At 35.3% G+C, this 141708-nt stretch overlaps 15 protein-coding genes, 3 long non-coding RNA genes, 2 other non-coding genes and 3 pseudogenes across 46 annotated transcripts; 11 read left to right on the forward strand and 12 right to left on the reverse strand.

Annotated features, from left to right (window-relative positions):
* The first annotated feature begins 543 nt into the window (after positions 1-543).
* On the forward strand, positions 544-650 carry LOC112496493 (small nucleolar RNA R71). Its single transcript, XR_003063052.2, has one exon. It is a non-coding gene; the product is annotated as a small nucleolar RNA R71 (small nucleolar RNA).
* A 17222-nt stretch (positions 651-17872) lies between these two features.
* On the reverse strand, positions 17873-18818 carry LOC127898783 (uncharacterized). The gene is made up of 4 exons (XM_052431271.1): positions 18727-18818; positions 18622-18626; positions 18240-18373; positions 17873-17896 (listed from the first exon to the last, which is right to left on the reverse strand). The coding sequence occupies exons 1-4, from the start codon at positions 18816-18818 to the stop codon at positions 17873-17875; spliced, it is 255 nt and encodes an 84-aa protein (XP_052287231.1).
* Positions 18819-22474: 3656 nt separating this feature from the next.
* On the forward strand, positions 22475-56197 carry LOC102626337 (probable disease resistance protein At5g63020). The gene is made up of 3 exons (XM_052444049.1): positions 22475-24453; positions 35424-35747; positions 55581-56197. Exons 1-3 carry the CDS (start codon positions 22561-22563, stop codon positions 56022-56024), a joined length of 2661 nt encoding a protein of 886 aa, XP_052300009.1. The 5' UTR covers positions 22475-22560; the 3' UTR covers positions 56025-56197.
* On the reverse strand, positions 28931-39077 carry LOC112495678 (uncharacterized). Its single transcript, XM_025092400.2, has 4 exons — positions 38967-39077; positions 38573-38637; positions 29793-29956; positions 28931-29571 (listed from the first exon to the last, which is right to left on the reverse strand). The coding sequence occupies exons 1-4, from the start codon at positions 39056-39058 to the stop codon at positions 29308-29310; spliced, it is 585 nt and encodes a 194-aa protein (XP_024948168.2). The 5' UTR covers positions 39059-39077; the 3' UTR covers positions 28931-29307.
* Positions 33478-61683, forward strand: LOC127903670 (probable disease resistance protein At5g63020). 2 transcript variants are annotated; one of them, XM_052444048.1, is made up of 3 exons: positions 33478-34704; positions 54580-54593; positions 60029-61683. In XM_052444048.1, exons 1-3 carry the CDS (start codon positions 33531-33533, stop codon positions 61535-61537), a joined length of 2697 nt encoding a protein of 898 aa, XP_052300008.1. In that variant the 5' UTR covers positions 33478-33530; the 3' UTR covers positions 61538-61683. The 2 variants fall into 2 exon arrangements, with proteins under 2 accessions (XP_052300008.1, XP_052300007.1); XM_052444047.1 differs by having other exon boundaries at positions 33478-34620; positions 54496-54593.
* On the forward strand, positions 48143-50439 carry LOC102611407 (uncharacterized). 8 transcript variants are annotated; one of them, XR_008056406.1, is made up of 4 exons: positions 48143-48565; positions 49039-49159; positions 49796-49997; positions 50086-50439. It is a non-coding gene; the product is annotated as an uncharacterized LOC102611407 (long non-coding RNA). The 8 variants fall into 8 exon arrangements; XR_008056403.1 differs by having other exon boundaries at positions 50224-50439; XR_008056408.1 differs by having other exon boundaries at positions 48144-48565; positions 49898-49997.
* Positions 61684-63663: 1980 nt separating the features above from the next.
* On the reverse strand, positions 63664-65410 carry LOC102609797 (uncharacterized). Its single transcript, XR_008056410.1, has 3 exons — positions 65247-65410; positions 64848-64896; positions 63664-64106 (listed from the first exon to the last, which is right to left on the reverse strand). It is a non-coding gene; the product is annotated as an uncharacterized LOC102609797 (long non-coding RNA).
* Positions 65411-69342: 3932 nt separating this feature from the next.
* Positions 69343-71795, forward strand: LOC127903673 (heat shock 70 kDa protein 17-like). 13 transcript variants are annotated; one of them, XM_052444053.1, is made up of 5 exons: positions 69343-69447; positions 69579-69810; positions 70314-70434; positions 71370-71454; positions 71524-71795. In XM_052444053.1, the coding sequence occupies exons 2-5, from the start codon at positions 69764-69766 to the stop codon at positions 71586-71588; spliced, it is 318 nt and encodes a 105-aa protein (XP_052300013.1). In that variant the 5' UTR covers positions 69343-69447; positions 69579-69763; the 3' UTR covers positions 71589-71795. The 13 variants fall into 13 exon arrangements, 2 of the variants coding, with proteins under 2 accessions (XP_052300013.1, XP_052300014.1); XR_008056394.1 differs by lacking the exon at positions 69343-69447 and adding an exon at positions 71020-71268 and having other exon boundaries at positions 69454-69810; positions 70260-70434; positions 71370-71795; XR_008056396.1 differs by lacking the exon at positions 69343-69447 and adding an exon at positions 71068-71268 and having other exon boundaries at positions 69454-69810; positions 70260-70434; positions 71370-71795.
* Positions 71796-78347: 6552 nt separating this feature from the next.
* On the forward strand, positions 78348-80726 carry LOC127898784 (uncharacterized). The gene has a single exon (XM_052431272.1). The coding sequence runs from the start codon at positions 78348-78350 to the stop codon at positions 80724-80726; it is 2379 nt and encodes a 792-aa protein (XP_052287232.1).
* A 179-nt stretch (positions 80727-80905) lies between these two features.
* LOC127903672 (ubiquitin-like-specific protease ESD4) lies at positions 80906-82829 on the reverse strand. Its single transcript, XM_052444052.1, has 6 exons — positions 82648-82829; positions 82389-82559; positions 81872-82303; positions 81690-81785; positions 81463-81591; positions 80906-81345 (listed from the first exon to the last, which is right to left on the reverse strand). Exons 3-6 carry the CDS (start codon positions 82118-82120, stop codon positions 80947-80949), a joined length of 873 nt encoding a protein of 290 aa, XP_052300012.1. The 5' UTR covers positions 82121-82303; positions 82389-82559; positions 82648-82829; the 3' UTR covers positions 80906-80946.
* A 96-nt stretch (positions 82830-82925) lies between these two features.
* LOC127903674 (uncharacterized) lies at positions 82926-84829 on the reverse strand. Its single transcript, XR_008056411.1, has 3 exons — positions 84597-84829; positions 83119-84118; positions 82926-83030 (listed from the first exon to the last, which is right to left on the reverse strand). It is a non-coding gene; the product is annotated as an uncharacterized LOC127903674 (long non-coding RNA).
* Positions 84830-88067: 3238 nt separating this feature from the next.
* LOC102625482 (probable disease resistance protein At5g63020) lies at positions 88068-90991 on the forward strand. The gene has a single exon (XM_052444050.1). The coding sequence runs from the start codon at positions 88160-88162 to the stop codon at positions 90815-90817; it is 2658 nt and encodes an 885-aa protein (XP_052300010.1). The 5' UTR covers positions 88068-88159; the 3' UTR covers positions 90818-90991.
* A 925-nt stretch (positions 90992-91916) lies between these two features.
* On the reverse strand, positions 91917-108115 carry LOC127903669 (uncharacterized). 2 transcript variants are annotated; one of them, XM_052444046.1, is made up of 3 exons: positions 94855-108115; positions 93226-94760; positions 91917-92273 (listed from the first exon to the last, which is right to left on the reverse strand). In XM_052444046.1, exon 1 carries the CDS (start codon positions 105127-105129, stop codon positions 99484-99486), a length of 5646 nt encoding a protein of 1881 aa, XP_052300006.1. In that variant the 5' UTR covers positions 105130-108115; the 3' UTR covers positions 91917-92273; positions 93226-94760; positions 94855-99483. The 2 variants fall into 2 exon arrangements, with proteins under 2 accessions (XP_052300006.1, XP_052300005.1); XM_052444045.1 differs by having other exon boundaries at positions 93226-108115.
* LOC127898786 (uncharacterized) lies at positions 96115-98166 on the forward strand. The gene is made up of 2 exons (XM_052431273.1): positions 96115-96694; positions 97049-98166. The coding sequence occupies exons 1-2, from the start codon at positions 96115-96117 to the stop codon at positions 98164-98166; spliced, it is 1698 nt and encodes a 565-aa protein (XP_052287233.1).
* LOC127898787 (disease resistance protein SUMM2-like) lies at positions 105870-106603 on the forward strand (annotated as a pseudogene).
* Positions 108116-112934: 4819 nt separating the features above from the next.
* Positions 112935-114204, forward strand: LOC102608164 (hypothetical protein). The gene has a single exon (XM_006465298.4). It carries the CDS (start codon positions 113047-113049, stop codon positions 114166-114168), a length of 1122 nt encoding a protein of 373 aa, XP_006465361.2. The 5' UTR covers positions 112935-113046; the 3' UTR covers positions 114169-114204.
* A 240-nt stretch (positions 114205-114444) lies between these two features.
* On the reverse strand, positions 114445-114518 carry TRNAN-GUU (transfer RNA asparagine (anticodon GUU)). Its single transcript has one exon. It is a non-coding gene; the product is annotated as a tRNA-Asn (tRNA).
* Positions 114519-115589: 1071 nt separating this feature from the next.
* Positions 115590-120664, forward strand: LOC102607575 (uncharacterized). Of its 2 annotated transcripts, none has more exons than XM_015530722.3 (3): positions 115590-115753; positions 116178-117592; positions 118446-120664. In XM_015530722.3, exons 2-3 carry the CDS (start codon positions 116549-116551, stop codon positions 120540-120542), a joined length of 3141 nt encoding a protein of 1046 aa, XP_015386208.3. In that variant the 5' UTR covers positions 115590-115753; positions 116178-116548; the 3' UTR covers positions 120543-120664. The 2 variants fall into 2 exon arrangements, with proteins under 2 accessions (XP_015386208.3, XP_024958180.2); XM_025102412.2 differs by having other exon boundaries at positions 115627-115789.
* A 143-nt stretch (positions 120665-120807) lies between these two features.
* LOC127898932 (UDP-glycosyltransferase 73C6-like) lies at positions 120808-122617 on the reverse strand (annotated as a pseudogene).
* Positions 122618-124935: 2318 nt separating this feature from the next.
* On the reverse strand, positions 124936-138198 carry LOC102606680 (uncharacterized). 4 transcript variants are annotated; one of them, XM_052431487.1, is made up of 8 exons: positions 127357-127500; positions 126983-127166; positions 126728-126821; positions 126385-126452; positions 126173-126286; positions 125881-126052; positions 125259-125408; positions 124936-125148 (listed from the first exon to the last, which is right to left on the reverse strand). In XM_052431487.1, exons 2-8 carry the CDS (start codon positions 127051-127053, stop codon positions 125122-125124), a joined length of 696 nt encoding a protein of 231 aa, XP_052287447.1. In that variant the 5' UTR covers positions 127054-127166; positions 127357-127500; the 3' UTR covers positions 124936-125121. The 4 variants fall into 4 exon arrangements, with proteins under 4 accessions (XP_052287447.1, XP_052287449.1, XP_052287448.1 ...); XM_052431489.1 differs by lacking the exons at positions 126983-127166; positions 127357-127500 and adding an exon at positions 138049-138198; XM_052431488.1 differs by lacking the exons at positions 126983-127166; positions 127357-127500 and adding an exon at positions 128027-128220.
* Positions 131009-132809, reverse strand: LOC102607870 (UDP-glycosyltransferase 73C3-like). Its single transcript, XM_006465297.4, has one exon. It carries the CDS (start codon positions 132626-132628, stop codon positions 131174-131176), a length of 1455 nt encoding a protein of 484 aa, XP_006465360.2. The 5' UTR covers positions 132629-132809; the 3' UTR covers positions 131009-131173.
* LOC102606982 (UDP-glycosyltransferase 73C25-like) lies at positions 133732-135495 on the reverse strand (annotated as a pseudogene).
* Positions 135989-138198, reverse strand: LOC102607275 (uncharacterized). Of its 2 annotated transcripts, none has more exons than XM_052431492.1 (7): positions 138049-138198; positions 137843-137936; positions 137500-137567; positions 137281-137394; positions 136989-137160; positions 136358-136507; positions 135989-136247 (listed from the first exon to the last, which is right to left on the reverse strand). In XM_052431492.1, the coding sequence occupies exons 2-7, from the start codon at positions 137915-137917 to the stop codon at positions 136221-136223; spliced, it is 606 nt and encodes a 201-aa protein (XP_052287452.1). In that variant the 5' UTR covers positions 137918-137936; positions 138049-138198; the 3' UTR covers positions 135989-136220. The 2 variants fall into 2 exon arrangements, with proteins under 2 accessions (XP_052287452.1, XP_052287451.1); XM_052431491.1 differs by having other exon boundaries at positions 135989-136265.
* Positions 138199-141708: the final 3510 nt, after the last annotated feature.

The raw sequence follows: 141708 nt of genomic DNA on the forward strand, positions 1-141708 counted from the left end.
CCTTGATTTTGGTGATGAAAATCAGGTGGTGAAGCAAGTCTGTTCTGTCCACTAGGTGTTGTAGCATTCTGGTTCTAGTTGCTCCATGAAAAGTTTGGGTACTGCTTCCATCCAGGTTTGTAAGTATTGTAATATAGATTGTTCTAGTTCTATCGAGTGAAGTTGCCCACATAACTAACTGAGGCTGGATTCCCTAGGCAATTATTAAATAAATGTCTCTCTCCATAATACACATAAGAAACCTCAGCAACTTGATTAACAGTTACTAGAGCAGTGGTCATAGCTTTCACCATATTGGTCAATGATGTTACTTGGGTTGATAATGTTGTAAATGCATCCACATTGTGTACCCCTACTGCTCCTCTTGCTGTAGTTTGTCTAGTCGATGACCACTAATAGTTGTTATTAGCAATTCTCTCCAAAATTTCAAATGTTTCATTGTAAGATTTAAATAATAAAGCCTCATTTCGTAAAGCATCGACCATTAATCTAGTGCTTGGGTTTAACCCATTATAAAAGATTTCTAACTGTATGCAGTAGGGAATGTCATGATGAGGACATCTCCTAAGTAACTCCTTAAATCTTTCCTAAGCCTCATATAAGCTTTCATCTTCGAGTTAATGAAAAGAAATGATCTCATTCCACAACTTTGCATTCTTGGTTGGTGGGAAGTACTTCATTAGAAACTTATTAGCCAAGCCATTCCATGTTGTGATAGAATCTGGTGGTAAAGAGTTCAACCATTCTCTTGCTCGATTTCTTAAGGAGGAAAGAAAAAATCTGAGTCTCAATGCATCTTGTTATGCTCCAGCAATTTTAAAAGCACAACTTAAGATGGAGATGAGGATCTTCTGATGGCAATCCATTGAATTGCCCTACTGTTTGCAACATTTGAAACATCATTGGTTTGAGTTCAAAGTTGGCAGCTTGCACCTCAAGTCTGACTATTCTAGGTTGTATAACTTGAGGGGTCAACACAGTATAATCTCTAATGGCTCTATCTTTATCATCTGCCATGTAAATAATATAGTTATTCCATGGTTGCCTTTGATTAATTTGCCCATTCTGACATTCTTGAACATTGACAGGTTGTATTGGTCCGTAAGGGTCTAAATTTCTCAAGTCTTGCAAATCATCTATTGCTATAGCAACTTTTGAATTTTTTTTGTTCTCTTTTCAATCTCCTTGCAGTTCTTTCAATCTCTAGACCAATTTGAAATTCAACAAGTTTGTATTTGTGCATGCAAGAGTGATCTGTTAACAAAGTAAACAAATTGAAATAAAATCAAAGATTAGCATTGTCGAAATTAATTTCATAATTAAAAAATAAACAATCAATCCCCGGCAACAGCGTAAAAAACTTGTTGCACGATTTCTTATGTTATTGGTGTCAATGTGCAAGTGTACACAACAAGTAATATAATGATAAGTATTTAAGATCATCTCAACGGGGGTTGATGTTATTAGACTTGCTACAACAATCTCAACAGTGCAATCTATGCTCTAAATTAAACAAGACAACTAATAGAACTAAATAACTAAATAAAATAAAAACGCAATAATTAAAATTGTAATGAATAAAAGTTGCACATTAAACACAAATGTAAAACCAATAAGAATAGAGTACTTGAGTGATTAAACTATGTTGATAGTGCTGACTGTTTTATTAATGTTAAGTTCAGTTGCTGCAGCATCTGCTATAGCACTGGGCAGAAACCATTTTTAACCTCAGCGGTAGCATGTTGGATATCTTATACCTTTATGCAACCTAACAGTGACCAGTTGTTATGTCAACATAAGATATAACATTACACATTTAGGTTCTCTTTATCCTATAAGGTGAATCTCTATATCTAGTTCATTAATCTTAGATTAAGCATGATCCTTTTTTAGACTCAAGTTAAACTCAATCTAGGAAACTCAATCTAAGACCAAGTATTACTATAATATGTTCCACTAAGATAGGTCATTTTGTAGCTATTTCTTAACTTGTATCATTAAATGAGTGGTCAGCCGAAACAATGAATGTACATAAATATTATTAAAATAAAATACTACAACAAACATGCATCAACTCATATATTCCGTCAATAAACCATCAAGAAAGTTTAACACTCAACCACTAATAAATTTGGTTCACAATTTGTGAAAGGAAAATAAACAACCAAGTTCTAGCCATCAAATACATTTTCATGATCAAAGAATAACAAGAAAACAAGAAAAGGATGAGAAAGAAAAAATTCCAATTGATTCTGCAATTTCTTCCACTAGTGCAGCCTTGAGTTTTTGCTCATGAATTCTGTTTCTTCTTTGTTTCTTTTCTGTTTTGATCTTGATTGATGGCCTCATCTTTTGTTCCCTTGCTTGTATGCCTCTTTTATAATTGTAAATTAGGGTAAACGGAAGCTTAGGGTACGTATTTTCCAGATTAGGAAACTGTAGATCACAATTTGCTAAGTGGATCACGCAAAATCTTGTCTATTAATGCTCTAGGATTGCTACAGCAATGGCTACAACATCTGCACGATTTTAGATTTACTTCAAGTCTTCTACAACTACGTTCTTTTGTCCTTTTTGTCAGCCCATTGCAACAACAATCCATTCCATGAAGTTTAGATTTCCACTTGCCTATAATTAAACATTTGTTTTAGGCACACAATTATTCAAAATTTAACAAATGTTTAATTAAAATTAAACTGCGATAGATGTTAATGCAAATTATCAATAAAATTCACTAAAATACATTATTTACTCTCTAAGTATTCTTGATTTAAGTATAAAAATACCATGATAACTCGTATTTCCTAGGGTTATTAGTTTCGGTAGCTCACAATGCTCTTCGGGACTCCCCAACGCTTCACAATGTGCTTGACAAAGTAATCGGTTGGTACGGCAATGAAAGTTAGGTACTTACTGTAACGATCGACAACGACTATAATGCTATCGCACCATTCGGATTTGGGCAGTGATGTGATGCAGTCCATGGAGACACTTTCCCATGACCTTGTCGTAAGTCGTAGAGACTCCAATAATCCTGCTGGGAGTTGGTGATCCACCTTATCTTGTTGGCATATAAGACTAGTTCACATGTATGCCTCGATGTCGTCCCTTATGTGTGGCAAAAAATACGAGGCTTGGACTAGTGTGGTGGTTCACTCGATTCTTGGGTGACCAGTCCACTTAGAGTCATAGCACTCCTTGATAACTTCTTTCCGTAAATTTCCCCACCTTGGCACGAATAATCGATCTCCCTTGGTGAGGAGGATGCATTTTTCTTGCCAAAATCACTTCGTCTTTCCTTCGAGCACTTTCCCCAACAAGACTTTCGCTAGCAGATCTTGTTGGAGGCTTTCCTTAATGCTTGAGACAAGGTCGGACTTGAGTTGACTCATGTTAAGTGTTGCCAATTTAGCCTTGCGGCTTAGAGCGTCCGCAATGGCATGGGCTTAACTCGGTTTATACTCGAGCCAATAATCAAATTCTGTAAGAAAATCTTGCATACCGAGCTTGTTTGGGGCTCAACTTCTTTTGCGTTTAGAAGTAGCTTGTCGCTACGTTATCCGTTATGATCGTGAAGTGTGAGCCGAGCAAGTAATGTCGCCACACTCGCAAGCAATGTATAATTGCAATCATCTCATTTTCTTGCACCATGTAGCGGCGTTCCGTATCATTTAACTTTCGATTCTTGAACACTATTGGGTGGCCTTCTTGCATAAGGACTCCACCAATGGCGAAGTCGAAGGCATCCATTTACACTTTGAAGGGTGCCGCCTTAGCTGAGTAGCCCTTGATGAAGTGTCAGTAGTAGTTCACCAACCCAAGGAATGAGTGAAGTTCAGACACTTTCGTGGGAAGTTCGCATTCGAGGATGGTCTTTACCTTGGAATTTTCCATCATGAGTTTTCCGTCTGCAATCTTATGGCCTAAGAATTCCACCTCTTGTTGAGCGAATAAGCACTTCTCTATTTTGAGGAAGAACTCGTTGTTTCGAAGTACTTGGAGATTTTATCATAAATGTTGGGCATGCTCCTTGAGCATATTGTAATATACGCACTCTAATTTCTCTAATTAAGTGTAGTATTTAATTTTTTCCCCTTTGGCATTAATTTTAAATTTGTCGGACTTGTTGTGAATTTTTACGGTGAAGTTGATGCGACTTGATTTTTCCGACATTGTGGGTGAAGGTTGTTAAATGTTACATGTTTATTAAATATGTCGTGTTTGTATTATTTTAAATTTGTCACGACAATAAATCAAACGCGATTAAAGGGTCATGTAGTCATATTTTGTTTTTGTCACGGGTCTGATATTAGTTTAATTTGTATTAAGCTTAAAAAAAGATGCGTTCTATAAATTGAGAAGAGAAGAGAGAGAGGGGGGAGAGAAGAAGAAAGAGAGAGATAAACCTATTTTTTACCGGATATGACCCGGAAACCCACGTCCTTGACCCGACTCCAACCGCTGATTCCGACCACCTCACCAGCCGATCAAGGTACCGATTTGAAGCTTAGAAGCCGACCATCACTTCTCCGTCGTCCTTACCGTCGAAAACTAATTGGAACACCGCCATTGGAAGCTCGAAAAGCTGTAGCCAAAACCCATAACCATCGCCGTCGATTTCGTCGGAATTAAGCTGCGCCATCGGTTGGGCTCCGGTCCTCACATCACCAGCTTCCATTTCCGACTAAACTCGCCGTCTGAAACGGCCGGAATTCCACCGATCAATCGCCACCAAGCTCACAGGATTGGAAGCTTTGATTCACTGCCGTTGTCTCGCGTAGGTGGTCACTGACAGCACTATTGGACTCATCGAAATCAGAACTATCGGACCAGAGCTTCCTTTTTGCCGTTGACTAAACTCCAATCACCATTGACCGTCAATGGTAATTCGATAATTTCACAAACTTTGGGGATAAATTTGTAATTTCTGTAATCGGTGGATAATTTAGTAATTTTGGACTAAGGCAATTAGCTAATTTGAGATTTCGGGGGTAATTCGATAATTTAAGTTGTTAAGGGCATTTTGGTAATTTTACGCTCCGAGGGTAATTTCGTAATTTCTAACATTGTGGTTATTTTTTGGATCTGAATTGAGGACAATTTGGTAATTTAGGATTCTGAGGATAATTTGGTAAGTATTGATGTTAGGGATATTTTGGTAAGTTTGGCATGTATGGGTATTTTGGTAATTTTATGCATACGGGAATAGTTTATTATGAATGAATATTCGTTTTGAGCTCTATTGCATAAGATTAGTTGTATTTCACATTTATGGAAAATGATTATGTCGTTTCCTTGAATTAGGAGGATCCGCAAACGAGAGTCAACCCACGGACGTTATTGATACCGAGTCTGGACATTGTCACTGTGAGTGAAATATACAAAATCTATTTTCATATTAGATCCTGATTTTGTGATACAGTACAACATGTTTTGATAAATAAATATTTAATGCTCTGATTTGATGATTTCCTAAAAAATAAATTTTTATCTCCGTGCTATTATTTATTTTATTAAAAATAAGTTTGATTAATGATTTTATTATTGTTTTTGAGTAAATGCATGATAATAGAATTGAGTGGACTTGAGATATGTTAAATAAAAAGGAAATGGGATTTCAGATGTGATTTTGTGTTTATATACATGTGTATAAAATATTGTTTGGAAAATCATTGGACAATACTCTTCCCCGTCAGATATAGTGATACAGATGATATGAGATGAATACAATGATATAGATGACATGAGATGAATATAGTGATACATATGATATGAGATGAGAGGCTTTTAGGGCCCGTCTGAACACACATGGAGGTATTGGGCTGTGTGTTTGGGAGCTTTTGCCTTTTGGGGGCGTATGCATGCAATATGATGATTACAGAGATATAAATATTGAGATACAGATGAGATATGATGATACATATGCGATATAGTGATACATATGTGATATAGGCCTTTGGGGTCCGTCTGAGTACACACAGAAGCTTTAGGCCGTGTGCTTGGGCGCTTTGTCCTTTGGGGACCAGTTATGCATGCACAAATATGTTGAGATATATGAGATATGACATGACATTTCCACGTCTATCCGTTATAGCTCTGGGGCATGATGGTTCCCTGATTGCCCCCTTCGTCGAGGTCCGGATATGATGAGATTATTCCCCTGGGTACTTGTTTAGTGATAGTTTTTAGTATTTAGTATTTGATATTATAAGTGTTATGGTTTTATTGATTTTATGCGGATTTATGGAATATTGTTATTTCAGTGCATGATTTGAATTAAATAAGTTTATGTAAGTTCTTATGATATTTCGATGAAATTGATTTGGGAAATATTAAATTTTAAATAAATTTATTTTCAAAAACTACTATCTACTCACTGAGCTACTGAGTTTTATGCTCACTCTGTTTTTATTATATTTTTCCCTCCCACTGGTGATTTGCAAGTATATCATTCGACCCAGCAATGATAGTTAGATCTGAAATTTTGGCCACGTGATGGTGTTAGAAATCATAGATACTTTTTTGGGATATTTTGAATTGTATAATTTATTACTTGTTTTTTATTAAGGATAAATTATTGTATTCTTGACATTATATGATTGAAGGATACTGGTATTTGATTGATGAAGTTGGTTGTAGAGGTTGATTGAATATTGTATTATTTTTTGGGAGTGTTAATTTTATAAATTGCAGGTCTGGGGAAGTCATAATTATATAGGAGACTCTGCCAAATTTTTGGTAGAATTCTTAGATATTAAATTTATTATCGATTTAGTTAGACGAGTTTAAATAGATTCGCCCTGAGGTTCGGGGCGGGTCGTTTCAGTGGTGCTATACACCACGATATCGTCCAAGTAGACGACCATAAATTAATCAAAGAAAAGGTTGGAGTACCTTGTTCATGAGTGTGGAAAATGTGGCAGGTGCATTGGTGAGGCCAAATGGCATGAAAATGAATTTCAAAGACCCGTACCGTGTTGTTCATGCTGTCTTAGGTTCGTCTCCCTCGGCGATGCGTACTTGGTAGTACACAGAGTACAAGTCGAGTTTGGTAAAGAACCGCGCTTTGCGAAGCTGGTCGAAGAGATCCGCTATCAAGGGAATTAGATACTTGTTCTTAATAGTGATCTTATTGAGCGCTCTATAATCGATGCACATCCGAAGCGATCTATCATTTTTCTTTTGGAAGAGGACCGGTGCACCGAATGGGGCCTTAGAGGGGCGAATGTAACTTGCGTCCAGCAAGTCCTTGAGTTGTCTCCGCAACTCTTCAAGTTTGGGTGGCGCCATGCGGTAGGGCGCCAAGGCTGGTGGCTTTGCGCCTTGTTTGAGCTCGATCTCATGGCCTACTTCTCGACGAGGTGGGAGCTTCTTCAGAAGTTTGGGAGGCATAATGTCCTTGAACTCATTAGGACGACTCGTATTTGCGGAGGGACTTGGCTTGGTGAATTTCCACCCTTATTTAGTTTCCAGATAGAGATTAAGAAACTTGGGTCCTTTCTTAAAGCCCTTTTGAATTGCATGTCCGAGAGAGTTTTCTCCTCGGATTTTCCACGTTCTGTTATAACCATGCATGCCTAACTCCCGTCGAGGATACTTAGAGAGTTCGTAGCAGGCAACGGGAAGGCATCAACTTGATCAAAAAATTTCATGCCAAGAACCATCTTGAAGTCGTCTATGGGCATGATGGAGAAATCAAGTTTTTCGCTTCACGTTCCAAGGTGGTGTGCACGCCTTGTGCGATTCCCACAATGGGCTTGGCGGGTGAGTTCACCACTTTCATCGTGCCTCCCTTGGTCGTCTTGAGACCTAAGCGCTTGGCCTCATCTACAAATACGAAGTTTTGTGTCGCTCCCGTGTCTAGGTGCACGAACGGACTGGTTGTTTATGATCGTACTCACGTCTTAAGCGCGCCAAGACGTTGGAGAGAACCCATGCTAAGTCGGGGTTCCTCCGCGGACATTGTGGGGTTGCTCTTGAGTTGGGCAGCAAGAGCGTTGAGTGACTTCTTTTCCAGACAGTCGTACACCCAATGAGGGTCATTGCATATGAAGCATGGGCTTCAAGGCTTCAGCGGCTCTTTCTTGTTCTCCAATTTTCCTTGCCCGCTCTTGTGGGTAGGAGGCTTTTTCTGCCTCCAATCTTTGTGGTTGCTGGCCTTGTCCTTGCGACTCTCTCCCCCACCTTTGCCTTGGTTAGGTCTTTTATCTTTGGATTGGGTGGAGTATTCGGTAAGCGACTCTGCGATGGCGATGGCATCATCAAATGTTTGAGCGTCATGCCTATCAAGCTCGGTCTTGGCCCAATCTTTGAGGCCATCTTGGAAGTAGAATAAGGATTCCTTGTCGGACATGTTACTTATCTCGGGCATGAGGGTAATGAACTCGTTGATGTAGTCATGGACACTACCCGTTTGTTTGAGGCGACGTAGGCGTGCTCGCACTTCCTTTTTCGTATTTCTTAGGGCGAATTGCTTTCGGAGTTCTTGCTTGATGTCGGCCCAAGTATCAATGGTGCAAATACCTTTACTCATCTCGCCATGCTTCCTACGCCACTATAGTTATACGGCACCTCAAAAATAGGTGGGTGTTGTACCCACTTTCAATGCCTCGTCTCGTACACCCAATGGCATCGAAGTATTGTTTTAGTTCGAAGAGGAAATTTTCCATGACAGTGGCATTGAATGTGCCATCATAGGTGTCGGGCTTTGGCACATCGATGCGTCGCGTATCACTCGTACTTACGGATGCCGAGCTAGCGGAGAGTGTGTGCTTGTGCCATGCCCAATCCGAGCAGACTTCCTCCACTTCCGCACAGACAACTCACAGTTCTTCTTGGATGAAACTGTGGAGTTTCAGCAACTCTTCATGAAATGCTTGAAACTCCCCTTGGAGGGTATTGGCTTGTTTTTGGATAAGGGTCTTGGTTGCCATAGTGAAGTCGGCATACTCTCCCTTGAGACCATCCACCATTTTCTCCAATCCTTCAAGGGTGTCTTGAGCTGCTGTCATAGCCGTTTCGAGCGTAGCCATAAGAGGCTCCAATGCATCAACAAATGGGACCTTAGACTTGCCGCAGGGACTTGCCTTGAGCGCGTCCTTCTTCGCGACCATGGCTTGGATTCAGTGGGGCTTCCATGCCCTCTTGTGATGGGTTAGGAGGGTTGGTCATTGGTCGTGAGCTAACTTGCATGAGTGCAAACCTTAACTCTGATACCACTTGTCATGGGATGAGTGTTTTGCGCAACGAAACCATGCGGCACTTAAACAACTCTTGTCGAAAGTTGCTAAGTTAACCTTTAAGCTTCTCAACTAGCTAAGCCTAGAGGTTTTTAAAGAGCTAGAGAGAAGAGAGCAATTGTGTTGAATAAGGAAAATTGTATTACTCGCAAAGTATTTACAAGAGAGCTTGAGTTGCTTGCTCTAAGCTTGATGCTCAAATGCCAAATGTCATGCCCTATTTATAGGGGGCTTGCCGAGCTCTAGAGCTCTAGAGTATTCTACCAAATTACCTAAATATCTAGATATTTACATGTGCTAGAGATATGTAGAGAATTCTAGATATGTACAAGCTTGAGATGTGCTAAAGTTAGCTAGAAAATTCTAGAATCGGGCCAAGCTAGCACTCTCGGCCTTGTCTTGGGTCTTGGCCTGAAATTGTGGGCACTTGGGCGGTCTGCAACAATATGCTTGTTCTTACGAACTCACAATCAAATTAGAAAATAGAATAAAATGAGATTGAAATGTAAGCAAATAAGCATAAGTTCAAATGTTTCTACTACATATGTTATGAGAAGAAAGAAATTAAAGAACAACTAATATAGAAGAGAGAGACAACAGCAAGTTGAATAGAGTAAAATTTCATCTTCCCTCAAAGCTCCCATTGCTCAATCAAGCCAGCTTTACTTTCAAGGCATATGTTCATCGCTCTCTTGAGCATTGAATTAACACTAGAGACAGAGAAAGTTAAAATAGTTTATATTACTCCATAAGCCAATTAGTTGAAGGCAAAGGTCCTTAGGCTTCTGGTGACAAAAAGGCAAAAACTGCACATCAACGTGGCACGTACCTTATGAGAAACCTTGTTTTCACTTCATTTTAGTGTTCATTTTTTTCATTGTGTGTTCCTGGCTTTGCTAACACAATTCTTTTCACTTTGTTGTGTTAACTGTAGGAGAAAATCAGTTTTTAATTTTTTTATAAAAACTTTTGAAATTGATCTCATACATTATATAGGAATACGTAATCTAGAAAATCATACATTGACAATCCGAGAAGATGAAAAATTGAAATTAATCCAGGCTTCCCATATCACGATCTGCCACCACTACGCCTGTTAGATCACGATCCGCCACCACTATGCTGATTAGATTACGATCTGTCACCAAATAATCTTCTAGGTTATGACTCATGTTTGATTTGCACTTGACGTGTGGGCGCCTTTATCACTACTAAAAGCAACTAGTAAAAAAAAAAATATTCCTCTCACAATTGGAGAGAAAAAATCTTTTTCTCTTGATCTGTATATTGTGGCTCTTTCTCCTTTTGGGAGAAAATAAGTCATTTTTATATCTCTATCTGGTGGAAACCCTAGGCGCCATATTTTTATATTTTTAATTCTATTAAATCAAATTTGTTTTAAATTAAAAAATAATAAAATCAAAAGTAACGTTACTTCTTCTTGTCAAAGGAGCCCACCTTGTAAAATAACACAAGACCCTTAAAACATAAGCACATTATATGGAGCATCCCACTAAATAATATATTTATGCTTTTAACCCAAATAGCTAGTTATCTTACTTATTAATCCAATAGCAATGCAGTCAATTAAATAAGCTAACCCGAGGATCATATGAGTACATACAATAGTGGCTACAATAATTAGGCATGTAATTAAACTAGCTCAATTATTGAATTCCAAACTTACTCCACTAAAAGATTGGAACTGACCTCCATAATTGTATGTTATACAGGATAGTGTTCTCGAATAATAATTCGACTCATGCCACATTGATTTCTTTACTGCACAATCCTTTGTACCACATTGTTAATTAAATTGATATCTCAAATGTCTAATCAATTTAATTACATCTTGTTCCTTGATACTTACTGGTTTTCTCTAATGATTATTTTCAACATATTAAATATGTTGACACACTCTGGTCAGAGAATTCTATGATCAAGTGCCGAAAACTCATCAAGAGATGTGTTGTACAAATTCTATATTGTTAATCTATAACTCCAATACTCATAATTGTTTCCACCAAGATACCGGATAATCTTGACTACAAATATATGTCGTGCCCATTGGTAACTCAAAATGGAATAACAATTACAATCATGAAATTATAACTAACTCAATATTAAGATTACAGTAAATCAATGCCTATGAGATTTAATAAGTATGACAGTTATTATAAAGTTAATTAAATCTCATATTACAGTCTATACCTAAATAAAGTGTCCAACTTTATTTATCAACTGCAAACTAAATTTATTTAATCATAAGATAACTTGTATATATATTTTCTGTGAATCTACATGGTGATCACATAAATACATATAATATGATTAAATGAATTTTATTCAAAATATTAATGCAACTAATATATTTAAATAAAATACCTCATTTATTTTATGAATAAGAAAAATGATTTATTACAATTAAATAAACACATATGCTTTTAAAGAGCATATTTTCCCAACATTAACCTGATTACAGCATAGAGTGGGCATTGTTAATTAGTGGTCCTAATTTAATGTAAATAAGTGCGTCATCAATTTGGATGCAATCCTTAATGCAATTACTTTAGGGCTTCCAATTCATTTTTTTTAAGAGTAATGATATAGCCACAAACTCTTGTACAAATTTATTTTATACGAACTGATGTGGCATCAATTCATTGGTTAAATTAAATATCTTTTGGCCCACATGATTTATTTTCATTATTTTGTATTTTCATTCAACCAATGAATTGATACCACATCAATTTGTACAAAATAAATTTATACAAGAGTTTATGGTTGTATCATCACTCTTTTTTTAATTATGTTAACAGTGATCAAGTTATTGATTATAATATCAATACCGTAGTTTCCTGGTTACAATTATTTTATGGCTCGGTACAAAATGGGGTATAAAAAATTTATCAGAAACACAAGTGGTCAAAACAATAAAGACAAAACTGACATTAATTCTCCACAATTTGAAAAAGAGAGAATGCCATATTACAAATTTACAATTGATGATCATTAGAATATACTCACTTGTTCCTAAGGAAAAGCTAGGGTCACTAATTTGGAGTGGGGATTAGACATAACAGCAACTTTATGACATTTAACAAAGTGTCAATTAAAACAATGTTATTTTAATTCTCTTTCACTCTGCAAGTAGACATATTATAATGTTAAATTATTAATGTATAAGATATAGCTGCCCAAAAAAAAAGCTTAATTAGGCAGTTTTTTTTTCCTAATACATTTATTCGGTAAGTTTAACATATCAATAATGAAGCACTGACATAAACGTCTTGTTCAGAATTAACTAATGTGTTAAAAAAGAAATTGTGCAAAATTTTTAATCTCCATTATTATTGTCAGCCCATTAGAGTACGGGCACGAGTTTAAGATTTCTTAAATTCATTGCTGGAGGAATTGCTCAAAACCAAATATTCTAGACATTTACAAAAAGGGACCCGCATGATGTATCATGCATGCCAATTGAAAATTATATTTATCTACGTCTAACAACTAAAAAAATTGACGTAAAAAATGAAAAAAAAAAGTTGACACATAATATTTCTTGAAGTATATCACTATCAAGAACGAAACCAAAATATAATTAGGCAGGTTTACTCCATTAGATAGTGTCTAGGGTCATTGGGCTTGTAAAAGCACCAATTCGAGTTTTATGGGAATTTTTCTTTTATATAAAAAAATATGAAATAGAGGTAAATTTTCTTTTTAGTTGTGGAAATAAATTTTTAAATGATAGATTTTTTACGTGCGCTATTATATATATATATATTGAAAATTCAAAGCCAATAGTCCAAACTCTATTAACTGAAGAATAATTAGACAGTAAATTATACATGTTGTGTTTTATAAGCTTGAGGATCGCTTTCTAATTCTCAAGAATGGATTGAGCATGTAACTACAAAGCCACTCCGATGTTCTTATGAATGTTTGTTCCTCGAGAATTTATAAGTTTGAAATCTGAATTTCTTTTGATTTAGATGAGATTAAGTCAAAAGATCCTTTCTCAATCCTTTTGCCTGTTATTTATAGATTAAAGAGTGTAGAATTGATAGGAAATTCTAGTTTCATATCTGAATCTCCAACACTCTTTTTCGCTTTTAATTTTAGGCCATTTGATCTAAACCATTGTGCCACTTTTACATGAGATTCCATTTAGATTTGCTGCTCATTTGCTTGGTTTTGTGTTTATATATCTATTAGACTTTTCCGGAGTTACATAAATGATCACATATTGTCTATGCGGTCTACTGTTGCCTACCGTACTTTTACTTATTTGAGGTTAAGTCGGAATCCTCTTTTTTTTTACTTAAACCAATTTTGAATATTTTCTAAGATACGCGGCACGGTGTAAGGTGTAAGACTGTAAGTAGTTGTATTTTCTGACAGTTATATAGGGGCCGGAAGGTGCTTAAGGCTAGAAGGGGCACGCCACTTGCAGACTTTAAAAAAAAATTTGAAATTTCTAAAGGAAATGCTCAAATTAGGTAAAAAAATATGATTTGGCCCTTGTACAATTAATTTGTAAACTTTATATATAGAATAAAAATATAATTTTATGTTTAAGAAATAAAGTCAAAGTGGCCCAATTGTTTTATCTTTATTTTGCTAATTGCTTTTTTATTCTAGCAAAATAACAAATAACTTTTTAAAAATTTTATAAAGTTTGGACCCTGTTCTTTTTTTTTTTAATTACTTTTATTTTATTTTTATTTATAACAGTAGCCTCAATTATTAATCAAAATTGCTCTAGATACAAGCAAAATTCACAAGTTTCCGAGTAAGAATGGTAATAGGGTGGGGCGGGGCGGGGTGATAATAGGGAGGCCTACCCCATTAAAAATTTTGCCCCCATTCCTCGTTTCATTCCAAAAAAAATTTAATGGGGTGATGATAGAAAATCCTCATGTAGGGAATGATTTCTCCATCCCCACCATATTCTCCATTTATTTATTTTGTAATAGGTATGAATTCATAATTTCAATAAATAAAAAATTATAAACTTAAGTAAAATCATCACCATATTACAAAATATTTAAATTATTTAAAAAATCTCAAAAAGTCTGAAATATCTTCAAATGATATCAAAATTACAAAATGTTTAAAGAGAGCAGCACTTTACGAGAGAAGAAATCATAACAATATTTTAGGGTTGAATAAAAGTTATATTGTAGAGTTTTCTTTTAGTTATAGTCTATTTATATTAGGTAAAAGTAAAAAGAAAATTTATTAACCAATATTGTAATTAATAAAAAAAATTCAATAAAAATTAAAAATATTTATAGATAATAGGGATTGGTGTAAGGAGTATGAAACTAAACCCCACCCAATCAAGAATTTAGAGATTATTTTTCCTTTATTCCTTATTGTATTTTCCAAAAATTATTTAAAATTAACCCCATTTTGGTTGGGCGTGGGCCCCCATGAGACCTAAACCTGTAGAGGATTTTGTCATCCTTATTTTTTGTGACTACACCACAGTTACATATTAAAAAAAAAATCTAAAATCAATCATCTATTAATACTTGAAGTTTGAACTTGCCCTTCCCCCCCCCCCCCCCCACCCCAAGATTTACTCCGAGCTCCACCTTGCATTTATATATATATAACCCAAAATTGTAAAATATATATAGATTGTAAAAAAAAAAAAAAAGATCATATTATTCATGACCATAGGCAAAGCACTAATTCGAGCTAAACGCTTTAGTTGCTAAGAGATGCGAGAAAAAATATCAGTAAAATTATTATTTCATCAAAGTTTTTTAGAGAATTTCTAATTTTCTCTTTTCCTTGAATTTCATGAATTTTCATGGTCACTAGATGAAGAATATGTGAGAGAAGAATTCTCGAATACAGTATCTAACTTATGAAAAAAAAATTAGAGAAAAAGTTTCCCGAATACAGTGAAACGAAAGAGTTTGAGAAATTTTAATTGAAACAAAAAACTAAAAAAGTAAAAAAAAAAATATTCTTAAGATAACTATTAGGGGTGCAACTATCAACTATGTATGGGTCAGGGGGCCACGCCCCACTCAGCTGAAAAACAAATAAAAAAACATTTGCTGATCCTCTCACCGCAATTCTCCCTTCTTTCCCCGGAATAAAGTTTTAAAGCTGCCGCAGAGGATTTGGTTCATTCTTCTTTAATTTTCAGTAGAAGATTTGGTCAAACACTCAAATATTATAAAAAGTAATTTAAAATGCTTACTTTATTTTTTGAACACTAATATTACATTTATAATATATCTACTTTATTAATATTCGGAAGATATATTTGTTCTATACACATTTATGACAAAGATTATCTACTCATTTGGGAGGGTAATAAAAATCCCAGTTGAATTGAGGGGCAGGTTCATTGCCGATGGGCCATTGGCGTCTAGAATCGCTTTGAGATTTATATATTACCATGCCACTAACTTTTGCTCTTCGAAACTCAATGAACAAACATTATGTGTGTGTATAAATTGATTTTGGATGTTAACGTATCATGATATAATATATATATTTTTTCTATAAAGCATATCTGAAAATGTCTGCTTTGAGCTTTACGTTGTTATTATCCTCCTTCACATGACAAGTTGGCGTATTAATAATATTTAGGATATATCTTTGAACTAATTAGGAAGATGAAGAAAGAAGAGGGTTAAAGTTTGGTTACCATACAGAAGAAGAAGAAGAAGAAGAAGAAGAATAATAATAAATAATAAATAAAAAAATTTAATTAATGATAATTTAAGGATTATGAGGCAAGTTCATTATTACTATTATTGAAAATATTCAATTTAGACATAGTCATGTTCATTATTGAGTCCTACAATGTTATTATTGGTAAATTAATATATTTTTATTATACACTCAAATAATTTATTGTCTATTTAATGAATATTATGTAATAAAAAGTTGTTATTGACACATATTTACTTTTCATACGGTTTACAATTTTTACGTGAGATTACAGTGTTGTTCACCCAATGAATTTAAGAGTAAAAGAATTTGAAGCAATCCGCACTTATGTGTCAACATTTAAAAATCTTTTCTTTTTCTGACTTTTCAACATACATCGGGGACTGCCCAATATTAATGACAATGCAAACATATGTAGGTCGTTGAACAACTCTTCCATTAGTTCATGTCCATGAGTTTAATATTTCGATAATGCCATTGAAATTGTATGATTGTACACAACCAAATTTTAATCAAATTTACAAAAGCGACATGCCAACTAAACATTATATTTTTCTATATCTAACCATGAACAAGTTGATGTATAATATTCTCGGATATCACAATCACGAATTGTCTGTTAGTCATTGGAATTAAGTCATTGTATGGTACGAAATATTATGCAAAATTGAATTAATTCATTAATTTTAATTTATTGAATTAAAATTATAAGGAATTCTCGGATATCATAATATTATGCTAAACATCGCAAATTATGAGGAATTCCACTTCTGAGGAACAAGTTTACATAAAAAATGGGATATGTCCTGTCATAAGTTTTATGACTTGTTTCGCATGAATTGTTTAAAAATAGTAATCTTTATTTTAATTCGAGGCTTTTCCGTTTTGAAGAGTTGACGACAACAACCTGATAACAAATATAAATTTATTATAAGAAATAATATAAATGGCTAACAAATGTATTTCTAATTTATAATATTTTATATCAACTTGTTTGTTGATTGATAAGAAGTTAAAGAACCCCCATATATATATATAATCACTTTTAAGTGCAGGCGTTCTCATTATTTTTTTTAATGAGGACATGTTGTTATGTCTTGTGATCTAATAGAGTTAATTTTCAATACACTATGAAACTGTACAGTTTAATAAGTTTAAAAATTAACTCTATTAAACTCCCTTAAAAGTGTGTCTATATTAAAAAAAAAAAATGAGGACACCATGTGTGTGTATTGGCATATCGTTTTTGCGAACATTGATGATAAAATTACTTGTTCGTAACTCTGCATTAAAAAAATAATAGAACCTGCCGTATTTTCACATGCCTCAGCATAACAGTTTCTTCTTTTAAATTTTGGTCAGCCTGCTAAATTGAACCTTCTCTCTCAGTTCCTTCAACGACCAAAATCCACCAAAACTAGCAAATTTCAAACTTTATCATGTTATAATGTTCATATTGATGCTGAATGTTCTGCCAGCTTGTCCGAATTCCATAAGAGAATGCATTGTGCACATTACCGTGCCTTGCCCACCATTAGATCCTAAGCCACAAAATCATTGTGTGAAGTAGCTCGCGTTTCACATATTCTTATCCCTTATCATCAACATTCTTCTCCTCAGGCTTACATCATGGAAAATTGAGTAACAAACATGATAACACCATCCAAACTTTAGTGGCATGAAGGAACATAGAAGCAACTCGGGATGTTTTAAAATCTACATTATAATTTGCTTAGGCCCCTGAATAAAATTAAAACTTCAAATGAAATAAAGTAGCAAAATAAAGATTGGAGGTCACATGCTTGATATTTGATGTTGTCAAAATTAATTTGCAGTACTGAAATTGATGCTCTAATAAATTTTTCAATGGGATTTCTATATTTATAACAAATTTTCAGTATTGAAACAGGATTAAAATCATAAAGTGTCTTTTAAACAGCAGAGGCAACAAGATCCTACAGAAAAAGGAGGCAAAAAAAAGTTACAAGCTACAGAAACGCAAATATTCTCCTAACTACAGAAACACAAATATTCTACTGGCCAACTCCCACTAAAGTCGAAGCGATTCTAAAATCTCAACTTGTACTACTACATCATTCCTTCTATGTACCCCAATTGTACTTCACCCATAAATCACATTTCTTTATCAGCCTCAACTCATAAATCTTTTACTTTTAATCAGAGATAATTTTTTATATGCTTGGCTTTACAACAACAAATAATTTTCCTTAAATCGTTTCTAATAGACAAGAAAGTGCAAAGCACAAAAATTGGCATATTTGGGTCGATATAAACAACTTTTCTCGAAGCTTTGTCACAAGCAAACCTGAACATGATCGCTTCTCTTGGAAGGCCCCAGAGTAGAAGCAGTGTCCTAATTAGGCTCATCCTCCGACCTCCAATTAAGGCTCCTGTAACAGACAAATAGCTTCCTGCAAGAACCCACGTTCCAAAAAAAAATGATTATAATTAGGCTTAAGGCTCCTAATGTTCTTGCAGGAATTATGATGAATATGAGGGTTTAAAAAAAAAATTTACGACAACCTCTGGGCAGAGGAAATCAGTTTTCCGGGAATTCTTTAGATTGGTGAAGCTATAGAACCGCAACAATTTGCTGTAGTTTGAAATATTTTTGCCTTTCATTATAGCATTTGCAAAGGCTCTAAGTATATAGAAGAACCTTGGCTACAAATTCAGGGAAGACTTCACTTATAATGAGAACTAATCACCATTATTTTATTAAATGAGAAAATAGTTATGGAAGAAACAGAAAGAAATTAATTACCTGAAAAGAGGGATTTGGAAGACAATAAAACGAAAATATAAGGAAGAAGAAATTGAAGATATAATGGCTGTCCATTTCTTTGATGAACGCATAAAAAACGGTTTGCAAATTAAAGAAACTATAAAACGCCGTGATGGAGGGAATTGAAACTGTAAAATACGCAAGTTAATTCATGGGGCCGGCCATCTTGATTGATCGAACACATAGCACGTGCCAAGTGTGCGTTACATTACTAGCATCAGTTTTCTCTCTTAAATTAGGAAATTGTTTATTTATTTTTACACTAATTAGTGGAGAAAATTTTGTAAAATATCAGAAAATTTATGAAAATAGCCAAATTTTAGAGAAGCCATTTATATTTTCGCTAGCTGTTCATTTCTTTTATTTTTATAGCCAAAAATACCCCATTTTGGATACAAATGGTCCTTTCTAACATTTTTATCGATTATACATTTTGTCGAATATCTCACGTGCTTTTCTTTTTTAAATTCATTATACATGCTCATCTGTTTGTGTATTATTATTTAAACATATATTACTCAAAATAAAGAGAAATCATCACTGCACCACCTCTATTTTGCTTTATATTCATCCAACCACCACAAAAATCTAACATGTTCTTTGCACCACTTTTCTTTTTAAATTTGTATCAACTAGTCACTTTTGCGCTAACACCATTAAATAATTTAAATGAAATGATAATTTTACCCTTAAAAAAATTAAAAGACCATTTTATCTTATAAAAGCTTTGAAAAATAAAAAATTATTATTATAAAAATACCCTAATTTTAATAAAAATAAATCTCAAATAGAGGTGCTCAACTGATTTTTATTAAATTTAGATTTTGTAAAATTTTAATAATTACCTTATTTTGGATGAATATAAAACAAAATAAAGGTGGTGCAATGATAATTTTTCTGAAATAAATTATAAAGTATTAAACGCTTTAATTAAACTTTAATGCTAAAGAGCTCACTTTAATGATGTTTGAACAGCAATAGCTTGTTATAAACCTTAAACATTTAATAGTGCAAAGTCATAACCTTATGTCCTGCAGCTAGTTGATATATCCCCAAGCCAAAAATATGTATTGGGTACTCTTCTTCCTTTTTTTTTTAATGTTACAATTTATATAGATGTATTATTATTTTACGTTTATTGGGACTTTAGATACATGTATTTATAATATATTTTATAAATCTACCCAGACTAGTTTAGAAATCCTTACTTTTAATTATATTCAATCTATTCTCATTAAGGCCATGTTTGGTATTGAGTTAACATAATTGTTGTGAAAAAAAAAATATGAAAAAAAAAATTATTAATATATAGTAAATATGACTTATAAATAATTATTTTGAAAAAAAATTATAAAGATATTATAATTTTTCCAAATAAAAGTGGTGGATCAAATTAATTTAATTTTTAAGTCACAATAGTTAGTGTTTACCAAACACTAAAAATTATTGCCATACAATCTCATTACCAAACAAGATTAACAATATTAGCGAAAAAAATCTACTTTTATTCTAACATTAGTATTACCAGTGTCCTCATCATTATTGAGATTTGAGAGCATCGACCCTAGGCTTTCTTATACTATGCTTGCTATAACTTTCCAAGTAGAATTTTTATTAAAAAAATTAGTTGTTTAGTTATTAATAAAAAAAATTATTAAAAATTATAAAATTATTTTAATAGACAAACTTCTTAAAGTTATATTGTGAAGTGAGTGAAATTAAATTGTTAAGTAAGTAAAAGATATTTGAGACAATTTATAATAATTTAAAAATACTTTCCAATCTCTATTCTAAAAAGTTTAAATTTAAATCTTTATCAATGTAGACGAAATAACTTATTTATTTCCTTTAAAATTCTACTCAAATTATAACTAAATAATAATATTATAATTTTTTAAAAAATATTATGAGATAAAAAATTTAAATAAATATTTTTATGCAATATTTAAATAAATATTTTTCATCCAATATTGAAGAATTTTACGATGCAAAACTGCAGTGGTCTGCACTCTTATTGATCAATATTTATATGTACATAAGAATTACCCTAGTTCACAAGGAAAGGAAATCCTATCAAACTAGGAAACATATAACAACCAATAATATATACACGTGACTTGTTATACATATATATACACGTGAGTTAACAAATATTCATTTACTTAAACTTTTAAAAAATAATTATTTCACGCCGCGGAGGCACAGAAAAATACATTTCCAAATCCCGGACAGTAACAATTAACAAAACAAAAAAAAAAAAGATTTTAATAAATTTGATGCCTGGTTCACCGAACCTGGCCAATTTTAAATAAAATGAGTGACGTGATCCTGATCATGTGATAAATAAATATTTATTTCAATTTCCGACCCACATCAGCACATCTCATAAAGAATTTCTCCACACGATTTAAACAAAACCCACCCTCTTTATGGACTCCACTTCTCAGCAGGGTGTTTGACCACAGAGTAACCAACCAAAACTCTTTCCCCTTCTGCTTTCATTCTCCAACTCGTTGTCACTGACTCACTGTGTTTTGCTCTTCCTCCTATAAAATATTTAAGAACTATTAAATGTTTGTTTGTTTCTAAAAAAAAAGTTTGTTTTTTTGGTATTAGATGATTATAAATATTTATTTAATTTTATAATTTTTTAAAATTTATTATTTTTGTTTCATTATTTTTTAGTAGATTTTTAAATATTAAATAAATTATTTTTGTCTCGACTAATAAAAACTTAAACTCTAAATTTTTGAGAACAAAAATTAAATTTTTTAAAAATATCAAAATATTTAAAATATATTTTATTTATTTAATATTTCATTTTATTTTTATAAAATAATTTTAAAAAATATTTATTAAAATAATTTTATATTTTTTAATAAAAACTTACATTAATAATTAAATAACTAAAATTATTTTAATAAAAATTTTACTAATAAAAATTCTACCACTCTGCAGAGTCTGCTCACCTGCCCATACTGTTTAATTTTTAAAAATTTTAAAAATTCTGCCCTCGCTATCAATATTATTTCAATACTATCACCAAATACGAACATTACATCTTAATAAAGATAATTGGGTGTGTTAGAGCATTTCCAAAAGACTCTTCAAATAAGATTTTACTTCTTATTTGAAGAGCCATATCAATATTAAACACTCCAAAAGACACGTTAATTTAGATTCTTCAAATAAAATTTGTTTCTCACTCTTCAATATTGCCGAGTGAGTTTCTCCTTCTTCTATTAATATTTTATTATTATTTATTGAAAAGATAAGACTGCAATAATTATTATTTATATTTCTTTTAAAAAATATAATAACAATATAATTTAATAGTGAAAAAGATTTGATTAAAATAATATTAATTTATTCTTATTTGGTAAGTTTTTTGAAAGAAATTATATTTTTTTATACATTTATTTACCACATCAGTAAACAAATTGAAATTTAAATGATAAAATTTAAAGGTTCTTTTGAAGATGCTGCATTTTGGTCAAAAAGCTGAACCCGGGGACCCCCCAAAATAATGATAATAATTAATTATTTCATCCCATAAATAAAAATTTAATATTCTGTATTTGTGACTTTGTGTGTGGTAGCATTTTCGTCAGAAAGATGATTTCGCCTTTACATTATTTGGATCTATAATATAATATGATTTTCAGAAAAAAGATAGTTTTAGGTGGTCAGATGATAATAATAACCAAAAATATTATCTCTCGCCTATAACTTGAGGAGATAATAAAAGTTTTTCATTATATTCTACTGTTAGTTTCTCTTCTTCTTTTATTCCTCTGAAATCTTTCGACAAAAATGGGTGGCACCATCTCGACTTTCTTATCAACAGACACAATTCGTTCAATTTTATCATACGTTGGTGGAGAAGCTAAGTATATATGGGGTCTTAAAGGCAATCTCGATGACTTGCAGACTCAAAAGGAGAACTTGACTGCGAAAAAACAAGATCTGCTGAATAAGGTTAAGCTTGCCGAGCAACAATCCCGAACCAGACGGACGACGACGGTGGAACTTTGGTTTAGAAGGGTGGAAGAAATAGAAACTAGAGTTGAGAATCTGCAAAAAGAAGGAGATCAACAGGTTGATAGACTCTGTCTTGGAGGCTTCTGTTCCAAGGACTTGATTTCAAGCTACGACTTCGGCAATAAAGTGGAGAACTTGAAAGAAAAAGTGATCGAACTGAAGAAAGAGGGAGATGCAATGAAAGAAGTTTATGAGGGGGTACCAGAAGGTGCAGCGGTTGAAAAAGCTGTTGACCGAACAATCGTTGGTCAAGAATCAATACTTGACCGAGTGTGGAGAGGCATCACAGATCAAGAAAAGAATGAGGAAATTATTGGCTTATATGGTATGGGGGGCATCGGCAAAACTACTCTGTTAAAACAAGTCAACAACAAGTTCTGCAGTGAGGAGCATGATTTTGATGTCGTTATCTGGTCGGTTGTATCTAGAGAGCCAAACTTGATGCAGATTCAAGAGGATATTGGGAAAAGGATAGGCTTCTCAACAGATTCATGGCAGAGAAAAAGTTTTGAAGAAAGGGCTTCAGACATCACCAACTCTTTAAAGCATAAGAAGTTTGTATTGTTATTGGATGATATATGGGAGTCCGAAATTGATTTAACAAAATTGGGCGTCCCTCTTCAGACACTAGATTCTGGGTCCAGAATAGTCTTCACAACTCGTTTTGAGGGTACTTGTGGTAAAATGGGAGCCCATAAGAATCGGTACAAAGTGTTTTATTTGGGAGATGACGATGCCTGGAAATTATTTGAGGGGGTGGTCGGGAGTTACGTTCTTAACAAGCATCCCGACATTCCGAAGTTAGCCGAGGATGTGGCACGTCAGTGTCATGGTTTGCCGCTAGCACTCAAAACAGTAGGTAATGCCATGGCGAGCAAAGTGTACCCTGAAGAATGGAAAGAAGCAATTGAGATCCTAAGCGCATCAGCTTCTAAATTCGAAGATATGGAGAAAAAGGTGCTTTCGAGCTTAAAGTTCAGCTATGATAGTTTGCCGAAAGATGAACTTCGATCTTGTCTCCTGTACTGTTGCTTATTTCCCGAAGACTCTGAAATTCTAAAAACCGAGTTGATAGAGTCTTGGAAAAGTGAAGGATTTGTGGATTCTAGCAGCGGGTGGGGGGTTCTTGGTGCTCTCGTTCGTGCATGCTTATTGGAGGAAGGAGGTGATGATGTAAAAATGCACGATATGATCCGTGACATGGCATTATGGATAGCAAATGAAGTAGAGGAGGAGGAGGAGAACTTTTTGGTTCGTGCAGGAGTTGGATTAACTGACGCCCCAAAGATTGAAGAATGGGAAGGGGTCAAAAGGATATCCTTGATGCAGAACAAAATTCAAAGTCTACCACAAATTCCCACTTGTCCGCGTCTCCAGACTTTGCTTCTAAATCGAAATCATATTGCGAAGATCACTGAGAGTTTCTTTCAATCTTTGCCTTCGCTTAGAGTTTTGAATCTAAGTGGAAATCATTACCTAACTGAACTACCTGCAGGGATTTCAAGTTTGGTTTCATTACACCATCTTGATCTGTCTTGGACTGGCATAAGTGGGTTGCCGCAAGAGCTCAAGGCATTGGTGAATCTGAGATATTTGAACTTGGAGTATACAAATGAAATGAGTAAAATTCCACAGCAGCTGATATCAAGCTTTTCAAAGTTACAGGTACTCAGGATGCTGCGTTGCGGTCCAAGCCACCCGCCAATAGTGGAAGAAGGCAACGTTCTATCTGCTGATGATGAATCATTGATGAAGGAAATCCACTGTTTGGAACAATTAAATCTCATCACCTTGTCCTTACATGGTTCGCGTGGTGTTGAAAACTTTCTGAAATTCCCAAAGCTGCAGAATATCACTCAAGCTCTGTCCATCGAAAACTGCAACAGTCTACCGCTCAATTTGTTGCATCTAGCAAACATGGAGCATCTTGAGCAGTTAAGCATTTGGGACAGTAATTTGGAAGACTGGAATGTCGACTGCGCGGGAGAGGTACAAAAAATGCGTAAACTTCACTTTGTTACAATATACGAATGCTCAAATGTGAAGGACTTGACGTGGCTTGTTTTTGTTCCAAATCTCAAGAGGCTGCGAATATTTGATTGTGATGAAATGGAAGAAATAATCAGTGTTGAAAAATTTGAAAAATTGAGTGAAGTTTCAGAGATGATGGGAGAGCTTAACTTGTTCTCAGAGCTCGAATCTCTGAGTCTAGGATATGCAAGTAATTTGAAGCGCATCTACCACGATCCCTTGCCCTTTCCACAGCTGGAGGAAATTCGCATATCAGAATGCCCAAAGTTGAAGAAGCTCCCGCTCAATTCCAGCAGGGCAAAGGGACGTAAAATTGTCATTTACGGGGACAAAGAATGGTGGGAAGAGCTACAATGGGAGGATCAAGCCACACAAAATGCTTTCTCTCCCTGTTTCCTACCTGATGAACAATAAAGTGCAATACCAAGCAAGACTTTGAATAAAGTTTCTGCGTGTGCTTAATGATTATCTTGTCTATCCATTTCATTTAATTTAAAAGCTTTCTACGGTGTTGCGTGTGTGTCACTTGTCATTCTTCTGTACTGCTGTTTCCTATTTCCAGTTAATAAAATTTTTTTGTTCTTAGAAATGCTTTGCTGGTAAGGGAGATTCACAATTTTCCCATATTATGATTAATATATTCTATTTACTTTCCTACTATTTTGCATAATTTTTTAATATTATTTTTATTTTTAAATATATTTTTATTCATATTTATTATAAATTAAATAAATGTATGAATAGAAATAAAAATAAAAATTAAGTATTAAAACAAGAAATATATATTATCATGTGAATAAAAAATAAATATTTGTTTGTACTTATTTATTTTATGTATTCATTATAAGAAAATATTTATAAAATAAAAAGTGCAAGAAAGATATTTTATTGTTAATTTTTTATTCACATCAAAACATATATTTCTTACTTTTAATATTTAATTTTTTATTCAAATCATCATTCATATGATTTATTTAATTTATAATAAATATGAATAAAAATATATTTGTAAATAAAAGTAATATTGTAAATTATGTTGTTAGAAATTATTGGTTATTATAAAAATAATATGGGATAAATGGTAAATCATAGATATTATTTCCTATTTTCAGCTAAAAAATTTCTTTGTTCCAAGAATTACATTGCTAGTAATAAGGCTTTCAAGTTGCTTAACTGAATATGACTTCTTTCTTAAAAAGTTTATCTATTTCGGAGATTGATTATCTCGAAGCAGTGAGATTTATGTAATATTGGTATTAAAAAAATTTGTGCTACTAATAAAAAATGGTCCATCGGCCTAAATGGCAAATCGTGGCTTGATTTTCTCAGCCCGAAGGCTCCGTATCTCACTTTCGAAAGTAGTTTTAGCAAAATGCAGGTAAAAAATAAAAATATTCTGCAATCTCTACGTAGCTTTTTCAGCAGATTTCACCTATTTGACTGTAGACGAAAGCATCCATTGGATCGATGCATTTATTAAGAAGAGGATCATCCGAAGGCAAAAGATCAAGATTATCATCTTAGGCCAGGATAACAATGTTCACTGCCCTCGCCAATAGTACCTTTAGTGCTCTTCTTAATTAGATCATTTCTTGTATTATAGTTTATTTCGTGAATATTTTGAGGTTTATAAAGGGGAATTGATTGATTATTGGATTAACGAGGGATTTGTACTTGATTTTGATGAAGGATCCACCGATCCACCATTATCAGTGATCTTCTTCACACATATTTATTACAAGAGGTAAATGATAATCATGTCAAATGCAGGAAGTGATTCGGGATATGGCATTGCAGATAGCATGTAAAATAGAGTAGGAGGAGAACTTTTTTGGTTCATGCGGGAGTTTTATTAACTGCAGCACCAAAGATTGAAGAATGGGAAGAGGTCAAAAGGATATCATTGATGGACAATAATATTACGAGTCTATCAGCAATTCCTAATTGTCCTTGTCTCCTAACTTTGCTCCTTTAGAGAATCAAAATTAGTATGATCATTTATGGTTTCTTTCAATTTATACCTTCTCTTAACGTTTTGAATCTAGGATTCTTTATATTTCTGACCAAATTACCTTCTTTAACTGTCATAAAGGAGTTGCTAGAAGAGATGAAGGCCTTGGTAAATCTTAGATATTTGAACTTGGAATATGTAACATCAAAAAATGAGTGCCCGCAACTGCTGCGTAACTTTCTAAAGTTGACAGGCACTCAAAATGCTGGGTTGCAGTAATTATAGTGGAGAAGAAGAAGGTAGAGCTTTATATGAAGATGTCGAACCTTCATAAGTTGCTCTATTTGGAAAACTTGAATCTGTTGAGCATTACCTTCGATAGTTGCCCTATTCTTGAAATTCTTTTAACATTACAAAAGTTGCTGATTTGTACAGAATCTCTATGGCTTACAAAAATTTATATTCTAGTGTCCCTCAATGTTTTACCTCGAGCATACATGAAGCATCTCAAAAATTTTCTTATTCAATTTGCATATGAGAATGCAAGAGAGATACAAAATTTGCTACAAAGCGGTTTTCGCAGTCTTCAAACAATTTGCATATGATTGTTCAAGTTTGAAAAAATTTATTTTCCCAATCCAATCAAGATGGAGAGTAAGCCTCAAAAGCATTGTGAGCTATCTTTACAATTTTCACCCCTTCTTTGTATGTGAAGAAAGATAATAAAGAACAACAAATTAGTAATGAAGAAAAAGAAAATGGCAAGTTCAATATGGTAGAAGTTAATTGTCCATTTAACGTTGCTCAATCAAGTAAGCTTTACCTCCAATTCTTGAAGAAAATGGCTAATTCTACTCTCTTTTACTTTTCTTGGTTCTGCAGTAAAATTCAGTTCTAGTTTGAAGGAAATTGTTAACATCAAAACCTACATATTGCCTAAGCGTCTGCTGACATCATATTTCCAGATACACCATAACCAGATCATATAAGACAAGAAATGTGAAAGAAATACAAAATGAGTCACAGAAGGAAATTACATGCTCTGCAATTTTTCCTGCTAAACCCAGCAGTTAGAATGCTAATTGTTTCGAGCACCTTAATACTCAAAGGACCCCAGCTTGAAATGGCTTTAGCTTAGCTTCCTTTAGCTCTGTTGCAACACACACACACCTCCAGGAAAGGAACAGAACAAAATACCTCATCATACCAAATATGAGAGATAAGACGAGGCATTACTCTGTGGCATGCACCTGATTTCTCTAGAAAAATCCAATTTCTCCATAGGTTCTCCACAATCAGTGTGTGATCAACCTTTAAAGCATTCAATTTTATCATTAAGAGAAGGAAGGGAATTCCTCCCATGCGATGGTAACTCCTTATTTAACACAGGGTCAGAGCAGAGCAAGAAGACCAGGGAATTTCATTAGATTAAGAAAAGAATCGCCACCCAATGGAGCATTTGAACCAAAACTCTTGTCAAATTCTTGAAATTTCCTGCTTTCATTAAGAGAACTGAAGGAAGAAAGAAGGGGGGCATAGCCAGAACCAGATTTAAATTCAATCGGGTTTTTTAAGCTAACAAACCTGCATGAGCATCTAAAATTCAATACCCATGGAATAGATCTGCCTTCAACTTCACATACCAGCTTCTCTTAACCAATGACCACCATTAGAAATAAGGATTCTTTATCGTAAATTCATAATGCACGAAAGAAATCATCGAAAGGCCCAACCTTCTCTCTGAGTTCCTTCAAGAACCAAAATCCACCAAAACAAGTGAATTTCAAACTCTATCACTCATCACTCTCTCTTTCTCAGTTGTTTGGGCCTATGATGCCAATTTACAACATTCAATCGATGCTGAATATTTTGTCAGCTTGTCCCAATTCCAGATGTGCAATGTTCACATTACATTGTCTTGCCTACCATTTGATTTGAACCATAAAATCTATCTAAAGAAGTTCATGTTTCACACTTTCTTAGCCATTATCATCAGCATTCATCTCCCATATTCTCAGGTTTAAATCATTGGAAACTGAGTGACAAATATGATAATAGAATGAAAACTTTAGTGGCATGAAGGAACATAGAAGCAACATCGGATGTTTTAAATCTGCAGCATAATTTCCTTAGATCCCTCACAAAGATTGAAACTTCAAATGAAATAAAGTAGCAGGGCATAGATTGGAAGTCACGTGCTTGATATTTAATTCTGTCAAAAATAATTTGCAGTATTGAAATAGATGCTCTAATAAATTTTCACAGGGATTTCAATATTTGCCGCTAATCTTCAGTAGTGAAACAGGATAAAATCATAACGTGTCCTATAACTAGCAGAGGCAAAAAGATCCTACAAAAAAAGAAAGCCAAAAACTGTTACAATCTACAGAACGCAAGTATTCTACTAGCCAACTCCCATTAAAATTTGAAGCCCTTCTAAAATCTCAGCCTATACTTCCTTCTATGTACCCCAACTGAATTTCTCCTAGAAATCACATTTCTTCATCAGCCTTAACTCATAAATCTTTTACTTTTAATCAGAGATACTTTTTGATATGCTTGGCTTTACAACAATGAATAATTTTCCTTAAATCTTTTCTAATGGACAAGAAAGCACAAAGCACAAAAATTGCCATAGTTGGATAGATAGAAACAGCTTTTCCTGAAGCTTTGTCACAAGAAAACCTGAACATCATCGCTTCTCTTACAAGGCCCCAGAGCAGAAGAAGTGTCCCAATTAGGCTCATCCTCCAAGCTCCAATTAAGGCTCCTGCAACAGACAAATAGCTTCCTGCAAGAACCTGATGTTCCTCCAAAAGAAAAAAAAATGACAAAATGAAATGCAATGTACTACTAAGTTCAAGAGAAAAGCTCCTAAAATAAAATTTTGGAGTTTTGGTTTGCCTATGGTTTTATGACTCTTTTTGTACAAAGATCATATTTAGGCATAAGGCTCGTAATGTTTGAAATAGCAATAATTGACATGAATATGATTGTTTAAAAAAAAAAGAATAACAATAACCTCTAGGCGGAGGAGATCAGTTTTCCGGGAATTTGTTAGATTGGTGAAGTTATATAGCCGCAGCAATTTGCTGTAGCTTGGAATGCTTTTGCCCTTCATTATGGCACTTGCCAATGCTCCAGGATACAGAAGAACCTTGGCTACAAATTCAGGGAAGACTTCACCTATAATCAACTGGAAGCATGTCACCTCTATAGGTGTTGTACATTTTCCACTTCTACATGGTATCCTACAAAAACAAACAATACAACATGTATTATACATGTATTTCAAAAGCATTTTTAATGCTATTAAGTTTAGCCAATGAAATCTCTACAAGACATCTGGGATTCCAACTCCTCATATGTGAAATGAATGTCAAAAAGAAATGTGGGTTGAGTCGGCTTTTATGCTTATTAATAGAATTGAATAATGCTGCCAGTGACAGTAAAATGAATTTCATGTGATAATTGAATCATAAAAGTGACGTAAATGATGACAAAATAATCACCATTATTATATAAAATGAGAAAATAATTATGGAAGAAACAGGAAGAATTACCTGAAAAGAGGGATTTGGAAGACAATGAAACAAAAATATAAAGAAGAAGCAATTGAAGATATAAAGGCTGCCCATTTCTTTGATGAACCCATCAACAAAGGCTTGAAACTGTAAAATGCTGTGATGGAGGGAATTGAAAGTTGAAACTCTAAAATACGCAAATTAATTCATGGGGCCATCTTGATTGATTGATTACATAGTAATTGAAAAGTGTCCGTACATAGTGACATCAGTTTTCTCTCTTAAATTAGGAAATGGTTCATTTGTTTTTTTTTTTTCAGTAATTAGTGGAGAAAATTTGGTGAAAATATCATGAAAATAGCCAAAATTTAGGAGTCATCCATAATGTTAGCCGGTTTTTCACTTCTTTTAATTTTATTGCCAAAAAATACGCCATTTTAGATAGAAACAGCCTTGGCTAGCCCTTTTGCAAGTTACACTATTAAGTGCGTGTGATAACAAAATGTTTATTCTAGTTTCCAACCCTGAGAATTTTTCAACCTCAAATAAATAAATAAATAAATATTATCTGGTAATGATATGTTAATCAAAGTTTTTAGAGTGTCATCCAACTGAACACCCCCACTATAACCATTGGGAGAAGGAAATGAGCTATCTCATGTGACAATAACTCCTTTTTTAACAAAGGATCTAACAAAGCAAGACGGGAAGATCATTTTCTTCCCCACCCAGTTGAAATAATTTTCTCAAAAAACTCAAAGTAGAACTAACAGACGTTCTTTCAATAATACCAACTGTATTTGCAATGCTTTTTTTCTATTTCATTATACATACTTATTTGTTTCTACATTATTACTTTAATGTATATTACTTAAAATAAATTAAAAAGTATTAAACGCTTTAATTAAACTTTAATGCTAAAGAGCTCACTTTAATGATGTTTGAACAGCAGTAGCTTGTTATAAACCTTAAACATTTAATAGTGCAAAGTCATAACCTTATGTCCTGCAGCTAGTTGATATCTCCCCAAGCTAAAAATGTGTTGGGTACTCTTCTTCCTTCTTTTTTTTAATGTTACAATTTATATAGATGTATTATTATTTTACGTTTATTGGGACTTTAGATACATGTATTTATATATTATTTTATAAATCTACCCAGACTAGTTCAGAAATTTACTTTTAATTATATTCAATCTACTCTCATTAAGGCCATGTTTGGTATTGAGTTAACATAATTGTTGTAAAAAAAATATAATTATGAAATAAAAATGATTAACATATAATAAATATGACTTATAAATAATTATTTTGAAAAAAAATTATAAAGATATTATAAGTTTTCCAAATAAAAGTGGTGGATCAAATTAATTTAATTCTTAAGTCACAATAGTTAGTGTTTACCAAACATTAAAAGTTATTGCCATACAATCTCATTACCAAACAAGATTAACAATATTAGCAAAAAAATCTACTTTTATTCTACATTAGTATTACCGGTGTCCTCACCATTATTGAGATTTGAGAGCATCGACCCTAGGCTTTCTTACACTCTGCTTGCTATAACTTTCCAAGTAGAATTTTTATTAAAAAAATTAGTTTTTTACTTATTAATAAAAAAATTATTAAAAATTATAAAATTATTTTAATTGACAAACTTCTTAAAGTTATATTGTGAAGTGAGTGAAATTAAATTGCGAAGTAAGTAAAAGATATTTGAGATAATTTAAAAATACTTTCCAATCTCTATTCTAAAAAGTTTAAATTTAAATCTTTATCAACGTAGACGAAATAACTTATTTATTTCCTTTAAAATTCTACTCAAATTATAACTAAATAATAATATTATATTTTTAAAAAATATTATGAGATAAAAAAATATTTAAATAAATATTTTTCATCCAATATTCATTTACTTAAACTTTAAAAAAAATAATTATTTCACGCCGCGGCGGCACAGAAAAATACATTTCCAAATCCCGGAGAGTAACAATTAACAAAACAAACAAAAGGGATTTTAATAAATTTGATGCCTCGTTCACCGAATCTGGCCAATTTTAAATAAAATGGGTGACGTGATCATGATCATGTGATAAATAAATATTTATTTCAATTTCCGACCCACATAAGCATTCATCCCATCTCATAAAGAATTTCTCCACACGATTTAAACAAAACCCACCCTCTTTATGGACTCCACTTTTCAGAAGGGTGTTTGCCTTTGCCCACCGAGTAACCAACCAAAACTCTTTCCCCTTCTGCTTTCATTCTCCAACTCGTTGTCACTGACTCACTGTGTTTTGCTCTTCCTCTCTATATGATATTTAAGAACTATTAAATGTTTGTTTGTTTCTAAAAAAAATATTTGTTTTTTTGGTATTAGATGATTATAAATATTTATTTAATTTTATAATTTTTTAAAATTTCTTATTATTGTTTCATTACTTTTTAGTAATTTTTTAATATTAAACAAATTATTTTTGTCTCGACTAATAAAAACTTAAACTCTAAATTTTTTAGAACATAAATTACATTTTTAAAAATATCAAAATATTTAAAATATATTTTATTTATTTAATATTTCATTTTTTATTAAATAATTTTATAATTATTTATTAAAATTATTTTATAATTTTTAATAAAAACTCACGTTAATAATTAAATAACTAAAATTATTTTAATAAAAAATTTACTAATAAAAATTCTACCACACTGCAGAGTCTACTCACCTGTCCGTACTGTTTAATTTTTAAAATTTTAAAAAATTCTACCCTCGTTATCAATATTATTTCAATACTGTCACCAAATACGAACATCACATCTTAATAAAGATAATTGGGTGTGTTAGCATTTTGGTCAAATTTACAGTATTATTTCAATACTATTTACGCACATCGATATCAATATTATTTCAATACTATCACCAATATTATTTCAATGTTATCATTATCTCCCCAAAATAATGATAATTATTAATTGTTTCATCTCATAAATAAAAATTTAATATTGTGTATTTGCGTGTGATGGCATTTTGGTCAAAAGATGATTTTACCTTTACATTATTTGGATCTATAATATAATATGATTTTCAACAAAAAGATAATTTTAGGTTGTCAGATGATAATAACAACCAAAAATATTATCTCTCGCCTGTAACTTGAGGATATAATAAAAGTTTTTCATTATACTCTACTGTTAGTTTCTCTTCTTTTATTCCTTTGAAATCTTTCGACAAAAATGGGTGGCACCATCTCAACTTTCTTATCAACAGACACAATTCGTTCAATTTTATCTTATGTTGGTGGAGAAGCTAAGTATATATGGGGTCTTAAAGGCAATCTCGATGACTTGCAGACTCAAAAGGAGAACTTGACTGCGAAAAAACAAGATCTGCTGAATAAGGTTAAGCTTGCCGAGCAACAATCCCGAACCAGACGGACGACGACGGTGGAACTTTGGTTTAGAAGGGTGGAAGAAATAGAAACTAGAGTTGAGAATCTGCAAAAAGAAGGAGATCAACAGGTTGATAGACTCTGTCTTGGAGGCTTCTGTTCCACGGACTTGATTTCAAGCTACGACTTCGGCAAAAAAGTGGAGAACTTGAGAGAAAAAGTGATCGAACTGAAGAAAGAGGGGGAAGCAATGAAAGAAGTTTATGAGGGGGTACCAGAAGGTGCAGCGGTTGCAATAGCTGTTGACCGAACAATTGTTGGTCAAGAATCAATACTTGACCAAGTTTGGAGATGCATCACTGATCAAAAAAAGAATGAGGGAATTATTGGCTTATATGGTATGGGGGGCGTCGGCAAAACTACTCTGTTAAACCAAGTCAATAACAAATTCTGCGGTGATGAACAACATCATTTTGATGTCGTTATCCGGTCGGTTGTATCTAGAGAGCCAAACATGAAGCAGATTCAAGAGGATATTGGGAAAAGGATAGGCTTCTCAAAAAATTCATGGCAGGATAAAAGTTTTGAAGAAAGGGCTTCAGACATCACCAACACTTTAAAGCATAAGAAGTTTGTATTGTTATTGGATGATATATGGGAGTCCGAAATTGATTTAACCAAATTGGGCGTCCCTCTTCAGACACTAGATTCTGGGTCCAGAATAGTCTTCACAACTCGTTTTGAGGGTACTTGTGGTAAAATGGGAGCCCATAAGAATCGGTACAAAGTGTTTTGTTTGGGAGATGACGATGCCTGGAAATTATTTGAGGGGGTGGTCGGGAGATACGTTCTTAACAAGCATCCCGACATTCCGAAGTTAGCCGAGGATGTGGCACGTCAGTGTCATGGTTTGCCGCTAGCACTCAAAACAGTAGGTAATGCCATGGCGAGCAAAGAGTACCCTGAAGAATGGAAAGAAGCAATTGAGATCCTAAGCGAATCAGCTTCTAAATTCGAAGGTATGGAGAAAAAGGTGCTTTCGATCTTAAAGTTCAGCTATGATAGTTTGCCGAAAGATGAACTTCGATCTTGTCTCCTGTACTGTTGCTTATTTCCCGAAGACTCTGAAATTCTAAAAACCGAGTTGATAGAGTATTGGAAAAGTGAAGGATTTGTGGATTCCAGCAGCGGGTGGGGGGTTCTTGGTGCTCTCGTTCGTGCATGCTTATTGGAGGAAGCAGGTGATCATGTAAAAATGCACGATATGATCCGTGACATGGCATTATGGATAGCAAATGAAGTAGAGGAGGAGGAGAACTTTTTGGTTCGTGCAGGAGTTGGATTAACTGACGCCCCAAAGATTGAAGAATGGGAAGGGGTCAAAAGGATATCCTTGATGCAGAACAAAATTCAAAGTATAACACAAATTCCCACTTGTCCGCGTCTGCAAACATTGCTTCTGGCGAGTAATCGTATTAAGGAGATCACTGAGAGTTTCTTTCAATCTTTGCCTTCACTTAGAGTTTTGAGTCTAAGAAGAAATCGTTCCCTGACTGAACTACCTGTGGGGATTTCAAGTCTGGTTTCATTACACCATCTTGATCTGTCTTCTACTAAAGTACGTGGATTGCCGCAAGAGCTCAAGGCATTGGTGAATCTGAGATATTTGAACTTGGAGTTTACACGTGAAATGTGTAAAATTCCAGAGCAATTAATATCAAGCTTTTCAAAGTTACAGGTACTCAGGATGCTGCATTGCGGTCCACGTCACCAGCCAATAGTGGAAGAAGGCAACGTTCTATCTGCTGATGCTGAATCATTGATGAAGGAAATCCACTGTTTGGAACAATTAAATCTCATCACCTTGTCCTTACATGGTTCGCGTGGTGTTGAAAACTTTCTGAAATTCCCAAAGCTGCAGAATATCACTCAAGCTCTGTCCATCGAAAACTGCAACAGTCTACCGCTCAATTTGTTGCATCTAGCAAACATGGAGCATCTTGAGGAGTTATATATCGAGGATAGTAATTTGGAAGACTGGAATGTCGACTGCGCGGGAGAGGTACAATAAATGCGCAAACTTCACTCGGTTCTCATACGGAATTGCTCAAATGTGAAGGACTTGACGTGGCTTGTTTTTGTTCCAAATCTCAAGTGGCTGCGAATAGTTGGTTGTGATGACCTGGAAGAAATAATCAGTGTTGAAAATTTTGAAAAATTGAGTGAAGTTTCAGAGATGATGGGAGAGCTTAACTTGTTCACAGAACTCGAATCTCTGATTCTAAGAAATGCAAGTAATTTGAAGCGCATCTACCGCGATCCCTTGCCCTTTCCACAGCTGAAGGAAATTCTCATATTGAAATGCCCAAAGTTGAAGAAGCTCCCGCTCAATTCCAGCAGTGCAAAGGGACGTAAAATTGTCATTTACGGGGAGAAAGAATGGTGGGAAGAGCTACAATGGGAGGATCAAGCCACTCAAAATGCTTTCTCTCCCTGTTTGGCTGTTTCGTGCCTTCATGAATAATAAAGTGCAATAAGGCGCAAAAGTGTGAATAAAGTTTCTGCGTGTGCTTAATGATTGTCTTGTCTATCCATTTCATTTAATTTAAACGCTTTCTACGGTGTTGCGTGTGTGTCACTTGTCATTCTTCTGTACTGCTGTTTCTTATTTCCAGTTAATAAAACTTTTTTGTTCTTAGAAATGCTTTGCTGGAAAGGGAGATTGTCAATTTTTCCATATTATGATTAATATATTCTATTTATTTTCTTATTATTTTTATTACAGTCAATAATTGTTTGATAGCATAATATTTTAATATTATTTTTATTTTTAAATATATTTTTATTTATATTTATTATAAATTAAATAAATGTATGAATAGAAATAAAAATAAAAATTAAGTATTAAAATAAGAAATATATATTTTAATGTGAATAAAAAATAAATATTTTTTTATACTTTTTTATTTTATATATTCATTATAAGAAAATATTATAAAATAAAAAGTGCAAGAAAAATATTTTATTATTAATTTTTTACACATCAAAATATATATTTCTTTCTTTTAATACTTAATTTTTTATTCAAATCATTATTTAATTTATAATAAATATAAATATAAATATATTTGTAAATCAAAGTAATATTGTAAATTATACTGTTAGAAATAATAATAAGTTTATCTCCAGCATGAATAACATTAAAGCGTGGCTAGCATCATCATATTTTATCTACAGCATCAAAATACTGATAACATCAACACCATAATTCCAAGGTTGTCAAACTAATCATCTCAAAATGCCATTATGCTTATAGCGTGCTGGCATCATCTTTACTTTCAGCATCAAAATTCTTTTATTTAATACATTTTTATTTTATACAATTTTTATCATATTAAAACCCTTTGTGACCTAAGTTATATAGACTTTTAAAAATTTTATGCCACCTCTCTTTAGTAATAGTAGTATTGATTATGATTTAATTATTTTTTTTAATTTATTAAACACTAATCACTTAAATTTAACCCAAGAAAAAAATTAGAACATCAAAAAAATTTTAATTGATTCTTATTAAGTACTAGAATTAACTTCTCCCAATGATAATTTATTAAGCAAACCATAATGATCATCTTACACTAAAGAACCAACACATCTTCAAAACACAAGTATTTAGTACAAATAATTATCCCAATAAAATTTAATGAAAAAGGAAAGAGATATTTTTATTATTTCTTTTCCTTTCTTTTATTTCAATTTCTTGCCTCTTGATCTCTTCCAAAAACCAAGCAAACTACTTATTAAAAAATTAAAAAAAAAAAAAAAAAGGCAAAGCGCAAGAAAAAAAGAAATAAAAAAATTCACAGTCACATGTGGCTACACACATCCCAACACCTATCTGTCCAATAATTCATCTCCAATAATTCATCTCCAATAATTGCCCCTATATGACCACCGGTTTGTTCTTGCATATATAAGAAACAGGATAAAATCGTAATGCGTCATTTAATTAGCAGACGCAACAAGATCCTACAGGAAAAGGGTTTGCAGGAAAAGAAAGGAAAAAAATTGTTACAAATTACAGAAACCCAAATATTCTACTAAGCTAACTCTCATTAAAATTCGAAGCCATTCTTAAATCTTAGCTTATAGTACTACATCATTCCTTGTATGTACCCCAACTGAAATTCTCACAGAAGTCACATTTCTTTATTAGCCTCAACTCATGCATCTTTTACTTTTAATCAGAGATACTTTTTTATATGCTTGGCTTTACAACAACGAATAATTTTCCTTAGATCCTTTCTAATAGACAAGAAAGCACAAAGCACAAAAATTGCCATAGTTGGGTAGATATAAACGGCTTTTCCCGAAGCTTTGTCACAAGAAAACCTGAACATGATCGCTTCTCTTACAAGGCCCCAGAGCAGAAGAAGTGTCCCAATTAGGCTCATCCTCCGAGCTCCAATTAAGGCTCCTGCAACAGACAAATAGCTTCCTGCAAGAACCTAGTGTTCCCCCACAAAAAAAAGCACAAAATGAAATGCAATGTACTGCTAAAATCAAGAGAAAGGCTCCTAACATAAACTTCTGGAATTTCACTTTGCCCATGGTTTTAGGACTTTTTTGGTACAAAGATCACATTCAAGCATAAGGCTCGTAATGTTCGAAATAGCAAATAATTGATATGAATATGATGGTTAAAAAGAAAAAAAATTACAACAACCTCTAAGCGGAGGAGATCAGCTTTCCGGGAATTCGTTAAATTGGTGAAGTTATATAACCGGAGCAATTTGCTATAGCTTGGAATGTTTTTGCCCTTCATTATGGCACTTGCTAAGGCTCCAGGATACAGAAGAAACTTGGCTACAAATTCAGGGAAGACTTCACTTATAATCAACTGGAAGCATGTCACCTCTATAGGTGTCGTACATTTTCCACTTCTACATGGTATCCTGCAAAAACAAACAATACAACATGTATTATACATGTATTTCAAGTACGAAATAGATCGAGAGCATTTCTGATGCTATTAAGTTTAGCCAATAAAATCTCTACAAGACCTCTGGAATTCGAATTCCGCTCACATATGAAAGGAATGTCAAAAAAGAAATGTGGGTTGGATAGGATTTTACGTTTTATTACTAGAATTAAAAATGCTGCCATTGACAGTAAAATAAATTTCATGTGATAATTGAATCATAGAAGTGAGTACGTGGTGAGAAATAATCACCATTATTATATAAAATGAGAAAACAATTATGGAAGAAGCAGAAAGAATTACCTGAAAAGAGGGATTTGGAAGACAATGAGACAAAAATATAAAGAAGAAGAAACTGAAGATATAATGGCTGCCCATTTCTTTGATGAACCCATCAAAAACGGCTTGAAAATTAAAGAAACTGTCAAATGCTGTGATGGAGGGAATTGAAACCTAAAATATGCAAGTTAGATCATGGGCCCATCTTGATTGATTGATTGAACACATAGCACCTGACAAGTGTCCTTTATATACTGACATTAGTTTTCTCTCTTAAATTAGGAAATTGTTTATTGAAAATAGCCAAAACTTAGGAGCTATTTATAATTTTAGCCAGCTTTTCATTCGTTTTATTTTTTTAGCCAAGAATACCCCATTTTAGATACAAATATCCTTTTGTAAATTATACTATTCCGCACGTGTTTGACATTTGTCGAATATCTTATGTCTTTTTTTTTTAATAATTCACTGTATGTGCTCATCTTTATGGCAAAGCTTATGTTACAAATAATATACCAAACAACCAATAAATATAGGTTATTGATTTTGACATTTCTTAAATTCAATAGATGAGAATTATTCTAACATAAAACCAAGTCTAGGTGTGATAGTAATTTATAAAAAATTTTATTTTTAATCACATAGTTATTTATTTTTAAATAAGTCCTCATTGATTTTGTATAATTAAATGGTTTTGTTGTCCATCTTTTCTACATATATTTTTAAATTTTATAGAGTTTTTACCATATTTTTATAAAGATCTAACTGATTATCATATTCATAAAGATTTACAAATTTTGAATGTCTTTTTGCACAGGTATTTATAATTTTGTCTCTCTTGAGACATAGACAATATTTTTCTTCTAATGCACACACACATATATTCAATCTATTTTTTCATCCTAAAAACATACCATCAATTTTGTCACATAAATTTTGTAATCTAAATTTAGTATCTTGAATTATAAGAGATCTTATATGTGATAAATATGTTACAAATCTAATAAATTATTAGAAAAATGGTATAATGAATAAATTACCGGAACCTCTAATAATTTCACAAAACATAAAAATCAATAAGTTACCACCTTCTAGCTATAGGCAAAAATAATTTTTCTATGGAAGATTTAAATTCTTGATATGATCAATGATTTAGATATGGAGAAATAATCAATTAAATTGAATGTCACTATATTTATTAAATAAATTAGAAAACCCAAATTTATCTATAAATGATATAGAAAGTGTAAACAATATATTAGAAATTAATAATTGCAATGAAGAAAATATAAAAAAAATTAAAAGTTAAGAGATCAATTGAGTAAATAATTTAATAAAGTTAAACAATTAATGAAAGATTTCAACATTGAAAATCATGATATATTAAAGTAAGAGATCATTAATATAATGAATAAAAACTCAATATATATAAGATTAAACAAGTTAGAGATTCAATTAATAAAATAAAAATAATTGCTGAGTAATTTGGTATTAAATTTGTTATAACTATAAAATGAAAAACTTCAAAAAAAAATTGAAGTAATTGCAGTACTGCTGCCTAGCTGCAGCTTGGGGCTGAAAGTAGAGCTTTAGAACTTATTAAACTTTTTAACAATTATTATATTTTCTAAGGATTTAAAACTTTATGGCTGTAACATACAGCGAATGTAACGTAAGCTTTGCCCTTCTTTATACGTTATTACGTAAACGTATATTCCTCAAAATGAATTATAAAGTATCAAACGCTTTTTAATTAAACCTTAATGCTAATGAGCTCACTTTAATGATGTACGAATAATAATAGCTTGTTATGGACTTACAGTCTTTAGACTTTTAGCAGTGCGAAGTCACAAGCATTGCCCAAAATCTAGTGGCATAGATTATGGGCGATAGGTGCCATCACTCGAGTGATTGATGTCGTCGCCCGGGCGACAATGTACATCGCTGAGGCAACAAGCCACTTTGCTAGGCCCATTGCGCCGACAGCTTTCGTCGCCTGCATGATGGCCAAATCCATCCAATAAGTTTTTAGCCCAAGAAAAACAGCTTTGGTGACCATCACGCATCCCATTTTGCTTACAAGTCGTCTTAATTTTCATAGAAAATTGTTGCTATTGATCTTCCGATACTGGCCTAATACTTACAGATAATTATTAATCGATTATGGAAAGGCAGCAAACTTAAGGTTAAAAAAAGAAAAAAAAAACTCTTAGAGGCAATTTAGCAAACATCTTTTGTGCCATGATTTTATACCACTAATTCTCTAAATAATTGCTAATTTTGCCCTCCCATTACAAGTCTAAATGATAATCTACTGTTGCCAAACGTATACGCACTTGAACCCTTAAAAAATAACTATTCTACGCCCCAGAGGCACAGAAAAATCTATTTGTTTTGTCCCTGTACTCTTTTCATTTGTTTTGTCCGCTTCCAAATTCTAGAGAGAGAAAAAAATTTAAAAAAAAAAGATTTTAATAAATTTGATGCCTTGTTCACCGAATTCCTCGATTTTAAATAAAATGAGTGTCCTGATCATGTGATAAAGAAATGTTTATTTCAATTTCCATCCAACCCATATCTCATAAAGAATTTCTCAACCTCAAATAAGTAAATAAATATCATCTTGTAATAATATGACATTTACGTTGAAGTAAACACCGACCCACTATTTTCTCAATTTTTCTTTTCTGAGGACACTATTTTCTCAATTGAAGAATATGTTTTGTCCAAAATTCACAATTTGCTCCACATGATTTAAAGCACACGGAATTCACACTTTTCTCCACATGATTTAAAAGAACAGAGAATTCTCCCGACCTTAGTTATGGATCTTATTATGTTTTTTGAAATTCAATATTGCAAACTCATTGGTGTATCTAGAAAATCATATTAGTAGAGTAAAATTTATAAATAACCAAAGAAAAAAGTTCACGCTCTTACTTTATTATTTTTATATCTTATTAGTATATCCATTTACATCTCTTCAAAAAATACAGTTAAAATAAGATCATCAAATTGTAAAATTTGAAGAGCAATATATGGTTGCAAACATTTTATTTTTTTATTTTTAATAATAAATTTAATTTTGACCTTTTTAATGTTAGGTTGCACATTTGGATTAAATCAAATTAAATTTCAAATTAGATCTTAGATCTTATTTTAATAGATTCAACTGGATTTTGGGCATCTAATTAAGCAACCGGACTGATAAATTGCAAATGAATGAGATTTGTATGTGATTTTAGAATAAAATTTTAACTTGAATTTATGTATTTAACTAATCCAACAAGACAAATCTGCAAGTTCAACTAACTAAATAAAATATGTTATCTGAAACTTTGGGTACAAGTGGGGCAGTTTATCACTTAGTGGCTCTGCTACTACTTATAGTCTATTCTTATTCAACTTTCAGATCTTTTATATTATATAACAAATTAAATTATATTCTAAAAAGTGTATCTCACTGGTTAACATATTATTTCTGGATAATAATCAATTTTATCAAATAAAAAGGAGTTTTGGTCATTCATTTGATCCACCTGTGTTGACACTGTCGTACGTTACAAAAGCTTTTGTCTTTTGTGACTCAGTTTATTGTAAATTTTCGTTCAGCCCCTTGTACTCTATTTTATTTATAAGAATTATAAAATTTTCTACTTACCTATACTATTAAAATTCAATTTATCTCCTTACAATCTTTTTCATTTACTGTTTTTTTGTAAGTATTAAAAAGAGTTTCTATTTACAATCACAATATATTAATCATCATAACACACTAATATTAATAAAAAGACAAAAGCATCCTTAAATTAATACTAAAAAATGCTTCCCTCTCTTGAGGAATTATGGTATCTCATCTTCCATCACTCATTACCAACAAAATTTTCAAGGATATGACCATTCATCTTCTTTATAATACCATCTTAGAATAATTAATACTTTCATGATAAAAGAATTAACAAAATAAGGATAAATTCCCTTTGAATCCATCCCTCTCCACTATCATTTTCTCTTCATTAGCAACCTTTAGCAACAATTGAAGCCATCATCAGACTCATCACACAGAGAGAGTGAGAGAGAGGAAGAAGAAACGAAAGTACGTTTACTCAACATGAATCGAAATGAGTTGGAATCAGAATGAGTTAGAATCATAATGAGCTAAAATCGAAATGAAGAATTGAAACCATAATAAGTTATTTTCTTGAACTATAGGAATCGTAATTAGAATGAATTATATTACCATTGATGTGTTTACTTTGTCTTAGAATCAAAATCGTAATGAATTAAATTGTAATAAATTACTATAAAATCTTTAATTAATTATTATCATAATTATTATTTTGTATTTTAACTATTGTAATTATTATTATCATTAAAAAATTAATTATTACTAATAAATATTGTTAATTATTATTATTATTAACAATTCAACTCAAAAATTATTATTAATTATTGTTAATATATTAATTAATTATAATGCTTTTTATTGTTAATAATAATAATAATAATAATAATAATCCATTTAAAAAAAATAACAGTAATAATCAAAATCATCATCATCATCATCATCACAATAGCAACAACAAATCGGAATTGGTGGTGGCATCATGAATCATGATCAACAGTGTCGACATCATCATCATCATCATCATGAAGATCCCCGGTGAAGACAAAGATGACGGCGACGAGGAGATGTGGAGATATGCTCTTTTAAGATGGTGAGGAGATGATGGCGAGATTGTTACTGCAGTGGGCTAAATAACGGACGGTGAAGATGTGGAGATATGCTCTTTTAACAATGTTCATATTGATGCTGGATATTTTGGCAGCTTGTCCCAATTCCAGATGTGAATGCAATGTTCACATTACATTTGTTCGCCTACCATTTAATTTTGAACCACAAAATCTGTGTAAAGTAGTTCACGTTTCACACTTCCTTAGCAGTTATCATCAGCATTCGTCTCCCATATTCTCAAGTTTAAATCATTGGAAAATTGAGTTAAAACATGATAACAGAATCTAAAATTTAGTGGCATGAAGGAACAGAAGCAATATCGAATGTTTCAAATCTACAGTATAATTTGCTTAGTTCCCTGAACAAGATTGAAACTTCAAATGAGATCAAGCAGCAAAGTGTAGATTGGAGGTCACATGCTTGATATTTGATGCTATCAAAAACAATTTGCAGTACTGAAATTGATGCTCTAATAAATTTTCACAGGGATTTCTATATTTACCACAAATCTTCAGAAGTGAAACAGGATAAAATCATAATGCGTCATTTAATTAGCAGAGGCAACAAAAATCCTACAAAAAAAGGGTTTACAGAAAAAGAAAGCAAAAAATTGTTACAACCTGCAAAAACCCAAATATTCTACTAGCCAAATCTTAGTTTATACTAATACATCATTCCTTGTTTGTTACCCAACCGAATTTCTCACAGAAATCACATTTCTTCATCCGCCTCAACTCATACATCTTTTACTGTAGATCACAAATACTTTTTGATATGCTTGGCTTTACAACAACGAATAATTTTCCTTAAATCTTTTCTAATAGACAAGAAAGCACAAAAATTGGCATAGTTGGGTAGATATGTAAATGTGAAAATAATTATGGAAGTAAGTCAATAACAAAGAATTATCGGAAAAGACGGATTTGAAAAGCAATGAGACAAAATATAAAGAAGAAGAAATTGAAGATAGGGTAGGGCTATTGGCTCTCTAAAATTTATTTTGGACATTGATGTGGTCTTTAAAAAAAATTATATAATTTTATTCTTAAGTTATCTTTATCTCTTTGAGTTGTTATCATAGTTCATTTTGATTAAATAAAAGTAGTTGTTGTGTTTACATAATTCTAATGAACATGGGTTTTATTATGCTTTTAATCTTGAGGTCCAACTTCTATAAGATAGTATTTAAACTAGCATCAATATCAATAATAGTAGACTGAAATATTTTGTTTAGAGATTGAGTAGTTGTATTGGGAGATATCTAGTCCCTCAAAGTACCAAAAATATATTTATTAAAGCTTAGATTCCTCAAATTAACCCATTTATCACTTATTCTTTTTATTTTGTTTGATTTCCTATTGCAATAATTTGTGTCTGTAAGACTATAACAGACACTCACATTTTAATAGTTCTTTATTTCACTAAATTAACCTCAATGTAATTTACTATTGAGGACAATTTAATAAAATATAGTTCAATAAATTTTTATCCAACGTCTTATTTTATCTACAATAAACTAGATCAACGATGAAGAAATGAATGAAAGTTCATATGAAAACGCTATCTGTACTTATGGACTAAACCTTTTTTATTTTTTATTTTTTATTTTTTATTTTTTATTTTGTTAATAGAATTGCTAGGAAAACATCATGTAATACGTTCCATCTTTTGTTACAAAAGGAATTAAAAACAGAGGTGGAGGAAGAACAATAAATTGCACCACTACAATATATGAAAAAGGAAAGAAATCAAAGGATAAAATTTGTTTTAAATTTGCTTTCTGATCTTCACTCTTATCTAATCCGCATTCTTTCATGGATTTGAAAAACAAAATTGAATTGCGACATTGAAGAGAAGAACAAACATATGTCAAACCATATTATGAAAGCAAAATAAAAGTTGATAAAAATGAAAAAAAGTTCAAATATTTTGTTTGTGATGATGAATATTTTATTGGATGTAAAGAGGAAATAAGGTAATTAAAAAAATAGGTAATGAGAACAATATAGGAAGTCGAAAAATATTCCAAATAAAAATTAATATTTTGAAATTATTAACTGATATTCAAAATAAATTTTAGAATGCAAGTACCGCATCGCTGCCCATTTCTTTGATGAACCCATTAGAAACGGCTTTAAAATTATAGAAACTGTAAAACGCTGTAAAACTGTTAACTTTAAAAAGCTTGCTATAGTCTTTAAACCTTTAATAGTGCAAAGTCACAAGTCTTGCAGCTAAAACTATGAGTTGTATACTCTTTTTTTTATAATGTTACTAGAACTGTTATTATCTTATGTCTATGTACGTATGTTTACAATATATTTCATAAATTTACTGAGATAAGTGCAGAAATTTAATCCAAAGTACATCCAATCTATTGTCACTAACTCTAAGGCCCTATTTAGTATTTAGATAATGTAGTTATTGTGAAAAAATCCAGTAACTACAAAATAAAAATTAATAATATATAGTAATATGACTTGTAAATAATAATTTAAAAAATACTAAAGAATTATAAGTTTTTCAAAATAAAAGTGGTGGAATAAATTAATTTAGTTTTCAAGTAACAGCAAGTAATGTTTACTTAATATAAAAAGCTATAATTGTCCAATCTCAATAAGAACCTGAGTATTTTAGCAAAAATATACTTTTATTTCATATTTTACCAATATCCTCACCATTATTCAGAGCACCAACCTTTAACTATCTTCGATTCTATTTTTTGTTATAACTTTTTAAGTAGAGCTTTTACTAAAAAATAATGGTTTGGTTATCAATGAGAATTTTTATTAAAATTTATAAAATTACTTTAATAGGTAAATTTCTTAAAGTTATGTTATGAAATGAATTAAATAAAATTGTGAAATATATAAAGCATATTTTAGACAATATAATATTTTAAAAAAACTTAACCTCTACTTCAAAAAACTTAAAATTTAAACTTTTACTAATATAGATAAAATAACTTATTTAATTTTAAAAAAAATTTACTCAAATTTTATAAAAAAATATTAAGTTTAAAAAAAGGTTATAAGATTAAATAAATAAATTTGACCGAATGTACACTAACTCTTAGAAAATAAATATTTTGCACTACAGAGGTAAGGTTCAATTATGTTGCAACTGAGATATTGTACCATATATATTTTTTTTTTTTGGGAAATTGCCAATTTTCTCCCTACAGTAATCAACATATACCACTTTTCTCTCTGTTGTTTTTATAATGGCCAAAAACCCCCCTGACAGCATAAGTTTACAATATTACCCTTATTTTCAACTACTCATTTATTTTCATTTATTATAAATTAAATAAATCACATGAATAGAAATTAAATAAAAAATTAAGCATTTAAAATAAGAAATATATGTTTTGATATGAGAAAAAAATTAATAATTTTTTTCTTGTACTTATTTATTTTGTGAAAATTTTCTTAAAATAAATATATAAGAAAGTTATTATAAAATGATAAAAAAACTTATTATAAGAAAATTTGAATGACAAATAAAAATTTATTATAAGATAAATAATAAAATATTTTACCTATATTTTTTACATTTAATTTTAAAATATTACAAAATGTTTATTATAAGAAAATGTTCACAAAATAAATAATTACAAAAAAAATTTATTATTAATTTTTTTGCTCATATCAAAACATATATTTCTTATTTTTAATACTTAATTTTTTTATTTAGTTTCTATTCATATAATTTATTTAATTTAAAATAAATGTAAATAAAAGAGTAATTAAAAATAAGAGTAATATTATAAATTTATGTTGTCAGAGAAATTTTTGATCATTATAAAAATAATAAAAGAGTAAATGATATATGTTAATTATTATAGCGGGGAAAGTGGCAATCTCCTTTTTTAGTATTTAACAAAGTTCTTGGGTGCTTCCCAGTTCAATCCAGCGGCTGAAATTAATTATTGGATAATTGATGCAGCAACTGACAACCGTTGCAGCTGGTTGTATATTAATTTAATAGCAGTTCAACATGCGTGGGTTCCGAAAATTTCTTAGTCCTGATTAGGGTTTCACTAATTCCATCTGAAAATTGATCTCGCAACAGCAATTAAGACATAAAATTAGAATTAGAGGATCGCTTTTTTTTTTTGGGAATTAAAATTTCCCGATGATTCATATTCATCGGGAAATTTTTTTTGAAAAGATTTAAAACTTGTAATTAGCTTGCAAGAACACTGCGTTTGTTTATGAGAATCAGAGAAAGTGAGATTGGTAACAATGGTTCGGTAATTTCATTACAGCAATGAGGCGGGGGCTCACAAACAGAAAGCTACCGATTTAAAGAGCTACAATCAAGCTTTAGAAGCCGATGGTAACATAGTTAGAACAATAGAATCTGATAGCTTTAGGGATTCATAAGCTATTTGTAAGTATTTGTACTCCCTGACTAAATAATTTGGGAATATAAGGATGCAGTAAGAGTTGAGTGGTCTTTACTCCCATAGCATTATTTTTTTCTGTGGTCTTTATTCCCATAGCATTATTTTTTTCTCACTTCATCAGTGCTCTGTTCAATCTTTATGTGCCGCTTGTTATGTTCCTGCATATCTAATTACTTTTGGATGATAGTTGATATTTGACAAATTTGCAGGTTAAGGATATTAGATGGGACGCAGAGCTTGGTAGTCAGAACATGGAATTACGGTTGGTTGAATACTTTACAGATGAGTTTAATAAACAAGTTGGTAATTGGGTGAAGTGAGGAAGTCTCCCAAGGCCATGGCTGAACTGAAGAAGCAAGTTAAATATACAAAAGCAATTCTTTGTGCGAACACAATAGAACCAATATCAGTTAAATCTCTCCACGATGATAGGGACTTCAGATAGGTGGAGTTCAAGTTCAGATTTTATTGTTTGAGGTGCGTTTTAAGTTTATTAACAAAATTAATGTGTTCTTTAAATGAGTGAGGAACTGTAGAACATGACAAGTAGAGTTTATTGTGTGAGGGATGCATATTCTCTTACAAGTGCTTTGTTCTTTAATATAGCACTATAAGACATCTTCTGATGAAAAATAGAGTCAATAAAATTACTCCAGACTGACTGGGCCCTTGGATTCCAATTCTTGCATGAGATATCTTTTTCCTTTTATTCTTTTTTCAAATTTACTAGTGGTACTTTCATTTGGTAAACTATTCTATATATATATATATATATATATATATATATACTCTAATCAATTATATTGGCTTATTCTCCTTTTATGTTGATTCACACTGCTGGTATATATAAAATTTATTTATTAGTTTTGGTGAAAATTTTGTTTTGTTGCACACGGATAGTAAACCCAAATACATTCATATGCATATCTGGGGTTTGTTTTGTCTTTTAGGAGCAGCATTACCTGTCAAAAGTTCAAAGAGCTCTATGAACTTAAGCATTCAGGGTTGAAAATGGACAAGATATATGCAGTGGAGTTCATTGGAAGAGCTACTATAGTGCCAAAGTTGCAGGTTTGCACCATCCGCTTTGTTTTGGTAGTTAGCCCGAGTATTAAATTCTTGAGGCGTGTAAGGTAGTGGACTTTAGCCAATTCAAGAGTAGAATATAATATGTTTACTTGTTTTGATCTTAATCTTTAATCACTTACCCTGAATAAGAAATAATTTTTTGTATTTGCTCTGCTATGATGTTATTCGGTGTTAATAGCTTCGTTTTGTTGCTCTTTTCCGCACAGATTCTTGATCTCAAAAGAACTTTTATTTTGAATATTCTACATAAGGACAATCTGATTTAATACCATCAGTGATTTTTCATTTTTTCTCTTTAGTTTTAATATGTTTGATAACTGTATGGTTAAGCAATCTATGCAATTTTATCTTGTCGTATGTTTGAGCTCATTTTTTGATGCAATTCTGAATATTTGGTATGAATTATGTGATACCGGACAATACTATTAACTTGTTAATTGCTTAAATTTAATATATTGTCAAAGTCACTAATAGCATTTCATCATGCAATGAGTTAAACATGGAACAAATGATGACATGCGGTTGTGGAATGTGTTAGATCTCTGGGATTCTATGTCCTTATGCTTGCAGGGCAAAACAATACATTCGTTAAAACATTGAAGACTGTGATGTCCACAGAAAATTATATGTCAACTTATGCACCAGACATGATGAAATTAGCCAAAGACAGTGTTTGGAAGTGGCAAGCAAGTGACAATTTGCTTCTACCAATGACTTCAGATCTCAAACCTGTTTCAAGCAAGGCCAGCAATGACATCATGTTCAAAACAGTTTAGCCAGACACACCTGTTCACACCCCTCTACTACATATAACCTAGAGGTACATTTTTTCTATACGATTGGCATTAGGCTTATCCAGTTCAATACAGTATTTCACAAAACTTATACCAACTTATTCCTAATTATAGTGGACACAATTAACTTACTTTGGCAACTGTTCTGAAGAGGCTGACATCAACTACCAGTGATGACACTCTCTTGTAATGTTTTGGTGCTATCTACTAAATACTACTACTACATAATATTGACAATTCGTCTGTGTGCAGGCCCGTGATAACCATTTAGATCGACCAGAAACCAATAAGATATTGTAATCACAAGCAATCACCCATCTCTTTGGATGGTGCTCTATTGTGATTCTTTCCTCTATGACTGTTAAATAAGCAATGTATTGCACTTTTGTTATGCAAAAGTATGGCGACCATGTATCAACTAGTGTATCTATTTTATACACTAATTATGAATTACTAGAAATTTTATTACATTAATCATTTTTAGATAGTTACTCATCTCAAACGAAATAAACTGTTCAGGGACACTTGACCCAACATGCTTGTGACCGACCTTAGAATAAATTTTTGTCACTCAATATAGACAACTTCTACGAGGTTAATATTTCTTCAAATTTCAACAAAATCATTGGCCACAGGAATACATACACATGTTTCCTTTGGCATGTTAAGTAGACGGGAGCAACATGTGGGCTGTACGCCATTACCTTAAACGAAGCAAAATTATCTTGTGTTTATCAAAGTTTGAAACCAATTCTGAGTTAATTACAAAGAATGTATGAATAACGCATTATACTCATACACCAAACTTTAATCTGATGGAATCAAGTAATTCTATGTTAATCAAAGTTTTTAGACTTACAAGATGATGGTCAAGTTTATATAAAAGCAAATAACACTGAAATCTAATCATCCTATACAAACAAATATGATTTATTCAATTATAGCAAACAATTGTTTTATCGGAGTTAATTACATTATTGCTAAACTTGTATAAGCTTTCCTGTTTCAAACATGTCTACTTAATTACATTATTCATCGACAATGTTACTTTGCCCGTGGAAGTTTCATTTTTTCATACCTTAATCACTATTTAACGCTTCGTTTTCCAATAGTTCTAATTCTTCAAATTTTGGCTTTATTATTCCATAATTATAAATTGATACTAATTTGCAGGACTCAAATTAAAGTGGTTAATTACTCTAAAGTATAATTCTAGCAGTCAATAATTACATAAAAATAATTGCAAAAAAAAGTTAATAAGGAATAGTATAAATTTAAAAACCGCCAAAGTTACGAGATATATGCTTGATATTTAAATCATGGCCATAATATATATATATATATATATATATATAGATATATATTATGTGATTCAGTTCTTAATTAACCATTCTATGAATAAATATGAGAATTAAGTACATATTATGCCACAACCTTATTGAAGTGTTCCCACTACAATATTAGTAGTCAACATTAGGTCTAAACACCCACATAAATCCAAGGGATCTAGATCTACAAATATTAACCACTCTATGAATAAACATGGGAATGAAGTACATAATTGCCACGGCCATATTGGAATGTTTCCACTACCATATTCGTGTGTCAATGTTGCGTCTAAACATTTATATACATCCAAGCAAATTTATATTTGTAAATAAATATAAATATGGAATGAAAATAATAGGTAGAAAATATAAATTACAAACATTAAACTTAAAATACAGTTGAGAAAGTAATTAAATCCACAATTTAGATCCTTGAATTTCACACTCATCACCTTAGCTTAAAAAATTAGCCACTCATATTAATAAACAAAACATTCATTTTATTTAATAAATTTGTAAAAGTATAATACAAAAAAATTAAAATAAAGAAGAAGAGCAAAAAAACAATATCTTCTTATTAACTACACTTCTTCATAAAATTCACTCTAAATTTACACTAAATTTCTCTAGGAAACTCACCTCTAAAATTCTACACCCCGAATTATCAAATCTCTTGCCTCTATATAGGCAAATTCTAGGTTGATCATGTGTGGGCATTTAGATGATATTTTTGGTGAACTTGCAACCACAACCTTTAGATGACCTTTGATAATCCAAATACAAGCCAAGGGGTCCAAAATTGCAAGTATTGACATGCATAATAAAACCGTTGATTCAACATAATCAATGGTTATAATGAAGTCAAATCTGGATCCTCCGTTGGATTTTTTTTTTAATTCAAGGTGGTTGAACCACTAAATTGATAAGTATTAAATCTAGTGTAAATAAGTGCATGTGAACTTAGACACACGACACGATATCAGCTTTTCAAAATTAATATTAGATAAAACGGCTACCAATTCTTTTAAAAGTTAAAATTATAATTTTTACTTTTATTTAATATATACTTTCTAGTATTAATCATTGATGAACAATTTTTTATTTCATCGCCGTCTAGATTGCCTTTATCTTACACAAATTTGTTTAAAACCTTTAAATAGTTTCTAACCACTACATAATTTTATCTGTCGTCCTTAATCTTGTTATCCACAACTGACCAACATATTGTTACCTATCATTATAGTTGTGTAATTCACCTTTTGTTAACTGGTTTCCTAATATATTTTAAAAGAAATGTGGCCATCTGTTGCTCGTTGGATCACTTGCTTTTAAATCCAATAATTCCGTGAGATAAAGACAAAACGCTTGCTATAGTGCTACAGTTACAACATAGACGTGGCTGTAGAGGCAGGAAAAAAATCTATTTGTTTAGTTACTGTACACTTTTTCATTCATTTTGTCCACTGCCAAATCTTCGAGAGAAACAACACAAATAAAAAAAGATTTTAAGAAATTTGATGCCTTGTTCGCCGAATCTCTCCACTTTTAATTAGTGTCGTGATCCTGATCGTGTGATCTGGTGATGGTATGACAATTACTTTGGAGAAAACACCGGCCCACTTTGAATAAAATAAATTTTATACCAAATGAATCATAAGGCAAAACACTGCACTTACCTATCCATGCTGATTAAACCCCCTCGCCGACACCTCTGCTCTCACCATCAAGGCATCAACACTTAATAATGACAATTGGTTGTGTTAGCATTTTGGTCAAAACGCTGGACCCCCCGGCCCCCACAAAACAAACAAAAAAAAATTATGATAATAATTAACATTCATAAATAAAAATTAATAATGGGTGTGTTAGCATTTTGGTCAAAAGCGGGTTTGGCCTTCACATTAATTGGAATTTTGGATCTATAATATGATTTTCACCGAAAAGATAATTTTGCCGCTAATTATTATTTGGGTAGTCAGAAAATAATAACAAAAAAAAATGTTATCTCTCACCTATAACTTGAGGAGATAATAATAAAAGTCTTTCATCATACTATACTGTTTAGTTTCTCTTCTTCATTTTTTTCTCCTTTGAAGTCTTTCAACAAAAATGGGTGGCATCATCTCAACCTTCTTCTCAGCGGACACAATTCGTCCAATTTTATTTTACGTTGGTGGAGAAGCAAAGTATATATGGGGTCTTAAAGGTAATCTCGATGACTTGCAAACTGAAACAGAGAACTTGATTGCGAAAAAACTAGATCTGCTGAATAAGGTTAGGCTTGCTGAACAACAACCCCGAAACAGACGGACACCGACGGTGGAACTTTGGTTTAGAAGGGTGGAAGAAATAGAAACTAAAGTTGAGACTCTACAACAAGAAAGAGATCAAGAGATTGACAGATTGTGTCTTGGAGGCTTCTGTTCCAAGGACTTGATTTCAAGCTACGACTTCGGCAAAAAGGTGGAGAAGTTGAAGGAAGAAGTAATCAAATTGTGGGAAAAAGGAGAAGCAATGAAAGAAGTTTATGAGGGGGTACCAGAAGGTGCAGCGGTTGCAATGGCTGTTGACCGAACAATTGTTGGTCAAGAATCCATACTTGACCAAGTTTGGAGATGCATCACTGAGCAAAAAAAGAATAATGGAATTATTGGCTTATATGGTATGGGGGGCATCGGCAAAACTACTCTGTTAAAACAAGTCAATAACAAATTCTGCAGTGAGGAGCATGATTTTGATGTCGTTATCTGGTCGGTTGTATCTAGAGAGCCAAACTTGATGCAGATTCAAGAGGATATTGGAAAAAGGATAGGCTTCTCAACAGATTCATGGCAAGGTAAAAGTTTTGAAGAAAGGGCTTCAGACATCACCAACACTTTAAAGCATAAGAAGTTTGTATTGTTATCGGATGATATATGGGAGTCCGAAATTGATTTAACCAAATTGGGCGTCCCTCTTCTGACACTAGATTATGGGTCCAGAATAGTCTTCACAACTCGTTTTGAAGGTACTTGTGGGAAAATGGGAGCCGATAAGAATCGGTTCAAAGTGCCTTATTTGGGAGACGACGATGCCTGGAAATTATTTGAGGGGGTGGTCGGGAGATACGTTCTTGACAAGCTTTCCGACTTTCCGACGCTAGCCAAGGATATGGCACGTCAGTGTCATGGTTTGCCGTTAGCACTCAAAACAGTAGGCAATGCCATGGCGAGCAAAGTGTACCCTGAAGAATGGAAAGAAGCAATTGAGATCCTAAGCGCATCAGCTTCTAAATTCGAAGATATGGAGAAAAAGGTACTTTCGAGCTTAAAGTTCAGCTATGATAGTTTGCCGAAAGATGAACTTCGATCTTGTCTCCTGTACTGTTGCTTATTTCCTGAAGACTCTGAAATTCTAAAAACCGAGTTGATGGAGTATTGGAAAAGTGAAGGATTTCTGGATTCCAGCAGCGGGTGGGGGGTTCTTGGTGCTCTCGTTCGTGCATGCTTATTGGAGGAAGGAGGTGACCATGTAAAAATGCACGATATGATCCGTGACATGGCATTATGGATAGCAAATGAAATAGAGGAGGAGGAGGAGAACTTTTTGGTTCGTGCAGGAGTTGGATTAACTGAAGCCCCAAAGATTGAAGAATGGGAAGGGGTCAAAAGGATATCTTTGATAGATAATGAAATTCGGAGTCTACCAGAAATTCCCACTTGTCCGCGCCTGCAAACATTGCTTCTGGAATATAATTGTATTAAGGAGATCACGGACATTTTCTTTCAATCCTTGCCTTCGCTTAGAGTTTTGAATCTAAGTGGAAATGATTCCCTAACTGAACTGCCTGTAGGGATTTCAAGTTTGGTTTCATTACACCATCTTGATCTGTCTTGGACTGAAGTGCGCGGATTGCCGCAAGAGCTCAAGGCATTGGTGAATCTGAGATATTTGAACTTGGAGTATACATATGAAATGCGTAAAATTCCACAGCAGCTGATATCAAGCTTTTCGAAGTTACAGGTACTCAGGATGCTGCGTTGCGGTCTAAGTCACCCGCCAATAGTGGAAATCCACTGTTTGGAACAATTAAATCTCATCACCTTGTCCTTACATGGTTCGCGTGGTGTTGAAAACTTTCTAAAATTCCCAAAGCTGCAGAATATCACTCAAGCTCTGTCCATCGAAAACTGCAACAGTCTACCGCTCAATTTGTTGCATCTAGCAAACATGGAGCATCTTGAGAAGTTATTTATCAGGGAAAGTAATTTGGAAGACTGGAATGTCGACTGCGCGGGAGAGGTACAAAAAATGCGTAAACTTCACTTGATTACAATATCCGAATGCTCAAATGTGAAGGACTTGACGTGGCTTGTTTTTGTTCCAAATCTCAAGTCGCTATCTGTAAATGTTTGTTTTGACATGGAAGAAATAATCAGTGTTGAAAAATTGAGTGGAGTTTCAGAGATGATGGGAGAGCTTAACTTGTTCTCAGAACTCGAATCTCTGACTCTACAAAATGCAAGTAATTTGAAGCGCATCTACCGCGATCCCTTGCCCTTTCCACAGCTGGAGGAAATTGACATATCGAAATGCCCAAAGTTGAAGAAGCTCCCTCTCAATTCCAGCAGCGTAAAGAAACTTAAAATTGACATTTACGGGGAGAAAGAATGGTGGGAAGAGCTACAATGGGAGGATCAAGCCACTCAAAATGCTTTCTCTCCCTGTTTCAGACCTTATGATTAATAAAGTGCAATAAGGAGCACTTTATTCCTGCGTGTGCTTAATGATTATCTTGTCTATCCATTTCATTTAATTTAAAAGCTTTCTACGGTGTTGCGTGTGTGTCACTTGTCATTCTTCTGTACTGCTGTTTCCTATTTCCAGTTAATAAAACTTTTTCCTATTAATATATTCTATTTACTTTCCTACTACTTTCATTACAACCAATAATTAACTGGTAGTATAATTTTTTAATATTATCTTTATTTTTAAATATATTTTTACTCATATTTATTATAAATTAAATAAATGTATGAATAGAAATAGAAATAAAAATAAAAATTAAGTATTAAACAATAATTATATATTTTGATGTGAATAAAAAATAAATATTTTTTGTACTTTTTTATTTTATATATCATTATAAAAAAATATTTATAAAATAAAAAGTGCAAGAAAAATATTTTATTATTAATTTTTTATTCACATCAAAATATATATTTCTTTCTTTTAATACTTAATTTTTTATTCAAATTATCATTCATATGATTTATTTAATTTATAATAAATATGAATAAAAGTATATTTGTAAATAAAAGTAATATTGTAAATTATGTTGTTAGAAATTATTGGTCATTATAAAAATAATATGGGATAAATGGTAAATCGTAGATATTGTTTCTTATTTTCAACTAAAAAATTTCTTTGTTCTAAGAGTATCTTTAAAAGATTTTTTAGATTTTACTCTTCAAATATTAATTTGTTTACTGATGTGACAAATAAGTGGATAGAAAAATACAATCTTCTTCAAAAGACTCGGCAAATAAGAATAAGTTACCATTATTTTAATCAAATCTTTCCACTATTAAATTGAATTGCTATTATGTTTTTGAAAGAAAACATAAAGAATAATTATTGCAGTCTTATCTTTTCAATAAATAATAATAAAATATTAATAAAAGAGGAAAAAACTCACTCGATAATATTGAAAAGTGAAAAATAAATCTTATTTGAAAAATATAAATTAACGTGTTTTTTAAAATATTTAATATTGATATGACTTTTTAAATAAGAAGTAGAATTTTATTTGAAGAGTCTTTAGGAGATGCTCTAAGAATTGCATTGCTAGAAATAAGGCTTGCAAGTTGCTTAACTGAATATGACTTCTTTCTTAAAAAAGTTACTATCTATTTCGGAGATTGATTGTTTCGAAGCAGTGAGATTTATGTAATGTTGGTATTAAAAAAATATGTGCTACTGATAAAAAAGAAGTCCATCGGATTCGGCCTAAATAACAAATCGTGGCTCGATTTTCTCAGCCCAAAGGCTTCCTATCTCACTTTCGAAAGTAGTTTAAGCAAAATGCAGGTAAAAAATTAAAATATTCTGCAATCTCTATATAGCTTTTTCATTAGATTTCACCCATTTGACTGCAGACCAAAGCATCCATTGGATCGATGCATTTATTAAGAAGAGGATCATCCGGAGGCAAAAGATCAAGAGTATCATTTGAGGCCAAGATAACAATGTTCACTGCCCTCGCTAGTAGTAAAATACTCTTGATTAAAATGATCTTATATGTGTCAGCTTGGTGCTGTACTCTGAATCAATCAACCAGGCATCCAATTTCCAAAGGCAAGGTCATGATTCCCATGTGAAAATTTTAGAATCATTCAAATAATACCGTTAAGATAGTGCACCAGTGTTCTGTAACCAATATCTATTTTATTTATCTAAATTCTATAGTTTAATTCAATACTTCTTTCAAGTAATTTATTAGTATCATAATGTGAACACTAGCGCTTGCCAAAAATGTCATACAATTTATTAGTATCATAATATTCTACTAGATCACAACATGACCAGGACAATGTGAAACAAGTGCCAACATATTGTTACCTACCATTATAGTTGTGTAATTCACATTTTGTTAACTGACTTCACTAATATATTTTAAAAGAAACGTGGCCATCTGTTGCTCGTTGGATCACTTGCTTTTAAATCCAATAATTCCGTGAGACAAAGACAAAACGCTTGCTATAGCGCTACAGTGATACACTTGAAAAGTATTTTGTCAAAACGTTTGCTATAGCGCTAACGGATTGGTGGACAATAGAAGTATTTTGTCAACTTAGGGTATTTGAGTGATATACTTAAAAAGTGTTTACACACGTTTGATATTAATGTCATTTAAGGGTATATGGCTGATAATTTCATTATTTAAAATATCTTTTAAATATTTAACAATTTTATTTTTATAAAATAATTTTATAATTTTTAATAAAAATTTTCATTAACAATTAAATAATAAAAAATTTATTTATAAAAATTTTATTAATAAAAATTTTTTAAATAAATTTTATTTAAAATTTATACCAAATGAATCATAAGGCAAAAACACTGCACTTACCTATCCATACTGATTAAACCCCCTCGCCGACACCTCTGCTCTCACCATCAAGGCATCAACACTTAATAATGACAATTGGTTGTGTTAGTATTTTGGTCAAAAAGCTGGACCCCCACCCCAAAAAAAAACAAAAAAAATTTATGATAATAATAACATTCATAAATAAAAATTAATAATGGGTGTGTTAGCATTTTGGTCAAAAGCCGATTTGGCCTTCACATTAATTGGAATTTTGGATCTATAATATGATTTTCACCGAAAAGATAATTTTGCCGCTAATTATTTGGGTAGTCAGATAATAATAACAAAAAAATGTTATCTCTCACCTATAACTTGAGGAGATAATAATAAATGTCTTTCATCATACTCTAGTCTACTGTTAGTTTCTCTTCTTCATTTTTTTCCCCTTTGAAGTCTTTCAACAAAAATGGGTGGCATCATCTCAACCTTCTTCTCAGCGGACACAATTCGTCCAATTTTATTTTACGTCGGTGGACAAGCAAAGTATATATGGGGTCTTATAGGTAATCTCGATGACTTGCAAACTGAAAAGGAGAACTTGATTGCAAAAAAACTAGATCTACTGAATAAGGTTAGGCTTGCCGAACAACAACAGCCTCGTGCCCAACGGACGAGCACGGTGAAACTCTGGTTCGAAAGGGTGGAAGAAATAGAAACTAAAGTTGAGAGGCTGCAACAAGAAAGAGATCAAGAGATTGACAGATTGTGTCTTGGAGGCTTCTGTTCCAAGGACTTGATTTCAAGCTACGACTTCGGCAAAAAGGTGGAGAAGTTGAAGGAAGAAGTAATCAAATTGAGGGAAAAAGGAGAAGCAATGAAAGAAGTTTATGAGGGTGTACCAGAAGGTGCAGCGGTTGCAATAGCTGTTGACCGAACAATTGTTGGTCAAGAATCAATACTTGACCAAGTTTGGAGATGCATCACTGATCAAGAAAAGAATGAGGGAATTATTGGCTTATATGGTATGGGGGGCGTCGGCAAAACTACTCTGTTAAACCAAGTCAATAACAAATTCTGCGGTGATGAACAGCATCATTTTGATGTCGTTATCCGGTCGGTTGTATCTAGAGAGCCAAACATGAAGCAGATTCAAGAGGATATTGGGAAAAGGATAGGCTTCTCAAAAAATTCATGGCAGGATAAAAGTTTTGAAGAAAGGGCTTCAGACATCACCAACACTTTAAAGCATAAGAAGTTTGTATTGTTATTGGATGATATATGGGAGTCCGAAATTGATTTAACCAAATTGGGCGTCCCTCTTCAGACACTAGATTCTGGGTCCAGAATAGTCTTCACAACTCGTTTTGAGGGTACTTGTAGTAAAATGGGAGCCCATAAGAATCGGTACAAAGTGTTTTGTTTGGGAGATGACGATGCCTGGAAATTATTTGAGGGGGTGGTCGGGAGATACGTTCTTAACAAGCATCCCGACATTCCGAAGTTAGCCGAGGATGTGGCACGTCAGTGTCATGGTTTGCCGCTAGCACTCAAAACAGTAGGTAATGCCATGGCGAGCAAAGTGTACCCTGAAGAATGGAAAGAAGCAATTGAGATCCTAAGCGCATCAGCTTCTAAATTCGAAGGTATGGAGAAAAAGGTGCTTTCGAGCTTAAAGTTCAGCTATGATAGTTTGCCGAAAGATGAACTTCGATCTTGTCTCCTGTACTGTTGTTTATTTCCCGAAGACTATGAAATTGAAAAAACCGACTTGATGGAGTATTGGAAAAGTGAAGGATTTGTGGATTCCAGCAGCGGGTGGGGGGTTCTTGGTGCTCTCGTTCGGGCATGCTTATTGGAGGAAGCAGGTGATCGTGTAAAAATGCACGATATGATCCGTGACATGGCATTATGGATAGCAACGGAAATAGAAGAGGAGGAGGAGAACTTTTTGGTTCGTGCAGGAGTTGGATTAACTGACGCCCTAAAGATTGAAGAATGGGAAGGGGTCAAAAGGATATCCTTGATGCAGAACAAAATTCAAAGTCTACCACAAATTCCCACTTGTCCGCGTCTCCAGACTTTGCTTCTAAATCGAAATCATATTGCGAAGATCACTGACAGTTTCTTTCAATCTTTGCCTTCGCTTAGAGTTTTGAATCTAAGTGAAAATTATTCCCTGACTGAACTACCTGTGGGGATTTCAAGTCTGGTTTCATTACACCATCTTGATCTGTCTTCTACTAAAGTACGTGGATTGCCGCAAGAGCTCAAGGCATTGGTGAATCTGAGATATTTGAACTTGGAGTATACAAATGAAATGAGTAAAATTCCACAGCAGCTGATATCAAGCTTTTTAAAGTTACAGGTACTCAGGATGCTGTGTTGCGGTCAAAGTCACCAGCCAATAGTGGAAGAAGGCAACGTTCTATCTGATGATGCTGAATCATTGATGAAGGAAATCCACTGTTTGGAACAATTAAATCTCATCACCTTGTCCTTACATGGTTCGCGTGGTGTTGAAAACTTTCTGAAATTCCCAAAGCTGCAGAATATCACTCAAGCTCTGCACATCAAAGACTGCAACAGTCTACCGCTCAATTTGTTGCATCTAGCAAACATGGAGCATCTTGAGGAGTTAGATATCGAGGATAGTAATTTGGAAGACTGGAATGTCGACTGCGCGGGAGAGGTACAAAAAATGCGTAAACTTCACTCGGTTGCCATACGGAATTGCTCAAATGTGAAGGACTTGACGTGGCTTGTTTTTGTTCCAAATCTCAAGTGGCTGCAAATATTTCATTGTGATGACATGGAAGAAATAATCAGTGTTGAAAAATTGAGTGAAGTTTCAGAGATGATGGGAGGGCTTAACTTGTTCGCAAAACTCGAACTTCTGATAATAAAAAATGCAAGTAATTTGGAGCGCATCTACCGCGATCCCTTGCCCTTTCCACAGCTGGAGACAATTTCCATATCGCTATGCCCAAAGTTGAAGAAGCTCCCGCTCAATTCCAGCAGCGCAAAGGGACGTAAAATTGCCATTTACGGGGAGAGAAAATGGTGGGAAGAGCTACAATGGGAGGATCAAGCCACTCAAAATGCTTTCTCGCCCTGTTTCCTACCTTTAAGAATAATGAAGTACAATAAGGAGCAAGAGTGTGAATAAAATTCCTGCGTGTGCTTAATGATTATCTTGTCTATCCATTTCATTTAATTTAAAAGCTTTCTACGGTGTTGCGTGTGTGTCACTTGTCATTCTTCTGCACTGCTGTTTCCTATTTCCAGTTAATAAAATTTTTTTGTTCTTAGAAATGCTTTGCTGGTAATATATTCTATTTACTTTCCTCCTATTTTCATTACAGCTAATAATTGCATAGTTGTATAATTTTTTAATATTATCTTTATTTTTAAATATACTTTTATTTATATTTATTATAAATTAAATAAATGTATGAATAGAAATTAAAATGAAAACTAAGTATTAAAACAAGAAATATATATTTTGATTTGAATAAAAATATAAATATTTGTTTGTACTTTTTTTATATATATTCATTATAAGAAAATATTTATAAAATAAAAAGTGTAAGAAAAATATCTTATTATTAATTTTTATTCACATCAAAACATATATTTCTTACTTTAAATACTTAATTTTTTATTCAAATTATCATTCATATGATTTATTTAATTTATAATACATATAAATAAAAATAATATTGTAAATTATGTTGTTAGAAATTATTAGTTATTATAAAAATAATATGGGATAAATGGTAAATCGGAGATATTGTTTCCTATTTTCAGCTAAAAAATTTATTTGTTCTAATAATTGCTTTGCTAGTAATAAGGCCTGCAAGTTGCTTAACTGAATATGACTTCTTTTTTAAAAATGTTACTATCAATTTCGATGATTGATTATCTCGAAGTAGTGAAATTTATGTAATGTTGGTATTAAAAAAATTTGTGCTACTGATAAAAAAAAGTCCATTAGATTCGGCCTAAATGACGGATCGTGGCTTGATTTTCTCATCCCAAAGGCTCTGTATCTCACTTTCGAAAGTAGTTTTAGCATAATGTAGGTGAAAAATTAAAATATTCTGCGATCTCTATATAGCTTTTCCAACAGATTTCACCCATTTGACTGTAGACCAAAGCATCCATTGGATCGATGCATTTATTAAGAAGAGGATCATTCGGAGCTACAATTGGAGGATCGAGTCACGCAAAGAGTTTTCTCTACTTGTTTCGATCCTATGGAGATAGAGTTTTCATAGATTGATGGTAGGAGCTTTTTTGTCAATTTATGTATCTAATTGTGTTTAACATGCTTTCTTGTCTTTCATATCAGACATTGTAAATTTGTGATGTTGCCATTTTCTTTTTCCTATCAAGAAAGAAAGAGCATTGCGAGTAGTCTTTCCAATTTTCACTCCTTTTTGGTATGTGAAGAAAAATAATAAAGCAAAACAAACTAGTGTTGGAGAAAAAGAAAATGACAAGTTCAATAGGGCAAAAGTTCATCATCCCTTTACCATTTGCTCAAGCAAGTAAGCTTTACGTTTACTTCTTGAGATTTGAACTAACCAGACAACTTGTAATGTTACCATAAAGTTCAAAGATTAGAAGAGAAAAACTTATGTCTGTTAGGCACTATTATTCAGGCTTAAATAATAACAATAAAATACTACACCATGTCTGCTCTCTTTTACTTTTCTTGGTTCTGTTGTAAAATTCAGTTCTATTTGAAGGAAATTATTAACATCAAAACTAAATACTTCGTGAGCATCTACTGACAACATACTCCAGATGACACCATAACCATATCATATAAAGCAAGAAATGTGAAATAAATACAAAATGAATCATAGGAGGGAATTACCACACTCTGCGGTCTCTCCTGCTAAACCCTGCAGTTAGAATGCCATTTGTCGTGAGCACCCGAATCCCCAAAGGACTCCCAGCTTCAGGTGGCTTTGACTTAGCTTGCTTTAGCTCCATTGCACATACTCACTCACATGAAGGAAATGAACAGAACAAGAAACCTCATCATGCCGAATATGATAGATATGACAAGGCATTACACTGTAGGAAGCTCCCGATTTCTCTACAAAACTCTGCAGGTTCTCCACAATCAAGGCGTGCTCCATCTTTAACAGATCACTTCTACCATTAAGAGAAGGAAGAGAGTTCCTCTCGTGTGGCAGTAAATCCTTACTTAACACAGGATTGAAGCCAACCAAGAACGGAAGGCAATTTCGTTAGATTAAGAACCGAATCACCATCCATTTGAACCAGAACTCTTGTTAAATTCTTGAAATCTCCTGCTTTCATCAGTCTGTAAGAGAAATGAAGATGAGAATAATAGCCAGAACCGGATTAAATTCAATCTGGTCTTTTGAAGACTTCTATAACAACTAAGAGAACCCAGTGTACCGCCTACAGATACTGCCAGGCTTCTATCAAATATCCCAAACACCAAAAACCAACCAAATTAAGCTAACAAACCTGCATGAATATCTAAATTTCAATGCACATGAAACAAACTCCGTCTTCAATCCACCAAAACTAGCAAATTTCAAACTTTATCACTCATCATTCTCTCTCTGTCAGCTGTACGAGGCTATGAGATCATGTTATAATGTTCATATTGATGCTGAATGTTTTGCCAGCTTGTCTGAATTCCATAAGAGAATGCAATGTGCACATTATTGTGCCTTGCCCACCAGTAGATTCTAAACCACAAAATCATTCTGTGAAGTAGCTGACGTTTCGCACATTCTTATCCCTTATCATCAATATTCTTCTCCTCAAGCTTAGATCATGGAAATTTGAGTGACAAACATGATAACATCGTAACACCATCAAAACTTTAGGGGCATAAAGTAACATAGAAGCAACATGGGATGTTTTAAAATCTATTATAATTTGCTTAGGCCCCTGAATAAAATTAAAACTTGTAATGAAATAAAGTAGCAAAATAAAGATTGGAGGTCGCATGCTTGATATTTGATGCTGTCAAAATTAATTTGCAGTGCTGAAATTGCTGCTCCAATAAATTTTTCAATGGGATTTCTATATTTACAACAAATTTTCAGTATTGAAACAGGATTAAAATCATAAAGTGTCTTTTAAACAGCAGAGGCAACAAGATCCTACAGAAAAAGAAGGCAAAAAGTAGTTACAAGCTACAGAAACGCAAATATTCTACTGGCCAACTCCCACTAAATTCGAAGCGATTCTAAAATCTCAGCTTGTACTACGACATCATTCCTTCTATGTGGCCCAACTGTACTTCACCCAGAAATCACATTTCTTCATCAGAGATAATTTTACTTCTAATAAGAGAGAATTTTTTATATGCATGGCTTTACAGTAATGAATAATTTTCCTTAAATCTTTTCTAACAGACAAGAAAGCACAAAGCACAAAAATTGATATAAACAACTTTTCTCGAAGCTTTTTCATAAGAAAACCTGAACATGATTGCTTCTCTTAGAAGGCCCCCTAGCTTCCTGCAAGAACCTTGTGCCCCCAAAAAAAACAAAGGATTATAATTAGGCATAAGGCTCCCAATGTTCTTGCAGGAATTATGATGAATATGAGAGTTTCAAAAAAGAAAAAAAAATATTACGACAACCTCTAGGCGGAGGAAATCAGTTTTCTAGGAATTCGTTAGATTGGTGAAGTTATAGAACCGCAGCAATTTGCTGTAGTTTGGAATGTTTTTGCCTTTCATTATAGCATTTGAAAAGGCTCAAGGATATAGAAGAACCTTGGCTACAAATTCAGGGAAGATTTCACTTATAATGAGAAATAATCACCATTATTATATACAATGAGAAAACAGTTATGGAAGAAATAGAAAGAATTACCCGAAACGGAGGATTTGGAAGACAATGAGACAAAAGTATAAAGAAGAAGAAATTGGAGATATAATGACTGCCTATTTCTTTGATGAACCCATCAAAAACGGCTTGAAAATTAAAGAAATTGTAAAATGCTGTAACGGAGGAATTGAAACTGTAAAAGATGCAAGTTAATTCATGGGGCTGGCCATCTTGATTGATTGAACACCTATTAGATTTTTAATATTAAAGAACTCACTTTAATGATGTTTAATTGGTAGTAGCCCTTTATAGTCTTTAAACCTTTAGCAGTGCAAAGTCACAAGCTTTGTCCAGAATCTAATGGCGTAGATTATAGGCGATGGGTGCCATCACCTGGGCAACGACGTACATCGCTTGGGCGACAAGCCAATTTACTAGGCTCATCGCAAACAGCCTTCGTCGCCTGGGCGATGGCCAAATCCATCCAATAAACTTTCAGCTCATGTTTGATAGTCTAAAAAAAGTAGTTATGGTGGCCATCACACATCACATTTTACTGACAAGCTGTCTTAATTTTCATAGAAAATTGTTCCTACTGATTTTCCAATACTGGCCTAATACTTGCAGATTATTAAACGATTATGGAATGGCAGCAAACCGGCGCCGCAGGGGGGGGCCGGCCGGGGTTGTTGTGCCAATTTGGGAGGGGTAATAAACCCTCTGAGGCAATTTAGCAAACATATTATCCACTTCCAAATAAAACAGATTCTAGTAAATGCGATAAAGAAATGTTTATTTCAATTTCCAACCCAGATCTCATAAAGAATTTCTCACTCTAATAAACAAATAAATATTATCTGGTAATGGTATGACATTTATTTTGAAGTAAACACTGGCCCACTATTTTCTCAATTTTCCATTGTTTGAGGACACCATTTTCTCAATTGAAGAACATGTTCTGGCCAAAATTCACAATTTTCTCCACGTGATTTAAAGCACACAGGATTCACACTTTTCTCCACGTGATTTAAAAGCACACAGAATTCTCCTGACCTTAATTACGGATCTTATTATGTTTATTGAAATCCAATATTGTAGACTCATTGTTGTAGCTAGAAAATCATATTAATAGAGTAAAATTTATAAATAATCAAAGAAAAGAGTTCACGCTCTTACTTCATTACTTTTATAATCTTATTAGTATATCTACTTACATGTCTTCAGAAAATACAGTTTTAAGAGGATATTTTTATTTTTCTTCGTAATAATAGATTTAATTTTCATCTTTCTAATGTTAAGTTGCATATTTGGAGTAAATAAGATTAAATTTCAAATTAGATCACAGACCCCATTTTAATAGATTCAATTGGATTTTGGACATCTAATTAAACAACTGGACTAATAAATTGCAAATGAATGAGATTTATATGTGATTTTAAAATAAAATTTGAACTCAAATCTATGTATTTAATTAATCCAACAGGACAAATTTATAATTTTCACCAACTAAATAAAATATGTTATCAGAAGCTTTTGGACCAAGTCGCGCACTTCGTGGGTCTGCTACTACTTATAGTCCATTCTCATTCAACTTTCACATCTTTTATATTATGTACAAATTGGATAATATTCTAAAAAAGTGTTTCTAATTGTTTAACGTTTTATTTCTGGGTATATTTAGAGATTAAAAAATATGGGAAACATAATTAATTTTATCAAATAAAAAGGAGTATTGTTCATTTTTTCATAAACAATGTGTTAAAATACTTTTGGTATTTAAGAAGTAAAAATTTTTATTTTTGTTTCATAAAAAGCATTCAAAATTATATTAAATAAAATTAAAGATTAACAAAACTGACATCTGAATTTCGTGCAAATTATAATAAGTTTATCTCCAGCGTGAGTAACATTAAAGCTTGGCTAGCATCATCATATTTTGTCTCCAGCATCAAAATTCTGATAACATCAACATCATAATTCCAAGGTTGTCAAAACTAATTATCAAATTAAAATCCTTTGTGATTTAAGCTCTCTTGGACTTTTAAAAATGTTATGCCACCCCTTCTTTAATAATAGTAGTATATGATTATGATTTAATTATTTTATTTTTTAATTTATCAAACACCAATCACTTAAATTAAACTCAAGAAAAAAATTAGAACATCAAAGAATTTTAATTGCTTCTTATTAAGTACTAGAATTAACTTCTCCCAATGATAATTTATTAAGCAAACCATAATGATCATCTTACACTAAAGAACCAACCCATCTTCAAAACACAAGAATTTAGTACAAATAATTATCCCAATAAAGTTTAACGAAAAAGAAAAGAGATATTTTTATTATTTCTTTTACTTTCTTAGTGGCTCTGCTACTACCTATAGTCCATTCTTATTCAACATACAGATCTTTTATATTATATGCAAATTAAAATATATTCTAAAAAGTGTATCCAACTGGTTAACATATTATTTCTAGATAATAATCAATTTTATCAAATAAAAAGGAGTTTTGGTCATTCATTTGGCTCCGTTGCCACTGTTGTACGCTACAAGAGCTTTTGTCTTTGCTGACTCAGTTACTGTAAAATGTCGTTCAGCCCCTTATACTCTATTTTATTTATAAGAATTATAAAAATTTCTAATTACCTACACTTTCAAAATTCAATTTATCTCCTTACAATCTTTTTCATTTACTTTTTTTTGTAAGTATTAAAAAGTTTCTATTTACAACCACGACATAGTAATCATCATAACACACGAATATTTATAAAAATATAAAAATATCATTAAATTAATACTAAAAAATGTTTTCCTCTCTTGAGGAATTATGGTATCTCATTTTCGATCACTCATTATCAACAAAATTTTCAAAGATATGACCATTCGTCTTCTTTATAATATCATCTTATAATAATTAATACTTTCATGATTAAAAAAATTAACAAAATAAAGATAAATTCCCTTTGAATCCATCCCTCTCTACTATCATTTTCTCTTCATTAGCAACATTTATCAATAATTGAAGCCACCATCAGACTCATCACACAGAGAGAGTGAGAAAGGGGAAGAAGAAACGGGAAAAAAAAATATATGAGACATTTACAATTTTATAGTATGTTTATTCAACGAGATTCATATATAGTTGCTAAGGGGTTTCATTAGACATAGGGAGTTTATTACACTGAAACTTTTAATCCAGTAGTTAAGGCCTCAACAATCAGAGTTATTCTTAGCCTAGCAGTACTTAACAAGTGGATAATCAGACAAGTGGATATTAATAATGCCTTAATGGCATTCCAGTTGAAGAAGTTTACATGGCACAACCTGAGGGATTGGTGGATCCTACTAAACCCCAACACATCTGCAAATTAAAAAGGACTATATATGGCTTGAAGCAAGCTCTCGGGGCTTGGTTTGATAGATTCAAAGCTGCAATGATTACTCAATGACATTTTCAACACTCAAAATCAGATAAAAAATATCAAAATATTTATATCATTAAACTTTTAGGCCTAATTAACTAATTAAAGTTCTAAATTTTTATTTAGGACATTAAAAAGACCGGATAGATTCTATTAGCCCAAAAATTTTGTTTTAATTTTAATATCTATTAAATATTTTAAACTTAAATCTATTTTTTATTTATTTTTAGATGTTATAATTGCCCACAGCGAATCACAATTTTAATATCTAATCTAATTTAATCTAATATTTGCTCTTGATTTGCTCTTACTTAACTATTGTGCTGTAAAGGGAATAGTCCACATTTATAAAGTGCCCACGCCACCATTGAAAAAGTTAATTTTGAATCTAAATTTGATTTTATTTGTAACAATTTTGTATTAGACTATTAATTTATTTATGATAGTTTGTAAAAGAAGTTTGTATCCCTTGCATGCTGCATTACTTACTAATTTAATGTATGTGACTTTTGTAATGGATATTAATGCAAGATATTTTTCGAACTTTACTTTTATTTTAATATGATTAACTCAAATCGAAAACAAAAAAATGTATTAATTATTCGGGAATCGGGGACCCTCAAGGATCCCCTATTATTATTCGGGGAGGAGATAGAGATTCTCTTAAGTAATTCTGACGGGGACGGGAAGGGGATGAGGACATACACAAAATATTGGGGATGGTTACGGGGAGATTGGTCCCCTCCCCTCCCCTCCCCATTGCCATCCCTAACTCCCTGACTAAATAATTTGGGAATATAAGGATGCAATAAGAATTGAGTGGTCTTTATTCCCATAGCTTTATTTTTTTCTCGCTTCATCCGTGCTCTATTCAATCTTTATGTGTCGCTTGTGTTATGTTCCTGCGTATCTAATTACTTTTAGATGCTAGTTGATATTTGACAATTTTGCAGGTTAAGGATATTAGATGGGACGCAGAACTTGGCAGTCAGAACATGGAATTACGGTTGGTTGAATACTTTGCAGAAGAGTTTAATAAACAAGTTGGTAATTGGGTGATGTGAGGAAATCTCCCAAGGCCATGGCTGAACTGAAGAAGCAAGTTAATTAAACAAAAATAATTCTTTGTACGAACACAATGGAACCAATATCAGTTAAATCTCTCCATGATGATAGGGGCTTCAGGTAGGTGGAGTTCAAGTTCAGATTTTACTGTTTGAGGTGTGTTTAATTTTATTATCAAAATTAATGTGTTCTTTAAATGGGTGAGGAACTGCAGAACATGACAAATAGAGTTTGTTGTGTGAGGGTGAGGAACTGCATATTCTCTTACGAGTGCTTTGTTCTTTAATATAGCACTATAAGACATCTTCTGATGAAAAATAGAGTCAATAAAATGACTCCAGACTGACTGAGCTGATACATTTTTTATTCCAATTCTTACAAGAGATTTTTTCTTTCTTTTTTTTTTTCAAGTTTACTAGTGGTACTTTCATTTGGTAAATTATTCTATATATATATATATACTCTAATCAATTATATTGGCTTATTTTACTTTTATTTTGAATCACGCTGCTGGTATATATAAAATTTATTTATTAATTTTGGTGAAAATTTTGTTCTGTTGCACACAGATAATAAACCCAAATACATTCACATGCATATATGGGGTTTGTTTTGTCTCTTAGGAGCAGCATTACCTGTCAAAAGCTCGAAGAGCTCTATGAACTTATGCATTCAGGGTTGAAAATGGACGAGATATATGCAGTGGAGTTCATTGGAGGAGCTACTGTAGTGCCAAAGTTGCAGGTTTGAACTATCTGCTTTGTTTTGGTAGTTAACCCGAGTATTAAATTCTTGAGGCATGTAAGGTAGTAGACTTTAGCCAATTCAAGAGTAGAATATAATATGTTTACTTGTTTTGATCTTAATCTTTAATCACTTAGCCTGAATAAGAAATAATTTTTTTATATTTGCTCTGCAATGATGTTATTCAGTGTTAATAGCTTTGTTACTCTTTTCCGCACAGATTCTTGATCTCAAAAGAACTTTTATTTTGAATATTCTGCATAAGGACAATCTCATTTAATACCATCAGTGATTTTTCATTTTTTTCTCTTTAGTTTTAATATGTTTGATAACTGTATGGCTAAGCAATCTATGCAATTTTATCTTGTCGTATGTTTGAGCTCATTTTTTGTTGCAATTCTGAATATTTGGTATGAATTATGTGATACCGGACAATACTGTTAACTTGTTAATTTCTTAATTTTAATATCTTGTCAAAGTCACTAATAGCATTTCATCATGCTATGAGTTAAACATGGAACAAATGACGACATGCAGTTGTGGAATGTGGTAGATCTCTGGAATTCTATGTCCTTATGCTTGCAGGGCAACACAATACATTAGTTAAAACATTAAAGACTATGATGTCCGCAGAAAATTATATGTCAACATATGCACCAGGCATGATGAAATTAGCCAAAGACAGTGCTTGGAAGTGGCAAGCAAGTGACAATTTGCTCTACCAATGACTTCAGATCTCAAACCTGTTTCAGGCAAGGCCAGCAATGACATCATGTTCAAAACAGTTTAGCCAGACACACCTGTTCACACCCCTCTACTACATATAACCTATAGGTACTTGTTTTCTTTACATTCTTTCTATACGATTGGCATTAGGCTTATCAAGTTCAATTCGGTATTTCACAAAACTTATACTAACTTATTCCTGATTATAGTGGACACAATTAACTAACTTTGGCAACTGTTCTGAAGAGGATGACTTCTTCAGGATGACATCAACTACCAGCGATGATACTATCTGTAAGCTGCTTCTGATATCTACTAAATATTACTGCTAAACTTAATATTGACAATTCGTTTGTGTGCAAGCCTGTGATAACCACTTGGATCGGATAAAGGACTGGGACATCAACAATTTTCCCCGAAACCAATAAGATATCATTGTAATGTTTAATTATACATGTATTGGTTTCTCTTTGGATGGTGCTCTATTGTGATTCTTTCCTCTATGACTCTTAAATAAGCAACGTATTGCCCTTTTGTTATGCAAAAGTATGGCGACTATGTATCAACCAGTGTATCCATTATATACACTAACTATGAATTACTAGAAATTTTATTACATTAATCATTTTTAGATAGCTTCTCATCTCAAACGAAATAAACTGTTTAGGGACACTTGACCCAACATGCTTGTGACCGACCTTAGAATAAATTTTTGTCACTCAATATAGACAACTTCTACGAGGTTAATATTTCTTCAAATTTCAACAAAATCATTGGCCACAGGAATACATACACATGTTTTCGTTGGCATGTTAAGTAGACGGGAACAACATGTGGGCTATGTACGCCATTACCTTAAACGAAGCAAAATTATCTTGTGTTTATCAAAGTTTGAAACTAATTATGTGCTTACAAAGAATGTATGAATAACGCATTATACTCATACACCAAACTTTAATCTGATGGAATCAAGTAATTCTGTGTTAATCAAAGTTTTTAGACTTACAAGATGAGGGTGAAGTTTATATAAAAGCAAATAACACTGAAATCTAATCATCCTATACAAACAAATATGATTTATTCAATTATAGCAAACAATTGTTTTATCGGAGTTAATTACATTATTGCTAAACTTGTATAAGCTTTCCTGTTTCAAACATATCTACTTAATTACATTATTCATCGACAATGTTACTTTGCCTGTGGAAGTTTCATTTTTTCATACCTTAATCACTATTTAATGCTTCGTTTTCCAATAGTTCTAATTCTTCAAATTTCGGTTTTATTCTTCCATAATTATAAATTGACATTGATTCGCACGACTCAAATTAAAGTGGTTAATTACTCTAAAAGTATAAATCTGGCAGTCAATAATTACATAAAAAAATTGCAAAAAAAAAAGTTGATAAGGAATAGTATAAATTTAAAATCCGCTAAGATTATGAGATCCATGCTTGATATTTAAATCATGGCCATAACATTTATATATATACACTTGTTTTAATATTATGTGACTTAGTTTTTAATTAACCACTCAATGAATAAAAATGAGAATTAAGTATATATTATGCCACAACTTTATTAGAGTGTTCCCACTATTATATTAGTAGTCAACATTAGGTCTAAAAAGGGCTAAACGAATGTTAAATTATGTTGAAGAGATCAAGGTAGGCTAGCATTTCAATGTTAGTTACACTTCAATTATTTTTTTGCTAATAATGGTTGGGTTTTATGCTTTGGTTGAATTAAATAATTAGCTCTTGATTGCGGTCTATACACGCAGGTCGACGATGCTTCCTAGGCCAAGAAATAATTACGGCAACTGTTGACCGAATTCATTAATTGATTGGACTATGAACTCATAATTCAAGAAACATATTATAAATCAGACGCTGATTTCAGAGATTCATTGATCTAAGAACATACATACAAAATATAGCCTGTGACAAAGAAACAAGTCCGTAATGAAGCATCAAGCTAAACATATTTTATATGATTATCGTTTTGGTGATTTGACAATTTGGTTATTGATTTTGTTTAGGCATGACTGTATGAGAAAATCAACGCAACTGTTGAATTGACGATATTCAATTGTCTATTTCCTATAATTCTTTTCGAGTGTACCGTAAAACTGTTTGAAAAGAAATAGAGATAAATCTTCGGCATTTAATAGCGTGGGGGGGAATTTTTTGGAAATGAGCATGGTTTTTACGCAGAAGATGACACGAACAAGTCGTCGGCATAGGCCCATACTTTGTTGTCGTTTAAAAGTGATGTATGTGATTTCAAAGATCGACACGTCGTTTGCAAAATTGCCAAATGCCGCGTACGTGACTCGCTGTCTATACATCAAGTTCAAGACTGTGAATTGTTTTCTTGTTGATAATGAGAAATAATCCAAATGGGTAGATAAAAAATTTCCAATCAACGAGCAATATACGGCAAAGAGAACCATTTATAAATATATGGAACTTAATGAAAGAAAGGAATCCAATCACTCCAAAATCTTACATCTCCTTCAACAGATTGAAAAGCAAGTGTGAACGAACGAACCAAGCAAAAACAAAATTATTTCACTTTGGCACTCTAGCCAAGCTTGACCGAAATAAAAAAGGCGAGCGTTTTATTGCACAGAATGGCTCATTCCTCGTGTCATGTGGGCCTGACGAGGCAGCTGCGTGCACCACGCATCATGTCTCTGCCTCTCCGCGGATCAAAAGCAAACAGCATCAAAAAGCACTTTCAAACAAAAACCAGAATTGTCTAGTCTAAAAACTTTGCAGAGATAAAATTATTGTATAATCAAAATGGTAGTTGTAAGTAACGTACACTGATCAATCATATAAAAAGCTTTTGAAATTAAGCCGTAAGAGTGTGTGATGAGACTGATTATTAATTATTGGAGTGTTCCCACTACTCATATTAGTAAATAAAACACTCATTTTATTTAATAAATTTTAGTAAACAAAACACTCATTTTATTTAATAAATTTGTAAAAGTATAATATAAGAAAATTTAAAATAAAGAAGAGAAAAAAAAAATCTCTTCTTATTAACTACACTTCTTTATAAAATTCACTCTAAATTTACACTAAATTTCTCTAGGAAATTCACCTCTAAAATTCTACACACGGAATTGTCAAATCTCTTGCCTTTATATAGGCAAATTCTAGGTTGATCAAGTGTGGGCATTTACATGATATTTTTGGTGAACTTGCAACCACAACCTTTAAATGACCTTTGATAATACAAATACAATTCAAGGGGTCCAAAATTGCAAGTATTGTCATGCATTATAAAACGGTTGATTCAACATAATCAATGGCTATAATGAAATCAAATCGGGATCCTCCATTGGAATTTTTTTTTTTTTTTAATTCAAAGTGGTTGAACCACCAAAATTGATGAGTATTAAATCTAGTGTAAAGAGGTACATGTAAGCTTAGACACAAGGCATGATACCCAGCCTCTTAAAATTAATATTAAATAAAACGGCTACCTATTCTTCCAAAAGTTAAAATCATAATTTTTACTTTTATTTAATTAATGTATACTTTCTAGTATTAATCATTGATGAACAATTTTTTATTTCATCACCGTCAAGATTGCTTTTATCTTATACAAATTTGTTTTAAACCTTTAAATAGTTTCTAACGACTGTATAATTTTATCTGTCCTTATTTTTACCTCTTCTTAACTGACTTCACCAATATATTTTTAAGGCCACTGCTATGTTACGTTGAGTGTAACATACACACACTCACAGCAACAATAAAATGACGAGATTTGTTACTGTTGATGTGAGTATGTGTATGTTACACTCAACGTAACATAGGGTTACCCGATTTTTAAAAGAAACGTGGCCATCTGTTACTCCTTGGATCACTTGCTTTTAAATCAAATAATTACATGAGATAAAGACAAAACGCACACTATAGTGTTACAGTTACCACATAGACATGGCTGTAGAGGCGCAAAAAAAATCTATTTGTTTAGTCACTGTACCCTTTTTCATTCATTTCGTCCGCTTCCAAATCCTCGGGGAAATTTACGAAAAATAAAAATGATTTTAAGAAATTTCGTCCACTTCCAACTTCAAATAAAATAAATAAATAATATCCGGTAATGGTATGACAATTACTTCGGAGAAAACACTGCCCACCAATTTTCTTCTCGGGCAGCGCCTTTGTCACATTCGAGTCAATTAAAATCGTATTGAAACTCTTTTTTTAATTATATTTTTATTTAATATTAAAAATATTATTTTTTAAATAATATTCTTTTTATTTATGATTTTTTTTAATTTCTAATAGTTTTCTCACTCTTTTCGACTTAATATTTATATTCCTCTCTTAAATTTTTTTTTACTATTTAATTTCTAAAGAAAAAAATTTAAAAAAAATCAAAAAAAAAACTTTATACTTAAAAAATAATGAATATTTTATGGGTTTAATATAATTTTATCCTCCCTATAAATTTTGGGTTTATTGAGTTAGCAATTAATTTGAGAATCCTTAAAAAATTAGTTGTAAAGGGATAAAATTTTATTTAGTTTATTTTTTCCTACGTTGTATCTTAATTAAGTTGTTATATTTATTATAAGAATTTTGTTTTGGCTTAGAGGATTACTTCTTAAATTTAAATTATTTTAGTGATAACAAAAAAATTTATATCGTGCAAATAAAATAAAATTCAAAAGAGAAAGAAAATGTAAATAATTTTATTTTATTTAAATTTATTCTTAAATATAATTGTAATATAATAAAATTTTTATGAAATTAATGAAGGAGTATCAATAGTCGAACTCATTATATTTTTTGTAATAAACTATTTTTTTTTTAAAGAAGAAATGCTTTCATTAAAGCAATTGGGTGAATACATTTATGATTTGTAGGGGAAAAGGTCCCCTCCAGACACAATCATCACTGCATGCTAATGCTGTATTGGCTATAGCATGTGCCATTGCATTACGTTCCCTTGGAATGTGCTGGATTACAATCATACTCTCTCCCTCAATTTTGCTTTGGATATCTTCAATGCTCCAAAAAAAATCTCTGTTCTACTGCTCCTCTTACGCAGCACCAAATCAACCACCACTTTTGAATCCGATTCGACAGTCAAAGGGGTCCATCCTGCATCTTTGGCCACCTCGATTCCCAGGTTAATAGTGAAACAAACAATTTGTAAAAGTATAATACAAGAAAATTAGCCACTATGCCTTTACTCATCACATTCGCTTAAAAAATTAACCACTCATATTAGTAAATAAAATATTTATTTTATTTAATAAATTTATAAAAATATAATATAAGAAAATTTAAAATAAAGAAGAAGAGAAAAAAAAGAAATCTCTTCTTATTAACTACACTTCTCCATAAAATTCACTCTAGATTTACTCTAAAATTCTCTAGGAAACTCACCTCTAAAATTCTACACATCGAATCATCAAATCTCTTGCCTCTATATAGGTAAATTCTAGGTTGATCAAATGTGGGCATTTACATTATATTTTTGGTGAACTTGCAACCACAACCTTTAAATGGCCTTTGATAATACAAATACAATCCAAGGGTCTAAAATTACAAGTATTGTCATGCATTATAAAATAGTTGATTCAACATAATGAATGACTACAATGAAGTCAAATCGGGATCCTTCATTGAATTTTTTTTTTTAATTCAAGGTGATTAAACCACTAAATTGCTAAGTATTAAATTTAGTGTAAAGAGGTGCATGTGAGCTTAGACTCACGGCACGATGAAACAGTTATCAATTCTTCCAAACGTTAAAATTATAATTTTTACACTAATGGTAATCATTGATGAATAATTTTGTATTTCATCACCGTCTAAATTGCATTTATCTTACACAAATATGTCTCAAACCTTTAAATAGATTCTAACCACTATATAATTTTTTCTGTCCTTTATTTTAACAGAAACGTGGCCATCTATTGCTCGTTGGATCATTTACTTTTAAATCCAATAATAACCTGAGATAAAAGACAAAACGCGTACTATAGTGTCACAGATGCAACACATACGTGGCCGTAGGAGGCACAGAAAAATCGATTTGCTTTGTCACTGTACGCTTTTTCATTTGTTTTGTCCACTTTCACATCCTCGAGAGAAACAACACAAATAAAAAAGATTTTAAGAAAATTTGATGCTTTGTTCGCCGAATCTCTCCACTTTTAAATAAAGTGATTGTCGTGATCCTGAATTGATCATGTGATGCCGAGCGCATCTCATAAAGAATTTATGAACCTCAAATAAATAAATAAATAATATCTGACAATGGCATGACACTTACTCTGGAGTGAACACCGGCCCACTATATTACATTTTCTGTAACAAACAATTGAAGAATATGTTTCGGCCGACATTCATAATTTTCTCCATATGTTTTAAAGCCAACCCCCTCCTTTATGGACTCCACTTTTAAGGGGAAATTTATAAAAATAACCATTAATATTTTATTATTTTCGTAATTAATCCTCTTAATTTTTTTCTATCAACATTAGCTAAACACAAGCCTTTCTTCCCAAATTACCCTTCTTTACAGAACAAAACCAACATTGTTTCTCCCATCTCGCCAAACCAAAAGCAGATTTTCATTCTTGAATCATCAGCCAACGGCGACCGCAAAAGACAACTGTGAAAGTGATATCCGATCATAATCTATCCAGATTCAACACAAATCGACATCACTTACTGGTATGAATTATTTTTTGAACTTACTGAACTCAGTCGGGTGAATCTGAATCTGGCGACAGGCTGCCTGTCGCAGCAAAACTTGGTGCGACAGGCACCTGTCCCACCAAACCTTGGTGCGACAGGCAGCCTGTCGCACCCACTCTTGGAGATTTATTAAAATTGTATTATTTTAATTAGGACTGAAATAAATTTTTTTTTTTAATTTCAGGCTTAATGGATTCAGTTGTACTTGAATTGTGTTACGATGGTTGGTGGGAGACATTAGAGAATGACTGTATGGAGTACGTGAATGGTAAAAATCGAGCTTTTTTGGTTGGAAAAAATTACCTGTTTGATCAGTTATTGGCAAGAGTATACGAGGTGTTAAAAATAAATCCTAATGACTATAGTATCACAATGAAGACAACTTTGAGGTCTAGTAACACATTATATCGTATATGTGCAATGCCCATGGATATATGTGATGATGAAATGGTGAGGGTTGTGTTGCATATGGCATCTGACGTAGCTAATTTTGGATGCATTCCTATATTCGTGACCACATCACCTCGAGTTCCGAGCGAAGGTATTGAGCCACATGTCGATACAGAAACTTCGTTTAGAGCAAATATGTCTGGCCCCGATAATGATGAAGAGGTGTTGCCAAGGACAATATCGCTGCAGCAATATTACTCTCCAATCCACGACAATTATGACAACATTGATGATAATGGCGTTACGTTACAGGATGTTGGAGCAACGGTATTTCCAATAACAACGTCGTTGGAGCAACAATATTTTCCGTATCACAACAATGATTTTCGGGACAATGATGATTTTCATAATGAGACAGAGGGGGATAATGTTTGTGCAGAACCTTCTAATAATACAAGGCGGGGCACTCGTTTCAATAATGATGGTGATGATGGAGGAGCCGGTCCTTCGAATGTTCCGTCGTTTCAGGATGAGGATGAGTGTGAAGACAATACTCCTGTGAATAACAGAGGCAATAGACCTATTCCTTCTATGGTTCGATCGAGAAGGAGAATTGACCCCCTTACAAGTCTTGCTCCAACTTTACCTTCGAACATGGTTGCTCCAAGCTTTGTTAGCAGTTGTGACTCAGATGATATCAGCGTGGGTAAGCTATTTGCTGAGAAGAATGAGCTTATATTACAACTACGCAAGGTGGCCTTTAGAGATAAGTTTGATTTCAAGATTGCACGGTCTACTACGACACGTTTCGAGGCTCACTGTTGTTCAGAATCATGTAAATGGCGTATTCGAGCAACTAGAAGTTCGAACGAGCAACATGTTCCTTGGGTGGTGAAGAGAATTGATAATGTACACACTTGTCATAATGAGGTATTGGTTGATGGACGTCATCAAGTAAGGAGCCGGGTTGTCGGTCATATTATCGCAGAAAAATATATTCAAGATAAGAGGATTTATACTCCCAATGACATAAGAGCAGATATGCAACAGGAATACGGTGTTCAGTTAACATACCAGCAGGCATATAGGGCGAGAGAAGTTGGTCTTGAAATAGTACGCGGCAACCCTGCAGAGTCATACAATTTGCTCCCTAAATACTCTCACGTACTAACTACAGCGAATGAGGGTACAGTCACTCACCTCGAGCATGATGGAGATGGTAATTTCTTATACTATTTTGTAGTACTCGGATCTTCCATCAAGGGGTTTATGCAGTACATTCGGCCTGTCATTGCTGTAGATGGTACTCATCTGAAGGGATTATATCGTGGAAGCATGTTCGTGGCAACATGTCTTGATGGTAACAATCAATTGTATCCGTTAGCCATTGGGATCATGGATTCAGAAAATAATGATGCTTGGGAATGGTTTATGATGAAGTTACATGGAGTGATTGGTGATAGACCTGAGTTGGTAATTATCTCTGATCGATGCACTGCCATAAGGAGAGCCGTTCTTAAAGTATTTCACAATGCAACTCATGGCGTTTGTTTTTACCACGTCAAAGGTAACATTAAGTCACAATTTAGAATGTCCAAAGCTCTTTGGGATGAATTTGAACCTGCCTTTATTAATGCAGCAAAAGCATATGGCCACGAGGAATTTAAGAGACAACTTGAAGGGTTGTGGATGATCCACTCGGGTGCGGCTGATTACCTAGAAAATAATGTCGGTACGTGTAATTGGGCAAGGTCTCAGTTTCAAGGTAGGAGGTACAACATTCTTACCACCAACATCGCGGAGAGTGTTAATGCTTTCATGAGGGAACCTCGAAAATTTCCTGTTACTCATCTTGTTGATCACTTCAGGAAAACATTGCAGCAATGGTTTTATGATAGAAAAATTATGGCTGAATCAATGACTACTCGGCTAACAACATGGGCGGATGAAATAGTCACTGAGAGGAGAACTATAGCTGAAAGAATGATAGTTCGGCCGGTGTCTCCGCATCGCTTTCAAGTTATAGGCGGTGGGCTTAAAGAAGGGTTGGTTGACTTGCAAAAGAGAACTTGCTCCTGCAGAGTGTTTCAGCTTGATCAGCTTGTGTGTGCTCATGCAATTGCGGCGTGTCTAACACACCGGGTGGATTTTATTAACCTTTGCTCGGACTTTTACACTACAGAATCGTTGGCGATGGCTTATGCACAACCAGTGGAGCCAGTTGGTGATGTGGCTGATTGGGAAGTTCCAGATGAAATTCAGGAGCTGCAGGTATACCCACCAGTTGAGGCACCGCCACCTGGACGTCGTAAAGAGCGCAGAATACCCTCGGCTGGCGAGGACATTGACCGGCGGACTGTAAGATGCGGCCGGTGTCATGAACTTGGCCATAATCGTAAGCGATGTAAGAATCCTATTGCGTGGACTCGAAGTTAGTTGTATTTTGTGTGTTATTCGTTGGTTAAAACTATTATTGTTTTTGTGTTACGTTGGTTAAAACTGTTATTGTTTTTTGTATTTCGTTGGTTAAATTTTTTATTATTCATAAAACTTTATTTTATTTTAAAGTTCAAAATGTGAGGCATTAAAATTATATAAAATTAAGTGTGGAAATAAAAAAAAATGTAAATTTCAACATTGAAATTACTACATAGGTCTACAATATAATATCGTCATTAAATATATCAACCGCAATCTTCTTTCTAAAGTACTCGACATGACTAGCGTTAAACTCCAACCTAAGCCCGAACATTAAATACATCGTAACCATCAATACAAAAACACCGCAATCGCCAGTGCCTCTTTCTTGTTGCGGCGCGCTCTTAACTGCGATAACTTTCCACGGGTCTTCACTCCGCAACTCAGGTCGTATATTGTAGAAGCCAACATATTCCAACCATCGAGGGAATATAACTTCAAGTGGCTTGAATTTCAACTTGTACCTTTTGTCGTCGCGAAATGTGAGTAATGAGTCATAAATCCAGACTTTATTTTTCCGAAAGTCAACTCGTGCTAGTACCCAATGCGCGCCGTCCAAGTTAACAGGGATGAGTAACTGCATATACAAATTAAAAAACATGTTCGTTATATATGAAATTGAAATACAACAAAGAAAAAACAACTCCTCGAATATTTTCAGTATAGAACATGTGAAATGTAATAAAATACATACCATATCGACATCCGTCATTGATTTTGACATTGTGTTCTGTCGCCCACAAAGATAACTATTCAAGCGGTCGTCGAATACCATTGAATCGACTGCACAATTCCCGTTATTCCATAACTGATTCAAGAACACCTAGTACATAGATAACCAAGAAATGCATAAATTAATAAAACTTAAAGGCAATAATTAAAGAAATTAAATAGTATTTATAAGTTTTGTCGGCACGTTACCCAAAAAAATGTGTCCGTATGTGTGACACGTTGGAGTAAGGCATTTGGATACTGCCGTTGTTTCTCGCTAATCAAGCGGAGATACTCGTGAATATGCTGTAGAGAAACATAAATATTACGATTTTAAAAAAAAATTATACACAAATCCACAACAGTATACACCACGAGGAAAATATAAATACCTCATCGCCTAGCCATCCCATCGAAGCTGTCCCCAAAATTATTTGAAAGAATGACCGCGGGTGCTGGACGTTCCGGCGGACTCTGATATCACCAGTGAACCATCGATCAAACTCAGCAAACAAACTAGAGTCCTCCAATCCTCTCAGTGGATTTACATCCACACTCGTACTCATGTCAATCGCATGCTCCATGATTTGGGGTCGAGGTAACCTCCGGACGTTCTGTCCTCGCCTGACCGGAGGAATCATGTAAGGACTGTTATAAACATACGACGGTATGTACGCGCGGCCGAACTTACTAACGCCCGGAGGCACCTCTGTGAACACCTGCACAGACTCCCCACTAACATCCCCGTAGAAACTAACCAATGACGTGGGCGTAGACAAATTTTCATTGCCCACGTCAGTATACACTCCATAGTCATCCGGGGCCTGTACAATCGCCAAAAAGAACATATTAAATAATCATCAAATTAAAAGTTAAACGAACATAATTATTTAATTTAAATTAGCTTACTGCATACGAGCGTGCAGTGGGAGAATCCTTATTTGGACGTTTAGAAAATGTGTCGATGAAGCCAACAACGGTTTCTTTAAAATCTTTTAATTCTGACTTTATTTCATACACGTTACGATCAATCTTATCCAGCCGTCGTCGTACGTAATCATTAAACTGCTTTGTCCTCGACTAATACAAAAGAAAAAAATAAAACTTTAGAATAACAATAAAAAAATAATAACAACCAAAGTGAAAAATATCGTATATTATTTATAACCTCAGAATCCCGTGCGTCATCAGAGTTGTCTGTTTGCTGCGGGTGGTCATCAACAGCCACCTCATCCTCAAAAGTGTCATGACGCTGCTCAAAAGTGTCATGACGCTGCTCTGGTATTGGGTTTGGTATGTCGTCATGATCGTCATGCTCGTCCGATTGTCTTGTAACCGACGGCGCGTTGATTGAGGGTTGGTGCTGTATAAAGTATCATTTAAAATTACTAAATGAAAAGTCAAAAATTTCGATAAAAAAAAATTTTGTACTTACAGTATACCGACCTTATGAACCCAGTCTGGAATGCTTGGCAAGTAATCCTTCACAGAGAGCCAATATTTTCTGCTACTCTCCTTTGAATTTGGCTCAAGAGTTTGTAAAACGTCCGTCTGCCATAAATTTAATTGAAAAATTTAAGTAAGTATACCCAACTTAAATTTAGTAAAGTTAAAAAAATAAGTAATACATATTACTTACAAGACGAGATTCGTCGTTGAAAAACGAATAAACCTCCGCAAAGTTGATTCTCGAAGACGCCATAGGCTTCCATTGCAGAATGCGGGGAATCTTACTCTTCGTTTTGACGACCCATGTTGATGGTAACCCTCCGATTGCTTCATAAATCCAAGCCTACAACAACCAAAGTGAAAAATTAAATAAAACAACTATCAAATATTTAATACTATAAAACTTATTAATAAACAAAAAAAGCACCTGCACCCCAGACATAAATCCGTAAAGATTGTATTTTTCAATATTATGATCTGGATTTTTCAACCGAGTCTTCTTAAATTTCTCGTCTTTTTCGAACAGTGCATTGTCAAGACTCTCGTAAATCATTTCCCACGACAATAGACCTCATGGACGCTTTCGGAAGTACTGAATATCATCAACTTGGTCAAGCCAATCGAAATTAATTTGACAGTGATTTTTTCTTGCATTTAGTACTCTGTCCGCAAAATAAAACAGCGCAATCTTTAATGCGTCCATATCGTCTATTTCCTCGAAATTCAACTCCTTAAATACGGCATCAAATTGCTTCACATTAATCTTACGATGCACACCACCAAAATACGTATTCCGTAGCCTCTGCTCCATTTCATCATTTTTTTCATTGGTATCAACACCAAATGAAAGTCCAGTAACCAAGCACCATTCGACAATTGACAGGCGAATCAAATGCTTACCAATTTGAAACCATAACTGATCCTCACGGCTATCTTCTTCATGGGCCACTTGATGCAGTAAAAGATTATGCAAAATTACCCCACTAAATGGAAAACTTCGACACTCCAAGAAATGCCCAAATATATCCTTTTTGAACATACTCTACTGCCGCTTTGTTAATTTTTCCTCGATAGCTTTTACGACCGAAGATAACATACACATGCTCGAAATTCGACCAGGAAAGTGATCAGCATAACGAAAATACATCTTGCCTACTTCAATATCCGGTGATTCTGATTTCGCCATGTATCTGTAATATTTATAAAATTATTACATTATATTTACAGAAATAAAAAATTTACTCGTAAAAAAAAAAACTCTAATTTTCTGGTGCGACAGGCGCCTGTCGCTCCAAAAAACTGGTGCGACAGGCCCTCTCGCACAAACGCTGATGCGACAGGCGAGCGCCTGTCGCACCACAGCTGGTGCAACAGCAGGCGCTGTCGCACCAAATCTGGTGCGTGAGGCTTGCTGTCGCACCAGATTTGGTGCGACCGCAGGCCGCGCATGGGCGCGCGCTGCTGCCTAGCGATGGGCGCCGGCGCGCGCCCTGCCCCCCTCCCTTCCCACCCCCAAAATTAAGCGCAATCACTCCAAAATCAAAAACAGTACTCCCAAACACCACCAACCACCACAAACATCATCACCACCATTATCAATCTCAAGCTATAACTATTATTATTCTAAAATCTCATTTTAAATTAATGAAAATAAGAAAAATGACTAACCTAGGTTTTGTTGAAGGTTGTGGATCGTAGATCGGATGCCGGTGAGAGATGGAGCTGCCGCCGACGAGGGTTGATGTCGCCGCCGATGATGGGAGTTGGATCGGTTTGGGAGAGATGAGAGAAAGGGAGTGTTGGGGAAGAGATGAGGGAGGGGTATTTTGGACTCAAATGTTGTTTAATGGCTAATGTTGATAGAAATATTTTTGGGGGGTTAAGATGAAAAAAAGCAAAATTTTTTTGATTATTAGTGTAAATTTCCCACTTTTAAGAAGGATGTTACCCACCAACACCAAGTAAACCAAAAAAAAAAAAAAAAAAAAACTCTTTTCCGCCTCTGCTTTCATTCTCAATCTCTTTGTCACTTCGTTTTTCCTTTTCTCCATATATGATATTTAATAACTATTAAATGCTTGTTTCGAAGGGTTTGCCTACGTTACAACGGTGATACCGGAACATTTCTTTTATCTATTGTGGCAGCTCTACTGTAAATTTTAATAAAGACCTTTCCACTCTTTTTTATTTAAACTTTGTTTCATTAGTATTAACCCAGTTTTCACCTACATCCATAGACACATTTCAATCAGCACCTTACATATTTAATATTATTTTTATTCTATTTTGCACCTGTATCATAATACCCCTCTTTATTATTCTGAAATTGAATAATAGTCATGTTTAATTTAGAACCTTACACTCTTTTTTTTAAAAAAAATTATTAGGATATTTTTTTAAATATACTATCAAATTTCATGCAACACTTTACACTCTTTTTATTATAAATTTTTTAATAAATATTATCTAATAGTACTTTTTACTTACATGTATAATGAATTATGTAATCCCAATAGTTCAAAAAGTATTATAATTTTTATTACTCTTATTTTTATCATGTTATTTATTTCAAGTATTCTTATTTTATGGGTGCATTCGGTGCGTCATTATTTATTGTATTAAGTTGTATTGCATTATTTTCTATTACATTAGGCTGTTTTAAACTATAATTTAGTAAAAAAAAATTATCTTTCATGTATAGGAATAAATTTTTTTAATAATATAATGTCAGTCCATGCTACATAAAATTAATTCAATACCTATTTGGAGACGATGAATTATTATTTACAACAGCAAATCAAATGGTTAAATAACAATGATAAAAATAAAAGTATGAAAAATTATAATATTTTTATAATGGAACTATTTGAATTACATAATTTATTGTGAATCTCAGAAAACAGTACCGTAATATTTATAAAAAAAACTTAAAATAAAAAGAGTGTCAAGTGTTAAATGAAATTTGAGAGTGAATGTAAAAAAAACTAATATTTTTAAAAAATATAATTAAAAAGGAGTGTAAGTTTTTAAATTAAACATGCTAATTATTCAATTTCAAAATAGTAAAGAGGTCCATAAAAAAAAAAAAGTTAAAGACAGGCATTGTGATATAAGTGAATATTAGATAAAAAATTTATAAATATGATATAATATAAGGTGTTAACAAAAATGTACCTATAGATGTAGGTGGAAATTAGTTTAATACTTATGAAAAAAATGTTAAATAAAAATAAATAGAGGGTTTGTATAGAAATTTCTCAAAAAGACAAAAGAAGTGGTATGACACCGCTAGCGCAACGTAGCTGGACTCCATTTAGAATAGTTTATTTGATGATTATAAATATTTCTTTGATTTTATAAATTGTTTTTAAAATTTTTATTTATTTAGTTATTTTTAATAAAATTTTTAAAAATTAAATAAATTATTTTACCTCTATTAATAAAAATTTAAATTTTAAATCTTTTAAGATATTAAAATATTTAAAATATATTTTAGATACTTAACAATCTTATTTTATTTTTATTAAATAATTTTAAAAATTTTATTTATTAAAATAATTTTATAATTTTTAATAAAAGTCTCATTAAAAATTAAAAAATTTATTTTTTTAATAAAAACTCAATTTATAAAAATTTTAGGGTCTGCCTAAGTTACGTTTAATGTAACTTACGGCTTAGCCCTAAAATTTTATTCAGCCCCCTATGCTGAATGTTATTTATAATGTATTTGTGAATATTATAAAATATTTTAGATTATAAAATTTCGTCTAATCCCTTACACTCAATTTTATTTTATTGAAATCTTAGAATATGAATTTGTCCCCTATAATTTTAAATTTATAAAATAACCTCTATTTAATTAAAAAATATAATAATTATTAAATAAATTATAATAATTATTATTATTTTATTATAATCATAAATATAATTATATTTTTTAACAATATAAAGAGAAAATTGATGGAGAACTTTAAACAATTTGACGTATTCACATTATTTATATGTATATGCGAGTTAGATATTTATTTATTTATTACATTCTTTTTGTGAATTATAAATCATAAGGAAATGATTTTGAGGGAGTAATTAGAGTCATAAGTCCCTACTATTTCTTTTATGTAATAGAATTTATGGAGCCAATTAACGGTTGCAAAAAAAACCCTATGATGCTAAGAGTTTCAGTGAGTGTATTTATAGTAACTCCTCCAATGACTTACTTTTTAATTGATATGCAACAATACCAATATTTTTGTGAATGAAACTCGCACCAATTTTCATTGCCACTTTTGGTGTTGTCTAAACATTTTGGCATGGCACCATTAATAGAACATCCAAGCAAAAAAAGTAAGAAAAGTTTTGTGATTAAGAGAAAATTAATTGCAATTAATGGAAGTCATTGGAGAAAGTGGTGCACTATTGGAGAACTTTAAACAAATTAATCGCATAATGTGAATATGTTAAATCATCAATTTTTAAATAGATGATTATATTTTTTTAAATATAATGTTTTATTTAAAAAATATAATTATATTTATGATTATAATAAAATAATAATAATAATTTATTTAATAATTATTATATTTTTAATTAAATAAAGGTTATTTTAAAAATTTAAAATTATAGGAGGTGAATTTATATTCTAAAATTTTAATAAAATAAAATTGAATATAAGAAATTAAATAAAATTTTATAATTCAAAAATTTTATAATATTTATGAATAAATTATAAATAATATAGAATATAGGGGCTGAACAAAATTTTAGAACCTAACGAATAAGTTACGTTAAACAAATCAAAATTTTATTAATAAAAAACTTTTTTAAATAAATTTTATTTTAAAAATTATACTATAAGACAAAAACCCTGCACTTACCAACGCGTACTGATTAAAACCATTCACCGGCGCCTGTGCTCTCACCATCAATGCTGTTAGTGAGTAAGCACATCACACCTTAATAATGACAACTGTGTGTTATCATTTCGGTCAAAAAGGTAGGCCCCCCAAAAACAATGATAATAATTAACAGTCATAAATAAAAAATAATATTGGGTATGTTACCATTTTGGTAAAAAAAAAGATAATTTTGCCGCTAATTATTTGGGTAGTCAGATAAGAATAACAAAACATGTTATCTTTCGCCTATAACTTGAGGAGGTAATAAAAGTCTTTCGTTATACTCTACTGTTAGTTTCGCTTCTTCTTTAATTCCTCTGAAGTCTTTCAACAAAAATGGGTGGCGTCATCTCAACCTTCTTATCAGCGGACACAATTCGTCCAATTTTATCTTACGTTGGTGGAGAAGCTAATTATATATGGGGTCTAAAAGATAATCTTGATGACTTGCAGACTCAGAAGGAGAAGTTGATTGAGAAAAAAGAAGATATGCTGAATGAGGTTGAGCTTGCTGAACAACGACCCCGAACCAGACGGACGAGATCGGTGCAACGCTGGTTTGAAAGAGTGGATCGAAGGGTAACTGAAGTTGAGAGGCTGCAACAAGAAAGAGATCAAGAGATTGACAGATTGTGCCTTGGAGGCTTCTGTTCCAAGGACTTGATCTCAAGCTACAGCTTCGGGAAAAGAGTGGAGAAGATGAAGAACGAAGTGATCGAATTGAAGAAAGGAGGAGAAGCAATCAATCCACTTTATGAGGAGGTACCAGAAGGTGCAGCGGTTGCAATAGCTGTTGAGCGAACAATTGTCGGTCAAGAATCAATACTGGACCGAGTTTGGAGATGCATCACCGACCAAGAACAGAATAAGGGAATTATTGGCTTATATGGTATGGGGGGCGTCGGCAAAACTACTCTGTTAAAGCAAGTCAATAACAAATTCTGCAGTGATGAACAGCATCATTTTGGTGTCGTTATCTGGTCGGTTGTGTCTAGACAGCCAAACTTGATGCAGATTCAAGAGGATATTGGGAAAAGGATAGGCTTCTCAACAGATTCATGGCAGAGAAAAAGTTTTGAAGAAAGGGCTTCAGACATCACCAACGCTTTAAAGCATAAGAAGTTTGTATTGTTATTGGATGATATATGGGAGTCCAAAATTGATTTAACAAATTTGGGCATCCCTCTTCATTCTGGGTCCAAAATAGTCTTCACAACTCGTTTTCAGGGCACTTGTGGTAAAATGAGAGCTGACAAGAAGTTTCAGGTGTCTTATTTGGGAGATGAGGATGCTTGGGATTTATTTCAGGCGGCCGGAGGATTCTGTTTTGACAGTCATTCGGAAATTCGTGAATTAGCCAAAACCATGGCAAGTCAGTGTCATGGTTTGCCGCTAGCACTTGAAACAGTGGGTCAAGCCATGGCAGGCAAAGAGTTCCCTGAAGAATGGAGACGCGCGATTGAGATCATAAGCACATCAGCTTCTAAATTCGAAGATATGGAGAAAAAGGTGCTTTCGCGTTTAAAGTTCAGCTACGATAGTTTGCCCAATGACGAGCTTCGGTCTTGTCTCTTGTACTGTTGTTTATTTCCGGAAGACTCTGAAATTCGAAAAACCGACTTGATAGTGTATTGGGAAAGTGAAGGCCTTTTGGATTCTATTGGTGGGTGGGATGTTCTCGGTGCTCTTGTTCGTGCGTGCTTATTGGAGGAAGGAGGTGATCATGTAAAAATGCACGATATGATCCGTGACATGGCATTATGGATAGCAAATGAAATAGAGGAGGAGGAGAAGTTTTTGGTTCGTGCAGGAGTTGGACTAACTGACGCCCCAAAGATTGAAGAATGGGAAGGGGTCAAAAGGATATCCTTGATGGAGAACGAAATTCAAAGTCTACCACAAATTCCCACTTGTCCGCGTCTCCAGACTTTGCTTCTGGAATATAATCATATTGAGGAGATCACTGAGAGTTTCTTTCAATCTTTGCCTTCGCTTAGAGTTTTGAATCTAAGTGTAAATCATTACCTAACTGAACTACCTGTAGGGATTTCAAGTTTGGTTTCATTACACCATCTTGATCTGTCTTCTACTAAAGTACGTGGATTGCCGCAAGAGCTCAAGGCATTGGTGAATCTGAGATATTTGAACTTGGACTATACAAATGAAATGTGTAAAATGTGTAAAATTCCAGAGCAATTAATATCAAGCTTTTCAAAGTTACAGGTACTCAGGATGCTGCATTGCGGTTCAAACCACTGGCCAATAGCGGAAGAAGGCAACGTTCTATCCGATGATGCGGAATCATTGATGAAGGAAATCCACTGTTTGGAACAATTAAATCTCATCGCCTTGTCCTTACGTGGTTCGCGTGGTGTTGAAAACTTTCTGAAATTCCCAAAGCTGCAGAATATCACTCAAGCTCTGCACATCAAAGACTGCAACAGTCTACCGCTCAATTTGTTGCATCTAGCAAACATGGAGCATCTTCAGCTGTTCAGCATTTGGGACAGTAATTTGGAAGACTGGAATGTCGACTGCGCGGGAGAGGTACAAAAAATGCTTAAACTTCACTTTGTTAATTGCTCAAATGTGAAGGACTTGACGTGGCTTGTTTTTGTTCCAAATCTCAAGTGGCTGCAAATATTTAATTGTGATGACATGGAAGAAATAATCAGTGTTGAAAAATTTGAAAAATTGGGTGAAGTTTCAGAGATGATGGGAGAGCCTATCTTGTTCTCAGAACTCGAACTTCTGGTAATAAGCAATGCAAGTAATTTGAAGCGCATCTACCGCGATCCCTTGCCCTTTCCACACCTGGAGCGAATTGGCATATCGGAATGCCCAAAGTTGAAGAAGCTCCCGCTCAATTCCAGCAGCGCAAAGGGACGTAAAATTGTCATTTACGGGGAGAAAGAATGGTGGGAAGAGCTTCAATGGGAGGATCAAGCCACTCAAAATGCTTTCTCGCCCTGTTTCCTACCTTATGAATTATAATAAAGTGCAATAACAAGCAAGACTTTGAATAAAATTGCTGCGTGTGCTTAATGATTATCTTGTCTATCCATTTCATTTAATTTAAAAGCTTTCTACGGTGTTGCGCGTGTGTCACTTGTCATTCTTTTGTACTGCTGTTTCCTATTTCCAGTTAATAAAACTTTTTCCTATTAATATATTCTATTTACTTTCCTACTACTTTCATTACAACCAATAATTACCGGGCAGTATAATTTTTAAATATTATTTTTACTCATATTTATTATAAATTAAATAAATATATGAATAGAAATAAAAATAAAAATGAAGTATTAAAATAAGAAATATATATTTTGATGTGAATAAAAAATAAATATTTTTTATATTTTTTTATTTTATATATTTATTATAAAAAATATTTATAAAATAAAAAGTGCAAGAAAAATATTTTATTATTAATTTTTTATTCACATCAAAATATATATTTCTTTCTTTTAATATTTAATTTTTTATTCAAATTATCATTCATATGATTTATTTAATTTATAATAAATATGAATAAAGAATACTTGTAAATAAAAGTAATATTATAAATTATGATGTTCGAAATTATTGGTCATTATAAAAATAATATGGGATAAATGGTAAATCGTAGATATTGTTTCCTATTTTCAACTAAAAAATTTCTTTATTCTAAGAGCATCTCCAAAAGTTTTTTTAGATTTTATTATTTAAATATCAATTTATTTACTGATGTGGTAAATAAATAGATAGAAAAATACAATCTCCTTCAAAAGACTCATTAAATAAGAATAAGTTAACATTATTTTAATCAAATCTTTCTACTATTAAATTGAATTGATGTTATGTTTTTGAAAGAAAACATAAATAATAATTATTGCAGTCTTATTTTTTTAATAAATATTAATAAAAGAGGGAGAAACTCACTCGATAATATTGAAGAGTGAGAAATAAATCTTATTTAAAAAATTTAAATTAACGTGTCTTTAAAATGTTTAATATTGATATAACTTTTTAAATAAGAAGTAAAATTTTATTTGAAAAATTTTTTAGAGATGCGTTAATAACGGCATTACTAGTAATAAGGCTTGCAAGTTGCTTAACTGAATATGACTTCTTTCTTAAAAAAGTTACTATCTATTTCGAAAATTGATTATCTCGAAGTAGTGAGATTTATCTAATGTTAGTATTAAAAAAAAAAATGTGCTACTGATAAAAAAGAAGTCCATCAGATTCGGCCTAAATAGCAATCTCTATATAGCTTTTTCATTAGATTTCACCCATTTGACTGCAGACCAAAGCATCCATTGGATCGATGCATTTATTACGAAGAGGATCATCCTGAGGCAAAAGATCAAGAGTATCATTTGAGGCCAAGATAACAATGTTCACTGCCCTCGCCAGTAGTACCTGTAGTGCTCTTCTTAACAAGTCTGTCACCCCTTCCACGTCCTTTCTGTTCAAAGCATCAAGTGCAGGAATTAATGTGTGTTCCATTGTTGCTTTATTCATATAAAGGGGAGGTAACAAATCATCATCTACACCTCCAGAAGAAGAAAGGAGGAAAAAAAAGGTTTGTTTGATGGTAACCCATGTTGACATGCTATACGAATGATGCTTAAGTTCATATGCTTCTACTACCTATCTTCTGTGAAGAAAGATATTAAAGAACAACTAATATACAAGAGAAACAACATCAACTTGAATAGAGTAAAATTTCATCTTCTCTTAAAGCTTTCTTTGCTCAATTAAATGAGCTTTACTTTCAAGGCTTATGTTCACCACTCTCTAGAGCATTGAATTAACACTTGAGACAGAGGAAGTTAAATAAGTTTATATTACTCTATAAGCCAAACGGTTCAAGGCATAAGTCTTCAGAAGCTGCACATTAACATGGCATAACACCTTGTGAGATACCACGTTTTCATTTCTTTTTATTGTTCCTTTTTCTTCATTGTTTATTTCAGGCTTTGCCAACACAATTCTTTTCTGTACACATTTCATTTAACACTCTTAAAAAAAGACATAAACACTACAATATGAGGTAGCAAAATACTCTTGATTAAATGATCTTATATATGTCAGCTTGGTGCTGTACTCTGAATCAATCAACCAGGCATCCAATTTCCAAAGGTAAGGTCATGATTCCTATGTGAAAATTTTAGAATCATTCAAATAATACCGTTAAGATAGTGCACCAGTGTTCTGTAACCAATATCTATTTTATTTATCTGAATTCTATAGTTTAATCAGTACTTCTTTCAAGTAATTTATTAGTATCATAATATGAACACTAGCGCATGCCAAAAATGTCGTACAATTTATTAGTATCATAATATTCTACTAGATCACAACATGACCAGGACAATGTGAAACAAGTGCCATACAAGTCGCACAAAACGAAATACCTCAAGCTGCAGATTCTTTTGGAAAAACTCTTCAGTTAGAATTGCATTCGTTGCAAGCTTCGAGTGGCTTCATATGGGCTTCCTTGAGCTCCTAGACGACACTCTTAACTCATATGCAGGAAAGGAAAAGAACTAACCTTACAAACCTCATCATGCCAAAAATGAGAGAGATAACATGTAATTACTATGCAGCAAGCTCTTACTTTCTCAAGAAAAACCTTTTTTATATGCAGATTCTCCACAATTAGAGTATCATCCAACTGAACACCCCCACTATAACCATTGAGAGAAGGAAAAGAGCTATCTCATGTGACAATAACTCCTTTTCTAACAAATAATCTAACGAAGCAAGATGGGAAGATCATTTTCTTCCCCACCCATTTGAAATAATTTTCTCAAAAAATTCAAAGTAGAGCCAACTAATGTTCCTTCAATAATACCAATTGTGTTTACTATGTGGTCTTATGTTCATATTGATACTGAATGTTTTGTCAGCTTGTCCCTAATCCACATGTAAATGTAATGTGCACATTACATTCTCTTGGCTAATGCCTACCATTTGATTCTAAACCACAAAATCATTGTGTGAACTGGCTCTCGTTGCACACATATATTCTTAGCCCTTATCATCACCATTGCTCTCCTTAGGCTCCATATCTCAGGTTTAAATCATGGGAAATTGAGTGACGAAAATGATAACACTATCTAAACTTTAGTGGATTGAAGGAACATGGGATTTCTGAATGAACAGTAATCTCCACATCTCCGTTTCAAAAGGTTTTTCTACAGCTTCCAATTGTATTTCATTGAGAACAGAGATTTGCACAACTTATATATGACTCAATACTGACTAAATGTCATTGATATAATTATATAAATCAATAGTTTCCATGTCAAAAATAAGAGATAGTAGTAAGTGAAAAGACATTAAAATAACATTAATTGTTTTAAGAAGAATATATATATATATATATATATAGACTAGTTATATGGAGGTCTAGAAGTTTTGATTCACTTACAAAATATGAGGATTCATAATAAGAACATATATTCAAGAATATTCCACTATTAAACAAGTCTAAAGGGCTAGAATTTAAGAAACCTGGAAAATGTTTTGGAAACATTCCAACACCAAACACAACTACCAAAAATCAACATAAAAAAACATATTACTTAAAATTAAAATGATATGTTTACCTATACAACATAACCATATAAGTATGTTTCATTATATTTTATCTAAAATCTACTGAATTAAATACAAGCAACACTTTTATCCTATTAAGTAAACATAATAGAAACCTGGAATCAATTATTACGTAACATAACGGATGAATCAGGTCAAAGGCTGGCTTCTGGTGTAACCAAAGCTGTTGATCTGCAAATTGTAAGAGATCAAGAACTTGATAGACTCTGTCTTGGAGGCTTCTGTTCCAAAGACTTGGCTTCAGGCTACGACTTCGGAAAAAAGGTGGCCATGCTGACAGAACAAGTGATCCTTTTGAAGAATGAATGAGGAGAAATCAAAGAAGTTGCTGAGATGACACCACAAGATGCAGCGGTTGAATTAGCTGTTGAGCAAATAGTTGTTGGTGAAGAATCAATGCTTGATCAAGTTTGGAGATGTACCACTTGTTGATGCGAGATTCCGGTTCTCCTCGTTCTACGATCAGGATCTCTGCTCGATCAACTTCGTCACGACCAGGAGGTCTCCTCGCCAGGCTTCTTCCCCGGAGGTCCCTGCGTACACAGATAAGTCAGAGTACGCCGGTTGTTTTCCCGGCGCAAACCCTCCGACGCTCAAGTCAGATATGAAGGTTCGGGAAAAGCTTGCCACAGGTCTTATGGCGTTTCTTGTGGTTTTCTCCCCTTTTTTCAAGAATGCCAACCCTTTTACCTTCGTTGGCTACCTTTTTATAGGCTTCCTCTGAATCTCAGTCTTCCGCTCTTTTCGAGACGGTATGGGACTTCAACTGCTGCGTTATGGGCAAAACATGGGATCTAGCGTGTTATGCCACGGTTCAGGGGAAAGCGTGGCTGCCACGGCTCTGTGAGACCTTGCGTGTTACGCCACGGTTCGGGGGAAAGTGTGGCTGTCATGGCTCTGTGAGATCTTGCGTGTTACGTCGCGGTTCTGGGGAAAGCGTGGCTGTTGTGCCTAGATTCTCGTGCTGGAGAGCACGTCTTGCCAACTGCCGTCGACCGGGTCTCCTCGCCTCTCGATCTCTAGCCGGAATGGCCTCATGCCTTTTATAGGAATTGGCCTCGCGGACGACAACATCGTGGACGAGCAGGATGTTTCTGATCCTGTTCCTCCACGCGCTAGGCTTTAACGGAACACATCGGTTCGCAGAACTCCGCCATCAGATGTTTGCTCGTCATTCCTGGTCCCTTCGACGCATTTGTCCCAAACAGTATCCCTCCCAAACACCGGTCCCCCAGTTTCTGGTGTTGGGTAATGTAGTGGACCAGCAGTAGAAACTCGATAGTACTCGCTCGCGTGGGTTTGGAAAAGGCTGCCAGGAGTCATGTCGCATTTAATTGCGGTCGAGGTGACGTGGCAGAAATCCCCCCCCTCCATTTGAATTTCAAACCGACGGTTACGGGATTCTCGGAATATGCGTCATTAAATGCTGGCAGCCCAAGAGCTTGCTTCTCAGTAAGGAAACCCAAAATCTTCAAACACGAACTCGTCATTTCCTCCATTCTTGTCTCTCCGGCGAATGAACCTCGGCGCCAAAGCTGTCATCCCTGTCTCTCTCTGACCGAGTCCCTGCTTCAGGTATTTCTTCTATTTTTTTCGGTATTGGTTAGTTGTAGGTAATTTCCTTTCTCTCTGCTTTGCTTGAGGTTGTAGTTGGCGGTGGTGTCTTGGTTAGAACTTAGGATATGTCGAAGGGTAAGGAGAAGGTCGTTGAGGTTGGTGACGACGAACTAGGTTTTTTGCCTAGTCTGCCCGCTGATTTTGCTTTAGATCCCGGGATCCCCTTAGAGCCCATTAGGTCTAGTGTTGGTACTAGCGCTAGGAGGATGTCTCCCCAAACAACCTCCTCGAGCGACAGTAGCGATGAAGAAGGATCTTCTGGATCGGAGAACACCTTGAGTGAGGGTCAAGGGGATGATTCTGGTGAGGCGTCCCCATCAGGAGCATCACGACCAGAAGAACGGGGTACAGTAGGAGGTAGAGCCTTGTCGCGTGATTATGCCATTGATTACATGTCGTGTACGACCACGTTTGACGAGCTCAATGACCTCCGACTTAGGTATAGTATTCCTGGTGAGATACCTCTTAAGATCCCAGGAAAGAAGGATACACCCAGCCGGCCTCCCAGGGGATACGTTACCCTGTATCTGGAGAGCTTTAAGTATGGGCTGAGGTGTCCCTTGCAGCCTTACTTTGCCCGGATACTTAACGGGCTAAATCTGGCTCCTGGTCAGCTGAACCCCAACGGGTGGAGAGTGCTCTCTGGTCTGTTCATATTGTGGGACAGATGTTGCCAAAGCGAGCCCACGGTTGATGAGGTGAAGCACCTGTACCAGCTGAAGAGCAGCCCTAAAGATGCCGGCTGGTACTATTTCCAATCTGGTACCAAGAGCAGGAAACCCATAACTGATCTTCCAACTGGTGGTGGTGGGACTTGGAAGAGGAAATTCTTTTTTGCTGGGGGTCCCTGGGGTCAAGTTGCACAAATAGACGGGAAGGATTGTCGCGTCCCACCCCGTTTCACGGTCCCAGGTTGCCTGCTCGCTTTAGATGTCTTGTATCCATAATTGTTCCTGCTGTATTGGTTTGTCTCTAACCAAGTGTCTGTTTGTGCTGTAGTTTCCTGGGGTGTTCACTTCCCGCTCCGACCTGGTCTGCTTAAACGGGTCGAGGCTGTATTGGCCAATTCCTGCTCGAGCCGAGAACTGCTATCTACATACAACTTCCTCGAGTCTCGGTTGATACTTCCTGGCCATAAGATGGAGGACGCAGTGATTGGAGCTCTGACCAGGAAACGCTCTCGGCCTCCAACAACCGATAGGGACCAGGAGAAAGATGCTCCCGCTGCGAAGCGAAAGAACATCGTGCAGCAGGTTCCTTCCTTGCAGGCTCTCCCTCCTGCCTCTGCTAAAGTCGGGGAATCCAGTAGAGCGGCCACTGATCCTGCTTCCTCTTCTCCACCTGTTGTGCCTCGGTCTCGCTTACCCGACAGCCGACCAGAACACTTGGTTCCCTATCTCAATGAGTTGTCTAAACTCGTGAGCAAGAAGGACCTGGAGGGCTTTGACGGTTGTACCCTGGGCGAGCTGGTGGGAGCCATGCAGTACAGTGCTTTCCATCTCAGCTGCATGGCCACCTACTATAAGGCCAAGGTTGGCCGTTACGACAGGAAGATGAAGGAGGACATTCAATCGGCGACGACCAGAGCTGACGTTGCCGAGAAAAAGGCGGGTGAGCTAAACGTTGAGAACCTCAAGCTGATAGAGCAAGAGTCCCTTGCTCAAGCAAAAGCCATTACCCTCGAGGAGGAGCTGACCAAGGTTAAGGAGGATCTCCAAGGGCAGAGGGCTATGTATGAGGCTCAGCTCGAATCTCTCCGCGATTCCCACCGAGCTCATGTAGAGAACTTGGAGAGGGAGGCCGACAACCAGTACGACCAGGGACTTCGGCATTCGTATCGTTGTATCATGGCCGTCCTCGGGAAGCAACACCCTGATCTGAAGATGGATGACCTTGCAGCTGGTGTTGCTCAACATATGGACGAGGAGGCGGCCAAGGAAGATGCCGAGGGGTTAGAGCCGATCGTGATTGAGGAGGGTAACTCTCCTCCTCGTGCAGTCCCTGCTGATGTTGGCGAGGCGAGCACCCCCCCGGACGCAACTGGTGATACCCCTCCCGCACCCGAGGAGGTCCAGCCAACCGATGCTGCTCGGCTCACTGATCCACCATCTTTTTGATATATTTCTTCTTGTATTGTAATGAACAACGTTTATGAAATTTATCCCCTCTGTTAGCCATTAATAAAACTGTTGTTGATTACTATCTCGTGTCGTACTCATGAATTAATTTTCGTCTGAAACGCTGATCGCTTCTGTCTCGCCGTAAGACAGGCTTTGAGACTTGGTGAGGCCTTTGCGTGCCGTAGAAAACTTTCCGAATGCTTCGGAGTCTGCTCGCCTTCTCGCGAACGAACAGATCCTGGCATGCTGGGCTTTTGTCTGGCCCTAAGACAGGCTTTGAGACTTTGTCGAGCCTTCGCATGCCTTGGGAATCTTCTTCAAACGATTTGGATTCTGCTGCCTTCTCGTGGCCGAGCAGATCCTGGCATGCTTGGCTTCTGTCTCGCCATAAGACAGGCTCTGAGACTTGGCGAGCCTTTGCATGCCTTAGGAATCTTCTTCAAACGATTTGGATTCTGCTGCCTTCTCGTGGCCGAGCAGATCCTGGCATGCTTGGCTTCTGTCTCGCCATAAGACAGGCTCTGAGACTTGGCGAGCCTTTGCATGCCTTAGGATTTTCTTCAAACGATTTGGATTCTGCTGCCTTCTCGTGGCCGAGCAGATCCTGGCATGCTTGGCTTCTGTCTCGCCATAAGACAGGCTCTGAGACTTGGCGAGCCTTTGCATGCCTTAGGAATCTTCTTCAAACGATTTGGATTCTGCTGCCTTCTCGTGGCCGAGCAGATCCTGGCATGCTTGGCTTCTGTCTCGCCATAAGACAGGCTCTGAGACTTGGCGAGCCTTTGCATGCCTTAGGATTTTCTTCAAACGATTTGGATTCTGCTGCCTTCTCGTGGCCGAGCAGATCCTGGCATGCTTGGCTTCTGTCTCGCCATAAGACAGGCTCTGAGACTTGGCGAGCCTTTGCATGCCTTAGGATTTTCTTCAAACGATTTGGATTCTGCTGCCTTCTCGTGGCCGAGCAGATCCTGGCATGCTTGGCTTCTGTCTCGCCATAAGACAGGCTCTGAGACTTGGCGAGCCTTTGCATGCCTTAGGAATCTTCTTCAAACGATTTGGATTCTGCTGCCTTCTCGTGGCCGAGCAGATCCTGGCATGCTTGGCTTCTGTCTCGCCATAAGACAGGCTCTGAGACTTGGCGAGCCTTTGCATGCCTTAGGATTTTTTTTTTTTTTTTTTCGGTTTCAAGCGAAATAAATTCGTCGACGTTACATTAATGGCAGGATTTGACTTACATGAAATTGTTCGGACATAAAACATAAAAATAAAAGATAGACAGCATGAGCAGAAATTGCTTTAAAATGTGAGCAAGTCTTACTGGAAGTATTTTCGGAGGTGTGCTGCGTTCCATGGGCGTTTCACTTCGTGGCCGTCCGCGCGAACCAGCTTGTAAGCTCCGGACCCCGCTATCTGCTTGACTCTATACGGCCCTTCCCAATTCGGTCCCAGCACTCCTTGAGTCGAATCTTTGGTGCTCTGATTCACTCTTCTCAGTACCCAGTCTCCGACCCTGAATTGCCGTATGTTCACCTTCTGGTTATAATACCGAGCAACCCTCTGTTGGTAAGTGACTGATCGCTCGGCTGCTTGTTCCCTCCTCTCCATTAGCAGATCAAGATTCAAACATATCTGCTCGTCGTTCTCCTGTTCATTGAAATGATCTGTCCGGTGTGTGGCCGTTCCTACCTCAGCCGGCACGACCGCTTCATGTCCGAAAGCCAAAGCGAACGGTGTCTCCCCCGTTGCGGTTTTGTGGGTTGTTCTGTATGCCCATAGTACACCTGACAGCTCGTCAACCCACGCACCCTTTTTTGCTCCGAGCCTGGTTTTCAGAAGCCTTTTGACTGTCTTGTTGGCTGCTTCTACTTGTCCATTCGATTGAGGGTGAGCAGGCGAGCAATACTTCAGCTCTATCCCGAGGTTCTGGCAGAAATCCCTGAAGCTGTGATTATCGAACTGCCTGCCATTATCCGTTACCAAGGCATATGGGATCCCGTATCGACAGACCAGGTTTCTCCACACGAAGTCTGTTGTTTTCTTCTCTGTGATTCTGCTAAGGGCTTCTACCTCTATCCACTTCGTGAAGTAATCTATAGCGACTATTGCATGTGTTGCTGCTCCTCGTCCCTTTGGCAATGGGCCGATCAGATCAATTCCCCATTGAGCGAATGGCCAAGGGGAGGCCATGGAAGTGAGCTTCTCTGGTGGTTGGTTAGAGAAATTCGCAAAACTCTGGCAGCTTGCACAGCTCCTGGTCTTCCTTTGCGCATCCTGGTGCATCGTCGGCCAGAAATATCCCTGCCTTAGAACCTTGTGGGCCAGGGACCTCCCGCCAGAATGATTTCCGCAAATTCCTTCATGCACTTCCCTCAGCACGTAATCCGCGTCGTCATCGTCCAAACACCGAAGGAACGGTAATGTATATCCTCGTCGATACAGTACCCCATCGATCATCGTGTATCTCGAGGCCTGAGCTCTAATCTTCCAAGCCCGTAGCTTATCTGGTGGTAAGGCCCCGTCTCTAAGGTATGAAACTATCGGGTCCCTCCACGAGCTTTTTTGTTCTATCCGCAACACCCCCAAATTTTGCTCGATACTCGGGCGAGACTTCACTTCTAGGGGGACCGACTTTGGCATTTTTGGGTCGGCGACGGCTGCCATCCTAGCCAAAATGTCTGCTCGACTATTCTGCTCCCTGGGGATTTGTATCACCTCCACTGCTTCGAACTTCCCCATCATCTGCCTGACTATCCTTAGGTATTGTTCCATCTTCTCCTCTCTTGGTTGGAATCTTTCACTGACATGATTCGCAACCAGCTGGGAATCGGTTCTGATCTTAACTCTGTCCGCTTTCACGGCCCTAGCCAATTCCAGCCCTGCTATCAAGGCTTCATATTCTGCCTGGTTATTCGTGGCTGCAAATTCCAACTTTACAGCATAAGAGATCTCCTCCCCCTCTGGGCCTTCCAGGACAATCCCTGCTCCTGAACCCCGCTCTCCTGATGACCCATCCACAGATATCTGCCATACTTGAGTTTCGTCGTTGCCTACATCTGCATCTTGCTGACCCAAGCATACTTCGGGCTCCGCGAACTCAGCTACGAAATCGGCCATTGCCTGGGCCTTTATCGCCGCGCGGGGTTTATAGTCTAAGTCGAATTCGCTCAGCTCTACAGCCCATTTGACGAGCCGACCAGAGGCATCCGGCTTGTGCAGAATTTGACGCAATGGCTGGTTGGTGATTACCGAGACCGGGAATGCTTGAAAGTACGGCCTCAACTTCCGAGCAGCAACCACAAGGGCCAGTGCCCATTTCTCCATCGTTGGGTATCTGGTCTCAGCGTCGAGCAGGGCCTTGCTGGTGTAGTATATCGGATACTGAATTCCTTCTTCCTCTCTCACCAGAACGGAACTGGCGGCCCGATCAGATACCGCCAAATACAGATTCAACTTGTCCCCATCCCTCGGTGTGGACAGTAGCGGAGCTTGCTGCAAGTAATGCTTCAAGTTCCGGAAGGCTTCCTCGCATTCCGGGGTCCATTCCGTTTTCTTTCCCTTCCTTATCACTTGAAAGAATGGCTGACACTTATCTGTAGCCTTGGATATGAATCTGCTCAACGCCGCCAACCTCTCCGTGAGGCTCTGCATCTCCTTCAGGTTTCGAGGAGACGTCATTTGCACAATCGCCTGGATCTTCTCGGGATTTGCTTCAATCCCCCTATGGCTCACCATGAATCCCAGGAATTTCCCTGACTCGACCCCGAAAGCACACTTCTCCGGGTTGAGCTTCATCTTATACTTCCTCAAAAGCTCGAACGTCTCCTCGAGATGTCTGACATGTTCTTTCGGGACTTTGGACTTGGTGATCATGTCGTCCACGTACACCTCCATGGTTTTCCCGATCAAGGGCTTAAAGACTTTATTCACCAGCCTTTGATAGGTGGCCCCAGCATTCTTGAGACCGAATGGCATCACCCTGTAACAGAACAGACCTTGGTTAGTGATGAAAGCCGTGCTCTCCTCATCCGGCTCGTACATGGGGATCTGGTTGTATCCCGAGAATGCGTCTATGAAGCTAAGCAGACCATGTCCAGCCGTTGAATCTACTAGCTGATCGATCTTTGGTAAAGGGAAGCTGTCTTTTGGGCACGCCTTATTGAGGTCTGTGAAATCCACACACATCCTCCACTTGCCGTTCGCCTTCTTTACCAACACCACATTTGATATCCACTCTGGGTAATTGACTTCCCGAATGAACCCTGCTCTCAGAAGCTTCTCCACCTCATCATTTACAGCCTCATACCTCTCCTGGTTGAAGCACCTCCTCTTCTGCCTTACTGCCCGAGCACCTTTCTTTATTGCCAGCCTATGACATGCTACCTCTGGGTCAATCCCTGGCATGTCCTCATGTGTCCAGGCAAACACGTCGGCATGAGCCTGTAAGCATTTCACCAACTCCTGCTTTTGCTCTCCCTCAAGTCTCGACCCGATTCTGATCGTCTTTCCCGGGTTCTCCGGTCCCATGCTTACTGTTTCCAGATCCTCTACGGGTTCTTGTCTACCAGTCTTGTTTTCCACTCGGGTATCGAGGGATGTTATCTGCATCGCCTCCCTTGCTGCCGAGGAGTAGCAGCTTCTTGCGATCCTCTGGTCTCCTCGTACCACTCCGACTACCCCATTCACCCGGTACTTCAGAGACAGATAATGGTTGGACAGCACCGCTTTGCTCATCCTTAAAAATAGCCGACCTAGGATCATCTGGTAAGGACCTTCCTCGTCCACTACGACGAAGTCCAGTATCATTGTTCTTTCTGTCGGGGGGCTCCCGATTGTGATAGGCAGTTCGACCACGCCCAGAGGGACCAGCTTCCCTCCTCCGAACCCCTTCAAGGAGGTGTTGGTGTATTCCAACTTCCGGTCGGCTATTCCCATCTCTTCCAAAGTTGATTTAAATAGCACATCAACCGAGCTCCCCGTATCAACCAGTATCCGGTCAAACTTCTTGCTAGCGATCGTAGCCTTGATGACTAAAGCGTCCTCGTGGGGGTATAGAATCCCTTCCTCATCCTCATCCGTCCACATGATTGGCACTTGCCTGACCCTTGCTCGTTTGGCTGCTGGGGTGTTGAAGAGTATCTCTTTACTGGTCATGGCGTATCTGGCATAATTTTTTCTCGATCTGTTCGAATCTCCGGCCAACGTTGGGCCCCCAGCTATCACCCTCGCTGCGGGCGGCTCGCGTCTCAAGATTCCATCACTCTGCTCCCCTTCATCCGTGGTGGTCACCATCGGGAAAGTCCCATCCATAAACTCGTCCAGGTACCGATTTCTCACCAAATCTTCGACCTGGGTCTTGAGATCTCTACACTCTGCTGTGGTATGGCCATGGGTGCCATGGAACTTACAATAACGTCCTCTATCCCTCCTGTTGGGTAGCTTTGTTATTGGTGTAGGGAGGTGCAGCAGCCCTCGACCCTTTATGGCCTCGTACACCTCATCCAGGGGCATCTTCAAGGGAGTGTACCGCCCATAGTCCTGGTTCTGGTCGACCAGATGCACTGCTCTTTCTCTGTTTGCCCCACTGTGAGTTGGGGGCGGTGGGAGTGCTTCTGGTCTGCTCGTCCTGCTACCGTGGGAATGTTGATGAAGATCGCCGGATGCCGAATCATGTCTTCTCCAAGGCTCCCTAGCTGGGGAGCGAGGAGGTGGCGCCCTGCTGCGCTGGTACTGTGGCGGCCTCTGATGAGGCTGGTAAGCAATTACCCTACCTCCTGCTCCACTACCGGAGATCTGGTGGTCCCTCCTCCTGATCGGCCCATTAGTTGGTAATGCTTTCTTCTCTTTCCTCCCTAACCCTTCCAACTGGTCTGTCTTGATCCGTGCAGCCTTCTCCTCCTCAATCTCGATGTCTCTTTTAGCCTGTTCGTATGCGGCTGCGTACGTTTGAATAGCTGGGCTTCTCAAATTGTACCACAGCCTTCCTATCTTCACCCCTTCTTTCAGTCCCCTTAACGCCTGAGGGTGGTTGAAGGCTCCCAAGTCAAGGACAGCCCGATGAAACCTCTTGATGAATTCCCGAAGGGTTTCTTGCTCCCCCTGTTTCATGCTCTTCAGCTCCATCACGTCATCTTCCGGTGACATTGCCCCACTAAACTGCTCTGCGAATTCCTGGCACATCTGCTCGAAGGTTTTTATGCTGCCCCGAGGAAGTTTCCTGTACCATTCTCGTGCACGTCCCTCAAGGGATAGTGGGAACACCCTGCACCTTTGGGATGGAGATAATCCCTGGACCCCCGTTATGTCGTTGAAGCGCTCTATGTGCACCAGCGGGTCAGTTCTTCCCGAGTATCTGAGGTCGGGGAGGCGGAAATCTCTTGGAATAACTGCCCTCATGATCTCTGCTGCGAGCGGTGATTCCCCGTCCAGCATTATCCTCCAACCAGGGGCTCTGTTCCTCCCTTGCATGTCATCAATTATTTGCGCTAGCCTTCGCACTTCCTCCTCCAGCTGTCCTGCGCGACCAGGGTCGCGCGCTGCAGCTTGATCCCGCTCTCGCTCTACATCATGTAAGTGTTGCCCCAGTTCTGTTTCCTCTGCGTTCACCACCCCGTCGCCCCCGTCACAAGTCTGTCTTACCGGGGACTGCTCTCTTTCTCTATGAAATTCTCCCCGCAGAGGTACGTTACCTCTCTCACCGCCAAATCTCCCAGCGGTTTGGCTTCTCTCCGCACTATCGGTACCTGGTGCCGCTCCACCGCCTCTCACCCTTCCCTCTTGGGTTACCCTTCGCTCGTTCCGCAGCTCATGCAGGATGGTTGTCAAGGTTTCCATCTGCTTTTCCATTCGCTCCATCCGGTCGAACATGACTTTTTCCCGTGCTTCGCTGATCACCTCCCTCAGCGTCACGGAATCGTTAAGCCTTATGTCACCCCCTTGTGCGCTACTTCCTCCTATCTCCATTGCCTTTCGCTTACTCCACCCCTCTTCTTGCTATCGACAGAAGCTTTTTGCTCTGGATCCCCACAGACGGCGCCAAAATGTTGATGCGAGATTCCGGTTCTCCTCGTTCTACGATCAGGATCTCTGCTCGATCAACTTCGTCACGACCAGGAGGTCTCCTCGCCAGGCTTCTTCCCCGGAGGTCCCTGCGTACACAGATAAGTCAGAGTACGCCGGTTGTTTTCCCGGCGCAAACCCTCCGACGCTCAAGTCAGATATGAAGGTTCGGGAAAAGCTTGCCACAGGTCTTATGGCGTTTCTTGTGGTTTTCTCCCCTTTTTTCAAGAATGCCAACCCTTTTACCTTCGTTGGCTACCTTTTTATAGGCTTCCTCTGAATCTCAGTCTTCCGCTCTTTTCGAGACGGTATGGGACTTCAACTGCTGCGTTATGGGCAAAACATGGGATCTAGCGTGTTATGCCACGGTTCAGGGGAAAGCGTGGCTGCCACGGCTCTGTGAGACCTTGCGTGTTACGCCACGGTTCGGGGGAAAGTGTGGCTGTCATGGCTCTGTGAGATCTTGCGTGTTACGTCGCGGTTCTGGGAAAAGCGTGGCTGTTGTGCCTAGATTCTCGTGCTGGAGAGCACGTCTTGCCAACTGCCGTCGACCGGGTCTCCTCGCCTCTCGATCTCTAGCCGGAATGGCCTCATGCCTTTTATAGGAATTGGCCTCGCGGACGACAACATCGTGGACGAGCAGGATGTTTCTGATCCTGTTCCTCCACGCGCTAGGCTTTAACGGAACACATCGGTTCGCAGAACTCCGCCATCAGATGTCTGCTCGTCATTCCTGGTCCCTTCGACGCATTTGTCCCAAACAGTATCCCTCCCAAACACCACTGATCAAGAAAAGAATAGGGGAATTATTGGCTTGTACGGTACGGGGAGTCGGCAAAACTACCCTTCTAAAACAAGTCAATAAAAAATTCTGCAATCAGCAGCAGCATCATCATTTTGATGTTGTCCTGTGGGCGGTTGTGTCTAGAGAGCCAAATCTTGACAAGATTCAAGATGCTATTGGGAAGAGGATAGCTTTGTCAGAAGAGTCATGGAAGGATAAAAGTATTCAAGACAAGGCTTTGGACATCTCTAACATTTTAAGCAGAAAGAATTTTATGTGTTATTGGATGATCTATGGCAGCAAATTGATTTAACAAAATTGGCTATCCCTCTTCAAAGCCTAAATATTTCATCCAAGGTGGTTTTCGCTTTCTTGATGTTTGTGGTTCAATAGAAGCTAATGGAAAGATTGAGGTCAAATGTTTGGTTCACAATGAAGCCTGGAGATTATTTCAAGAAAAAGTCGGTAGCGCTACTCTTAGATGTCATTCTGATATTCCTGAGCTAGTACAAACCTCGGCAAGAGAGTATTGGTCTGCCACTAGCATTGAAAACAATTGGTTGAGCCATGTCCTACAAAAAGAAACCTGAGGAATGGAAGTATGCAATTAAGGTCTTAAGCACATCGCCTGAAATTTTTCAGGTATGGAAGAAAATGTGTTTGCACGTTCAAAGTTTAGTTATGGTAGCCTGCATAGCTACATAATTAGTCTATCAGCAATTCCTAATTGTCCTTGTCTCCTAACTTTGCTTCTTTACATAATCAAAATTAGTATGACCATTGATGGCTTCTTTCAATTTATGCGTTCTCTTAACGTTTTGAATCTAAGATTCTTTATATTTATGACCAAATTACCTTTTTTAACTGTCATAAGGAAGTTGCCAGAAGAGGTAAAGGCCTTGGTAAATTTCAGATATTTGAACTTGGAATATGTAACATCAAAAAATGAGTGCCTGCAACTGCTGTGTAACTTTCTAAAGTTGCAGGCACTCAAAATGCTGGGTTGCAGTAATTATAGTGGAGAAGAAGAAGGTATAGCTTTAAATGAAGATGCCAAACCTTTATAAATTGCTCTGTTTGGAAAACTTGAATCTACTAAGCATTACCTTCGATAGTTGCCCTGTTCTTTAAATTCTTTTGACATTACAAAAGTCGCTGATTTGTACATAATCCCTATGGCTTACAAAAATTTATACTCTAATATCCCTCAATGTTTTACCTCTAGCATACATGAAGCATCTAAAAAAATTTCTTATTCAGAACTGTCCTTTGAAAGAGTTGAAGATTGAAAATGCAAGAGAGATACAAAATTTGCTATAATGGGGTTTTTGCAGTCTTCAAACATTTTGCATATGACTGTTCAAGTTTGAAAAAATTGATATGGCTTGTTTTTACTCCAAACCTCAAGAATATTGATGTGCAGAATTGCAGTAATATGGAAGAAATAATCAGTTTTAGAAAAATAAGTTTCAAAGATAATGCTAAAGCAGAACTTGCTAGCAGAACTCAAATTTTTTATGCCTAAAAAGGCTAGGAAATTTAAAAAGCATCTTCTAGGATCCCTTATCTTTTCACAGCTGAAGGAAATTGAAGTAACTAGATGCCTAAAGCTGAAGAAGCTCCCACTTGATCCCAGTAGAGCAATGGGAGGTAAAATTGTTATCAAGGGAAAGGAAGACCGGCAGGATGAGCTACAATTGTACTGACATAGAGTCTTGAATAAGATTTCTAGTAGGAGTGCTTTTTTTTCCCCAATTGATGTATCTATTTGCGTGTAACATGCAATCTTGTCTTTCATATCAGACACAATAATGGCCAATTTCTTTTTCTAATCAAGATGGAGAGTAAACCTCAAAAGCATTGTGAGCTATCTTTACAATTTTAACCCCTTCCTTGTATGTGAAGAAAGATAATAAAGAACAATAAACTAGTAATGAAGAAAAGGAAAATGGCAAGTTCAATATGGTAGAAGTTAATCGTTCATTTAGCGTTGCTCAATCAAGTAAGCCTTACCTCCAGTTCTTAAAGATCTGAATTAACAACCAAGTAACAAAATATATAATTGATTTTATTATTCTATGAATTGAACAATTCAAGGATAAGAAGACAAAACCTTTCTATGAGGCACTATTATTCAGGCTTAAATAATAACAATAAAATACTACACCACGTCTCATATGGCTAATTCTACTCTCCTTTACTTTTTCTTGGTTCTGCAGTAAAATTCAGTTCTATTTTGAAGGAAATTGTTAACATCAAAACCTATATACTGCCTGACCATCTGCTGACATCATATTTTTAGATACACCATAAGCAGATAATATAAGACAAGAAATGTGAAAGAAATACAAAATGAGTCACAAAAGGAAATTACCTGCTCTGTAGTTTCTCCTGCTAAACCCGACAGTTAGAATGCTAATTGTTTTGAGCACCCGAATACTCAAAGGACCCCAGCTTGAAATGGCTTTGGATTAGCTTCCTTTAGCTCCATTGGAACACACACACCTCCAGGAAAGGAACAAAATAAGAAACCTCATCATACCAAATATAAGAGATAAGACAAGGCATTACTCTGTGGCAAGCACATGATTTCTCCAGAAAATTCCAATTTCTCCATAGGTTCTCCACAATCAACGTGTGATCGACCTTTAATACATTCAGTTCTATCATTAAGAGAAGGAAGAGAATTCCTCTCATGCGATGGTAACTCTTTATTTAACACTGGGTCAAAGCAAAGCAAGAAGGGAAGGAAATTTCGTTAGATTAAGAAAAGAATGGAGCTTTTGAACTAGAACTCTTGTCAAATTCTTGAAATTTCCTGCTTTCATTAAGAGAACTGAAGGTGGGGAATAGCCAGAACCGGATTTAAATTCAATCTAGTCTTTTAAAGACTTGTATAAGAACTAAGAGAAACCAGTGAACTGACAGATACTGTCAAGCTTCTCCCAAAGATCCTTTGTACCAAAAACTAACCAATTTAAGCTAACAAACTTGCGTGAGCATCTAAATTTCAATATCCATGGAAGAGACTCTGCCTTCAAATTCACATACCAGCTTCTCTCAACCAATGGCCACTATTAGAAATAAGGATTCTTTATCGTAAATTGATAATGCATGAAAGAAATCATCAAAAGGCCTAACCTTCTCTCTTAGTTCCTTCAAGAACCACAATCCACCAAAACTAGCGAATTTCAAACTCTATCACTCATCACTCTCTCTTTCTTAGCTGTTTAGGGCTATCAAGTCGGGTAACAACATTCATATCAATGCTGAATGTTTTGTCAGCTTGTCCCAATTCCTTAAATCTTTTCTAATGGACAAGAAAGCACAAAGCACAAAAATTGCCATGGTTGGATAGATATAAACAACTTTTCCTGAAGCTTTGTCACAAGAAAACCTGAACATCATCGCTTCTCTTACAAGCCCCAGAGCAGAAGAAGTGTCCCAATTAGGCTCATCCTCCGAGCTCCAATTAAGGCTCCTGCAACAGACAAATAGCTTCCTGCAAGAACCTGATGTTCCCCCAAAAGAAAAAAAAATGACAAAATGAAAAGCAATGTACTGCTAAGTTCAAGAGAAAAGCTCCTAAAATAAAATTTTGGAGTTTCAGTTTGCCTATGGTCTTATGACTCTTTTTGTGCAAAGATCATATTTGGGCATAAGGCTCGTAATATTCAAAATAGCAAATAATTGATAAGAATATGATTGTTTAAAAAAAAATTACAAAAACCTCTAGGCGGAGGAGATTAGTTTTCTGGGAATTCGTTAGATTGGTGAAGTTATATAACTGCAACAATTTGCTATAGCTCGGAATGTTTTTGCCCTTCATTATGGCACTTGCCAATGCTCCAGGATATAGAAGAACCTTGGCTACAAATTCAGGGAAGACTTCACTTATAATCAACTGGAAGCATGTCACCTCTATAGGTGTTGTACATTTTCTACTTCTACATGGTATCCTGCAAAAGAAAACAATACAACATGTATTATACATGTATTTCAAAAGCATTTCTAATGCTATTAAGTTTAGCCAATAAAATCTCTACAAGACATCTGGGATTCCAACTCCTCATATATGAAATGAATGTCAAAAAGAAATGTGGGTTGATTCGGCTTTTATGTCTTATTAATAGAATTGAATAATGCTGCCATTGACAGTAAAATGAATTTCATGTGATAATTGAATCATAAAAGTGACGTAAATGATGACAAAATAATCACCATTATTATATAAAATGAGAAAATAATTATGGAAGAAACAGGAAGAATTACCTGAAAAGAGGGATTTGGAAGACAACGAAACAAAAATATAAAGAAGAAGCAATTGAAGATATAAAGGCTGCCCATTTCTTTGATGAACCCATCAACAACGGCTTGAAACTGTAAAATGCTGTGATGGAGGGAATTGAAAGTTGAAACTGTAAAATGCTGCAAGTTAGTTCATGGGGCCATCTTGATTGATTGATTGATTACATAGTAACTGATAAGTGTCCGTTTGATAGCCTAAGAAAAATAACTACGGTGACCATCACACATCCCATTTTGCTGACAATTTGTCTTAATTTTCATAGAAAGTCGTTGGGGGGAATTGTTGCTACTGATTTTCCAAAACTGGCATAATAATAGCAAATAAGTACAAAACGATTATGGAATGTTGCTAAATAATAACTTAAAAAAAAACTCTCAGAGGCAATTTAGCAAACATCTTTTGCGCCATGATTTTATTCCACTAATTTTGTAAATTTGCCCTCCCATTACAAATCTGAATAAGAATCCACTTTTGTAAAACGTGCACGTACTTGAACCCTTAACTTAAAAAATAACTATTTTATGCCGCAGAAGCACAAAAAAAATCTATTTGTTTTGTCCCTATTCACTTTTTCATTTGTTTTGTCCACTTCGAAATACTAAAGAGAAACCAAAAAAAAAATTAATAAATTTGATGCCTCGTTCGCCGAATATCTCAATTTTAAATAAAATGAGTGTCGTTTATCAAGAAAATAATAATAATAAGAAAATGAGTATCATGATCATGCGATAAAAAAATATTTATTCTAGTTTCCCACCCAGACCTTACAAAATATTTTTCAACCTCAAATAAATAAATAAATATTATCTGGTAATGATATGCCATTTACTTCCCCAACAATTTTGTCAATTTAAGAATTTGTTTTGGCCAAAATTCATAATTTTCTCCACATGATCTAAAAGCACCCAGAAATCTCCTAATCTTAACTACGGATCTTATTATGTCCATTGAAATCTAATATCGTAGACTCATTGGTGTAGCTGGAAAATCATATCAGTAGAGTAAAATTTATAAATAATCGAAGAAAAAGGTTCAGGTTCTTACTTCTCTATTTTCATAATCTTATTAGTTGTATCTATTTACATGTCGTGAGAAGATAGAGCATTAAGAAGATAGTCAAATCATAAAAATTAAAGGTATATGGTTATAAATATTTTCATTTTGCTTTTTAATAACAGTTTAATTTTGATCTTTTTAATGTTAGGTTGCACATTTAGACTGAATTAAATTAAGAGAAATTTAGATTCATCCACCTATTTTAATAGGTTCAATTGGATTTTGAACATCTATCAAACAACAGACTAATAAATTGCAAAGGAATGAGATTTGTGTATGTGATTTTAAAATAAAATTGGAATTTAAATTTATGTATTTAATTAATCCAACAAGACAAATTTGTAATTTCAGCTAACTAAATCGAATATGCTATCTGAAATTTTAGATCCAGTGGGGGCAGTTTATCACTTAAGACCCGTTTGAGGCAGCTGCGCTGCCACCGCGCAGTTGTCCCAAACGGGTCCTTAGTAGCGATGCTACTACTTATAGTCCATTCTTATTCAATTTTCAGATATTTTATATTATATGCAAATTAAATTTTATTCTAAAAGTGTTTGTAATTGTTTAACATTTTATTTCTGGATAATTTTAAGACATTAAAAAATATGAGAAGCATAATCAATTTTATCAAATAAAAAGGAGATTGGTCATTTTTTTATATATATAAAGAATGTGTTAAAATACTTTTGGTATTTAAGAAGTTACAATTTTTTTTTGGTTCATAAAAAAATCATTTTAAAGTTGTATTAAATAAAATTGAAGATTAACGAAACTGACGTCTGAATCTCGTATAAATTATGATAAGTTTATCTTCAGCATTAATGACATTGCAGGCGTGGCCAGCATCATCATCCTTTATCTCCAGCATCAAAATTCTAATAACGTCACCATCATAATTCCAAGGCTGTCAAACTAATCGTCTCAAAATGTCATTATAGCGTGCTGGCATCATCTTTACTTTCAGCATCAAAATTCTTCTATTAAATAACTCTTTTATTTTATACAATTCTTATCAGGTTATAAAATTCTTTTGCAATTTGAGTTCTTTTAGACTTTTAAAAATTTTATCTCACCTCTCTTTTAATAACAGTAATATATAATTATAATTTAATTATTTTTATTTTTAATTTATTAAACATCGGTCATTTACATTTAACTAAAAAAAACAAATCAGATCATCAGATAATTTTAATTCATTCTTATTAAGCTTATAGTATATTTTTCCCGATGATAATTCATTAAGCAAACCATAATGATCATCACACACTAAAGAACCAACCCATCTTTAAAACACAAGAATTTATTACGACTAATTATCCCAATAAAGTTCAATAAAAAAAAAAGGGATATTTTTATTATTTCTTTTTCTTTCTTGATTTTTAGTTTCTTGCCTCGTGAGCTCTTCCAAGAACCAACAGAAGCACTTATCTTAAAAAATTAAAAAAACAACCAAAGTACAAGAGAAAAAACAATAAAATAATTCACAGTCACATGTAACTTCACACATCCCAATACCATATGCGTCCAATAATTCATCTCTAATCGTTGCCCCTCTGTAACCACCAGTTTGTACTTGCATATATATATATATATATATATATACGTATACACTTCAGATACCAAGCTTTTAAAACCATAACCATCTATCTATATATGTATTTCCTCTGTAAAAATGTGGAGCAATCTTCATCTTGATGTTCTAGCCAACATCTTCTCCTTCCTTTCTCCAGACTCCTTGGCACGTGCCAAGTCAGTCTGCATCCATTGGCACACGTGTGCCAAGCTTTACCACCTTCACTCGGTGTCTCAACACCGGCGGCCTGCGTGGTTCCTGGCTTTGCCTACACGTAACCGTGGCCTGTGTTGCTATGTTCACAACCCGGTTGCCGACAAGTGGCACGTGTTATCCCTCGACTTCTTGCCGGATCCGGTCCGACCCGTTTCCTCAATTGGTAGCTTCCTCCTTTTGAGACCCATAAATTCTACAATTCTGCAATTAGTTTTGTGTAATCCTTTCACCAGGCAGTTTAGGTACCTCCCATTGTTGAATATCTCCAGGACTAATCCGGCTGTGGGAATTGTGATGGAAGGCCCAGCCCAACACGGCCCATTTCCAAATTTTAGAATCTACGTGGCAGGAGGGATGTCGGACGAACCGCGAGGCGGTGCCACATATGAATCCATGGTTGAAATGTATGCCTCGAGGCACGACAAATGGCAAATAATAGGCTCCATGCCGGTAGAATTCGCGGTAAGGCTAACGGTTTGGACCCCTAACGAGAGTGTTTGCACCGGGGGAATGCTATATTGGATCACATCGGCCCGGGCCTATAGTGTTATGGGCTTCAATATCGAGTCGAACACGTGGCGAGAACTAAGTGTACCGATGGCGGACAGGTTAGAGTTCGCCACGTTGGTTACACGAAACCAGAAGGTGACACTCATCGGCGGCACGTGTGGTGGGGATGCTCGTGTGTGGGAGCTTAGTGAGGGGGGTGATGATGATATTTGGTGCTTAATTGAGAAGGTGCCGATTGAAATGGGGATGAGATTATCAGGGGGTAAGGCAAGTTGGGGTGGCACAAAGTGTGCAGCTGGGAATGGGGCAATTTGTTTGTATAGAGAAGTTGGGTTAGGAATGATTATTTGGAGAGAAGATGAAGATAAGAGGAAATGGGAATGGATTTGGGTTGGCGGGTGTTGTTTTACCGGGGGGAAGCAAGTTCAAAATGTGCCTATGAGAGGAGTGTTGCTTCATCCAAGCCTTGCCTGTGCATGTATTCTGAATAAGTAGATGACAAAAAAATGCAACTGGCCCAACTTGCGTATCTGTTACTATTTTATTTTTATTATCCCTTTTGGACCCAAATGCCCACTTGTTTCATTTGCCTTTTCCATTTTAAGATTTGGTAAAATGGTAAATCCGCAAAATGGTGAAAGTGAAGGTGGGACATGTATGGAATGCTTTTACACCAAGGTGAAGTGGCGAATTAATGCAAGACAATAATTACCACATGTCAGTGTGTAGAGCCGGGCCCGCGCTTGTGTGAAAAACGATAAATTAACAAAACGCTAGAAGAAGGGCTTGAACCTTCGACCTTGTGGTTAACAGCCACACGCTCTAACCAACTGAGCTACTCCAGCGCACGATGGTTATATAATTTTTTTAATTTTAGATTCTGAATATTGTTATAATTGATCCACTTAATCAAGATGTTTTGATCAACCATTGAGATCTTGTTCACATTAGCATGTGCCATATTTGAGAATCCGCACTTGATATATTTAAAATCAAATGTTTTGTTTAAGAAGACTATCAATAAATAATTAACAAAACTAAGAAAAACTTGAAATAAAACAAAGAAACTTTTAAAGTTTGAAACCTGAAAAGTGGAACATACCCACTATAGAAATTTGATTTGGATGGAAATGCTAAGAGGCTGTTTGGTATTGCTTTTTTATCTTTTGTGTGTTTCATTTTACAAATATAGAAAATAAGAAAACGAGTTCGGTGGGTGTTTGTACAATGATGTTTTCGTTTTTATTATAGAACAAAAACAACTTGTTTTCTGTATTTAACAAAGAAAAATGCAAAACAAATTTTTTTTTTACAATTATTGCAAAAATAAAGGTCCCACGTTTACTTTTTTATGAGATGTCAGCTAGTAGGCCTCTGTAAGTTATCTTTGATGTAATTTACAGCCAAGCAAATTTCACTCACTAACTCGCTTGGTCTTGCTACTTTGTTACTCATTTTTGTACTAAAAAAGTTTAATTTTAAGTCACAACAAGTATAATTTAGGAAAATCCTAACAAGCAACTTTGTAAATCAATTCAAATGAGTCCCATTTAAAAAAATAAAATTATTTATATAATAAAATAAAATAATAAATCTCATTTATCTTATATTTTAATAATTTTTCAAATACACTACCGAGCACATTTTTATTATTTTATTTTTCAAAGCTACATATAAAATAAGCAACAAGAGTTTTCAAATTTACCAGAAAACTAATTATATCTATATTACAAAATAAATACAAAACAACATTTAAAAAAAAAAAAAAACCAAACGCATCCTTAGTCTCCATTTTGCTTACACGTGCCAATCCGCAATTTTATTGGTCTGTCACTTTGGACTTCTGCACCGAACTCGTTGACGAGGTCTGTTTCAGCTGCATGTGGTTGACTAGTGACAACCAATAAGTTCATCTATCTAAGTTGTAGTAAATTTTCAAATTCTTCCCAGTCACCAAATCATTATTTTTAGTTGCAAACCTTTTACTAAAGGATAGAATATACTCTGAGAAAGTAAAGGCTTTGTGCCCAGTACTTCCACGACTCTTCTCTCTTCACTCTTCAGCATCCAGGCCATTAAGGTATGACCAACTTTGATGTTTGATCCTTGATCTAAGGTAACTTAATTTAATCTTTTTTCTTTTTCAGTAATTATGTAGTCCATGAGCTTAATTAATAAACTTGGTTTTTACCGTTTTTCTTTTCTCTTTTTGTGATTACGTTAAGACTAATGGTTTCATTTTCCCTTTAAAGATCATATAAGAACTTGAATGTGATTTGTTTGATTGTTTCTCAATGTTGATGATATTAATCTATAAGCTTACAAAAGACTGTATTCCTTTTTGTCATTGAATAATTTTGTGTGGAATGGAGATTGATACTTTTTTTTTCCCCCCGGGCAACTGGGTATTATTAATAGATCTTGAGTTCTGCAGAATCATCGCTTAAAAGGACTTTTATACAGTGCATTAATTTGTTGATTGATTTTTGTGTGGTGGCTTTCAGGATTGGTTTGTATTAAGATTCCTGGGAAGACAAATGATGGAGTTGTTAGGGTGTCCCGAGAATGGTATTTGGAGTGTTGTTGAGAGCTTTATTAGGATTGATTTCCATTATTATTTTACAATTTGGCGAAATTGGATTAGTGGTATTGCTGTTTAAGGTTTCTTCTATTGTTGAAAATAGACAATGGAATGTACATAAGATCAGAATTATGTTAAAAGGACTTTGATTATAATCATTTCATGGTGGATTAAGTGAGGGTTTATACTTTATATCTTAAGTTCTTGGGGTCACTTCAATCACTGGTTCAGGCACAACTGTTTTACTGGTCAAATTTGGAATTATATATAGCTAGTGACACAGTTCAAGTATTAATGGATGCCTTGCAAGTTGTTTCTGCGGCAACACAAATAGTTACAAGCATGGTAGGGGCTGTTCGTGCATTAGAACAAGCCTCTAGGAATCTCGATGAAGCTCCAAAGAGAATCCGAAGCCTAGAGGATTTTGTATGTGATCTTGAGAATTTGATGCGCCGGATTAAGCAAAAACATGTCTACAAGCTCCATAACCCCCAATTAGATCACCAACTTCAAAGTTTGAATTCGCTGATAGAACGGCTGCATCCAAAGATCAGGAAGGCAAGAAGGATGGTTTCGAAGAGTAAAATCAAGAACTTGGCTCATGTAGTGTGGACTTCTATGGCTGGTGACCCACTTAGGAAGCTACTGAACTCAATCAACGATGACTTGAATTGGTGGCTTGAATCTCAAATATTGGCGCAAAATGTTGAGAAGGTGATAGAATTAACAGCACAGGAAGTTCCAACTCGATTGAAAGTAAAGGCTGAACAAGGCTACCCTATTTCTAGTAAATCCAAGTTTTTGAGGAAATTGCTAGAACAGGAGGAAACTCATCAAGTCATTCTAATTGTTGGATTATCAGGCATTGGGAAGTCCTGTTTGGCTCGTCAAGTAGCATCTGATGCTCCAGAAAGATTTGTGGGTGGAGCAGTTGAACTTGGATTTGGGCAATGGTGCAGTCGAGCTGCTTGCAATGGAAGTAAGTCTGATTACCAGAAGCGCTTAGCTAGAAAAATTAGCAAATTCTTGGTGCAGATAGGGTTTTGGAAAAAGATTAAGGATGAGAATAGTGATCTTGAATATCTTTGTTGCTTGCTTCAAGAAGCCTTGTATGGAAAGAGCATACTGATACTACTTGATGATGTGTGGGAGCAGGACATAGTTGAGCGGTTTGCAAAGCTGTATGATAATGATTGCAAGTACTTAGTAACGACAAGAAATGAAGCTGTCTACGAAATAACAGAAGCTGAGAAGGTAGAGTTGAGCAAAGATGATATAATGGAGATAAGCAAATCAATCCTTCTCTACCATAGCCTCCTTGCTGAAGAAGAGCTACCGGTATGGACTGAGTCAATCTAATATTTCTTTTTTTCAAAAATCATTACATTGTAATGAAGCAACTACATCAACAATTTTTATTTATTTTATTTGATGAATCCAAACACATGAATTATGGCATGTACTCAACATAATTATAAGTACATGGCTTTTTTTTTTTGTATCCATGGGACATCGCAAATGTCTAGATGCCCTTAAACCCGAGGATTCATGAAAACCTTCCTATGGTGTTTCTCATGCAAGGGGTGATTGGTATCACCCAAGCATTCACTAGTGCAGATACAGGATATGTAGAGGTGTGCGGCTTTCTATTAGACAACTGCTCTGCAAATGACCTAAACTTTTGTGTCTGAACTATTATAAGAAAATCAAGCTACTTTTAGAGCCATCATTGGCAGTTTTGTGTGAGCCTAGATGTTTTAGCTTGATCCACTTAGTCTTGCAGCAAAAGGATATAATTCTGGAACTAATGAGACAAAAATCATATCTCTGGAAAGTTTCCACTTAATTTTTCTATCGTGAGAACTGTGTTGGCATATTAAGTAATTAGCATATAGTCAGGGAATACTATCAGCTTAGCCTCCTCAAAAATTAAGTTAATTGATTCCAGATATATGTAGAAGTCTTAAATGCTTGATTTGTATGTTTCCACACATCCTCTCATTGAGAAAATATATATGATGCTGCCTTCTAGAGATGGATGAAATATCACTTTTGTGTTTATCATAGATTGATATTACTCATACCCGTCCATTACATCACATCCACTTATCTACTTAGTTCACTTCCATTTTCCTACTTTTCTTTTTTCACTAATTACCTTCTGATATGTTGAGTTAATTTTTTCGTATAGGCTGCTGCTGAGAGCTTGCTAGAACGTTGTGGCCACCACCCTCTAACCGTAGCTGTTATGGGTAAGGCTCTCAGGAAAGAATTAAGATCTGAGAAATGGGAAAAGGCCATTACAGATTTATCGACCTTTGCCACATGTGCACCTGGTCCTGTCTCGTACGTAAATGAGAAAGAAGCTGAGAACACACTAACAATTTTTGGGTCATTTGAGTTCAGTCTTGAAGCAATGCCTAGAGACTCCAGAAGGCTTTTCATAGCCCTTGCTGCTCTTTCGTGGGCAGAGCCAGTACCAGAAGCTTGTTTGGAAGCAATATGGTCAATTCTTGTGCAGAAAAGCCTGTTTTCTCTGGCAGTGTGCAAGCTTGTTGAAGGATCCTTGCTTATGAAAGATGATACAGATCCCTTATACCAAGTACATGACATGGTATCTCTGTACCTTGATAGCAAGACAAATGATTCAATTCAGATGCTAATAAATGGGCTGAAAGCTGAAGAAATTGCATTTATATGCCCTTGGTTTCTTATTTTCGGAAAAGAAAATATCAAAAATATTGCTGAGGAAAAGGTAGAGTTTTCCCTCGGTGTTTCTGAAGAAAAGCTGGTGATTATCACCATAGAAGCTATTCTTCAGGCTCTTATGGCTAGCAAATCAATTTCTGAACTTGAAGTTAGCAGAATCTGCTTTAGTGGCATACTAGGACCTAGGATTGCGGATCTTATCTCTAGAGATTCACAGAGTCTAACTGTAGTTTCTGCAGAAGCCATCACGAATATATTCAGTAAGGGAGATTACTGCAGTTATATTCCATCCCTTGAAACTACTGGAGCGGTTGATAAGCTAGCAGGTCTACTACAAAAAAGTGAGGACCCAATGATTCAGACTGATATTTTAACTGTCCTCACAAAGCTGGCAGAGTTTGGAACTCCAGAGACAGTTGACAAGGTGCTTCAAAGCATACCCTTTGATAAGCTGGCCACGCTGCTCTCTTATGATGCCAAGGAGTGGCATGAGAACATGTTTACAATATTAATGTCTTTGGCCAAAGTTGGAAAGTCAAAAGCTGTTGAAAAAATGTTTGCTTTTGAGATTGACAAGAACCTTATAAAACTTCTTGAGAACGGTTCTGAAGTAGTACAACACCATGCGATTGTCACTTTGAAGGCATTCTATGAGTTGGCAGGCTCTCCTGCAAATGCTTCTCTTCGACCAGCTAATCTTAACCTTCTGCCATGGCAAGTCAGGCTTCGGTTGGAAAGATTTATTATTTCTGATCGAACTGTTCCCCCCTCGCCGAAATCACAAACCTTTGAAGATGTCATTCACAGGTTGTTAGATGGTGATAACAAGCAAGTACAGGGGGCAATGCAGGATCTCATACCATTCCTCGAGAAAGCAGGTGAGCTGAAGATCAGAGATATGATCATCAAAAGCCCCCTTATTGCAAAGTTATCGGAGCTTCTGCAATATGCGCACCCAGAACAAAATTCAGTGAGATCTGAATCTGCTTTTTTACTTACGAAGTTAGCTTGTGCAGGTGGAGAACCTTGCATAAAGAAGTTTCTAGAGTATGATATAATCCCTGAGCTTGTTAAGATGATGCAATGCTGTGTCCCAGAAATTCAGGATTCCGCCTATGCAGCATTGCACCAGATGTTTTGCAGCAATGGTGGACTACTTGTCTTGGATAAGATTTTTAGGATGGGTCTCATAGAAAGAATGGCTCAATCACTCGAAAGCAAGACAGTGAAGACTCGAGAAGTGAACATGCACTGCATTGTTGATATTGTAGAATTGGGAAAAAAAGCCTACCTAGAGAGGATGCTTTCATTGCAGGTAGTGGAGAAGCTTGTGAAAATAGAGAAGAACAGTGGGGGCTCAGGTGAAACTCTGGGTGAATTTCTCAAGGGGATAGATAAATGCAAGCACCTTTCAATGGCTGAGCGGAGAGTGATGAAGCAACAAGTGTTGCGTAAGGTAAGAACCACATTAAAAGGTCATAAGTTTGAAACACAGATTGTAGCTAAATTAGATTCTTTTCTGTCTGAGTCATCAAGAGGTTCCAGTAGTGGGAGTGGTAGTAGTAAACACCGAAAGTAAAAGGTGTTTGATAAAAGAACTGATCTTCTAGCTTGCTCTTCAGACTTCAGAGCCTGAGATCACTTGTTGTATTATATTGAAAATTATCTCAATTCAAAAATGAATCTCACTTTTTTGTCAAATTTTCTGCTGGATATAAAACTACAAACGCCATTGATATTTGCTCATGTATGATGTCTTCTCATACGACAGTCAAATTATCTGCACTATGATACTTCTCTCACAAACAACGATACAAAAGTAACGAAGATAATATTGATTTGAGGACTGAAATAAAAGAAGAGAGAGTTAAAAAGGTGCACGCGCACGCAAATGTATAATGAAGGGACATGTCAATCTCCCGTCATTTTGCTTGCTGCAAAATATCTTTGATTAACAGCTTGATGTTCAGGTAAGAAGATCCCCCTTCTTCTATTGCTGTCTTTGCCGTCTCCCCATACTCTCTAGCTCTTCTTCTCCTCTCATCTCTTTCTTCCCCTTCATCCATGAGCATGTTAATAGCCTTTTTGACATCTTCCTTCTTCACCGGCACCCCATTCCTCTCTTCATCGGCTAAACTTGGTGGACGTTCTGCCCCAATCGTCACACCAATCCTCAACACTTGCACAACCAACTTCTCATTGCAAAACTGATCTGCGAAAAATGGCCAGGTGACCATCGGCAAGCCATTTGAAACCGCTTCTAGCACTGAATTCCAGCCGCAATGTGTTAAGAACCCTCCAATTGCAGGGTGAGACAATATCACCACTTGAGGAGCCCAACCCCGGATCAAAAGTCCTCTCCCTTCAATCCTTTCCTCAAACTTTTCTGCCGAAAGCTTGATCTCCGGGTCTTATAACCCAGATGAATGGCTTCTTTGTTGCTTCTAAGCCTAAACCAAGCTCTATCAGCTGTCTGGTTGAACAATCACAAAGACTTCCAAGACAAACATAGACTGCAGAGCCTGGTTGCCATGAATCAAGCCACTTTAAGCAACCAGAGCCATCATTGGAAGTCTTGTCACCTCTCTCAAGTTTATCCATGTCTTCCTTGTTGCACAATGAAACAGGACCGACACACCAAACTTTTCCATCTCTTGCATTCTTGTATTCTTCAACATAAGCAGGCTCCAACTCTTCAAATGAATTCACAATGACCCCATAGGATGCCATTTCAGCTGCCAAAATTGGCTCACCAAAACTTTTCAGTTTCAGGATTTCGGGTAGCTGAGCTTTAGTTATTTCAACTCGATCAGGCAATCCAGGCACCAAAAAATATTCCGAATCAGAGGAAACACTCTCATGAGCCTTGGAAACACTCAAGCTGTGCAAACACAAAAGACAAAAGCAAGAAAAACCATGGAAAACAATCCTTGGAACATTGAACTTGCAGGCAGAAGAAACTGTCCAAGGCAAACACACGTCGGAGATTAAGCAGCCTGGCTTAGGTTGTATCTCCTTGAACAAAGTTTCCAACGGCAAACGCAGCATTTCAATTGCAGCGAAGAACTTGGGGAGCAAGGCCATCGAAGGAAGCTTGTCCCAACTCTCACAACCTTCAGGCAATCCTACTTCTTGACATGGAAAATAAAACTCAATGACTTGGATACGTAACCCAGATTGTATCCCACGTTCTATAACGTTTTGAAACCGGGCTGCATTCATTGGTGTGGTGACAATGGTTACAAGGGCGCCATGCTGTGCCAACAATCTTGCAATGTCTATCATGGGAATCATATGGCCCTGAGCAAGAAAAGGAAATAAGATGAAGTGAAGCTGGCTACCAGCTTGGGATGCCATGGCAGAGTTTCTCTTCCTAATGGGACTTTGCTGCTGGTGATGTTTGTAGAATCAATAATGCATTTGCTAGAGATGGTTTTTGACAGATAGGCATGGCAATAAGGGATGCCGTTGAGATTTTTGCACTGTATTCAAAGAAGGGACCTCATGCCCGTAAGGTACCACCACCATATGAAGTGTCATGTCACTCGTGTCGTTTCCCGAATTAAAGATTCTGAAAAACGTGGGCTCATTGGTTGAAACCCTTTTCCATTTTCGATATTCTCCATTGGAAAATGCTTCTCAGCGAGAATGCTGAGAGAATGCTGAGAGAATACCGAGAGAAACGGCATACAGTAATGCCGTTTCTCTCGGCTCCATCCCCCACAACGTGAACTGCTGCCCCTTTTGTTTTTTCTTGCTGCTTCTGCTTTTTCCACATTTTTTACTCTTTTTCCCCCACATTTGATTCTAGCTGTCGAAAAGCACTAATTGAGTTGAGATTTTTCTCTCATTTCACAAGTAGAGAGAACGGCATTAGGGCAGGAGTATTTGCTCATTCACGTGAAAAGGATTGAGTTGGGTTTTTTTTTTCTCATTTTAGAAGCAGGAAAACGGCATTAGCAGCCTAGCAGGAGTAGTTTATCACCAGCTTGAAGTAAAACACCCAGCTGGTAAAGAGTGATTTTTTATTTATTCTATTATTTTTTGTTATATGATAATGAAATTTTTATTTAGAAATTTTTATTTAGAAGTTTGATTTAGAAATTTTTATTTAGAAATCAAATAATGATAAATTTGATTTAGAAATTTTTAATATAAATGTTGTGTTTGATTTAGAAATCTTTTTATTTAGAAGTTTTTTAATTTAAATGATGGGTGGGATTTAAAAATTTTTAATTTAAATTTTGTTTCGATTTAAATTTTTTTAATTTAAATTTTGTGTTCGATTTATTATTTTTTTAATTTAAATTTTTAGAATATAATGGATTAAATTATTGGTGGATCAAAATTTTGTAAAAATTTATAATAATTTATTCTTAATATGAATATTAATTATTTTGTATATTTATATTTTTTAATTTCTAAAATCTCATATCACGTTTTAATTTTTTATATATTACAACAACCACTCCCGCAGTATGCTTTGCAACCACATTATCCTTCTCATTCGATGACGTACGAAGGATCTGGAAGTGAAAGTTTCTAACATTTGCTACATCAACAACGTAACGAAGACAACAATGAATGTGATTGATGTTTGACCTATATTTTGTTCCAACAAGTTTTTCTAGCATTTCGCTTATATTTGGCTAAATCGAACTAATTACAGCGATGAACATGTAATTGCACAATTGTATTTTCAACGATGAACCTGTATTTTCACAAGTAATTACAAACAAAAATTTATACCCAACCAGAATTTTTTACCAAATAATTACCAAATGTAATACATATAACCGACAATTTTCACCAAATAATTATCAACAAAAATTTATACCCAACCGGCAATATACCAAAAATTTTTCAGAACCACCCAGCACAAAAAACCATACCCAGAATGCCGGTAAATCTGCAAGTTTACATGCAAATCAAACCTCAACTGTCAATAAACCACCAACCAGTGTGCAAATCTAGGCTCAAAAGTTCGGAAATATATGATAAAGATCAAATTTTGAAGGCGAATCAAATCTCAGTTGTCAATAAGGCACCACCACATGTATTCAACTAATGGTTCTAGTTCCAGACAAAAATAATCCAACAATCGTTTAAAATATATATTAAAATTGAATTTAAAGTTGTACAGCCATCGGCAGAAGGCATGAAATTGAAAAGCTACCGAATAAGATAGGTAAAAAAAAACAAGAAATAAAATAAGAGCGCGAAGTGCGAATCTCACTATAGGGGCATGTGGATGGGCTGGCAACTAAAATTTACAAGGGCTGAGGGATTGCAAATTTGCAGCAGGTGAGAACATGGTCGATGGAGAGAGACGAGCAGCACCACCGAGCACCGCGAGCAGCGACCACCGACGACCAGTGACCAACGAGTAGATCTGGAGTAGTAGCGAGCGAGAGGAGGAGACGAGGAGTGGTAGAGAGCGCGTGAAGGAGAAGAGTAGTGAGCGAAAGGAGGGGAAGAGGAGTACCAGGCTACCAGCAAGCGTGGGAGAGGAGGGAGAGAGAGTCAACATTTTTTTTTACATTTTATACCGGCGTTTTAACTTTTTAAGTTTAAAAAATCTTTTTTTTTTTTTTTCTGCCGAGAGAAACTCGGCATTCTTGACATCTAGCACTCCTCTTCTCCATTCGTTTTTGCAACTTATTTAATTGTATTACAATCTTTATGAGACAAAACCAGGAGGTGAAGGTTGTTGGGCATGTCTCGCAGACCATAATAAATATTTATCATGAAATTGCCCGTCAAAGCATTACTGGGTCTATTATTTGCATTCATCATATTCTTGATGGAAGTTTAAACTCATATTTCACCCATTTGGTTAATGGAATGTAATCAGATTTATGCAACACCATTGAACTTGTCAGCATAACGTCTTTCTTATGTTAGTAAGATGCAAATCAGCCCCAGCTCAAGACAAATTCACAACACTATGAAGCATATAAAAAACTTGCGCCTTCGTTACAACATAGAACTTTCCATTATTTTTCCGATGTAGATGAGGAAGTCGACCAACTTCCTCATTCTTAAGTCTCATCTGCGATTTAATAGAACTAATAATTTACATACAGTGGATAAGCAACAAAGTCAGATCAACAAAAAACTTCAACAAACATGTGCAATTGCAGAGGGCCAAGTTTAGGTCAGCCTGTAAGTTCCTCCATCAAGCCCTGTTGAGCAAGGAAAACCTTGAGGCATGAATAGTGTTACAAGGAATGGAAATGTTTTAACGCCAGCATCTGAAGACACAATTTTAGAAACAAGTTAGAGAGGCACTCACTCTTGAGATGTATGGCTCCGCATCAGTTCGTTTGAGAAAGTGCATCGAGTGGCGGGCAAAATTGGCTGCCTTGTCACTCACAACTATTCCTTCACCGAGATCATCAAGGACCCTCACCTTGATATAGGGGTCTTTTGGTGGCACCATATCCTTTGCAGAAACAAGAACATTAGCTTTAAAAATCTGGTTTTTAAGCACAATTTTGATCAAGCTATTTTCAGAAATTGGATATTGCAATACTCAATCCACCTTAAAATCAGCAAATTTCAATTTCGAGAACATTTACATTGCTATTCACAATTATCTTACAGAATGGCTAAATAACATACTGCTCCTTCAATGACCAGATGTGCTTCTTTTTACTTTGCATGCATTTCGTTTCATAACCTTTTCTTACAACAAGTGACATTATCAATTGATACTGAAAGCAAAATGTTGTTGCCAAATCCCTCACTTTCTTCATCTGATAGATGTACTTTTGTCATTAGTAAACCAGCACTCAGGCTTTGTGGCATCCACTAGTCATCAATTGCATACCAAGTTCACCAATTGTGCACTCTTATAATCAGAAAGTTTAATTCGTATGAGCTTAATTCATATGAGCAAGAAAGAAAGGAGTTACCACATTCAAGTTAAGATCCACTTTCGACATGTATGATTCCAATGCTGCAGAATGTCTCTTAAAATAATCTTTTTCCAAGTGACTGAGTTTTTCTTGAATTTCTTCGGGCAGCTCAAAGAGCCTAAGCCCAACTGTCCATGCCAAATTCTGTATCATTTCTGCTCGGTTGTACCTACATGACCATAAACCACGAACTAGAGTTACTGCCACAATGAAAAACCTCAAATTAAACATAAAAGCTAATTATAAGAATGTTGCTTACAGAAATAACATAGCATTAGAGAATACTTACACGTATGCCATCAGGCAGCGTTTGTTGCGAATTAGAGAAAGGTGGTTGATAAGTGCTCCATAGTGATCTGCATTTCTTGTTGTTTGAAAATCCAATCCTTCTTCCTGCATTTTCCTAACACAAGCATAAATCTACAAAGTAAGTTAAAAATAAAGGTATGCAATTACTCGTCGTATCAAAAGAAACACCAAGGATTCATACCAAATGATTACCTTATCAAGGACTGAAGCGCGAGGAAATTTTCACTGCATTCTTTAATTACTTCATTTAAAAGCTCATCCTGCAAAATCACATAACAAAGACCAAATTTCAAGGTTAGCAGAAATAAACCTAAAATACTCATCAAACAGTTGATAACCACAGCACAATGTAACAATAATACAAAAGTGGAGAACTTGAAAACATTCAGAAAAGCTAGTTGTACAATGAATCAATAAACATAAAATCACCCACTTCATAATGCATGCATTAAATCAACAGCTTGAGCATGCCCTTTTCACACGACACGCAAAAACAGAAATCAAGAAACAAAGAACACAACTGAATTGAAATTACATTAAAATGCGTGAGCTGGCCTTTTTCACCACTTGCAAGTCCCTTTACCAGTCGGCTTCCCAATCTTCCGTGCATTTCTTTTCCTTTCGAGATCCTGAATTCATTCAAGCATTTCATCAAACATCGTACATGCGCAAAAACAGACGTACATGGCACATCAGCACTAGGGATGGCAAAACATCGGGTCGGGCTCGGGCTTGGCCAAACCCGACCCGATCAATAAAAAATTAAAGCCCGACCCTAAAAAAGCCCTACCTATTTATAGTTAGGGTCGGGTCGGGCTCGACCCGAATCGGGCCAACATCGGGTCGGGCTACCGAAACCATTTTCCAAATGCAGCTGCAACTTGCATTTCCAGATTTCCAGATTGCTTAAGCTGCTCGTGTGCTGTCCAAGACAGCATTTCAAGACGAAAGCCATGCTCATGCCTCCTAGTTTCCTATATTTAAACAAAGAATTTGAATCCCAACAAATTCTTCTTTACATACAATTTTTAAATGACAAAATTTTACATCAATCTTCTTTACATACAACTTTTAAATGACAAAATTTTACATCAGAATCAACCGCATCAGAATCATCCTATGACAATTTTTTTTTATTATTTACATATCACAAATTAAATTTACCAATGCTTCAGAAAGAAATGCGGTAATGCCGGGGCAGAACTGTTCGTTGGCCGTTGGCTGGCAGACGGACGCGGCAAAGGGCGACAAAGGGCGGTTGGCTGGTTCACGCGACAGCGAGACACGACAGCAAGACACACGGCGACGAGACGTTGCTGATTGGCTGGCGACCTGGCGTGCGGCGGACGGTGACGATGCTCTCTGATTCGGCGGCGGGTTGGGTGGCTGGCTCCTGGCTTAGGGTTTTTGAGAATTTGGGATTTACGGTTTAGAGAGCTGTGATGTGTGCGTGTGTGATGTTGTTTGTGATGTGTGCGTGTGTGAATTGTGATGCTGTGAATGTGATGTGTGCGTGTGTGATGCTGTGAATGTGATGACTGATGTGTGCAGTGTGCCGCGTGCGTGTGTTAGATTGTTAGCAACTTAGCTTTTTTTTTTTGTTTTTTAATTAGGGTCAGGTCAGGTCGGGTTGGCTTTAAGCCCGACCCTAACTCTAAATTTATTCGGACCTTAAAATCTTAGCCCGAATCCGACCCGAAACCCGAAACTTCGGGCCAAAACCCTTAATATTAGAGTCGGGTCATTCGGGCTAAAAATAGGGCCGGGCTAAATTGCCAAGCCTAATCAGCACAGAGATCAATAGATGCATCAAAGATAATATTTAATAAAATACCCGTTATGGCTGTTTGTTTGGCGAGATCGAAATAGTGAGAAAATGGATCAAAATGGTCGAATTCATTCTTAGGCATGTGATCTAACTTCTGGTCATCGCTTTTGGCGGGGAAGTTTTTGAAGCTTTTCAAATTTGGCGCTCAAATTTTTTTGGGTGACGGTGCCGTTTAAGTAACAGTGTTTGTGTTTGTGTTATTTTATTTGATTTTAGTTGTAGTATATCCTGTCAACAAGATAAAAGCGCGTTTAAAATTATTAGTCTTTGAACTTCAAAAAATTAAAATATTGGTCTTTTGTTTTACACTGATATTTATTGTAGAAATCATTTTTTACTGAATTATTTCCTCATAATTGGATGACTGGTACTAGTTAATCATTTTTATAAAAAAATATAAGCAAAGTTTCAAGTGAGGACTCAATTAAATTCCCCTTCTTGGGAAATAAAAAATAAAAAAAAGGAGTCAATTAAAATCTTGATCTCATAATTACATCAAGTTGGTGGTGTAACATGAAGGTCAAGTTGATTGGTTGTCAACATTATTAAGGCCCATCATTATAAAGCATTTCTTTTTTTTTTTTTAATTATTTGGTCAATCATGATAAGCAATGTTGAATTAGTGCCACAAAAGTTGTTCAATGATAATGTTGATGATGCTTTGCTATGATGGACGGTGACAATGATAACTATCAATTAACCGGTCCCGTTTTGATTTGATTGTGCTTTAGACTTTGCATGAAAATCTCATTTAACCAAAATTCTTTAGTTCCAATCGCGCTCGTTTTTCCAAATTTCAAACCCCAATTCAAGACTTCTCCTGTTGGTAGGGTGACCAAATATATCATTCAAATCTAAAAAATTTTCAAGGTCATGTTCCCACCGTTACAAAATTGTCATGGGAGCAGTTACCGTGTTTGGAAAAAACAATGCACTTTAATTTTATGAAAAACGTTTTACATTATTTTCTAAGATAAAAAATAGTTGTAGTGTTTTAGAAACTTCCTTTATAATTAATACTAGATGGCACAAGTGTTACATCTTTAGTCCCTATAGCAAAATTATGAAAAATACAACTCACGTATTTTTTTTTCTTAAATTATTATGATAAGACCATTAATATGTTATTTTCTCAATTATATTACATTTATTTTCACATGTAATTAAATAAACTAATGTAAAAATAAATAACAAAACGATAAGACAAATTGACATGAATTGCAACCCTAACCCCATTACAAAACTTGAGAGTCAAAATTTGTGGACATGAACCGCAGGCAGGATGGACCCAAAATTGTTGGGTCCAAGTCATCACCCATTTTAAAGAGTAGAACTAGAAATCCTACTTCAAAATAGTAGAAAAATCAAATATACAACGTGCGGTGCTCATCATCATCATCGTGATTTGACCTTTTTTGCATAAATTTGTTGACCTAATCCTCCAACTCACCATCAGTTGGACTCATTCCAAAGTAGTATTTTAGAATATGCCTGAGCGAACCATTTTTTACACTGTAGGATACTCAGTTAGTGGTTCATCAAGTTCGACATATCCCTCTTCCGCTGGTAAAATGAGATGTAGTCTTTGAAAGTTAATAGCTATCACGCCTGCAAAACAGTGAAATAGAGGTTAAAGGTGAAGCCGGGGTACCCCGGCGTTCACACTCCGATGCTCAAGTTAGCAAACTCAAGCTTTTATGGCAAAGAGAGCTAGCTAGCCCTCTGTAAATTAGGGTTTTAAGGTTGAAGAAAACCTCTTTTTTGGAGTGTGAGTGTCTTAGGGCAAATGAGAGCCTGACGGAGAATGAAACCTAGGCGCCTTTATATATGGAGTACCTTAGCTGCCACGTGGCGTACCCTTTTTTGTTAACGTCCTTTTACCGATTTTATGATTCTTGGGGCCGTTATGTGCATGTTCGTGGCGTATCTCATCTTTTGGAAACGTGGCGCGCGCTGGAGAGTGGTCCGGGGTACCTCTGCAGTAGCTGTCGGGTAGGCGGCTGGGGATCACTGTCCTTGGGACAGTGTCCTTCACTTTTGGCAGAGGTAGCAGGCGGCTGTCCCCCCCTTTTAATACGATGTTCTTGATTCCTAATTATGACAAAATCAAATAATATCTTTTAGGAGGCGAAGACGTTTCTCATGGCGGATATTCTCGGTGGATTCTCTTGAGTCGGACCTGCCGGGTACCTCGAGTTACGTGGGATACCCCGATCTATGTGGGGTACCCCTAATTGTGCGGGATACCTCTATTTGTGTGGGGTACCTCTATTTGTGTGGGGTACCTCTAATTGTGCAGGGTACCTCTATTTACGCCGGGTACCTCTAATTGCGCAGGGTACCTCTAATCATGCGGGGTACCTCTAATCACGCCGGGTACCTCTAATCATGCGGGTACCTCTAATCAGGCCGGGTACCTCTAATCACGCGGGGTACCTCTAATTACGCCGGGTAACTCTAATCAGGCCAGGTACCTCTAATCACGCCGGGTACCTCTAATTATGCGGGTTACCTCTAATCAGGCTGGGTATCTTGAATTATGCTGGAGTTATTCCGGGTACCTCGAATTATACGGGGTACCCCAGTCTATGCGGGGTACCTCGAGTTACTCTGGAGTTATGCGGGGTACTTCTGACCGTGCCGGGTACTTCAAATCATGGCAGGTACCTCTAATCGTGTGGGGTACCCTAATCATGTCGGGTACTTCGGATTGCACTGAAATTATTCCATTCGTCGACACGTGGCGTTCTACTATCTTTCTTATTTTTCCCCCAAACAACCTGCATACTCTATGGCATCTATGCATTGGTTATGGTTGTGCAGAGGTAGTAAAATGAGTCATGACACGATTATATAACATGATTTTAATGTATTTGTGTTGATAAATATTGAAAATTATCTCAATTAAAAAATGAATCTCACTTTTTCGTCAAATTTTCTGCTAGATATAAAACTACAAACGCCATTGATATTTGCTCATGTATGATGTCTTCTCATACGACAGTCAAATTATCTGCACTATGATACTTGTCTCACAAACAATGATACAAAAGTAACGAAGATAATATTGATTTGAGGACTGAAATGAAAGAAGAGAGTAAAAAAGGCGCACGCGCACGCAAATGTATAATGAAGGGACATGTCAATCTCCCATCATTTTGCTTGCTGCAAAATATCTTTGATTAACAGCTTGATGTTAAGGTAAGAAGACCCCCCTTCTTCTATTGCTGTCTTTGCCGTCTCCCCATACTCTCTAGCTCTTCTTCTCCTCTCATCTCTTTCTTCCCCTTCATCCATGAGCATGTTAATAGCCTTTTTGACATCTTCCTTCTTCACCGGCACCCCATTCCTCTCTTCATCGGCTAAACTTGGTGGACGTTCTGCCCCAATCGTCACACCAATCCTCAACACTTGCACAACCAACTTCTCATTGCAAAACTGATCTGCGAAAAATGGCCAGGTGACCATCGGCAAGCCATTTGAAACCGCTTCTAGCACTGAATTCCAGCCGCAATGTGTTAAGAACCCTCCAATTGCAGGGTGTGACAATATCACCACTTGAGGAGCCCAACCCCGGATCAAAAGTCCTCTCCCTTCAATCCTTTCCTCAAACTTTTCTGCCAAAAGCCAATCCTCTAACCCTTTTGCTTGATCTCCGGGTCTTATAACCCAGATGAATGGCTTCTTTGTTGCTTCTAAGCCTAAACCAAGCTCTATCAGCTGTGTGGTTGAAGAATCACAAAGACTTCCAAGACAAACATAGACTGCAGAGCCTGGTTGCCATGAATCAAGCCACTTTAAGCAACCAGAGCCATCATTGGAAGTCTTGTCACCTCTCTCAAGTTTATCAATGTCTTCCTTGTTGCACAATGAAACAGGACCAACACACCAAACTTTTCCATCTCTTGCATTCTTGTATTCTTCAACATAAGCAGGCTCCATCTCTTCAAATGAATTCACAATGACCCCATAGGATGCCATTTCAGCTGCCAAAATTGGCTCACCAAAACTTTTCAGTTTCAGGATTTCGGGTAGCTGAGCTTTAGTTATTTCAACTCGATCAGGCAATCCAGGCACCAAAAAATATTCTGAATCAGAGGAAACACTCTCATGAGCCTTGGAAACACTCAAGCTGTGCAAACACAAAAGACAAAAGCAAGAAAAACCATGGAAAACAATCCTTGGAACATTGAACTTGCAGGCAGAAGAAACTGTCCAAGGCAAACACACGTCGGAGATTAAGCAGCTTGGCTTAGGTTGTATCTCCTTGAACAAAGTTTCCAACGGCAAACGCAGCATTTCAATTGCAGCGAAGAACTTAGGGAGCAAGGCCATCGAAGGAAGCTTGTCCCAACTCTCACAACCTTCAGGCAATCCTACTTCTTGACATGGAAAATAAAACTCAATGACTTGGATACGTAACCCAGATTGTATCCCACGTTCTATAACGTTTTGAAACCGGGCTGCATTCATTGGTGTGGTGACAATGGTTACAAGGGCGCCATGCTGTGCCAACAATCTTGCAATGTCTATCATGGGAATCATATGGCCCTGAGCAAGAAAAGGAAATAAGATGAAGTGAAGTTGGCTACCAGCTTGGGATGCCATGGCAGAGTTTCTCTTCCCAATGGGACTTTGCTCCTGCCTGTTGGTGATGTTTATAGAATCAATAATGCCAGTTTTGGGAACTTAGAATAATGCATTATTAAAGATGACTTAAGTGTGAGTGATAAGGGTGGGGTGGTCCTGGTGGAGATCGTCATGACTTAAGTGTGAGTGATAAGGGTGGGGGGGTCCTGGTGGAGATCGTCTTCACATTGCTTCAGGAAAATACTGTATCTTTTTCTTCTCATGGCAGAGTTTTCTTTGTTTTCAACTCAAAATTAGAAACAGACAGCTGCTAACGTAACCCCCACCACTTGAAGTGACATTTGTCGATTTCCATTTATAAATTGAAACAAATGTCCATTTTCTATGGTACTTCATTGGTTAGTGGGATTAAACGCCTTCCAGTCATTTTGAGACGTATTTCGCTGGAAGTGAAAGACCTCATTCTTTTCTTTGCTGGACAGGTTGTTGTTTTTTGTTTGACGTCAATCGTTTGGTTTATTCGAGAGGCGATATTTTAATTTTGAGATGAATGGGTCGTCTTCTTATTTAAGTTTACGTTAGAGCTGTGTCGAGAACGGGGCTATCACAGGTGGCATCACGAGTCTAAAGACATTTGTAACACCACAAACTTAACACGTGTAAGAAACGTGTCAAATGGAAAGGCGACTAACTCATTCACAAACTTTGGCACCAAACTCGTGCTCTGTAATGAAATTTCTCTTGAAAATTCAATTCATTCTTGGGGTCTTAAAATCAACAAACTACTAAAAAAAAATCCCTTGGAACGAAATAATCGAAGTCTTGAAACCAGAAATTACAACTCAAAACCAAAATATATTTACATAAAATTGGTAATATTCTACATTGTATTTTTCGTTCATTCATATCACAGTCCAGAATCAAATTATTTCGTGCAGCTAAAATGGATTTTCCGAAGGAATATAGAAAAAAATTTTGAGCAGCAGGCAAAAGAATGAAATTTTGAGAGGGGTCAACAATGATGGCATTCTGAAAAGTGATTATCAAGCTCTGAAAATTAAAGAAGAGAACTATATCAAAGATGATCAACATAATCCATCATATTTAATAAAACTAGGAAATTGAACTTGTGGAATCCGAATTAACAATTAAAATCAGAAACAAATCACAGCATCTAAATGAATTAAGGTTGTCTTTAGTACTAAAGTTGGAGAAGCTACAGCATTAATATTCGATAAATATTAGCTGTTATTGCTTAAAAACTAAATTGATTTTTTATCTCTCTTATCTTGCGTATGGACATCACATTTTTCATTGCTCACCTTATTTTGCTCGCTGCATAATATCTTGGATTAACAGTTTGATGTTAAGGGAAGAAGATCCCCCTTCTTCAATTGCTCTCTTTGCCATCTCCCCATACTCTTTAGCCCTTCTTCTTCTCTCATCTCCTTCTCCTCCTTCATCCATGAGCATGTTAACAGCCTTTTCCACAGCTTCCTTCTTCACTTCATCCGCTAAGTGTAGAGGGCGTTCCGCCCCAATGCTCACACCAATCCTCAACACTTGCACAACCAACTTCTCATTGCAAAACTGATCTGCGAAAAATGGCCAGGTGACCATCGGCAGGCCATTTGAAACCGCTTCTAGCACTGAATTCCAGCCGCAATGTGTTAAGAACCCACCAACCGTAGGGTGTGACAATATCACCACTTGAGGAGCCCAACCCCGGATCAAAAGTCCTCTCCCTTCAATCCTTTCCTCAAACTTTTCTTCCGAAAGCCATTCCTCTAGCTCTTTTGTTTTATCTCCGGCTCTTACAACCCAGATGAACGGCTTCTTTGTTGCTTCTAAAGCCTAAACCAAGCTCTATCAGTTGTCTGGTTGAACAATTACAAAGACTTCCAAGACAAACATAGACTACAGAGCTCGGTTCCCAAGAATCAAGCCATTTTAAGCAAACAGAGCAATCAATTGAAGCCTTGTTGCCTCTCTCAACTTTATCAATATCTTCCTTGTTGAAAAATGAAACAGGACCGACACACCAAACCTTTCCACCTCTTGCTTTCTTGTATTCTTCAACATAAGCAGGCTCTAACTCTTCAAATGAATTCACAATAACCCCGTAAGATGCCATTTCAGCTGCCAAAACTGGCGCACCAAAACTTTTCTTCTTCAGGATTTCTGGTAGCTGATCTTTAGTTATTTCAACTTGATCAGGCAAACCAGGCACTTAAAAGTATTCGGAGTCAGAGGAAACACTCTCATGAACCTTGGAAACACTCAAGCTGTGTAAACACGACAGACAAAAGCCAGAAAAGCCGTGGAAAACAATCCTTGGAACGTTGAACTTACTGGCAGAAGAAACCGTCCAAGGAACAACATGTCAGAGATTAAGCAGCTTGGCTTAGGTTGTATCTCCCTGAACAAATTTTCCAATGGCAGTTGCAGCATTTCGACTGCAGAGAAGAACTTGGGGACCAAAGTGATCGATGGAAGCATGTCCCAATTCTCGCAACCTTCAGGCAATCCAACTTCTTGACATGGAAAACGAAACTCAATGACCTGGATAGGTAGCCCGGATTGTATCCCTCGTTCGATAACATTTTGAAACCGGGCTGCGTTCTTTGGTGTAGTGACAATGGTAACAAAGGCGCCTTGCTTTGCCAACAACCTTGCAATGTCTATCATGGGAATGATATGGCCCTGAATAAGGAAAGGAAACAAGACGAAGTGAAGCTGGCTACTAGCTTGGGAAGCCATGGCAGAGTTTCTCTTTCGAATGGGACTTTGCTGCTGGTGATGTTTTTAGAATCAATAATGCATTTGCTAGAGATGGTTTTTGACAGATAGGCAAGGCAATAAGGGATGCCGTTGAGATTTTTGCACTGTATTCAAAGAAGGGACCTCATGCCCGTAAGGTACCACCACCATATGAAGTGTCATGTCACTCGTGTCGTTTCCCGAATTAAAGATTCTGAAAAACGTGGGCTCATTGATTGAAACCCTTTTCCATTTTCGATATTCTCCATTGGAAAGTTTCTGCAACTTATTTAATTGTATTACAATCTTTATGAGACAAAACCAGGAGGTGAAGGTTGTTGAGCATGTCTCCCAGACCATAATAAATATTTATCATGAAATTGCCCGTCAAAGCATTACTGGGTCTATTATTTGCATTCATCATATTCTTGATGGAAGTTTAAACTCATATTCAAAGCATTACTGGGTCTATTATTTGCATTCATCATATTCTTGATGGAAGTTTAAACTCATATTTCACCCATTTGGTTAATGGAATGTAATCAGATTTATGCAACACCATTGACCTTGTCAGCATAACGTCTTTCTTATGTTAGTAAGATGCAAATCAGCCCCAGCTCAAGACAAATTCACAACACTATGAAGCATATAAAAAACTTGCGCCTTCGTTACAACATAGAACTTTCCATTATTTTCCCGATGTAGATGAGGAAGTTGACCAACTTCCTCATTCTTAAGTCTCATCTGCGATTAAATAGAACTAATAATTTACATACAGTGGATAAGCAACAAAGTCGGATCCACAAAAAACTTCAACAAACATGTGCAATTGCAGAGGGCCAAGTTTAGGTCAGCCTGTAAGTTCCTCCATCAAGCCCTGTTGAGCAAGGAAAACCTTGAGGCATGAATAGTGTTACAAGGAATGGAAATGTTTTAACGCCAGCATCTGAAGACACAATTTTAGAAACAAGTTAGAGAGGCACTCACTCTTGAGATGTATGGCTCCGCATCAGTTCTTTTGAGAAAGTGCATCGAGTGGCGGGCAAAATTGGCTGCCTTGTCACTCACAACTATTCCTTCACCGAGATCATCAAGGACCCTCACCTTGATGTAGGGGTCTTTTGGTGGCACCATATCCTTTGCAGAAACAAGAACATTAGCTTTAAAAATCTGGTTTATTAGCACAATTTTGATCAAGCTATATTCAGAAATTGGATATTGCAATACTCAATCCACCTTAAAATCAGCAAATTTCAATTTCGAGAACATTTACATCGCTATTCACAATTATCTTACAGAATGGCTAAATAACATACTGCTCCTTCAATGACCAGATGTGCTTCTTTTTACTTTGCATGCATTTCGTTTCATAACCTTTTCTTACAACAAGTGACATTATCAATTGATACTGAAAGCAAAATGTTGTTGCCAAACCCCTCACTTTCTTCATCTGATAGATGTACTTTTGTCATTAGTAAACCAACACTCAGGCTTTCTGAACCATTTTCATGACTTTTCTGTGGCATCCACTAGTCATCAATTACATACCAAGTTCACCAATTGTGCACTCTTATAATCAGAAAGTTTAATTCATATGAGCAAGAAAGAAAGGAGTTACCACATTCAAGTTAAGATCCACTTTCGACATGTATGATTCCAATGCTGCAGAATGTCTCTTAAAATAGTCCTTTTCCAAGTGACTGAGTTTTTCTTGAATTTCTTCGGGCAGCTCAAAGAGCCTAAGCCCAACTGTCCATGCCAAATTCTGTATCATTTCTGCTCGGTTGTACCTATATGACCATAGACCACGAGCTAGAGTTACTGACACAATGGAAAACCTCAAATTAAACAAAGAAACTAATTATAAGAACGTTGCTTACAGAAATAACATAGCATTAGAGAATACTTACACGTATGCCATCAGGCAGCGTTTGTTGCGAATTAGAGAAAGGTGGTTGATAAGTGCTCCATAGTGATCTGCATTTCTTGTTGTTTGAAAATCCAATCCTTCTTCCTGCATTTTCCTAACACAAGCATAAATCTACGAAGTAAGTAAAAAAAAAAAAAAAAAGGTATGCAATTACTCATCGTATCAAAAGAAACACCAAGGATTCATACCAAATGATTACCTTATCAAGGACTGAAGCGCGAGGAAATTTTCACTGCATTCTTTAATTACTTCATTTAAAAGCTCATCCTGCAAAATCACATAACAAAGACCAAATTTCAAGGTTAGCAGAAATAAACCTAAAATACTCATCAAACAGTTGATAACCACAGCACAATGTAACAATAATACAAAAGTGGAGAACTTGAAAACATTCAGAAAAGCTAGTTGTACAATGAATCAATAAACATAAAATCACCCACTTCATAATGCATGCATTAAATCAAAAGCTTGAGCATGCCCTTTTCACACGACACGCAAAAACAGAAATCAAGAAACAAAGAACACAACTGAATCGAAATTACATTGAAATGCGTGAGCTGGCCTTTTTCACCACTTGCAAGTTCCTTTACCAGTCGGCTTCCCAATCTTCCGTGCATTTCTTTTCCTTTCGAGATCCTGAATTCATTCAAGCATTTCATCAAACATCTTACATGCGCAAAAACGGACGTACATGGCACATCAGCACAGAGATCAATAGATGCATCAAAGATAATATTTAATAAAATACCCGTTATGGCTGTTTGTTTGGCGAGATCGAAATAGTGAGAAAATGGATCAAAATGATCGAATTCATTCTTAGGCATGTGATCTAACTTCTGGTCATCGCTTTTGGCGGGGAAGTTTTTGAAGCTTTTCAAATTTGGCGCTCAAATGTTTTTGGGTGACGGTGCCGTTTAAGTAACAGTGTTTGTGTTTGTGTTATTTTATTTGATTTTAGTTGTAGTATATCCTGTCAACAAGATAAAAGCGCATTTAAAATTATTAGTCTTTGAACTTCAAAAAATTAAAATATTGGTCTTTTGTTTTACACTGATATTTATTGTAGAAATCATTTTTTAATGAATTATTTCCTCATAATTTGATGACTGACTGGTACTAGTTAATCATTTTTATAAAAGAATATAAGCAAAGTTTCAAGTGAGGACTCAATTAAATTCCCCTTCTTGGAGAGAAAAAAAAAAAGGAGTCAATTAAAATCTTGATCTCATAATTACATCAAGTTGGTGGTGTAACATGAAGGTCTAGTTGATTGGTTGTCAATATTATTAAGGCCCATCATTATAAAGCATTTCTTTTCTTTTCTTTCTTTTTTTTTGTAATTTTTTAATTATTTGGTCAATCATGATAGGCAATGTTGAATTAGTGCCGCAAAAGTTGTTCAATGATAATGTTGATGATGCTTTGCTATGATGGTGACAACGCTAACTATCAATTAACCGGTCTCGTTTTGATTTGATTGTGCTTTAGACTTTGCATGAAAATCTCATTAACCAAAATTCTTTAGTTCCGATCGTGCTCGCTTTTCCAAATTTCAAACCCCAATTCAAGACTTCTCCTGTTGGTAGGGTGACCAAATATACCATTCAAATCTAGAAAATTTTCAAGTTCATGTTCCCACCGTTACAAAATTGTCATGGGAGCAGTTGCCGTGTTTGGAAAAAAAGAAGGAAAAAAACAATGCACTTTAATTTTATGAAAAACGTTTTACATTATTGGAAAGATGATTTTGATGCTTTGGTTTTTTCTAAGATAAAAAATAGTTGTAGTGTTTTAGAAACTTCCTTTATAAATACTAGATGACACAAGTGTTACATCTTTTGTCCCTATAGCAAAATTATGAAAAATACAACTCACGTATTTTTTTTTCCTTAAATTTTTATGATAAGACCATTAATATGTTATTTTCTCAATTATATTACATGTATTTTCACTTGTAATTAAATAAACTAATGTAAAAATAAATAACAAAACGATAAGACAAATTGACATGAATTGCAACCCTAACCCCATTACAAAACTTGAGAGTCAAATTTTGTGGACATGAACCGCAGGCAGGATGGACCCAAAATTGTTGGGTCCAAGTCATCACCCATTTTAAAGAGTAGAAATCCTACTTCAAAATAGTAGAAAAATCAAATATACAACGTGCGGTGCTCATCATCATCATCGTGATTTGACCTTTTTTGCATAAATTTGTTGACCTAATCCTCCAACTCACCATCAGTTGGACTCATTCCAAAGTAGTATTTTAGAATATGCCTGAGCGAACCATTTTTTACACTGTAGGATACTCAGTTAGTGGTTCATCAAGTTCGACATATCCCTCTTCCGCTGGTAAAATGAGATGTAGTCTTTGAAAGTTAATAGCTATCACTTCACCTGCATACTCTATGGCATCTATGCATTGGTTATGGTTGTGCAGAGGTGGTAAAATGAGTCACGACACGATTATATAACATGATTTTAATGTATTTGTGTTGATAAATATTGACACAACTAATAAATGAACTGATACAACACGTCACGACATGATAAATAATTTTATTGTATGCGTGTTGGATCACTTCAATATGATTAGACATTTATGACATGAATAATAATTTATCAATTCATCATTTTTTTTGATGAGTTAGTATCTATTAATTTTTGTGTTGTAATGATTTAATTTTATATTTGTTGGTTTATATAATTAAATTCTTAGATATATCTTGGAGTGTTTATATGTTGTTTATTATTATTTTTTATCATACGTTTTATTTTTATTTTACTTTTTAACAATTGAATTATGATAATATTTTCATTAGTAATTAGGTTGTTAGCTATGTAATCATGTAATTGTGTCATAATCATGTAATCGTATCAAACAACATGTCAAATGTGTCTGTTTATTAAGTAGGTCATATTCGTGTTTGAATTTTTTAACATGCGTGTCCGTGTTTATTTAAATTTGATACAACATGCTTATACCAAAATGTGAATATGACACAATTACATGAATTGTCGCCTCAAATTTTGTATGGTTTTATTTATTGTACCTCTAGTTGAATCATTAAAAATCGGATAATCACTTTTGTTCCCCTCAAGATAAATCTAACGCATTTTCTTGTTTCACTAATGTAGATTGGATATATATATAGTTTTTGTTTTTGTTAGCATCATTGGTTTGGTTCGGGAGAAGAATAGGAGAAAGTGACTCGCGGTATCCATAAACCCATAAATTTTTGACATCTTATTGAGGCTTTAAATCTGAACTATATTATAGTTTTTCTTGAAAGCATGTACTGATACTTTGGATTCGATTCATGATAACTTTGAGGGAAGTGTGTGTAACTTTTTAGATTTATTCTTGCTTGTTGCTTTAATCTCTTTTATTGACATAAATAGAATTCGATATTATTTCTTTAATATCTTTTAAAGATTGGAAAACGGTAAACATTAGAAGAGATCTTGCTTTGTTAAGAGAGATGTGAAATTTATTTTGGCCGTTTCATAATAAATTGAGTTTTAACTTTGGAAACACAAGTTTAACATAGCATATGCGAATCACATGGCAATTAATTTACAATTGCTATGTTATTTAATCGAATAAGTAACTATATATCAACAAATTTGTTGACATGTCAATATACTCTTCAAGTCAATCATCAACAATAATTTAATATGTAACCATGAGCAAACAATTTGATTGGGATAGTATAAATTTCTACATATTTTTTCAATTACGTTGTTTTGACTTGTACAAGAAGAATTCTCATTCTTTTACATTTGGACTAATAGACTACATTAATGACCTTATAAAATAAAGCAAATCCTACTTTACTTCTAAGCAACTAATTTTGAATTTCTCAAAGAGAAATTTGCAAGAATCTTACATTTCTGTATGGCTATCACTCCTTTTTTCTTTTTTTTTTAACATTCTTTTCTTTTCGAATGTCACATCTAGCTATGCCATTGTGTTCCAATAATTCACATCCATCGCATTTTCACTTAACAAATAAAATGCCATTTTAAACTCTAATCAATTAACAACGTAATCCAATGATTAATAATTGATGATGATATCAAAAATGCCAGCAATAAATATTGTTTAAACAAAATGTTTATCACTCTCATTAATTAAAAGGCTTTAATCCAACAACTCATGGAAAATTAATTGTTCATAGAAAATTATTAAACAGAAGTGATTAACAAGAAATTTAGAGACACTTTACCAATTTCGGTGGTAAAACAAATGCTGTTACAACCTTTTCTATTTCCAAGCGATTCTATTCTTTATCCAAAAATTTATCCACTAAATCAATCCCAAAAATTATCACTTTAAAATTATGTTTGTAACACCTTTTTTTTTTTCCTATTTTTCCCCTCCTTATCTCCTCTCTGAACTTGT

Source organism: Citrus sinensis, chromosome 7 (assembly GCF_022201045.2).
Source record: "Citrus sinensis cultivar Valencia sweet orange chromosome 7, DVS_A1.0, whole genome shotgun sequence".
NCBI lineage: Eukaryota > Viridiplantae > Streptophyta > Magnoliopsida > Sapindales > Rutaceae > Citrus > Citrus sinensis.

Excerpts from the sequence above, each read along its gene's own strand:
- LOC102607275 (XM_052431491.1), bottom strand. The coding sequence starts at position 137,917 with ATGCACGGAAGATTGGGAAGCCGACTGGTAAAGGAACTTGCAAGTGGT. Across the intron at positions 137,395-137,499 it reads GCGCTTCAGTCCTTGATAAG|GAAAATGCAGGAAGAAGGAT; the intron begins GTAATCATTTGG and ends TGCTTGTGTTAG. Across the intron at positions 137,161-137,280 it reads CGCTGCCTGATGGCATACGT|GTACAACCGAGCAGAAATGA; the intron begins GTAAGTATTCTC and ends ATGGTCATATAG.
- LOC127898786 (XM_052431273.1), top strand. The coding sequence starts at position 96,115 with ATGTCGAAGGGTAAGGAGAAGGTCGTTGAGGTTGGTGACGACGAACTA. Across the intron at positions 96,695-97,048 it reads CGGGTGGAGAGTGCTCTCTG|TTTCCTGGGGTGTTCACTTC; the intron begins GTCTGTTCATAT and ends TTTGTGCTGTAG.
- LOC102608164 (XM_006465298.4), top strand. The coding sequence starts at position 113,047 with ATGTGGAGCAATCTTCATCTTGATGTTCTAGCCAACATCTTCTCCTTC.
- LOC102625482 (XM_052444050.1), top strand. The coding sequence starts at position 88,160 with ATGGGTGGCGTCATCTCAACCTTCTTATCAGCGGACACAATTCGTCCA.
- LOC127903669 (XM_052444046.1), bottom strand. The coding sequence starts at position 105,129 with ATGGAGATAGGAGGAAGTAGCGCACAAGGGGGTGACATAAGGCTTAAC.
- LOC127903673 (XM_052444053.1), top strand. The coding sequence starts at position 69,764 with ATGGAACCAATATCAGTTAAATCTCTCCATGATGATAGGGGCTTCAG. Across the intron at positions 69,811-70,313 it reads CATGATGATAGGGGCTTCAG|GAGCAGCATTACCTGTCAAA; the intron begins GTAGGTGGAGTT and ends TTTGTCTCTTAG. Across the intron at positions 71,455-71,523 it reads TACCAGCGATGATACTATCT|CCTGTGATAACCACTTGGAT; the intron begins GTAAGCTGCTTC and ends TTTGTGTGCAAG.
- LOC112495678 (XM_025092400.2), bottom strand. The coding sequence starts at position 39,058 with ATGGGTTCATCAAAGAAATGGGCAGCCATTATATCTTCAGTTTCTTCT. Across the intron at positions 38,638-38,966 it reads TTCCAAATCCCTCTTTTCAG|GATACCATGTAGAAGTGGAA; the intron begins GTAATTCTTTCT and ends TTGTTTTTGCAG. Across the intron at positions 29,957-38,572 it reads ATGCTTCCAGTTGATTATAA|GTGAAGTCTTCCCTGAATTT; the intron begins GTGAAGTCTTCC and ends AGTTGATTATAG.
- LOC102626337 (XM_052444049.1), top strand. The coding sequence starts at position 22,561 with ATGGGTGGCACCATCTCGACTTTCTTATCAACAGACACAATTCGTTCA. Across the intron at positions 24,454-35,423 it reads CAAGCTTTTCAAAGTTACAG|GTACTCAGGATGCTGCATTG; the intron begins GTACTCAGGATG and ends TCAAAGTTACAG. Across the intron at positions 35,748-55,580 it reads ATGTCGACTGCGCGGGAGAG|GTACAAAAAATGCGTAAACT; the intron begins GTACAATAAATG and ends TGCGCGGGAGAG.
- LOC127903672 (XM_052444052.1), bottom strand. The coding sequence starts at position 82,120 with ATGATTCCTCCGGTCAGGCGAGGACAGAACGTCCGGAGGTTACCTCGA. Across the intron at positions 81,786-81,871 it reads TGGGATGGCTAGGCGATGAG|CATATTCACGAGTATCTCCG; the intron begins GTATTTATATTT and ends GTTTCTCTACAG. Across the intron at positions 81,346-81,462 it reads CAATGACGGATGTCGATATG|TTACTCATCCCTGTTAACTT; the intron begins GTATGTATTTTA and ends TTGTATATGCAG.
- LOC102607870 (XM_006465297.4), bottom strand. The coding sequence starts at position 132,628 with ATGGCATCCCAAGCTGGTAGCCAACTTCACTTCATCTTATTTCCTTTT.
- LOC102607575 (XM_015530722.3), top strand. The coding sequence starts at position 116,549 with ATGGATGCCTTGCAAGTTGTTTCTGCGGCAACACAAATAGTTACAAGC. Across the intron at positions 117,593-118,445 it reads TTGCTGAAGAAGAGCTACCG|GCTGCTGCTGAGAGCTTGCT; the intron begins GTATGGACTGAG and ends TTTTTCGTATAG.
- LOC127898784 (XM_052431272.1), top strand. The coding sequence starts at position 78,348 with ATGGTGAGGGTTGTGTTGCATATGGCATCTGACGTAGCTAATTTTGGA.
- LOC127903670 (XM_052444048.1), top strand. The coding sequence starts at position 33,531 with ATGGGTGGCACCATCTCAACTTTCTTATCAACAGACACAATTCGTTCA.
- LOC102606680 (XM_052431487.1), bottom strand. The coding sequence starts at position 127,053 with ATGGTTTCGGTAGCCCGACCCGATGTTGGCCCGATTCGGGTCGAGCCC. Across the intron at positions 126,453-126,727 it reads GCCAGCTCACGCATTTTAAT|GATGAGCTTTTAAATGAAGT; the intron begins GTAATTTCAATT and ends GTGATTTTGCAG. Across the intron at positions 125,149-125,258 it reads CGGAGCCATACATCTCAAGA|GGCTTGATGGAGGAACTTAC; the intron begins GTGAGTGCCTCT and ends CTTGCTCAACAG.
- LOC127898783 (XM_052431271.1), bottom strand. The coding sequence starts at position 18,818 with ATGCGTTCATCAAAGAAATGGACAGCCATTATATCTTCAATTTCTTCT. Across the intron at positions 17,897-18,239 it reads GTGACAAAGCTTCGAGAAAA|GATCTTGTTGCCTCTGCTGT; the intron begins GTTGTTTATATC and ends CTTTTTCTGTAG.